At 38.9% G+C, this 121,896-nt stretch overlaps 3 protein-coding genes across 3 annotated transcripts; 2 read left to right on the top strand and 1 right to left on the bottom strand.

Annotated features, from left to right (window-relative positions):
- Nucleotides 1-8,333: 8,333 nt before the first annotated feature.
- On the top strand, nucleotides 8,334-107,505 carry CPE (carboxypeptidase E). The gene is given in 10 exon segments (XM_036853627.1): nucleotides 8,334-8,841; nucleotides 79,250-79,446; nucleotides 81,127-81,260; nucleotides 81,262-81,292; nucleotides 89,936-90,053; nucleotides 91,258-91,440; nucleotides 97,473-97,612; nucleotides 102,318-102,417; nucleotides 104,994-105,112; nucleotides 106,713-107,505. Coding segments are annotated over 10 exon segments (1,425 nt in total). The 5' UTR covers nucleotides 8,334-8,537; the 3' UTR covers nucleotides 106,812-107,505.
- Nucleotides 75,366-77,728, top strand: LOC118895839 (ubiquitin-conjugating enzyme E2 K-like). Its single transcript, XM_036853403.1, has 2 exons — nucleotides 75,366-75,405; nucleotides 77,022-77,728. The coding sequence occupies exons 1-2, from the start codon at nucleotides 75,366-75,368 to the stop codon at nucleotides 77,726-77,728; spliced, it is 747 nt and encodes a 248-aa protein (XP_036709298.1).
- Nucleotides 107,506-114,949: 7,444 nt separating the features above from the next.
- On the bottom strand, nucleotides 114,950-115,723 carry LOC118895986 (tetratricopeptide repeat protein 19, mitochondrial-like). The gene has a single exon (XM_036853613.1). The coding sequence runs from the start codon at nucleotides 115,715-115,717 to the stop codon at nucleotides 114,950-114,952; it is 768 nt and encodes a 255-aa protein (XP_036709508.1). The 5' UTR covers nucleotides 115,718-115,723.
- Between the last annotated feature and the right edge of the window lie 6,173 nt (nucleotides 115,724-121,896).

The raw sequence follows: 121,896 nt of genomic DNA, 5'->3' as shown, positions 1-121,896 counted from the left end.
CATTAGATAAAATGAGAACATTAGCAAACGACTTGTTACATGCAAGCAACTTGGTAAATATGGTTGATGAGTGCAGAGGGAACTGAACTGGCTGTGTCACACCTAGGAAGGGATCCTGCAGGAGAATGTAAGAGCCCAGGAGTTTGCAGAGTGAGCAGAGCATTAAAAACACAGGCATAAGTCTGAGCGCCAAAGGTAGAAGGTAGATGGTGGCAGTAGTAGTTCATCCACTCATGGCAAGCATACTGAGCCCCAGTGGCCGTGGCTCTCATTGTGCTGGGCTGTGGAGGCAAACACACAAGCAGGCCAGTCTCTGTCTCTCAGTGGGAGGGAATGGATATAGGACTCAATCTTAGGAGCTACAAACAGGGCAACAGAGAGGTGATACTTGACACCATGAACACGGATAAGGTCACCCAGACAGAGCACGTGAAGAGGGAGCAGAACAATAGGCCGAGTGTGGGCTTAAGGAAGCCCAGGCCAGGCCAGAGGACGTTAAGTCTGGTTGGGTGGGTAGAACCCACAGAGTAGAAGTCGAGTGGGAGGGGAATGAGCTCTGAGAAAGTTGAGGTGTTTGGATGATAACTAATGGGGAAAGGAAACTCAAATGAGAATTTCAGGTTTTTCCCAGAGGAGAGAAGAGGGTTGACCAAAGGGAAATGCAAGGAGAGCAAAGAGGTGCAGTTTCAGGAGAGAGGAAGCCTGCCTGGTGGGGACGTGGGGCAGGAGTGGGGTGGGGGATTAAGGCTGGCCTGGGGAGGGGGAAGGACGGCACAGGGTAAGGATAGGGTAGGTGTAACTACGTTGTGGCTTGGGGGATAACGGTGCAGGGATTTGAGAAAGTGTGGTAGTGAAAGAAGCAGGAGGGGGCGCAGGAAGGAAGTGAGCTTTCCTAAGGCTCTCTAAGGAAATTCTCTGAGGAAGAGGACCATGGCTTTGGCTTTGATCACTGAGTGATGGACAGGACAGGATGGTGGATGGCATAATCAAGGTGAATGACGGAGAAGGTGGTTTTGGCAGCAAGATTAGAAACTGAGATTAACCGGTGATGAGAGGAATAATCTTCAGGGGAGCATGTTGCCATAGTCCAGGCAAGAAATAACCAGAGCCTGGACTAAGGCGTTAACTGGGAAGAGAAAGCAGGAGGAATAATTTTAGAAGATAGGAATATAAGAACAGGAATATATCTCAACTGTCCAATACAGCTGTCACCAGCCACTTGTGGCCAGGGGGCTCTGGAAATATGGCTAGTCTGAATTGTGCTGATGTGCTGTGATGTGACTTACACAACAGATTTTGAAGACTTAGTATGAAAAAAGTATTTCATTAATATATTTCTATTGTTTACAGGTTGAAATGATAATAGTTGGAATATATTGGGTTAAAAATTTTACTATTAAAATTAATTTCTCCTCTTCCTTTTTACTTTTTTTAAACAACATGGCTACTAGAAAGTCCCAAATTACATATATGGCTCAAAATATATTTTTGTTGGGCAGTGCTGCTGGGAGGTCAGTAATACCGGGGTGGCCACTGGGATACGGAGGAATTGGTACAAGGCAGAGCTGTAGAATAACAGTGATAAACCATATTTAATTTGAGTTGGTAATTAGGTTTCAGGCTGTGATACCTATACATGGAGTTTTGTCCTGCTGATTCATGCAGCAGGTTCAGAGTGCCTTTGGCTGTTACCTGTCTGCTATGGTACATCCACCCTCTCGGCTGATACAACTAGAATATGCAGTAGGTGGTTAATGGGAAAAAAATCAACTAAAGAAGAGAATCGTAAAAAAAGAAGTACAAAGCACACTTTAATTAATTTATTTAAACTTAAAACATGTGTTCACTCATCCATCAGTTGGTTGTTGGTTGTTGGAACAAGGCCTTCTCCCCACAATGTGTTTTCTACTGTTACAGTTTCTTTACAGTGACAGGTTTTGAACAAATCTAAGAGCAGAATCTTTAAAGATTTTTATCTTTTCCTCAGTCCTTCACTGTTTTTTCGTTCATACCTAATTTCATTTATAAAATTCAAGTGTTTCCTGGGCTTTCCTGGTGGTGCAGTGATTAAGAATCTGCCTGCCAATGCAGGGGACACGGGTTCAAGCCCTGGTCCGGGAAGATCCCACATGCCGCAGAGCAACTAAGCCTGTGCACCACAACTACTGAGCCTGCGCTCTAGAGCCCGCAAGCCACAACTACTGAGCCTGTGTACCACAACTACTGAAGCCCCCGTGCCTAGAGCCCATGCTCCACAACAAGAGAAGCTACCGCAATGAGAAGCCCACGCACCGCAACGAAGAGTAGCCCCCGCTCGACGCAACTAGAGAAAGCCCGAGCACAGCAACGAAGACCCAATGCAGCCAAAAATAAATTTATAAAAAAATTTAAAAAATTCAAGTGTTTCCAAAGCATCCAACTTTTTTCTACTCTTGTATTTATCAGTTTACCCAGTTTTTTAACTTAATTACACAATGACAAGTAAAAGTGGCATGAACATTTTGGTGACACCTGCCTGACGCTTGGTTTGCACACAACCCAGTGATGAAGGAAATGGGAAACGGGAGAAACGAGAGACGGGTGAGACCAGCTGCAGCCCCGGTCAGGTCAGGGACACAGGCTCCCGACAGTGGCTTCATGGTGTGGACGGGAGAAGGTCAAGCAGAGTTTGGTCAGAGAATTTCTTCAGGGCTTCCCAGGAACGCCCGGCACTGGTGCTGGGAGTTCACGGGGGAGGGAGGATTCTGAAGCAGGATGTCTGGATGGGGCTGCAGTGCCGGCGAGACGTATCACGACTGGAGTCTGTCCCAGCAGGGAGTGAAGGGGCTCAGAAGGCTTTGTTTAGCCAGCACTCCTCTTGTGCGCGCCAGCCTTGCAGGCGTGGGAGGAGGGGTATGACGTCGAGCTCAGCCCTGGGGACCAGAAGCTGAGCGCACTGGGTCTCCGCTGGCCCAGAGCCCCTTCTTCGAGGCGCTGTCTGGGCTGGGAGCCGACGAGCTGTACAGGAGTGCGGGGACGACCACCTGCCGCCCTCGTGACCCGCGCCCGCCTGCGGGGCGTCCACGTGGCCTCTGTGTCAGAAACAGAACAGTGTGGTCGTTGAGCTCTTTTACAGAAAACGAAGTGCGTTTGTATGTAGATAAATTCTTATTTATTCAGCACGTAAGCTGGGGAAAAAAAACAAAAGAAGGCCTTAGTTCATTTTCCATCTTCTTTCCCCGGCCTTCCTTGGCTTGGCGGCTCTTTCCTCCATCTTCCAAGCCAGGAGCATAGCATTTTCTCTCTTTAACTCTGCTTCCCTCTGCTTCCATTATCACGAGCTCATGGGATGCTCATCGTGCCCCTCATTTTGGGGTGAAGTCACTGAGCAGCTTCCAGAAACAAGCAGACCTGGGATTAGAACGCTGTCTGTCAAACCTCAACACCAGTCTCCTGCACCAGTGTCCCTCCAATCCTACTGTGCATCAGAGTCACCCTGAGGGGATGGGGGTGGGGGGAACTTATTCAAGTGCAGACTTCCAAGCCCCAGACCCAGCTGAAAATTGGATTCAACCGGTCTGGAATGTGGCCATGCTCACCAGGTGATTCTGATGTAGCAGGTTCATGAACCCTGAAGTTCAACGCAACATGGCCTCTCCGGGGGGCCAGAGAGGAGGGCCAGCCAGAAAGGGATACTGCTGAGTGAGGAATGGGGCCTGGAGAGGGAAGAAGAGAGATTTGCTGGAGCCGGTCATACCAGCTTCTGTGGAAGGAAAATCAAATGCAGGCGGGACTGCTAAGAGAGCTCTGATACGAAGCCTCAAGACCACTGAGGAAGTGATTCCGGATGAAATCTGACCTTTTGACCACTTATTCTCTTAACGCAGGAATGCAGAACATCTGCCCAATGTTCCAGAAACTCGAGACGCTTATTGGACCCTTACCCTAAATATCTCCTTCTTGCACCAGGGTCAATCATGATTCTTGCCAGACAACTTTAACAACCTTGTGGCTTTTGCCTTTATAAGCCCCTGACTCTTTCTCTTCCTTGGAACACTCGGTTTTATCTGAATCTGTGTCTCCAGTATTGCAATTCCTAAGACCCCCAAATAAACTCTTTTCTTATTTGCAGCCTTGTGCGGTTCTTGGTTGACACTTGCAAGAGCCAATTGTTAAAATTAAAGGAATCTTATGAGTCACTTGTTAAACACAGCCATTATTTATAAAAAATAAATTATATAAACTTGTAATTAAATAAATTATATGAAGAAAAAGGGAATAAATACTCAAAACCCACCACTTGTTCATTATGCTGCTATATTTTATCATCCTCTGTGCTCTCGAGGTTTTTTGTATCTGTTGTACCTGTACAGGAGAGATGCTGTATGTATTACTTATCCCCAGCCTCTGCAGCTTGAAACAACACACATTTATTCTCAACAGTTTCTGTAGGTTGGGAACCTTTTGCTGCCTCGCTGGTGGTTCTGCCTCAGGGTCTGTAAGGAGGCTAGAGTCAAGCTGTCAGTCAAGCAGCCCTCCCAGACTTGCCTGGGGCTGAAGGATCTGCTCTGTGGCTGTTGACAGCCCTCAGTAACTCACAGCCGCTGGGCTGCAGACGCAGGTCCCTCTCAGGCTTCCACAGAGGCCTTCCCAGTCCTTGCTGTGTGCATCTCCACAACATGGCAGACAACTTGCCCAGGACAAGCGATATGAGAAAGAGGGGGAGAGAGAGTTTTGTCACAACCTAATTTTAGTAGATATATCCCATCAGTTCCGCCATATTATGTTCATTAGAAGCGAGTCACTAAGTCCTGCCTAAACTCAAGTAGAAGGGAATTAAGCTCCCCCTCTTGAAAGGAAGGAGTGTAAAGAATTTGTATAAAAGTGTGCTGTGTGCCTCTCCTCAACGCTGTGTTCAGTGATGTCACATCGGCAATTTGGAATCAGCCACGGTGGGAATATTAATACCACAGAAATCAGTAAACACTCTAAATCAGGTTTTACCACCCACGGAGAGCTGAGTGTCAGACATTTACCAGCACACCACTAAAAGGATATAAAGCTATGTGTTTACAGAACCTTTGTGGACTAGATGAGTTTTATTTTTTTATTATTATTATTTTTTAACCCATATATGAACTTTTAAAAAATTTATTTATTTTTATTTATTTATTATTATTTTTGGCTGTGTTGGATCTTCATTGCTGTGCGCGGCTTTCTCTAGTTGCAGCGAGCGTGGGCTTCTCATTGCTGTGGCCTCTCTCGCTGTGGAGCACGGGCTCCAGAGCACACGGGCTTCAGTAGATGTGGTGCGCGGGCTCCAGAGCGCAGGCTCAGCAGCTGTGGCTCACGGGCCCAGGTGCTCCCCCGCATGTGGGATCTTCCCAGACCAGGGCTCGAACCCGTGTCCCCTGCATTGGCAGGTGGATTCTTAACCACTGCGCCACCAGGGAAGCCCTAGATGAGTTTTAGACATGGCTTTGGAAGGAGGGAATACAGTGTTTGGGATATAGGAAGAGACAGTTTCTGGGTTTGAAAATAGTGGAGGTGATGCAGGAAGTGAAGGTTTGTGGAGCTTAAATATGCTCATACAGATGTTCAGAAATAACACAAAAAACAGATCTCTTTCTTCCTTGCATGCGTGTGCATGCATGTGCATGATTTAAAGTGTGGGTGCAATGGGACTGAGTGAACTGATGAGGATGAGTATAATTTTTGTGACTTTCTGTCTGAATTTAAAAAAAAAAAAAATCCCACAAGGACTCAGAGGCAAAGAATATACAAATCAATTTTCACTGCAAAGTAAAGGAGCTGTTACAGTGGAGGATTACTGGACTGAATGTCAATATTATGACATAGTATGAGTGTGTTTCATGTTTGGTAATTGCAATCATTGTTGCTTTTGTTGTGGTCATCCATGTACAATGCTTGGTGTCAGTCTATTTATGTCTTGTAAAAATAAAATACAGTGTGTGTGTGTGTGAAAAAAAAAAAAATAAAGTGTGGGTGCACACTAGATTTAACTATGGGTACACAGGGTCAAACACATTAGACAGTTAGCATGCAAGATTTTCTACCTAGCAATCGGGATGGGTATGTAAACTTTTACATAATTGCTTATGAAACCACAAAAGTAATTATGCTCCAGTGAAGCTGTCCTACACCTAAAATTGCCCAGAAATTCAAAGACGAAGTTTTAATTCCTTTGAACTGATTCCTTGGTGTATGTGGTGTGTCCCAGAGCTTTGGTGAGCAGGAACTTTTCTCAAAAAGAAAACTTCCAGGATCACGGCATTTGAGATTTGAAAAGACTTCAGAAAACCCATAGAACAAACACTTTGTTGAAGTATGTTTGTCAACCAAACATCAAAATCAGAAATATCTGGTATTCTTCTTAAAACCTGGAACCTTGTTAACACCTGAAAGCCATCGCAGACTTTCTGCATTGGTGGGGGCTTGGGAATCTGCATACTTTACAAATTCTCTAGATGACCCGGCTGCACTCGAATAAATCCAAATCTTTCATTTTATAGCTAAAGAAAACAAACTTCTAAGATTCAAAAAAATCCCCCTCAAGTGAGGCCACAGAGCTGGTGGGATTCCACCCATTTACAAAAAAAGTTTAAAAAGAAATCCATAAAACTGAGATTTGGGAGAAAATAGAAAACACACCCTTTGTTTGAAGAGAAACTTAAGGGCAACACAAGACTTCACTGAATTATATGTTGTTTATGTGTATCATTACCAGTATATGGCCCACCTTGCCTCAAATCAGTGTGGTTACCTTAAATTGCTAACATGAAAATCCTAACCTTCTACTTCTGAAGTTATTGGTTTTGGCTACGCTGTTTTCTTTTTCTAGGTTTCCAAGGTTGCTCTTTTGGGCATGATTTTAGAAATCTAAGTATAACTCTGGTTTCAAACTTCTGGACCATGTAATCAAACTCAGGCTGGTCATAGAGAAAAATATATGGTTCTTAGCTCTGCCTACATTGACAAGGATCATGGTGGGGTCCAAATTCAACTGAGTGGCATGTCTTTACAGTGGCAGCTTTTCCCAAAAAAATCCAAAAAAGAAGATCCATGCTGCTGTGGGAAATGTAGACAGTCAGAGGGTTTTGAAACCAACCTCTCCAGCAGCATTTTTTTTTTGATCCAATAAAATCATTTAAATATCTGGATTCTTTTCCAGGAGAAAGTTTTTATTCAGTGCACTGCACTGTTAGACAGGTGGAGAAAGAGTAAGTTAAGAAAAAAAATGTCTAACATGAAAAATCACCCACATGATGTCCAGTTTTACTGTTTGCTTGAAATACCCAATGGATTATTTATTTATTTAGATTTGTGCTATTTTTCAATCCAAATGGCAACCTCTTCAGAATAACATTTGCTCCAGAGTTGTTCCAGGACTACAAATCCTGTGTAAAGGCTGGGTATTTAAAGCTGTAAATGATTTTGTATTTTTGCAATAATTATGGGAGGGGAATGGAGATCTTATCTTTCACCATCAGAGTTTTCTTTCTATAACAGGATTTGATCTTTTATTTTTTTCTTGGATGAAGACTCTCCAGCCCCAATCAAGCCTTTAGATGACTGCACTCCTGGCCAACATCTTAGTTTCAACCAGGTAGGAGACCCTGAGGCTGAACCACCCAGATAAGCTGTTCTGGAAAGATTTAACCTTAATATCAAACTAAATCCCTTGTCCGGCGCTCCCCAGCTGCACTCTGTTTTCCCCACAGGAGTTAGAGAAGGGGGTTGGCATAGGCACTGGCAGATAACATTATCTCACTTGTGCGCCCGCACCCCAAGAATCCAGGAATGTGCATAAATACAATTAAAGACAGTATCTGCAAAATGATAGAATGCATTTTTAGTCTCTTAAACCTCTGAATCACAGTGCATTGTGTTCTGTTTTCCAGCCAGACCTTGCAATCAACGAACATCCAACCCGTGGGTTTGTGTTTGGACTATCAGTACAGTTATTAAAGACACATCACGGGGAGAAGGCAAGCGGCTGCCAATACTTCTTTTGTATTTCTTTTTTTCTGCAATATTCTCTAGTTTTTGGAGCATCAAGATGGAAACCTGGTCGGCTTGGAATTGATGGCACATTAAAAGGCTGCACTAACAATCCCAGAGTGTTTTTTCCACAGGCAGTGTCACGGGTCTCTCAATGACAGCAACATATCCACACCCAACCTTAGCTGTCATCCCACCTGGGTCGTTCCGGCGCCATTTGGCTGTGACGTAGCTCCGAACCCGCAAATCGCGCAGCTGCCCCCGATTATCCGCAAATCCGGCCCGCGGCGCCGCCCCGCCCCGCCCCGCCCGCGCGCCCGCGCGCCCGCGCGCCCCGCCCGGCTCCGCGCCGCCTCCCCTGCGTCCCGCGCTTGGCGGCGGTGCATCCTGCGCTCCGCTCGGGCTCCACGCTCGCTGCTCGCGTCTTCCCTCCGCTGTCGGCTCCAGGCCGCCGGGAGGCGAGGCAAGGGGACCCGCGGGCTGTGCGCCCCGAAGCGCCGGGCACACAGGAGGCCGCACGGGAGACGCGTGGCGCGATGGCCGGGCGAGGGGGCCGCGCGCTGCTGGCGCTGTGCGGGGCGCTGGCGGCCTGTGCGTGGCTGCTGGGCGCCGAGGCCCGGGGGTCCGGAGGGCCCCCGGCGGGCGCGAGGCGGCGCCGGCGGCCTCAGGAGGACGGCATCCCCTTCGAGTACCACCGCTACCCCGAGCTGCGCGAGGCGCTGGTGTCCGTGTGGCTGCAGTGCGCAGCGGTCAGCAGGATCTACACGGTGGGGCGCAGCTTCGAGGGCCGCGAGCTGCTGGTGCTCGAGCTGTCCGACAGCCCCGGCGTCCACGAGCCGGGTAAGGGCGCCGCGCGGGGTGGGCTGGCGGTGGGGGAGGAGGGAGAGGGGCGCCCGGGGTGGAAGATGGGACGTGGAGGGAGGGATGGCAATGGGGATTGCCGTCTCCTAGTCTCGGCCGGCCGCCCTCCCCAGCCTCGAGGTCCCCTCTTGCGTGAGCACAGGCCCGAGGGGCTGCGGCGGATGGAGGTAGGAGCGCAGCGAGCAAATCTGCGCGCCTGCAAACCCGCTGTCACCCCCACTTCGCTGTACCGAAGACCGCAGGGAATAACTTCGAGGCCTCTGCAAGGAGGTCGCCCTTCCTTGCAAACAGGAGTAGAACGATAAGGTGCAGAAGGCAGGAACTTGGAGGAAATGAGGAAAAGTCAATTATCATTTGTTCCCTAATTTCCAGTTTATTGGTCCTGATGGCTCTACGTACCCACCTCTACCTGTATGTGCGCATTAGGTACATGCGCTGCTGGGATGCTCAGGGAATGTTAAGGATCTTGGCAACATTGGGTGGTAGAGGGTGAGAAAGTGTTCTCTGGCAGGTATTCCGATCTTGAAATTGCACACAGTTTTTCTAAGGAAAAAGGAGTATTCCATTTTCTCTGCTCTAGCCCTTGGAGATGAGTAGTTTGTGACCAGGATTTTATTCCAACAGATGTTTCCATATGGCCATCTTATGCATCTTCCTCCTGAGTGTGTTAGGGCACGTTTTAACTTATGTTAAATGTTATGCATTTGGTATTAATAAAGAGGTATTTTAAAAAATGTTCTTGGTGCTTCTTTTTCATTGCTTTTTGGAAATGATATAACTCTTAAGGCCTGGTCTTATGTCTTATGATCGTAAAGGTACTGTTGAAGTTATCTGGGCTAATGACATTAGCATGGGATGCTTGTTTTTTTTTTTTTAATGACAAAGAAAGCAAGAAAACAGGTAAAAATTCTCAGTGTAGGGCCAAGATAGTTTTATAATGATATTTAAGAACCATACTGAGAAGGGATGAAAATAGGTGATCCATGGAGACACTTTGATCTTCAAATGGAAAGAGTATGGGTTGATAAATAATAAATCTTCAAATGGAAAATATCTCTTATCTTCAAATAATGTAAACAAAAAGGTTTGTATAATTTTGCAGTCAAAACCCTAAAATCAGATCCTAGAAAACATTTTCGGTAATGCTCTCTAGCAGGATTCAGCATGTAGAATTGGAAATTTGGAAAATTATTTTCGTGTTTATATCTAAAGATAAAGAAAAATTTTAAATGTGACAACTCATTTTCAGTTATTTCAGATAATCAAAGCCAAGACATCCTAGGCTTAGATGAAGAGAATCTAAATATTTGTGATTCTCCTGCCTACTTAATTAGAACCTTTGGTTATTCTGTTGTAGATTGTTCCTCACATTTTGTTAATTGTTTCTTCAGAGAGATTATATGAAAGCGAATGTTAACTTTTTGTTGTCTTCAAGTTTAGAAACAAAATTGTTAAGCAATATTACTGTTAGAATGCGATATGCTTTTGAAAATGAAAACCATAATTTTTTTGCTTAAATATCTGGAATGTGTAGTCTGTCAAGATCTGCAGATCCCTCTCAGACTGCAGGCTCCATGAGGTAGGGCTGTGTCTCCAGCACCCAGGCCGGGTCTGGCACATAGTGGACACTCAGGTCACATTAGGGAAAAAATGAATCAGTCATTTGCTGAATAACACAATGCCTTCAATGTTTTCTTCCTTTTAAACACAGAACACACCAATTAAATTCATTTTAAGAAGGTGGACAAAGAAACGTTTACATTACATGCTTTATAAGTCCTTGTTAAATGAGGGAAACTAAGTTCATGGTATTACTTAAGAAATAGAATACAAAATGTCTACGCATTGTATTTTTAAAGGTTGAAGTAAACTATTATGAGCAAACACTAAAAAACCACAGGGTGATTTCCCCCTCCACCACCTTTTTAGAGGAGATGGGCAGGTTGGAAATCTTCAGGGAACTAGTGTTAAAAAAAATTCAACTGGGTAAATATTAAAGATCTTATTGACTTTATTCAGTGATTCATGAATTAAACATCAGTCAGTCTAGCAGATAGAAAGGTGTTCTAAGATCTGTACAAAATGAAAGACTTACAGGCAGAAGGGAGCAGGAACAAGGAAGTTACACTAGGCAAAAAATGGGTTGGTTATCACAAGGTTACTTTCTTTTAGGGGATGGCAGGGGTCCTTGATTACCTCACTTGTGCTGATCACAGGGTTCCTGATTGACTGGTTTAAGATTCCATTTCTGGGAGAGCCAAAACTGTAATTAAGTTTGGTGATGTGGGACTTAGCATAAGTGACTCCATTTGGGGCCTATTGTCTTGTTTTTAACACTAGTGAATGCAGAGATCTGGTCAGTATATGAGTTTGATAGCACTTGTGGGAATTTTTAGGAAGTTTTGAATGAAGGAAAGTATTCACCATTCTTAAGTGGCCTTCATATTCATTTTTAGATTAAAATACTTTAAGAAATGAGAAGGGAATTTCCATACTTATTTTGCGATAGAAATGGATGCAATCAGTGTGTTTTGAACCACCCACACACTCTAGATGAGGCAAGTTGTATGGGCTGTACAGTGGTACACAGGATGGTCCTTGCCCTGTGGGGGATTGAGAATTGGGAGGTTGGAGGACAGTGTAAAGGTGGTCAGTGCTGCAAGAAGGGAGTGGGAGGCCCAGAGAAAGGAGACTGCGAATGTTAGGTCAGGGCATTTGGTTATTGAAGAATAGATGACAAGAAGGCAGGAATGTACAGATTAGTGAAATTTACCAATTCCAGTGGCTCATATAGATGTATGTTTTAGCAGAGCCCCTGCTTTTGAAAAAGGGCAACTGTCTTCGCTGTTTTCACATTATAAGTGTTTTGGGGAAGGTTAAAATAATGTTTCTGATGAAGCTATTCAGAAATAATATTTAGCTTAACAAATTCATTTACTTGACTAAAACTTTGATCAAGTTGCCCATATTCATTTTATCTTCCAACAAGAGAGAGGTGTCAGGTTTGTTAGTCCTCTTAGTCTAAATTCTTTTTCTGAACTTTAAAAAAATATAGCTAACGTCTAAGTATTTATCATAATAGAAAAACTCTCCCAAAACAAAACAGCATATATACATCAAGTCTTTCCCTGTGGTAGAAGTTGATGTGGTTAGATTTGCAGATTATGGACAGAGGGTGTTCCTGGATCCCACCAGCTCCCTTCCTGAGCAGAAAAAAGTGATCGTCGGACTTGTTTGGTACCAGGCCATGGGCTGAATTTGAACTGATCTCCTGAAAGTGATCAGTTCTCTCCGATATTCCACATTTGAATTCATCAAAAGGGAAAGAAAATTCTATTTGGAATTGGTCAGGGAGGAATATCCACACCTCTTCTGTCCGCTTGATTCCTGACCAGCTGGACGTTGGGTCTCAGTTTTCATTTTGATCACTTTGGAGGCCTGCACAAATCTACTGGAGGAGGGTGGTGGGTCTCAGCCATTCTCAGAAGAACTGTGCGTGGTCTTGGCCCCAGTCTCATCTCCTCACACATTATGAATCTGGACGCCAGACATGGGGCTGGGATGGAGCCTTGGCTAAGATTGAGTCTCTGCTCTTGGGTATGTTGCCATGAGGTACGAAACCTGCCAAGCCTGATTATGTTTCCCATTTTTCTTTCTGTTTGCTTATATTTTATACATTTAAAATGTTTCTACACATAGGGACTCATGTTCTCAAACCCAAATATATGCTCTCCTAGGTATGCATAGCAATTATTGCAGTACTCATAAAAGAAGCCTTTCTTAATTTATGTCTAAGCAATGGAATCTGTATTCCCAGACCACTCCTCCTAGGGTTAAACATGAGTTAAGATTAGTTTGTTTAAAACACTAATTCTTTCACGTGTAGTTTAAGATTGCTCTTGGGGAGAAAATCTGATTTATAGCTAAAATGTTATCTTAGAAACATTCTTTAGGGCATAGATTTTCCTCTCTCAAAGGCTGGAATGATTATTTTGGACTTGTTCCTCCCCAAATATGTTCACATTTAAAGTGTATGAATGCCAATGTGCATTTGCCAAATATCGTGATGCAACATTAAATGCTGGCAAAATTTCTATACAACTCAAAAAAAACCCCAAAACAGTGGGGTTTTGGTTATTTCGTATGGCCTCTTTTAATACCAGATTAGTGTGAATTAGTGGGCAATGATTACAGCTGAGTAGCACCTTACAACTGGTGAATATTGACATTAGATTGTGGAGAAGGATCTAGATATACCACATGTGGTCAAGAGTTATTTTTAGACCCAAGTGAGTCAATGTAGCTCTTGCCAGAAATAATGTGCTTGATTGACTTGTGATTGGCTAAAGGAAGAGAGGAAATTGAGCTGGCCCCTAACATTATATCCTGTACTCAGACAAAATAAGTGTCTTTCTATGGAAACTGATTTGAGAGGCGGCAAAGGAATCATCTGCCAGCATCTCCCTCACTGTGCAGCACAGAGGATATTCCAATACCCACCTTTACTGTTCTTTGGGAAAGATATTTTTGACAAATACAAAAACAGCTCCAGTAAGAAGCGGGGATACATAAGCCAGCTTTTCCCGAAGTGTATTCAATGGAACATTAGTTCAGCTTGGTTTGAGAAGGATTAGGTAAACAAAGATAAACAGGTTTATATACTGCAAGACTTATCAACGCCTTTAATGTGCTAATGTATGTTTCAAACCTCCAACTAAGATGTTTGCTGTACAGTATTTTCCAATCTTTTTCACCATGGAACTCCCTTTTATCCCCCAAGGAGCTTATCTTGTACCTGGCATTGCACTAGTTAGAGAAGCACAGCACTAGCTCATTATTATTCATTATCATACTTTGAAGGATTGATTTGGTAATTCTCTAGCAGAGACACTCAAATAGGGAGTTCCTTAGGGGTGGGGAGCATATGTTTTCCATTTTTTTGCCCATAAACAGCTGACTTAGTGATTTATGTAGAGTAAGCTCTTAGGTTATGCTTATTGAATTGAGAACATGATTTTGAGGCAACGAGGCATAGGACAGATACTTTTGATTGGAAAGATTCAAGGGACAAATGCATTACCATTCTTTTATTGTTACGTAGCTTCATGCTTTTAACTTCTGTGTACCTCCTTTTATTGTCTATAAAATAGGGATACTTTAAAAACTCAAACCTCACAGGGCTGCTGTGAGGCCAAAGTAGTATAGAAAAGAATTCAATGAAGTTGCTTTCATCTAGTTATTAAGAACATGGGGTAATTTGTTAAAATGTTTCTTCACAACTGGAAGTTGGTCTGGAGTGTACTCCATTGGGTTTCCTCATTGGGAGGGGGCCTCCTTGGTGTGTCATCACAGGAGACCTTGGATGCTTACCTGTTCCAGTGGAAGCCCATCTGTACAAGCCCAGCAGGCGGCCCTGATGGACTTCTACCCTCTCATCATCAGTGTTTCCTCGTTCACAAACGTTTGTCTTCTATCGATTTTTAAAATGTAGGACATTCCTGCTTTGCTTCAGCTTGACATCTTATTTTACTTCATTCAATAGAAACAGTGTAAGTGTTCATCGTTATTTGAGGATGTCTTTATGACTATATCTTCAGGTAGCTAAACAAATCTAGGGCAATTCCAGCATTTACTTAGGCAAACTAACTTATTTTTCTGAAGAATTTATAATAAAACTGCTCAGGTCCTGACTACTTTATTCTTCTACTGACTCAGTGTAAGTGAAAGATCTTCAAAATCTCCTTTCTCACACCTCCCTAATTTTCTTACCCCCACTGGGGTCTTTTCTTTGTGTTTCCACAGTTCTTTGAAGAGAGGTAGCATCAAGGTTTACAGTATATGCTTCAATGTCAGGGGACCTGAGTTTAGATCATGGCTTCCTATTTTAAACTAAATGTTCTTCGGCAAGTCACTTAACTTCTCTCAAAGCCCCAGATTCGTCACCCTACAAAATGACAATAATGTGATGATTAAATGAAGTAGTAAATGTAAAGCTCTTAGTTAAGTATGTCAACAGTTATTATTATCTCTTTTATGGCACTTTCTGTTGTTGGTATACGTGTTCCCCCAGTGAGCTGTGAGATCCTTGTGGTCAGGAGTTGTATTTTGCACATTTCTTTATTCCAAATGTCTAGTTCTATGCTTAGGACATAGCAGCCACTCAGTGAATGTTTGTGGAATAAATGAAATTTCTCAAACAGGCAAGAATGGGCATCACAAAACAAAGCTGTGTTGAAGTTCAGTGTTGAGTTAATACATGTTAGCATGCCAGAAGCATGATATCAAGAAAGGATAGAAATGGTATTTTCCTTATGTGAACACTTATATTTTGTTGTGATGCATCCGGTTTTGCATAATGGAGAAATCCATCTACTGCATGTCTTTTCGAGTGTGTTTATTGTAAGTGAAGTAGTATGAGGCTCCTTTCCTCTTGGCCTCTTTCCTCTTGAGACATTTTATTGATAGAAAGTTAAGCTGCTTTTTAAATAAAAGTTCTAAAGATAATTAGTAAAAATTCACTTAGTAAAATTTTTGGCTTTTAAAAAATCTATTCTGAGCCCTTAGTATGGCTGTTTTACACATAGAAGCCATACATCTCCAGGTTTTAACTTTCCTTCCCTCATGAAAATGGCATTCAAATCATGCACTTGAAAATGCTGAAGAGGAGGAGATGTATCTGAAAGTGAGCTGATGGGTCTAATGAGCTCAGATTTGAGACATGTTTAAATTTGCTCTTTCCTTCCCATCTCGTTAATTACAGGAATCGCTGCCAGTCCATCGCTCTGCAAATGTTTCTCTTTCTTTTGAAATTCAGGATGTGTTTTGTAGGCCTTCCAGCAGCCAGCTCTTTCTAATACAATGTGGCCTCAGAGAAGAGACTGTGTTGCCAGTACCTCTTATTAATGTTCCGATGCTTTACCTACAACTTTAACTGTCCCTAGGTAGTAACTTTTAAGGTGGCTCATGTAGAGAATTACAAAGTTGATTCTTAAACAAAAATAAGTTAATTATGATAATAAACCCTGAAACAACTTTCTACTACCGGTAAATATTTTGTTTGTTTAATAGAAATCTGTTTACTATGAAATCACTCTGAGCATCATAGTTCAATAATAATAATGCCATTCACTTTAAAGATGTTTGATTTCAAACAGAAGCTGTTTATTTAAAAAGTGGATACAGATTACTTATTTTTTAAATGGGACCTTTAACTTAAATCCAGGTTCTAAAAAAATCCCTTGCTGTGGTGATTCATGTCAAGGTAATTGGGAAAAGCAACAATTATCTCATGTATTTGCACATGCAGGCAGCTACTCAGATGTTGAGATCCCAAAGTGATGCCACCAGAATGGACCTACACAATTTCCCTTCCTGCATAGCCTAAAGTATTCAAAACCAGAAAATCTTCCTTCACTGCCATTCTGTAATTTTTCCCCCAAGAAATATCTTGTTTCTAGAGCTCATTTCAGCAACTTGTACAAATCATAAGCTTTGACCATGAGTTCAGGGTAGGAAAACTTGAATATACAGGTTGGACCATCATATTCTTGACCAATGTCCTGAATACTCTTATTTTTCTTTTCCTAGCCAAGGGGTAATTTTTAAAACAACCTTTTCTCATAACCTTTATAAAAATTGCTGTGTATCATTCTAAGCTAAAATTGACTTTCCAAGAGGAAAAGAAGCTGTAGGCTTTTGTCAATATAGCTAGTACTGTCAATTTAATTTAGGGAATAGTTAACGAATGCCCACTATGTATATGCTATTTTACTCTATCTGCCGGTCACCCTTTTAAGCAGTTCCTTTGCATATTGAAATGTGTATTTGGGTACTGGTCTTGGATTCACTCTTTCGTATGTTGAGCTTAACTGACGTGTTTTATAACCAGTGGACATATTCCTTGATTCTACAAAATATTTGCTGCATATAGATGCCAGGGTCAAATAGTTCCCTATACTATTCTTGATGTAGCGGATATAAAGACAGTATCTGCAGGTGAAACTACTGGAAATGTTAGACATTTGCAAAATAAAATGTTTTTTGCCCTTTTTGTGTTTTAGGTGTGGTGTCGGACATCTGATTTTAAAGTACAACAGATCTATTGAAATAGTTCCATTTGTCTCAAGTCGTGACATCGTTCAGCACAATTTTTAAAAATTTTATTGGAGAAAACCAGTGTTATTCATTGTGGGAACCCAGTAAATGTTAGGCCAGTTTCTGCACATAATCAGCATCATGGGAATTAAGTTAATGTACTTTTGGAAACAGCACTAACTCTACGAAATCAGCGGAACCTATATAGCAAAATATATATAGAGAAATCTGCTTGTTAAATGTATTTTCTCGAGTCAAATTCAGTTTTTGGAAGATGTTAAAGCAATATAAAATATAGGTAGATATTTCTCATGTGAATATTTTATAGATGTATAGTGACTAATGCTATATTGACACATGGACTGAAATCCTGTATAGACATGTAGGTTTTGTCTAAGTCTTGATGACAGCAGGATAATCATGAGTGGAGCCGTCATTTTACAGTATTTTAAATTTCACTTACATCTATAAAATACCCTTTCTCTTTTATCTAAGTGGCTTGTATGGCAAAAATCATTTCTCAAAAGTTTTTTTCTTTCAGAAAGTTTTCTTGGGCTCTTGTTGCCCTCTTTAAGTATGGTCAGATATTCCACCAGGATATTAAATATTTGGCCAAATTTGCCTTTACTTTCACGAGGATTCTGACTGGGTACCCACTGAGGCGGGCTTGGAGACCCTAACAGATGGATGTGGCCCTGCGTGTTCTTCTCCCTGTACCCCTCTGCTTGCCCCTCTTCTGTGGGTATTAGAATAAGAAAGGATCATTGTCTGGGTATCAGCTGGGAGGCTTTCATCGGATAAATGTGGGTCATGAACCCACTGGGATATGTGTTGGCTCATTTGTCAGCCATTTACTCCATGGTTCCTCATAAACAACCTCGTTTAGTCCTAAATGAACAGCTTTTTCATACCTATCACAGGTGAGGAATTAGATAATACTTATCTTTATGGGAACTTAAAGATGCAGGAAGAGTCTGCCTATTGTTGAAAAGTATTTAAAAGAAAAATTAGAATTGTGGATTTTCTTGTTTTTTAAAGATCTTGTCACAATGATCTCAATTCCCTGTGAAAAGGTACATAAATTGCTGATATTTATGGTGTTATTATGCTGTTATTTATGTTTTGGAGACTCTTGTGAGCCTGAAAATATGCACATTTTGGTTAAGTCTGTGTAGTCATCCCTCAGTATCTACAGGAGATTGGTTCATATGTGTGAGTTATACACAATCTTACTGTATCTCTCAAACCCACGTTAGTGCCTAATTTGCTCTTCACTGGTACCTGTGGACTGGCCTGGAGAAGCTTCGTTGACAGAGTATATTAATTTCACTTCAGTGTCTACATGGGGGGCTGTATGTTGAGGACAATGCTAGGCCTTGCACGAGTGGTAAAAGCCATGAACTATGTGATAAGTGTTTTTAATATTTTTGAGACCTCTTTTCCATTATTTCTAGATTTTTTGGTGTGCTTTTCATAGTTGATTCAAATTGCTGGATAGATGGGAGTTGGGAGCACCTGGTATTGTTCTAATAAACCATTTCCCCTTCTCTTTGGATTCTACTTCAGTTTGCACAAACTGTATTTTAAAAAATGACATGTAAGTTTTAGGAACATCAAGCATTTTTCCTGAATAGTTTTAAAACTTGTATTGTTGCTGTTGTTATTTTAACATTGAAGCTGAATCGCTGGCAGCGGTAATTCTATGACCTGTGTGCACAGGGAGAGGGAATGAATGAGAATGTGTTTTCTGAAATGAATGTACAGAGGGTGAGACTGGCTGGTATTTTCCCCAAACTTATAGAATAAAGGTAAAGTGTTTATAGCCTCTGTAAAGACAGTAGCATAAGCAAAACATTCATACCCCTACCAGCATTTCCAAGAGGCCAAGAAGGGGCTCTCCTTTATAGCCCATACCACATTTTCCATGATGTCCTCAGTTCCCAGACCAAGGTAGTAACACTTTGTTATTTTTAGACCCTACTAACAACTTGCAGGTCTAAATCACCCTAATTGGACAAATTACCAAGAAAACTAAAGGCATTCATTCACTAGACATTTGGAAATACCAGATAGAAATGCTTTTAAATCAGTTCACGTTTAGAAATCAAACTCTTTTGAGTACTGCAGGTCAGAACGAAGTACATCTTTCATTACTGTGTGTGTTATTATATTTGTAGTTCGAATGTACTTCACAAGAGTTGCCAAGTGCCTGCTATATTAGTGACATTCTGCAAATTGAAGAGATACTTACAAAAGGAGCAACAAACAACAGTATTTTACAAAGTACTTAATATGAAGATATTAATTCAATTTCCACAGGAAGTTGAGAGAGATTATCAAAGGAGGGCTTTCAGAAGGAGGCAGGGACTTGAGCAGGTCTTAAAGGATGAACCACATCTGGAAAGTAGAAGAGAGGACTTCATTCTATGCCAGTGTAAGATCATTCACGCTTCTTGTGTCTTTTTCTCCACTATCCCCCATAGCGGTGACGTACCAATATTCAGTAAGTCTTGTGACAGATAAACATTCCATTAAGATGTGAAATTTCCACCTTGTTAGAATATAGTTTTTAGGGTGCTGTCCTTTAGGGTTGATTTCCCTCATCATGAGGGTAAAACTATTTGGGATGGAGATTATGATATATATATATATATATATATATATATATATATATATATATAAATATATATATATATAATGATATATATTATGATATATATAATGATATGGCTATATATATCATATAAATATAATGATATTAAGCATATAATGTATATTATATTGTAATAGGCAATAATTGATTACAATTCCTTTTCCCCTCTAGGTAGCTGTTATTGAACACTCTCTTGAAGGCATGGAGTAAAAAGATGTCAAGTAATTTTGATTTTATTAGGCCAATTTCCAGCAGTTATATACTGCTCAATTCGTGTTCTGTTTTGATTCTGCATTTCAAAAACTGTATTTAACAAAAATAAGAACCACAACAAGAAAGTGCTATAGTCTGAGTTGTTGAAGGAGGATGCAGCCCATAGCTGCATCCATGCCCTGCAGCCACTCCGGAGCATTCATCTAGCTGCTCTTGTCTAACACTTATATATGACCATGTAGTTTGCTGGATGCTTTTGGGAGAAAAATTCACTATGCAGAAATATTTATTACTTAAAATTTCCAACTATACGTTTTTGATTAGGGTAAATTTATTTTGAATCACTCCTTGTGTTAAGCCCAGTCTTCATTAGTGTTACATAGAACTGTGAAACATTGAATTGTAGTTTTTTTTTCCTAGCTGGAAGGAACACTCTTATAGATGAATAAATTGAGTTTCAGAGAGATTTTAAACAACCTGCTTGAGCTTGTGTAGCCTTGGAGGAGGCTAGAACCCATTTCCTGATACAGGAAGTTGGGCATTCGTTTCAGAATATTCCTCACAGCAATGTATACAGATGGGGGATAAACATAACTTCTGTGGCCATTGAGGGTCATGAATTATTTACGTGGACTGAAGTCTGTGAGGGAGTGTACAGGAATGTAACTTATCAGTGTGTTTTCAATTTCTTAGAGCAGTTTCCTGACCTATGTGCTGTAATGGGTATGGGTGTTTCCAGGTGGAGGGACCGGGCCTGGGTGGCGGGAGAGTATGTTGAGTGGCAAAAAAATCCAGAAAGGATTGAAGTAAATCACTTTAGTATATTGTAAGTATATACAGAAAATATTATTTTTCTTGGCAGTAGAATCCTCAAGAAAGAAACAAGCTTTTGTTGAAAGGCTGTTCTGATGAACTCTTTTGAGGTCTGGGCCTTCAGGGCTCAGGAATGGGCTAAACTTATTCAGTTTAAATAAATAAAAATATTGAATAAAAAGAAGCATATTTTCAGAGGCTGGGTGGAGAGTCAGAGAGGGAGAGAAAGACTTAATGGCTGGTGGCTTACGAGAACTTTGGGGATAACAGACATGTTGAATGGCGACGTCACAGAATCTTCTATGCTCTGTGAAGCTTTGTGTGGTAGATTGCTTTGGGAGATGGGATGAAGTACTTAATCTTGCTTCAAGATTGGCAAAACCAGAGGTTGTCCAAGGAAGGACAGTTACACAAGTTACAAAACAAGAACTTATTAACCTTATTAATAAAGATCAGACATATACTATACCATAGTGCTTCCTAGAAGACATAAAGGCAATTTTTTTGGAATGTCAGCCAGACATCCCCATCTCACTGACCATTTACAGTGAAATCCCAGATTCCTGAGTTGTGTATTCCAAATTGGAATCCTGATCCCAGGAGAATGTAAACACTGGGAGAGAGCCTTTAGTAACGTTATGGTTTGTAAGCCAATTCGAGGTTCGTGTGCGCCAAGCAGAATGAATTATATGTTGGAGATTAGGGGCATGGAGTATAAATAACTTAAATTGGGTGAGGTTTCCTTTCAGGAAAATAGTGCTCATGTTGACCTGTTCATGTGTCTGCATTAAATTTTAATGTGAAAGAAGTTATTTGTGCTAAAGAGGATTACGTATTTGTTCAGAATTTTTCCAAACCAACAATCAGCATACAGTTTCTTAAAGAACTTTATTTCCATATTTATTAATCTTTTATAAAACATTACTATGGTATAAGAATTATTGATATATTGCATATCTAAGAAATAGCCTATATTAAAACAATAAATATGTATAGGAACTATACCTGGAATAAAGTGCCTCCTTAAATTATTGTTCAGAAAATAGTGGAATTATTGCAAGAATTTAAGAATATACATAAAATATGGGTAAAATTTTTTGTTTTGGTTTTTGCCATTTGAGAAACTCTACCAAAATGATTAGATGATAAGTTCTGTTGGTAATTTATAGTCAGGATATGGGCAAGCAAAAAAATGCCCAGATCTTCAGGTTGATGTTTGTGATCTCATGAACAGGAAGTGGGCTAATAACACAGTGAAATGACAAGGTAGCTTTAGTTAATTCAGGGTAAATAACTTGCCTTTTGATGACTATGTTATTTCAGATGAAGGTGTTTGGTCTGAATGATTCAGATAATTACTTTAATTCCCCATTTGGTCTGTGCACAGTCATAACCATTGGGCATTAGGAGAGTAGGAGCCCAGAGCCTAATCAGGTGCAAGGTCAGGAAGAAGGGCTGAGGGGCGAGAGTTCTGAGTGCAGCAGGAGTCAGTGAGTAATACTGTGATCATTTGATTGGGCAGTTTTATTAGCAGCCATTTCTTTGCCAGACTATTAAAAAGTGACTTTTTAGCATCATTTTCCAAGTTCTTTTATATAAATGGATTAGAATGAAAAGAAAAGAGTGTGAATCCAGATTTCATCTGTTTCTTGCTTTCTGTTAAGTATATATTCAGCTTAGAAGCTAAATAGACAGTTGAGGATAAAACTTGAAATCATAAATGCTGTGCATTCTGTGTAGTTCAAAGCTATTGGCTGTTTTTTCCTATGTAGAGAATTGTACAGGACCCTCAGGAAATGTTAATCCTAGAGAGTGCTAACCCGGTAGGTGCAAGGCCCACGGGTGCCCAGAGTACTTCAGAAGTAGGATATGACAACCCAGCCTCGCGTGCATGGGCCAGAGGACCTGGCTAACCCTGAGATGGAGGAGATCCCCCCCTTCTCTTAAGTAAATAAAAAACTAGATTGACTTTTATCCAGTCAGTTATTCTAAGACCATTGCAACTCTTTTCTCCCCACAAAAAGGAGGCACCCCAAAGCTGTTCCATTTACTTTGTCTTCTCTTTTCTGCTCTCTTCAAAGGAAAAGTAAGTGTGCGCGTGTGGGCGCGCGCGCGCGTGTGCACACACATGCGCTTATGCTAAAATTTCAAATATAACAAAGTTTTTCATGAGAAAACCTTTTCAGATCATCAGCTATGTTTTTTGCACAGGGAGGTTTTTGGTCCCTGGGATGAGTTCCTTAAGTCATCTTTAACTGGGCTGAGGTGACCCAGGTGATGTAGGAGCTGCTGATGTCAGACTCACCACGGTTTGTGGCCTGGGGTCTGTTGTAACTCCTACAACCTAGCTTTGAGGGAGCTGTGGGGAAGTGAGCCATCAAATATAGGAAATCTCAGGTAAGAAGTTAAGATAATAAAAGATGGTTAAAAAGAGTGAAACATAGCATTTAAAATAAAAGAAGGAAGTGAGCACACTTGAAAACAAAAAGCATTAAGAAACAGTATAAGTAAGGTGGAAAATAAAGTTTAACGATGAAATAGAAAGGCTAAACAAGCGTATTTAAATGTTGTGAAAATAAAATGAGTATACTTTATCTCCCTCATACTTAAATAATGCTTAGTATATGTCAAGTACTGTTTAAAGGTTTAACTCATCTAATCCTCAACCCCTATGGAGTTGATACTATTATTAACCCCATTCTATAAATTAGGAAGCTGAAGCACAGAGAGATAAGTGATTTGTTCCCTTACCTGAGAGATCATGGGCTTGTAAGTGGCAAAACCAAGATATGAAAAATATATTTATATATAGCTACATTGTTAAATAAATACAAAAAATCAGTGCATTAGATACCATTTGCTTCATCCCCTTTCCTTCTTCTGAATTGTCTCCTTTCTTCTTGCCTTTCTCCCTTTCCTTTTTGGAGAATTCTTCTTACCATGTGATTTGAGTGGGAGCTGCTGCCATGTTCTAAGATACCCTGTCTCCTTGCTTCCAAAGTAAGCCTCCTTTCCACCCCACCATCATATCTTGATTCTACAATATATTTCCAAACATTATTTCAGATACCCTGCATTTTCATGAGGTAAAACAAGATCATCTCCCTTGGGGAAAATTATCATTTCAACTTAAAAATGAAGCTGTATTAAAAGTAAGATTTAATTGTTACTTTGAACATTCATGTTAGGTATCTTAGATAACAATACGAATGTCATTCTGGTCTTTCCACATTATTTATTTTTTTGATTCTCTTGAATCAGATATAATAACAGACTGATAAGAGTATGTACCAGTGAAAAATTTCTAAGACAGTAACATTTGTCATTATATTTAGAACTGTTAGCCTGCAAGTACATGCACATACACACACCCCTTTAAATGGGGTGTATTTATCTAGGAAGTCAATAAAGTTAGAAACTGAATGTACGTAAATATTTTTAAATGGAAGGGCAAATGGCTTTTCATAGGTAGACCTGATTGGAGATGAGTGAGATCTAGGCAGTTCTTTTAGTTGAAGTATCTGATCATAAGCTTGGAGGATACTGGAGTTTTAAGACGGGTGGCCCATTTATCTTGAAAATCCAATATTTTTTCTGAACTAGGTGTTGCCATGGTGACAGAAAGGCTTAGCAACTGAAGACTAATTTCATTGGTTGAGTGTCTGCAGATTTGCTTGTTGAGTAGCATTAATATGTTGCCTCCTGCTGTTTTGTTATTGAGACCATCTGGCATTAGCCGTATTTAAAGGTACAGTTCTGTTGGACAAAGAATACCGGGTGACACACACTGAGGTGTTAAAAATAGGCTTTGCTGGGCTTCCCTGGTGGCGCAGTGGTTGAGAGTCTGCCTGCCGATGCAGGGGACACGGGTTCGAGCCCTGGTCTGGGAAGATCCCGCATGCCGCGGAGCAACTGGGCCCGTGAGCCACAATTAGTGAGCCTGCGCGTCTGGAGCCTGTGCTCCGCAACAAGAGAGGCCGCGATAGTGAGAGGCCCGCGCACCGCGATGAAGAGTGGCCCCCACTTGCTACAACTAGAGAAAGCCCTCGCACAGAAACGAAGACCCAACACAGCCATAAGTAAATAAATAAATAAATAAATAAATAAATAAATAATAAATAAATAAATAAATAAATAAATAAATATATATATATATATATATCAAGGCACAGTTATAAAAAAAAAACCAGGCAAAATAATCTTAAAAAAAAGGCTTTGCTGGCGTTCATTGTTTTAACTAATCAGTGACTAAGAAGTTCCGCTTCAAATCACTGCTTATTATAGCCAATTAGTAACTCATAATTCTAGGCTATGACACTAGGAATTAAAGGGCTTTACTTTTGAGCTTGCTTGTGTTATACAAATTTAATTGCTTAAATATACACCTTTACGTGGTCACATTATTTTTTATGTACCTAAAAATGGACCCGTTCAATAAAATGTTCTCTCACATTGCGTGCCCATAAACTATATAGTTAGAGATATATTTTTTAAAATAATGATTACTGAGGATGCTTAATATGTCAGAGCATGAATAGTCAGTTTTTCTTTTGTATTTGAGAGTGATCAACATAATGGATTTTCAAGTCAGGAATGAAAAGATGTCAAGCGCATCTATTACACAAATGACAACTATCCATTCTAAATAATAAATAGCTGTTGTGTATCTATTAAGAGACATACCCTAATTTTAAGGAGCTTCCAATATAGTAGGGAGGATAATGCACAAGTTATCTACATGTTATGATAATCGAGACAGAATATGTCTTAAGGACTTGCAGTGCCGTAGAAATACAAAGTTGAGTTTGAGATTAAAGAATGGCGTGGGACATTCAGTAAGGATACCAAGAAGTCCATGTGGAAGAAGTGGGGCCCGATTGGCCAGAATCTTAGCCAGGGTAAGATGAAGAGAGAATTCTAGAAGAAGCAGTAGCATTCATTAAAGTTATAACCCCCACCTCTCTAAGAGTGGGTTCTCACATAATGTGCAGTGAATGCTGACAGAACACTTTCTGTCTACAGCTTACTGCATGTGTAGTAGAAGCAAAACCTTAACAGGTAGGCTCTAACCATACCTTGACTACCAGGCTGAGGGTTTAGATGTCATCTGTGTGGCAATTTGTAGAAAAGAAAACGTACAGATCGCTGGTTTACAAAGAAGGTAATGTGTATTTTTGACAGATTTGGTGACCTGGTGTTGTGGACCAACCACTGGAGAGAGATGTATGGTCCTTCATTTGAAATGAGGATCTTCATTTTAGGAGAAAGTTTTGAGGACAGAGGAAAAGATTTCAGACTCATTTGCGTGACTGGTGAAGGTGAAAGTGGTGATAGTGGATGAGACCACGAGGGAGAGAGAATAAACAAAAGAGAGAAGTTGTCTCAGGGCAGAAACTTGGGATATATTGATGATTTTATGGTTAGGAGAGGTAGATGAGAGCAGAGAGTAGTCAGAGAAATAGGGACAACTGATAAAAATTCAGTGCCTCAAAATCACGGCAAGAGAGAGTTTCAAGGGCTAGCGGCATCGGACAATGCAGATGGTGTGGAAGTGGGTGAAGCAGAGGACGCTTATTCTCTGCCTGAGCTGGTTGGAGATCACTGGTGCCATTTGGGGAAGCAGTTTCAGTAGAGTTGAGAGGAAGGAGCCAGACAAAGGAAGAAGGAGGAAGTGGGGGGTGGATTCCCCTCCAACACTAACTAACCTTTTCGTTACCCATCAATCAAACCAAAGTTCTTGAAAGACTAGTCTCTCTCTCTACCTCTTCATTGCACACTCATTCTGAACGCACAGCAGTGTGGCTTGCGCTGCGTCTCTCTATTGAAACTGTTTGTATGAAGGGCACTGGTGACCTCTTTACAGGGTGTCCATGTGTCCTGGTTTGCATGGGACAATATTCCATGGTCCTGGGGTATTTGCTAATACAGCCCTCTTTCACTCTGAAAACTGTTCAGGTTTGGATGATAAGTTCTGAGTCACCCTAACTCTTAACCAACAATTCCAGTGAGCGGTTTTCAATCTTTACCTCACTTGACCTTACTTAGTTTTTTTTGCTTTGTGAGTTGATCATGCTCTTTACTGTGACTTGAAATTCCTTTTCTCTGACTTGTGCTGGGTAACTTTCCTGGTTCTCCTCATATCTTCTCAGTATTTTCTGAGCTCCCCTTTTGCTCAGAATTCTGTTCCTGTTTTTTTCTCTTTTTATTGTACTCCCTCTCTGTGGACAAGCTCATTCTTAGAGATAGGTACAGCTAACCATAAGACAGTAACTGCAAAATATCACCCTAGTTTCTCTTCTTGAACTTCAGATTTGCATATTCATCTGCCTAGTGGACAGTTTCACTGTAAGTGAAATTCAACACGTGGGCAAGAATTTGAGTGTTGGAATAAGACAGACATAGGTTGCCAGCTGTGCCATTTAGTTGCTTAGAAACCTTGAAGAAGATATTTAATCTCTATGTGGCTCAGTGTTCATTCTGTAAAATCAGGAAACCTCTCACACACACATTTATGTAGGGAGAGAATGAGATAGCACACGTAGCTTTACGTCGTTCATGGCACATGATAATCTTTAGTAAATAACGGGGACTGTTATTATTCCCCAAACCTTATTCTCCTACCATATATCCCATGTTGATGAAATGTAGAACATCTACCTATCTGAGTGGAGGAGGGTCCATGTTTGCAGGAACACAAAATATTTTTGAAAAGACAGGGTGGTACCACAATATATGAGACCCTGAAAGCTAGACAGAGAAGCTTAGAGACGATGGTGGATAACAGGGGCATCTGTAAGCTTTTAAGTATAGGGGTGACTCTATGAAAAGTGGTGTTTTAGTAAACTTAGTTATTTTATTATCAAGCCAGATGTATTAAAATTTGGGACAGGGAAGAGGGCCAGGAGGCTGTTGAAATAATAGTGGCATAATTTGATGAGGACTTAGAAGAGGGTGGTGACAGTGGGATAAAGAGGAAAAGATAGGTAGGGGAAGATGATAAATCTGTAGATTACTTTTTTTTCATATCAGTTTTTTAGAAGACTGTAACTTCCTTGGTAAGATATATTTATTAAAGATTTAGTAAAACTGCCTTATAGATCAAGATATCATGATTTTTTGGAGCCACTCTGTGTGTGAGAGAAGGAGAATGTGTAATAATGATGGAAAACGTCTTCAGCCTGATCCACCTACTGTTTACTTAGGTGTTAATTTGCCTCTTCATATCTTGCATGACTTTTGTAATGACTGTTTCCAGTTGTGATGTCTTTATTATTCTTATAGTTATAGAGACTTCTCCTGATACATAATTCACTTTTGGAGGATATTTGTACCTCAAGTGATTCTGACCTGTTACATGATACCATGTGAGTTAAGATATAGACTTTCAAATATATCACAGAAAGATTTATCCCTACTGAAGAGGAACGATTCGATATGGAAATCTAATAAATTTGGCAAGTTGAAAAATGGAAAGGAGAAAACTACCTGTCTTTAAAGTACTTGTAAAATTTTTTCTTTTTCTTTGGAATAATTATTGCTTTGAAATCTGGAATGTAAATTGCCAGACTTCCTCCTCTTTTCAAGATTTGAAACAAATACTGGGAGATGGTCTTGAACTGAAGTGTAGACACACCAAATTTGAGCTCAGATTTAAGAAGTCCAGCACTGGGAAAGAACTAAAAATGAATGGTATTATGAAGAGTTTTTAGATTGCTACTTGATTCTTTTGTAGTTCTGTATAACTATCTAGACAAGATATTAAAAGGAAAAAGCTGAAGGGTGAATGGTTATGATGTGTATATATCACAAAGAAAACCATCACCACCTACCAAAACAACAAAGGTTCAAATGAGCAAAGCTTGAAAAGAAGACAGTGTGAGAAAATTAAGATAAAAATAAATCTGCATACTTGAGGCCATGAAGTACATGTTCCAGAAGACAACTTATTAGAATTGCATTAAGTAAAAACTAATGTTTGCATACTAGAGGGGAAGCAGTATGGAATGGTATGAAAAATGGTAGAGAAGTTTATTTTTGTAAAAACTGGGAGTTGAAATAGACAATCACTGGGGCTCCAGCTCCAAAATCTTGCCATTACTATTAATGTGACAATGATTTAATTTTTGAACAAGATTTAAATTACAATATATGCCATGGGAGATGTATTTTCTGGTTTGCTAATGACATAAAAAGATGAAGTCACTAGCCCCTTGTAATTCACATTTTTAATCTCATTTTCATCTTTTTAAAAAATTTCCTTTGACACACTGTAATCAAGAAGAATATAATTGAACTGACGTCACAGGTTTTTTCCCTGAGATTTCAGTCATACTGTTCTCAAGCTGTATCCTAAAACCTGCTTCTTTTATTTTAATGGCCGAAAAGCCTTGCTGTTATTATTATTTTATGACAGTATATTTATTACAATAAATTTTATTTATTGAGATAGATATCACACACCAAACAATTCACACATTAAAGGATAAAATTCATTGGTTTCATTGTATTCACAGTGCTGTGCAGCCATCACCACAGTCAATTTTAGAGCATTTTCATCTCCCTAACGAGGAACCCTGTACCCATTAGCAATCATTCTCCATTTCCCCATTTCTTCCAGCCCTTGGCAATCACTAATCTACTTTTTGTCTCTATAGATTTGCCTGTTCTAGGTATTTCATATACATGGAATCATACAATATGAGGTCTTTTGTTAACTGGCTTCTTTAATTTAGCATAATGTTTTCAAGATTCATCCATGTTGTAGCATGTATCAGTACTTAATTCATTTTTATTGCCAAATAATATTTCTTTATATGAATAGTCCACAGTTTATTTATCCGTTCACCTTGATAGACATTTGGATTGTTTTCCACTTCTTGATGATTATGAACAATGCCGCTATGAACATTCATGTACAAGTTTCTGTGTGGACATATGTTTTCATTTCTTTTAGGTATATTCCTAGCAGTGAAATTGCTAGGTCATATTGTAACATTTAGTTTAACATGTTTAGGAAATGCCTGACTGTTTTCCAAAGTGGCTGCACCATTTTACATTCTTACCATCAGTATATGAAGGTTCCAATTTTTCCACATCCTATTGACCTTGTTATTTTCTGTCATTTTGATATGGCCATTCTACTAGGTGTGAAGTGGTATCTCATTGTTATTTGATTTGCATTTCTGTAATGGCTAATGATGTTGAGCATCTTTTCATGTACTTATAGGCCATAGGTATATCTTCTTTGGAGAAATGCCTTTTCAAATCTTTCGCCCGTTTTTGATTAGGCTATTTGTCTTTTTAGTGTTAAGTAGTAAGAGTTCTTTATATATTTTGGAATCAAGTCTGTTCTCAGACATATGATTTGGAAACTTTTACTCCTATTCTGTGGATTCTCTTTTCACTTTCTTGATGGTATTTGAAGCACAAATGTTTTGAATTTTGATGTAGTCCAATTTATCTGTTTTATCTTTTGTTCCTTGTATTCTTGGTGTTATATCTAAGAAACCGTTGCCTAATCCAAGGTCACAAAGATTGACTTCTATGTTTTCTTCTAAGAATTTTATAGTTTTCACTCTTTTACTTAGGTCTTTGATTCATTTTGAGGTAACTTATGTATGGTGTAAGATAGGGGTCCAGCTTCCTTCTTTTGCATGTGGATATCCAGTTATCTCAGCACCAGTTACTGAAAATTATTCTCTTAAAATAACCTTCCCCCACAGTATTTTCAGCTGTCATGAATGGGTTTATTGGTTTCCCCAGATATCAGGGATAATTCTGTGAGGTCAAACTTTTCTAAATCCCAGACTACAATATGGGAAGAAAGTTCGCTATTTCCAACTGAAAGGAGTTATTTAGCAAATAACTGCTATAGTATAAAGTTTATGTGGGTACCATAACTTATTCCCAGTGAGTATTGTAGAATTTGGGAGATTGATGGGATATTTATCTCTAACAGAGAATGGAATTCTTATTGTGGCAAAGATATGGCAGGAATTTGAGATTACAGGAGGGTCACTTTGAGACAAAGCAGTCAAGATTACTGACCTGGCATATTACCTCATTGGTGTTTTATGTGACTTTCCTACTTATCCATTACCTGTATCTTTCAGTGGTGTTGCTTGCAGGTTCATTACTATTTGGTTCCCAGGGGTTGTGTCTATTCTTCTCATTCCATTCAGTTCATTTCATTCAATTAAGAAAATAAGTATGGAGGGCAAAGTATTTTCACAGTGTTGACTAGACACCAGTTTTGAAGATACAAAATATAAAGGCAGTAGTATTTACTGAGGTCTTATTAAATGTCAGGCATTGTTTAATATTCTCTCCATTTAACAGATGAGGAGAGGCAACTCAGAGATGTCAAATGACTTGCTTAATGTCATCAGTGGTACAGTAGGAATTAGATTGTCTGCTTCCAAAACCCAGACTTGTTCAAATATACCAGAGGTTCTCAAACTTGACCCTGCATCAGAAGCACTTAGAGAACTTGTTGAAACATAGGTTGCTGGGCCCTACCTCTAGAGCTTCTGATTCAATAGGTCTGATTTGGGACATGACATTTTGCATTTGTAACTTGTAACCAGTATCCAGGGATGCTGATGCTGCTGGTCCAGGGACCACACTTTGAGAGCCATTGTAAGACACTGTCATGATTCCCCTATGTAGGATTCCTGATACTCAAAGAACTTTCAGTTGGGATGGAAGGAGACTTGAGAGAAAATAATATAAAGTCAATGATAGTTACAAGGGGCTTAGCAGGCACAGAGGAGGGAAACATTAATTCTGGTTAGACAGTTGGAAAAAGTTTCTGTAGGAGACATTATGGGAATGGATTCATTATGGTCGGCTTGATTGGTTTCTCTGCTCTGAGTTTTTACAAAGTCCATACCAAGGTGTTAGCCTTCTGGGCTCTTACCAAGGAAAGATAAGAAAGATAAGAAGATCTGGAAAGGATCTTCTAAGTTCATTCTGGTTGGCAGAATCCAGTTTTTCACGGTTATAAGACTGAAGTCCCATTTCTTTGCTGTCTGTCACGCTTTGTTCCTATATACTGCCCGCATTCCTTTTCATGTTTTCCATATCACCCCCTTCAGCAATGGAGGGTTCAGCTCCTCTCAAGATGTGAATCTCTCTGACTTCCCCTTCTGTCGACTTAAAAAAATATTCACAACCTAAAAGTTGAGAGTTGTTTTTTTTTTTTTTTGACTTTTAGAAATTTCATGTAATGTCTGAAACATTTATATTAACATATTTCCATACAAATAACCCAATGAAAGTTTAGTATTAGCTGTTTTGTTTGTTTTTTTATACTGCAGGTTCTTATTAGGCATCAGTTTTATACACATCAGTGTATACATGTCAATCCCAATCGCCCAATTCAGCACACCACCATCCCCACCCCACCGCAGTTTTCCCCCCTTGGTGTCCATATGTCCGTTCTCTACATCTGTGTCTCAACTTCTGCCCTGCAAACCGGCTAATCTGTACCATTTTTCTAGGTTCCACATACATGTGTTAATATACGATATTTGTTTTTCTCTTTCTGACTTACTTCACTCTGTATGACAGTCTCTAGATCCATCCACGTCTCAACAAATGACCCAATTTCGTTCCTTTCTATGGCTGAGTAATATTCCATTGTATATATGTACCACAACTTCTTTATCCATTCGTCTGTTGATGGGCATTTAGGTTGCTTCCATGACCTGGCTATTGTAAATAGTGCTGCAATGAACATTCGGGTGCATGTGTCTTTTTGAATTACAGTTTTCTCTGGGTATATGCCCAGTAGTGGGATTGCTGGGTCATATGGTAATTCTATTTTTAGTTTTTTAAGGAACCTCCATATTGTTCTCCATAGTGGCTGTATCAATTTATATTCCCACCAACAGTGCAAGAGGGTTCCCTTTTCTCCACACCCTCTCCAGCATTTGTTGTTTGTAGATTTTCTGATGATGCCCATTCTAACTGGTGTGAGGTGATACCTCATTGTAGTTTTGATTTGCATTTCTCTAATAATTAGTGATGTTGAGCATCTTTTCATGTGCTTCGTGGCCGTCTGTATGTCTTCTTTGGAGAAATGTCTATTTAGGTCTTCTGCCCATTTTTGGATTGGGGTCTTTGTTTCTTTAATATTGAGCTGAATGAGCTGTTTATATATTTTGGAGATTAATCCTTTGTCCGTTGATTCGTTTGCAAATATTTTCTCCCATTCTGAGGGTTGTCTTTTCGTCTTGTTTATGGTTTCCTTTGCTGTGCAAAAGCTTTGAAGTTTCATTAGGTCCTATTTGTTTATTTTTGTTTTTATTTCCATTACTCTCGGAGGTGGATCAAAAAAGATCTTGCTGTGATTTATGTCAAAGAGTGTTCTTCCTATGTTTTCCTCTAAGAGTTTTATAGTGTCCAGTCTTACATTTAGGTCTCGAATCCATTTTGAGTTTATTTTTGTGTATGGTGTTAGGGAGTATTCTAATTTCATTCTTTTACATGTAGCTGTCCAGTTTTCCCAGCACCACTTATTGAAGAGACTGTCTTTTCTCCATTGTATATCTTTGCCTCCTTTGTCATAGATTAGTTGACCATAGGTGCGTGGGTTTATCTCTGGGCTTTCTATCTTGTTCCATTGATCTATGTTTCTGTTTTTGTGCCAGTACTATACTGTCTTGATTACTGTAGCTTTGTAGTATAGTCTGAAGTCAGGGAGTCTGATTCCTCCAGCTCCGTTTTTTTCCCTCAAGACTGCTTTGGCTATTCGGGGTCTTTTGTGTCTCCATACAAATTTTAAGATGATTTGTTCTAGCTCCGTAAAAAATGCCATTGGTAATTTGATAGGGATTCCATTGAATTTGTAGATTGCTTTGGGTAGTATAGTCATTTTCACAATGTTGATTCTTCCAATCCAAGAACATGGTGTATCTCTCCATCTGTTTATATCGTCTTTAATTCCTTTCATCAGTGTCTTATAGTTTTCTGCATACAGGTCTTTTGTCTCCCTAGGTAGGTTTATTCCTAGGTATTTTATTCTTTTTGTTGCAGTGGTAAATGGGAGTGTTTCCTCAACTTCTCTTTCAGATTTTTCATCATTCGTGTATAGGAATGCAAGAGATTTCTGTGCATTAATTTTGTATCCTGCAACTTTACCATATTCATTAATTAGCTCTAGCAGTTTTCTGGTGGCAGTTTTAGGATACTCTATGTAGAGTATCATGTCATCTGCAAACAGTGACAGTTTTACTTCTTCTTTTCCAATTTGTATTCCTTTTATTTCTTTTTCTTCCCTGATTGCCGTGGCTAGGACTTCCAGAACTATGTTGAATAATAGTGGTGAGAGTGGACATCCTTGTCTCGTTCCTGATCTTAGAGGAAATGCTTTCAGTTTTTCACCATTGAGAATGATGTTTGCTGTGGGTTTGTCATATATGGCCTTTATTATGTTGATGTAGGTTCCCTCTGTGCCCACTTTCTGGAGAGTTTTTATCATAAATGGGTGTTGAATTTTGTCAAAAGCTTTTTCTGCATCTATTGAGATGATCATATGGTTTTTATCCTTCAATTTGTTAATATGGTATATCACATTGATTGATTTGCATATATTTAAGAATCCTTGCATCCCTGGGATAAATCCCACTTGATCATGGTGTATGATCCTTTTAATGTGTTGTTGGGTTCTGTTTGCTAGTATTTTGTTGAGGATTTTTGCATCTATATTCATCAGTGATATTGGTCTGTAATTTTATTTTCTTGTAGTATCTTTGTCTGGTTTTGGTATCAGGGTGATGGTGGCCTCAGAGAATGAGTTTGGGAGTGTTCCTTCCTCTGCAACTTTTTGGAAGAGTTTGAGAAGGATGGGTGTTAGCTCTTCTCTAAATGTTTGATAGAATTCACCTGTGAAGTCATCTGGCCCTGGACTTTTGTTTGTTGGAAGATTTTTAATCTCAGTTTCAATTTCATTACTTGTGATTGGCCTGTTCATATTTTCTGTTTCTTCCTGGTTCAGTCTTAGAAGATTATACCTTTCTAAGAATTTGTCCATTTCTTCCAGGTTGTCCATTTTATTGGCATAGAGTTGCTTGTAGTAGTCTCTAATGATGCTTTGTATTTCTGCGGTGTCTGTTGTAACTTCTCCTTTTTCATTTCTGATTTTATTGATTTGAGTCCTCTCCCTCTTTTTCTTGATGAGTCTGGCTAAAGGTTTATCAGTTTTGTTTATGTTCTCAAAGAACCAGCTTTTAGTTTTATTGATCTTTGCTGTTGTTTTCTTTGTTCCTATTTCATTTATTTCTGCTCTGATCTTTATGATTTCTTTCCTTCTACTAACTTTGGGTTTTGTTTGTTCTTCTTCCTCTAGTTCCTTGAGGTGTAAGGTTAGATTCTTTATTTGAGTTTTTTCTTGTTTCTTGAGGTAGGCTTGTATTGCTATAAACTTCCCTCTTAGAACTGCGTTTGCTGCATCCCCTAGGTTTTGGGTCATTGTGTTTTCATTATAAATTGTCTCTAGGTATTTTTTTATTTCCTCTTCGATTTCTTCAGTGTTCTCTTGGTTATTTAGTAACCTATTGTTTAGCCTCCATGTGTCTGTGTTTTTTTCATTTTATTCCCTGTAATTGATTTCTAATCTCATAACGTTGTGGTCGGAAAACATGTTTGATATGATTTCAATTTTCTTAAATTTACTAAGGTTTGATTTGTGACCCAAGATGTGATCTATCCTGGAGAACGTTCATGTGCACTTGAGAAGAAAGTGTAATCTGCTGTTTTCAGATGGAATGTCTTATGAATATCAATTAAATCTATCTGATCTGGTCTGTTGTATCATTTAAATCTTTTGTTTCCTTATTTATTTTCATTTTGGATGATCTGTCCATTGGTGTAAGTGAGGTATTAAAGTCCCCCACTATTATTGTGTTAACTGTTGATTTCCTCTTTTATAGCTGTTAGCATTTGCCGTATGTATTGAGGTGCTCCTATGTTGGGTGCATATGTATTTATAATTGTTATATCTTCTTCTTGGATAGATCCCTTGATCATTATGTAGTATCCTTCCTTGCCTCTCGTAACATTATTTTAAAGTCTACTTTATCTGATATGAGTATTGCTACTCCAGCTTTCTTTTGATTTCCATTTGCATGGAATATCTTTTTCCCTCCCCTCACTTTCAGTCTGTATGTGTCCCTAGGTTTGAAGTGGGTCTCTTGTGGACAGCATATATATGGGTCTTGTTTTTGTATCCATTCGGCAAGCTTGTGTCTTTTGGTTGGAGCATTTAATCCATTCATGTTTAAGGTAATTATCGATACGTATGTTCCTATGACCATTTTCTTAATTGTTTTGGGTTTGTTTTTGTACGTCCTTTTCTTCCCTTATGTTTCCCACCTAGAGAAGTTCCTTTAGTGTTTGCTGTAGAGCTGGTTTGGTGGTGCTGAATTCTCTTAGCTTTTGCTTGTCTGTAAAGCTTTTGATTTCTCTGTCAACTCTGAATGAGATCCTTGCCGGGTTGAGTAATCTTGGATGTAGTTTCTTCCCCTTCATCTAATTAACTATATTGTGCCACTCCCTTTTGGCTTGTAGAGTTTCTGCTGAGAAATCAGCTGTTAATCTTATGGGAGTTTCCTTGTATGTTATTTGTCATTTTTACCTTGTTACTTTGAATAACTTTTCTTTGTCTTTAATTTTTGTCAGTTAGATTACTGTGTGTCTCGGCATGTTTCTCCTTGGGTTTATCCTGCTTGGGACTCTCTCTGCTTCCTGGACTTGGGTGACTATTTTTTTGCCAAGTTAGGGAAGTTTTCAACTATCATCTCTTCAAATATTTTCTTGGGCCCTTTCTCTCTCTCTTCTTCTGGGACCCCTCTAATGTGAATGTTGTTGCGTTTAATGTAGTCCCAGAGGTCTCTTAGGCTGTCTTCTTTTCTTTTCATTCTTTTTCTTTATTCTGTTCCGTGGCAGTGAATTCCACCATTCTGTCTTCCAGGTCACTTATCCGTTCTTCTGCCTCAGTTATTCTACTATTGATTCCTTCTAGTGTAGTTTTCATTTCAGTTATTGTATTGTTCATCTCTATTTGTTTGTTCTTTAATTCTTTTAGGTGTTTGTTCTTTAATTCTTCTCTATGTTTGTTAAACATTTCTTGCCTCTTCTCGATCTTTGCTTCCATTCTTTTTCCGAGTCCTGGATCATCTTCACTCTTGTTATTCTGAATTCTTTTTCTGGAAGGTTGCGTATCTGTACTTCATTTAGTTGTTTTTCTGTGGTTTTATCTTGTTCCTTTATCTGTTACATAGTCCTCTGCCTTTTCATTTTGTCTATCTTTCTGTGAAGGTGGTTTTCATTCCACAGGCTGCAGGATAGTAGTTCTTCTTGCTTCTGCTGTCTGCCGTCTGGTGCCTAAGAGGCTTGTGCACGCTTCCTGATGGGAGGGACTGGCAGTGGGTAGAGCCAGGTGTTGCTCTGGTGGGCAGAGCTCAGTAAAACTTTAATTCACTTGTCTGCTGTTGGGTGGGGCTGAGTTCCCTCCCTGTTGGTTGTTTGGCCTGAGGCGACCCAGCACTGGAGCCTAGAGGCTCTTTGGTGGGGCTAATGGCGGACTCTGGGAGTGCTCACACCAAGGAGTACTTCACAGAACTTCTGCTGCCAGTGTCCTTGTCCCAGCGGTGAGCCACAGCTGCCTCCCACCTCTGCAGGAGACCCTCCAACACTAGCAGGTAGGTCTGGTTCAGTCTCTTACGGGGTCACTGCCCCTTCCCCTGGGGTCCTCATGATGAGCACACTACTTTGTGTGTTCCCTCCAAGAGTGGAGTCTCTGTTTCCCCCAGTCCTGTTGGAAGTCCTGCAGTCAAATCCCACTAGTCTTCAAAGTCTGATTCTCTGAGAATTCCTCCTCCCGTTGCCAGACCCCCACATTGGGAAGCCTGACGTGGGGCTCAGAACCTTCATTCCAGTGGATGGACTTCTGTGGTATAATTTTTCTCCAGTTTGTGAGTCACCCACCCAGTGGTTATGGGATTTGATTTTATTGTGATTCTGCCCCTCCTACTGTCTCACTGTGGCTTCTCCTTTGTCTTTGGATGTGGGGTATCATTTTTGGTGAGTTCCAGTGTCTTCCTGTCGATGATTGTTTGGCAGTTAGTTGTGATTCCAGTGCTCTCACCAGAGGGAGTGAGTGCACGTCCTTCTACTCCACCCTATGCTTAAATTTTTTAAATTGAAATATTGTTGACATACAATATTATGTTAGTTTCAGGTATACTACATAATGATTTGACATCTCAGTACCTTATGAAATGATCACCATGATAAATCTATTTACCATCTGTCCCCATATAACATTATTACAATATTATTGACTCTATTCATTATACTGTATGTTACATCTTAGGATTTATTTATTATATAACTGGAGGTTTATACTCTTAATCCCCTTCACCAGTTTCCTCCACCCACTCCCACTGCCGTCACTTTTGGCAACCACATTTGTTCTCTGGATCTATGAGCCTGTTTTCATATTGGTTTTTTTTTGTTTGTTTGTTTTGCTTTTTAGATTTCACATATAAGTGAGATCATGCAGTATTTGTCTTTCTCTGTCTGACTCATTTCCCTTAGCATAATACTCTCTAGATCCATCCATGTTGTTACAAATGGCAAGATTTCATTTTTTATAACTGATTAATATTCCATTGTATATATACACCATATCTTCTTTATCTATTTATCAATTTATGGACACTTAGGTTGCTTGCGTATCTTGGCCAATGTAAGTAATACTGCAGTGTACATAGGGGTGCATATATCTTTTTGGGTTAATGTTTTTGTTTTCTTTATATAAATACCTAGAAGTGCAACTGCTGGATTGTGTGGTAGTTTTATTTTTAATTTTTTGAGGAACCTCAATACTGTTTTCCATAGTGGCTGCACCAGTTTACATTCCCACGAAGAGTGTATCAGGGTTCCCTTTTCTTCACGTCTTCACTTGCACTTGTTATTTGTTTTCTTTGTTGATAGGTGTCAGGTGACATCCTGATAGGTGTGAGGTGGTATTCTGTGGTTTTGATTTGCATTTCCTTTTTGGTTAGTGATGTTGAGCATCTTTTCATGTGCCTGTTGGCCATCTGTATGTCTTTCTTTGAAAAAATGTCTATTCAGATCCTCTGCCCATTTTAAAATCAGGTTGGTTGTCTCTTTGATGTTGAGTTGTGAGTTCTTTGTGTATTTTGTATATTAACCCTTTATCAGGTATATAGTTTGCAAGTATCTTCTTCCATACACTAGGCTGACTTTTCATTTTGTGGTAGTTTCCTTTGCTGTGCAGAAGCTTTTTAGTTTGTTGTAGTCCCATTTGTTTATTTTTGCTTTTGTTTCCCTTGCCTGAGGAGAATGATCCAAAAAAAGATTGGTAAGACTGACGTCAAAGGGTGTACTATCTATGTTTTCTTCTAGGATATTTATGGTTTCAGGTCTTACATTTAAGTCTTTAATCTATATTGAGTTTAATTTTGTATATGGTGTGAGGAAGTAGTCCAGTTTGATTCTTTTACACTTAGCTGTCCAGTTTTCCCAATGCAGTTTATTGAAGAAGGTTTCTTTTCCGCATTGTACATTCTTGCTTGCTTTGTTGTAGATTAATTGACCATATACATATGGGTTTATTTCTGGGTTCTCTATTCTGTTCCATTGATCTATGTGTCTGTTTTTGTGCCAGTACCATACTGGCTTGATTAAAGTACCATTGTAGTAGAGTTTGAAATCAGAAGTTTGATACCTTCAGCGTATTTTTATTTCTCAAGTTTGCTTTGGCTATTCGGGGTCTTTTGTATTTCCATATAAATTTTAGAATTATTTGTTCTAGTTCTGTGAAAAATGACTTTGGTATTTAGATAGGGATTGCATTGAATCTGTAGATTGTATTGGTTAGTGTGGTCATTTTAATAGTATTAATTCTTCTAATCCACAAGCACAGTATATCTTTCAATTTGTGTTGTCTTCAGTTTCTTTCATCAACGTCTTATAGTTTTCTGAGCACAAGTCTTTTACCTCCTTGGTTAGATTTATTCCTAGGTATTTTATTCTTTTTGATGTAATTGTAAATGAAATTGTTCTCTTGATTTCTCTTTATGATAGTTCGTTGTTAGTGTGTAAAAATTGAACAGACTTCTGTATACTAATTTTGTATCCTGCAACTTTACTGAACTTATTGATGAGTTCTAAGTTTTTTGATGATGTCTTTAGAACTTCCTGTATATAGTATCAGTTGTGTGCAAACAGTGACAGTTTTACTTCTTTCCAATTTGGATTGCTTTTATTCCTTTTTCTTGTCTGATTGCTGTGGCTAGGACTTCCAATAATATACTAAATAGAAATGGCAAGAGTGGGCATCCATATCTTGTTTGTGATCTTAGAGGAGATGCTTTCAGCTTTTTTCCATTGACTATGATATAGCCTTTATTATATTGAAGTATGTTCCGTCTATACCCACTCTGTCGAGAGTTTTTATCATAAATGAATATTGAATTCTGTCAAAAACTTTTTTCACATCTATTGAGATTATCATGATTTTCATTCTGCAGTTTGTTAATGTAGTGTATCACATTGATTGAATTATGGATATTGAGCCATCCTTGCATCCCTGGGATAATCCCACTTGATCATGGTGTATGATCCTTTTAATGTCTGTGTTGAATTAAGTTTGCTAATTTTGGAATAGTTCGAGAAGGATAGTTGTTAACTCAGAAGAGTTTAAAGAATTAAATGTTTGGTAGAATTTACTTGTGAAGCCTTCTCATCCTGGACTTTCGTTTGTTGGGAGTTTTTAAAAATATTTCATCTGGATTCAGCCTTGGGAGATTGTACATTTCTAGGAAATTATCCATTTCTTCTAGGTTGTCAATTTTATATCTCCTAGTAATCTCTTATTATCCTTTGTATTTCTGTGGTGTCTATTGTAACTTCTCCTCTTTTATTTCTGACTTTATTTATTTGGGCCCTCTTTTTTCCTTGATGAGTCTGGCTGAAGGTTTATCAATTTGTGTATCTTTTCAAAGAATCAGCTCTTAGTTTCATTGATCTTTTCTGTTTTTTTAGGCTCTGTTTCATTTATTTCTGCTCTGATATTTATGATTTCTTTCCTTCTAGTAACATTGGGTTTCCTTTGTTCTTCTTTTTCTGGTTCCTTTAGGTGTAAGCTTAGAATGTTTATTTGAGATTTTTATTGTTTCCTGAGGTAAGCTTGTATTGCTATAAATTTCCTCTTAGAACTGCTTTTGCTGCGTTCCATAGATTTTGTATCATTATGCTTTCATTTTCCTTTGTCTCCAGGTATTTTTTGATTTCCTCTTTGATTTCTTCAGTGACCCATTGGTTGTTTAGTAACATATTATTTAGCATCCACATGTTCGTGTTTTTAGAATTTTTTTTTTGTAGTTAATTTCTATTCTCATTCTGTTTTGGTAAGAAAATATGTTTGATATGATGTCAGTTGTCTTAAATTTGTTGAGCCTTGTTTTGTGGCCTCGCATGTGATCTATCCTGGAGAATGTTTCATGAAAACTTGAGAAGGATGTGTATTCTGCTGCTTTTGGATGGCATGTTATATATATACTTATTAAGTTTATCTGGTCTAATGTGTCATTTAAAGCCAGTGTTTCCTTACTGATTTTCTGTCTGAAGTATCTGTCTATTGATGTAAGTGGGGTGTTAAAGTCTCCTAGTGTTCTGGTACTACTATCAATGTATCCCTTTATGTTTGTTAATATTTGCCTTATGTATTTAGGTGCTCCTATATTAGGTGCATATAGTTTACAATTTTATATCTTCTTGATGGATGGATCCCTTTATCATTATATAATGTCCTTCTTTGTCTCGTTACAGTCTTGTTTTAAAGTCTGACATTAAGTATTGCTTCCCCAGCTTTCTTTTCATTTCCAAGTGCATGGAATACCTTCTTCCATCCTCTTACTCAGTCTGTGCTTGTCTTTAGATATGAAGTGTGTCTCTTGTAGGAAGTATAAAAATGGGTCTTGTTTTTTTAATCCATTTACCCACTCTGTCTTTTATTGGAGTCCTGTTACATTTAAAGTAATTATTGATAGGTAGGTACTTATTGCCATTTTGTTAATTGTTTTCTGGTTGTTGTTGTAGTAGTAGTTTTTTATTCCTTTTTCTTCTTTTGTTCCCTTCCCGTGTGATTTGATGAGTATCTTTAGTGTTATGTTTGGTTTCCTTTCTCTTTTGTGTGTGTGTGTGTCTATTATAGGTTTTTGTTTTGTGATTACCATGAAGTTCATATATATACATATATGAGATTATTTTAAATTGATCTTCTCTTAAGTTTGAACACATTTTAACAACCCTGCCTTTTTACTCCCCCATTTTCATTTAATATTTTTGATGTTATATTTTACATCTTTGTGTTTTTTGTATTCTTTAACTACTTATGTGGATATAGATGATTTTACTCCTTTTGTCTTTTTAACCTTCCTACTAGCTTTACATGTGGTTGATTTACTACCTTTATGTATATTTGCCTTTACCAATGAGATTTTTCATTTTGTAATTTTCATGTATCTAGTTATGGTCTTAGAGAAGTCCCTTGAACATTTCTTATAAAGCTGGTTTGGTGGTGCTGCACACTTTTAGCTTTTGCTTGTCTGTAAAACTGTTGACCTGTCCATCAAATCTGAATGAAATCTAAATGAAAGCTTTGCCAGGTAGAGTATTCTTGGTTGTAGGTTTTGTCCTTTCATCATTTGGAATATATAAAGCCATTCCTTCTGGCCCACAAAATTTCTGCTGAAAGGTCATCTGAAAGCCTTATGGCAGTTCATAAGGTTTTCTTCTGCTACTTTTAAGATTCTCTCTTTATCTTTAATTTTTGCTGTTTTAATTATAATGTGTCTTGGGGTGGACTTCTTTCAGGTCCTCTCATTTGGGACTCTGTGCTTCCTGGACCTGGAGGTCTGTTTCTTTTCCGAGGTTGGGGAAGTTTTCTGCTATTATTCTTCAAATAAATTCTCTGCCCCTTTCTCTCTCTCTTCTCCTTTGGTACCCCTGTCATGCAAATGTTAGTACACTGATAGTGTCCTAGAGGTCTCTTAAACTATCCTCATTTTTTAAAATTCTCTTTTCTTTTTTATTTTCAGCTTGGGTGATTTCCACTACTTTATCTTCAAGTTCACTGATCCATTCCTATGTATTATCTAATCTACTCTTGATTCCTTCTAGTTTATTTTTTATTTCAGTTATTATATTCTTCAGCTGTTTGGTTATCCTTTACATTTTCTAACTCATTTTAAAATTCTCACTTCCTTTCTTCTCCTGAGTTTATTGAGCATCTTTATGATCATTACTTTGAAATCTTTATTGGGTAGATTGCTTACCTCCACTTGATTTGGTTCTTTTTCTGAGGTTTTGTCTTGTTCCTTCATTTGAAACATATTCCGCTGTCTCCTCATTTTAATTCTCTGTGTTTATTTCTATGTGTTAGGTAGATTGGTTATGTTTCCTGATTCTTGGAGATGTGGCCTTCTATAGGAGCCATCCTTTGGAGCCCAGCATCACTCTCCCCTCTGGTCACCAGAGCTGTATGATCTAGGCATCCTCCCTATGTGTGCTGAGTGGACCCTTGTGTTGTGGCAGGGTTAACTACTATGGGCATGCTAGTAAGCAGGGCTGGCCACTAGCCTACTTAGCTGCCAGGATCTGGTTCATGCAGTGGCTGCTGGCCCACTGGTGGATGCTGCTGGGTCCAGGGGCAGCTGGCTGTGGGGGCTGGGTGCCCAGTGGTGGGCAGAGCCAGGTCCTGGGGTGGCTGCCTGCCAGTGCTGGGGGTCCCATGCTGGTTTTGGCTCACTGGTGGGTGGGGCCCAGTCTTGGAGTGATTGGATGCATGGGCTTGGGGGTCCATCCTTGCCTCCTGGTGGGTAGGTAAGCCTCCAGTGCTGATAGGCTAGAGGGATGATTCTGAAAGGGTATTTGCCAGTGCCGTTGTCCTCATGGTAGAATGAGATCCTTAAAATGGCTGCTGCCAGCATCTGTATCCCCAGGGGGAGTCCCAGTTGCCTCCCACTTCTCTGAGAGGTTCTCCAAGATCAGCAAGTGGGTCTGACCCTGGCTCCTTTCAAAATGCTACTTCTGCCCTGAGTCTCAGCACATGTGAGATTTTGCACACGCACTTGAAAAGCTGAGTCTCTGTTTCCTACAGCCCTCTGGCTCTCCTGTATGGAAGCCCTGCTGCCCTTCAAAGCCAGACATTCTGGTGTCTCATCTTCCTGGTGCAGGACCTCTGGGATGGGGAGCCTTATGTGGGGCTCAGATGCCTCACTTCTTGGGGAGAAACTCTGCAGTTGTGATTATCCTCCTGTCTGTGGGTCACCTACCCAGGGGTGTAGGTCTTGAGTATACCATGTCTCTGCCCCTCTTTTCCTTCTTATTGAGGTTCCTTCTTTATGTCTCTAGTTGTGGAAAATCTTTTTTGCTAGTCTTCAGGTCATTTCATAGATAGTTGCTCTGTAAATAGTTGTAATTTTGGTGTGTCCACGGGAGGAAGTGAGACCAGGTCTTCCTACTCTGCCATCTTGGCCATGCCTCCTTCTATGCTTAAATTTTAATTCGATCTACTTATTTCATTTTTTTAGGGCAGTATCCAATTTAAGGAATCAAAGAAGTTTGAGTTTTTATAGCCTTCTTCTAGACCACCTAAGCATTCCTGCTGTGTGCTTGAACATGCCTTTGATTTCATGTGTAAGAAATATTAGATGCTTCACTCTCCATCTTTAGAAGAAATTATTAATAATTTAATATATTGGATTCTTATATATTTTTGTTGATTTGCTCTTGGATTTTTAACCATACTGACAAGTAAGTTTTGTGTTTTAAGTTTAAATGGCTACAGTGAAAGGCTGGGGGGTGGATTGTATAGTGATGCTTCTGCCTTTTACCTTGAAAACTGAAGGCAAAAAAACAGATATAAAGTTGACCCTTGAACAACATGGATTTGGACTGTGTGGCTTCACTGATAGGCATTTTTTTTTCAACAGTAAGTACTACAATACCTCTTGGTCCTCAGTTGGTTGAATCTGCAGATACAGAACTGCAAACAAGAGGAACTGTGAATATGGAGGAACTTCGCATATGGAGGGCTGACTATAAGTTGTACATGTATTTTCGACTGTGTGGAGGGTTAGTGCCCCTAACCCCTGCATGGTTAAAGGGTCAACTGTATCATGAAAATTTATTTTACTTTTTAAAAACACGGTTTTCCAGACAGAGAAACAAGCTTGTGTATTGGTATATTTTTAAATGAACCAGAATCATGATATCTTGACACTTTACATAAGTTATTTAATCCTCAAAATAGCATTTTAACAGTTATTATCTTCCTTACTTTATAATTGGGGAAACAAAGGATCATGAAAACCAAGTCAATGTCTTCACCTAATAAGTGACGGAGTCAGGAATTAAATTCAGTTTTGTTTGTCTCCCAGCTCTTTCCATTGCTAGTGCATCTTAATAGGGGGAGGGGTTTTGCAAATAAATCCCATTGTCCCCTAGACTACTTGTCCTTTACACTTGTCCAGGGTAGAGCCTAAGCATACATATATGGAAAAAGTTTCAGGGGAGCTTCTGATTCCAACCTTCAGTTGGGAACTGCTAAAGTTCAAGGTTTCCAAACCAACCAACCGACCAACCCACCCATCCACCCACTCAGTCTTTATTGTATGGTGGTAGGTGAAGACCTAAACATTATTTTCTACAAGTTGCTAGCCAATTGATCCAACCTCCTTTATTGAATACTGTCTTTAAACCACAGATTTAGAATGTCTTTTTGTCAGGTATTAAGAAATATAATAGGTTACTTCTGAGAGATATATGTACATATACACATAATTATTTCTCTCTTCTTGTGCTCATATTTTTTTCACTTTTATGGCTTATATGTATGGGTATCTCATAATATCTTTCAGGATTAGTGCTTTCCTCACCCTCATTCTCAGATCTCATCTCGTTAATTTTTTTCTTTGTTTCGTTATTCTCACCATTTCTGTTCTATAAGAGGACTTCAGAATCATTTTATCATGTAACAAAAATATCCTCTTTTATACTGACTGAAAATGCATCAAAGAATGAATCTGGAAAAAATGAAAATATTTTACACCTTTTGTTTCTCAGAAAATTCTAGCAGTTTTTTAATATTGGTAATATACTTTTCATTATAGTCATTCCTATATAAACAATATTTTTATTACTACTGTGGGTGAATTGTCTTTCAATTGTATTTTAAAGTTATTGCTGGAGTATAAGAATTATTGATTTTTTGTATATGTATCTTATTTTGGGCCATTTTGCCGAACTCTCAAGTCTAATAGTAGTCCAGTTGATTCCTTTCAGTTTTCCTGAATATATGATATAATTTGTATACAATGTTTGCATTTTATTTGTCAAAGTTTATATATCTTAATTTCTTCACATGTGTATATTGAAAGTTAAGAATTTCTAATGCATTGTTACATAATAATACCATTAGGTATCTCTTTCCTCTGACTTTTGAAAGAATGGCTCTTCTGTGTCACTGCATGATGGTCCACATGCCTACACTTCTGTACTTGCAGATTCAATATGTTAAGCCTTTACAATAATTAATTAGTTGTATCAAATGTTGTTTTGACTTGAAATGAATTTTTATTTAAAAGATATTAAAAACTCTGATTGGGGCAGATTGTTCTTCTAATATATTCTGTTTTCTGACATTTCATTTAGATTTTTATGTCTATTTTCATAAAGGAGATTGGCCTTGTCAATGAAAAGATGTTGCCTGCCATATCAGTAAACAAAGGGTGTTGCAGCCTTCAAGCCATCACATAACAGCCACCCTGACAGTGCACCCTGAGGGGACTCAGGATAGAAACAGGGTGCCCTGCCATCTGGCAGTCAGACACTGCAGCCACCCCCCACCTGTGCACCTGAGGGGATTCAGGATGGAGAAAAGCAGGATATGGCCCTAGATAGCTAAGATGTGTGTCAAAGGAATGATTTCAATGAGCCCAGACTCTTGAATCTTCCCATACAAAGAAAAGTGCTAAACTCATTAACTTGAGATGTCTGGTTGTCTTTAATTAACAGTAATCTTTTGATGTTCCGACTGCCTGGTCTTTGCTGCAAAACCTCCTGTGTAACCTGGCTCCTCCCTGACCTCTTCAGACCCATCCCTCAGAGCTGCTGAGACCTGTTTCACCAGCTTAAGTCCTCAGTTTTGTCCGCCAAATAAAACGTAATTCTCAACTTTTAGGTTGTGCTTTTTTTTTTTTTCAGTTGACAGCCTATACTTTTCTATTTTATATAGTTTTTGTCAGATTTGGAATTAGAGTTGTAATTTATTTTCAGCAAATTATTTAATGGAGATCTACATATTTATTAATGTAGTGGGAAATGTACTTAGGTCTGCATCATACAGGAAAATTACATAAGTATTACAGTTCTTAATACTCTGCCTTAATTGCCTAAGACTGGTCAAATTAAGCATGATCTTAAGGCAGACACTTAAGTGCAGTAGTAAAGTAAAAAATATTTTATCATCTAAATCTGTTTTTTTCTACTCTCCCTGTAGTAGGATTTGGAGACTTTTCATTGCTGTGCTCTGTAGGCTGATGGTTTCTTCAGGGCAGAAAAGAACAGGTATATTGAAAGGTTTACTTTCAGGACATGCATGCCTGGCTCCTTTTCCTCCAGTGGGCAGAGAAGGGACTGAATCTTAATTTTTATGTCCCTTGTGTGGCTGGTCAGCAAATAACCTCTGCCCCTATTCCATTCCCTGAACTTGGCAGTTTAAAGCTCCCGTCCCTGTGTCTCACTGTCTGAGGTAGGGCTCATTCCCAATGGGCAAATTCCCTTTTCTTCTCCCAGTTTGGCCAAAGTACCCCTAACATTTGCCTAACAAATCCCCTATCCTTCTTGCTTTTAAAAGAGGAACACTTGAAGCTTCTTTGTCTCCCTTCAAATAGCCTATCTTTTCACCTGGAAAAGGACAATTTGAACTGCAGTTATAGAATGCTCACTTAAAATTGGATTTAGGCTAAATATTTTGTGCTCACATTTTCTTCCATCTTATAATCCTAATTAATATCATGTCCTGATTTAAAACAAAAGTTAAAATGAGAAGGCAGTGCTTTCTTAGTGTGTTCTCCCATTTTAATTAATGTGTGTGCATAGCACCCCATTTTAACACATTTTTCTCTACATATTATTTCCATTTTATTGTTTCTAATCTAATCATTTCTGCTTTTTTCATTAATAGTTTTGCTAGGGGTTTGTCTAGTTCAGCATTTTGCAGTCTATTCTCAGAATACTAAAAAAGAGGGCAAATAAGCTTGGGAAATTGTAGTAAATACCCTTCTTAAGGATTCAAAGTACATATTAACATAAGAAAAGATCTGAGAAGTTTCAAAGTAAAAGGGAAAACTTGTGAAATCTATTTAATGTTTTAAAGAACTTAAAAATAAAGAACTTATTTGTGTAGAGGAAGACTTTTTCTTGGCACAGTTATTGACTTTTTCCTTAGCACCAATTTGGCAAGTGTTAGTCTATTTCATCAACATCATTATTTCTTCAAGTAAGGAGTTTTGGAATTTGTTTATTCAAGTCATAGTTTTTCTAATTTTTTTTACTTTTAATTATTTTTAAAGGAATTTTTCTATCTTTTTATAATTTAAAAATAATTTTGTCCATTTATTTTAATATTTAAATATGAAAAAAATAATGGCAGTGTCTCTGAGTACATATACTTTTGACCAATCCTAAAGGTTTTGATAAAACAAACTCATTATTGCTATTTGATTTTAATTTTTTCTTTAATCTCATTTTTTAGGAAAACGTTTTAAAATTTCTAATTATATGCCTCTTTTCAAAATTTATTAATTTCCAGTTTTGTTGTATTGTTATTAGAGACTGTGATCTATAGTCTTATTTATACAATTTTGCCTCTTGAAATTTCTCAAAAATTTCTTTATGACCAATTATGTAATTAGTCATTATGTTTCATTTGTAAGTTAGAAGGTGAATTTCCCATTTCTAGATTATCAAGTTGGATATGTTTTGATTAATTTTCATCTTTCTTTTTAAAATCTCCCCATCCTTCTTTTTGTCTGCTTGACCTACTGAAAACCGGTGGAGGACGATTGGTCTCTTATGTAAGTGTACTTTGACCATTTTCTACTTATATCTCCAAAGGTTTTTGTGTATATACTTTTCTTGATGCCTTATTCAGGGTTATATGTACTCAGTAGGTATTGTAACTTCAAAATATTACTTACTTCTTAGAAAAAGATAAAGTCAACTTTGCATAACTAGTTCACTTTTTTATTTTTGGGTTTGCTTTATACATGCTTTATGCATTATACATATTCTTTTTTAAAAAAATATTTCCATGTCATTTTATTTTAGGTATATTTATCAGAAGTTGTAGAATTAGGCTTAGGCCTTTATCATTTTGATAGTAAAATATAAAAGATTTATAAAAGTAAAATATAAAAGATTTATATTTATTGCCATAATTATTATGTTTGATTTTATCATTCTTATGGTTTTATTTTTCATTACTATTTACTTTCTATTTTGCATTTTACAACAAAGGCCATCATCATTATTTTTAGCTTCTATAATGATTTAAAAAGTAGAAAGCTCTTTTTAATTTCACTGTTGCTTACCATAAAGATAATATAGATTTATAATCTTTTTATTATTATAAAAATATAAATCTTTCAACAGTTGTTGGTTCTGTGTATTTAAGTTAGGAGTTTTTCCTCTGAGTTTTTAGCTTCTATACTTTTATCTTGTTAAAAAACTGCTACCGGTCCTTTTTTACTGCATCTTCTGGTTCTTGAATTAATCTCCTGAGTATAAGGAATTTGTAGAAGTCTGCTCAAGAAATATTTTGGATTAATATCCCCTTTATGTGCCTACAGATAGAAGATAGGGTGAAAGCTTTGCCTGATTCTTGCTTAGGAAAATAGAAACTTCAACCTGCCTGTTTCTTAGTTGGATAAAGATGAGCCAGAAACGAAAGATAATCTGTCAGAGTTGCCAAGATATTGATAATGCACTCAAAATCATACAAAGATTGCTCAAAGTCAGATATGTTTACAAGCAAAATATTCCTCTAAAAACTACTTAATACCAGTAAGTTCAAGTAGATGTTTTAGATTAGTGGTTTTCAAGGGGAGATTTTGCTCCCCAGGGGACATTTAGCAATGTCTGGAGACATTTTTCATTGTTACAGCTCATGGAGAGGTGTTACTGACATTTATTGGGTCGAGGCCTAGGTGCTGCTAAACATCCTACAGTGCATAGGACAGCCCCACAATGAATAATCTGACCCCAAAGGGCAGTAGTGCCGCAGTTATACCTCCTTTAGCTTAGGTGATACCTTAGATTAAGTGGTTATGTACAGTAGTAAATGTTGTTTTTTTTATAATGTTGATGTGCATTGTATAACTTTTCTAAGACAGAAGCAAAAATCCAAATACCTATTCATGCCTGAATGAATTGCTTGAAGATGTCAGCAATAAACTTTTCTGTATTCTCTGTATTTTGGATTTCAGGACTCTTACTAGCTATGATCTAGAGTTTTCAGCCAAGTCAAAATAACTGGTAATTTTACCACACTGAAAAAAATTCTCTTGGGGAATGCCTTTCAAGAGTAGAAATTTAAGGCTCTATTTTAGTGGCTCAACAAAAGCCTATGTAAATCTGTAAATACTGTTTCTTCAAGAAGGATGTGAAGCAAACTTGTGTATTTTTAAAAAGTAAAATTGAAGGCTAGGTTATTGGAAAAACTCTTTTTACTGAGTTACAGTTTCCAAGGTTAGCCTTTGTTACGTATGGTGATTCATTCTGTTTAAACAGGTAGGAAAAGTGCTAAATCCCGCATCCAGTTACAGTGAGTAAGTCATCTCAGGTGCTCCACGCCACCTGCTCCCTGTTTCTTTCCTTGCTGCCTAAAGTGTGGTGCCCACTCCGCCCCCTCTACCAGCAGCACTGGCAACACCTGCCTTAGAAGTGCAGGCTCTCAGGCCCTAGACAGACTCACTGGATCAAAGTCTCCGTGTAAACAAGGTCCCAGGTGATTTCTATGCACAGTAAAGTTTGAGACACCTTTTGTTGGTCTTGGTTTTACTTTTCAATTTCAGTGTCTAGTTTATGTAATGTTAAATTATGTAAGCTGCCTCAAATTCTTTTAGAAGTAGGAAGAAGTAAAAATCTCCTGTGTCTATCTGAGGTGGACCATTTCTGGTTTATAAAAGAAAGACATGCACACACATTTGGGAAAATTAAAAATATAAATAACCACAGTAGTGCTTTGGCATTACTCCTTCTTTTGTCCTCTTTCCATGCATATGTGTATGTAGATATTCTAGTTTTGTGTATGTAGATGTTATAGTTTTGTCTTGCCTTTTTAAAGCATTTTATCAGAAACGTCTCCTCAACCATTTCCTACAGGGATTTGGAAGACATATTAATGGTTGCATCATACTCCATTTTATGGATGTAGCATAGTTTACTTGTTTTGTGGAGAATACTTTCTGAATTAAAAAGAAAAAATTATATGGACATTGGGTAAGAACCTACAAACTTTTTTGATTCTTTCTTTCTGAATATTAGATCCTCTAAAGGAGACCCTGTCTTCTACAGAATGGACAGAACTCACTGCTGATGATGCTTTACATCTCTAAGACTCTGTCAGAAGTATCCATTATCCTTGTCACATGAATACAAGTGGATATAAGTCATCTCAGTAGTTTTCATCGAATTTTCTCTAGCAATAGGGGATAGTGATTTAGAATCTCCAACAGTCTCAGAGTGTATTCCTAAGGACTCATACCTTGTACATTTGATATTTATTTTAGGTGTAATTTTCTTCTTGAAAAAAATCATATGAATTTGTATTGCATTCTATAACATAAAAATAATGTGTTTTTAAATATTTGTTTATTTTATTTATTTTTATTTTTGGCAGTGTTGGGTCTTTGTTGCTGTGCATGGGCTTTCTCTAGTTGCAGCAAGCGAGGGCTACTCTTCTTTGTGGTGCGTGGGCTTCTCATTGAGGTGGCTTCTCTTGTTGCGGAGCACAGGCTCTAGGCGCGCAGGCTTCAATAGTTGTGGCACGCGGGCTCAGTAGTTGTGGCGCACGGGCTTAGTTGCTCCGTGGCCTGTGGGATCCTCCCAGACCAGGGGTCGAACCCATGTCCCCTGCATTGGCAGGCGGATTCTTAACTGCTGCACCACCAGGGAAGGCCCCAAAATAATGTTTTTATTACTTATTAGTGAAATGGACTCTTTCCTTAAGATTATGTACTTTATGCTGTACTTTCTTACGCCTTGGCAAGTTTTAAGTATTCCAGAGTGAAAACACTCAAAGAATGACCTGCTGCTCAAAGAAAAAAGATTTATCTGTAATGGGAGATAAGTTTTCCTTTGACGTCATACATAAAGACAGCCTGTCTCCCATATACATGCATTACCCATTGTATTAGTTTCCTGTGGGTTCTGTAACAAATTACTTGGTGGTTTAAAACAACAGAAATTTATTCTCTACAGTTTTGGAGTCCAGAATTTCAAAATTAGCATCACTGGGCTGAAGTAAAGGTGTTGGCAGGGCCATTGCTCCCTCCAGAGGCTCTAGGGGAGAGCCCCTTCCTTTCCTGTTCCAGGTTGTGGTTGCTGCCAGCATTCCTTGGCTTGTGGCCATCTCACTCCAGTCTCTGCCTTTGTAGTCACACTGCTTTCTCCTCTTTTGTATGTGAAATCTCCTCATAGCATATGGAGTCAATTTTGCTGAGCCCCACATCACCAAACCAAGACTTAATTACAGTTTCAGCTCTCCCAGAAGTGGAAACTTAACCCAGTCAATTAGGAATCACCTGATCAGCACCAGTAGCACTAGTAACCTGCCTGATAGACCCCTGCCATCCACTGAAGGAAAGGAACCTTGCAATAGCAACCTGCTTTTTTTGCCTATTATAACTTCCTCATTTGTGCTCCCTTCTGCCTGTAAAAATTTTCCATTTTGTACAGCTTCTTGGAGCTCCTTTCTGTCTGCTAGATTGGATGCTGCCTGATTTGAATCGATTTTTGCTCAAATAAACTCCAAAACATTTTAATATGCTTCAGTTTATCTTTTAACAACATCAGTCTTTACTGTTTCTCTGAACCAGTGCTGTCACTGTTCTCTCCTGTATTAGTTTGTTATCTATTGCTACATAACAAACCACCCTCAAAACTCAGTGACTTAAAAACAATCATTTGATTTTTTTCATCAATCTGTAGGTCAGCAGTTTGGGCTGGGCTCAGCTGGGCAGTTCTTCTGGGTTTGCCTGAGTTCACATAGAAGCTGGTGGGTTCATGGCTGCACTTGTATCTGCCTGCGCAGGCTGTGGGTTACCAACAGGCCAGAGGGGATGGCACAGGATGTGGACTCAGGGAGTTGTGATTCTTTGAGAGCCATTAATTTAACAGTTTCTAACAATTCCCTGCATCTCCCATATTTAATACTTTTGGAAATCCAAGTTTGTACAAAAGCATTACCAGAGTAAGTATATTCGGAAGATTCTTTGTTCTTTTACACACACTTTAAAAATTATTAAGCTTCTGTCATGTTACCAACACTTTAAATTTATAAGAAAGATTAAATATACGTACATATAATGCAAAAACAATAAATCACCGACAAACCATAAGGGATTATAAATTCTTGTTTATGCTGTGCTTGTGTTTTTGGATTATTTATCATGCTGTATATATGACTAATGGTTAGGTAAAAAAGGTTTTATGCTTAACTTCTAATTCCTGGGGAAGTCATAACCTCAACTGGCATGAGTCCAGCCAGGATGGTGTTGGGACTCATTATTCTGTTTGAAAGCTGAGTGTAAATATCAAAGAAAAATAGAAATAATGTTATTATTGCTACCATGCTCTTTACAATGGATTGATTTTAGTCTTTTTATCTTTGTATCAGTTTTTAATAGATATAGAAATCACATAGCCTAGAGGTAGTTTTCATTTAAAAAATTTAACTTATTTAATATAAGTAACCATATGTGGCCAAATTGATTGCATGTGCTGGCTCAACTTTGGGAAGAAGTAATCTTAGTCATACTTGCTACAAGACTTCTTGTTCCTGAAGAAAATGTCACTTCGGGAAGTTTGCACAAATTTTTTTTAAAGCAGTGCAAAACAACATGTGACAAGTTAACAAAAATATTTTTAGGGGGCCTGATTCCAAACCTAAGCGCTTGTGTGGGATTTCAGAATGATGTTTATAGATATATTCTGCAAGATCCCATTTCAGTGACATTTTGAATGATGTTTATAGATATATTTTGCAAGATCCCATTTCAGTGACATTTTGAACAGACTAGAACTGTTGTCAATTAATATTAAGCTTCATCATTTCTGGCACAAATCCCAAAAGGAAGATGATAAGAGCTCTCTGAAATACACAATATGATTGATGGTTGAAACTGTGTGCTGGTAAAATATATAGTTTTCATTCCATGTTGGAGTTTGAAAAAAATATAGATCTGTATGAAAGTGATTTTTACTTATATCTACTATATGCCTTACAAAAGAAATGTAAACAAAGTTATTTAAGGATATATACTTTTCAGGCTTACTAAGGGAGAATGAAATTTAGGGTGAGGAAGTTGTATTTCAGAAAAAGCAAAAAGAACAATCAGAAAATGATTTCAGTTAAATATTTGGATTTAGGTTGAAGGATGCTGACACAGTCCAGAGGAAACTAAGGACTGAATGGGACTCTGGGCAAGTCCAGTGCAGCACCTGCATCCTGTTACTGATGCAGCACCTTCCCTACTAGAGGAAACTCTGGCTTTGGTGGTTGCTCGTGACCAGCCCTGGGCTCTGGCCTTTTCCAGTAAACTTGCTTCCAAAGATAGCCCTTCAGCACCTGGCCTCAGCCCCCTGCTGCACCTGCTCACTCTGGAAAGATGGAGCCCCAGCCCTATTTCCTAGTGAGTTTCCCACATGTCCCCTGCCTTTTCCCAGCCTCCTGGCTTTTTTCCCTTAGATCTCCTTATATTGATCTGCGAGCCATATTTCCTCTGAGCTCCGGAGCTGTAGTGTTGAGTGACATCCATACCTGTCAGATCCTGCTCTGGTACGACTCCCTCGTCCTGAGGGGACACCTCTGTTGCCCACTGTCCATGCCTACATTACGCCACCCAGGTTAGCGTCAGCGTTTGTTTTTGCATCTGCTCCATACCTGTCTGACTGTGCTTTAATGCGTGTTAATGCTACAAAATCACCCTTACACAAAGGGTAAAGGGCTCGCAGAACTGACTGTCTTTCTGTATAAGAGAGAGGAGGGGAAGGGAAGAAGGGGAAGAAGGTAACTTGGGGGCACTTTCCATATGTAATCTCTGTATTTAATTCCCTCAGCTCTCTATGAAGCAGGTGTTCATAGCCCCATTACGTCAGGACACACAGTTAATAGGAGGAATTTTTCTGACAAAAATCATTCTTTTTCCACCATAACATGCTGCTGCCTTACAAGTTTGAAACATTTGAAATGGAAAGCTTCAGCTTTTTCTGTATAACATACAATGGTGATAACTGAAATTAAGTACTTGAAGAACTTGGAATTTGGGGTAGAGACTTGTGAAAGCTGATTAGGTTTCTGTTTGAACATGAAGGCATTAAAATATGGTAAAGGATGATAAGATCCCAGAGAGTCATAAGAACGGTTAAATATATGAGAAAAGATCTGAAGGGAAGGGCATATATTTAGGGCTTCACAGAATAAAGTAGATATTACCATCCATGGCAGAGGCTAATAGAGAACATAGGTAACAAAGGCAAGAGAGAAGAATGTGGTAGATAGAAAAACAGAACAAAACACATCCGCAGGGTTTGGTGTCCTAGCCATGGTTTGCTGAGAATCCTGCTTTACACTGTGGCTAGTGATGCTTCTTAAATGCAGAGTGAATGGTGTCAGGCCCCTGCTTAACGCTGTTTAATTGCTTCTCGCAGCTCACGGGAGTAAATTGGAAATGCCCGCGTCTTTGTTCTCCTTATGACCCCCTTCCTTCTTGATCATTTTGAGCCAGTCCTTTTGGCCTTATTTCACTGAGGTCCTTGAAAGCTCCAAGTTCCTTCCTGTCTTGGGGTCTTTATACAAGTTGTTTTCCTTTCCCTGGAAACCTTCGCTTTCCTAACTCTCACTCAACTCTCAGCTTACATGTCACTTTCCTAGGGAAATCGTCCCTACACCCTTGCAGACTAATTTAGTTTCTTTCTGCTATATCCGTACTTTTTTTTTCATAGTTTTAAACTCAATTTAATTAAATAAATACTTGTGTCATTGTTTTTTGTTTGTTTTTTGTGTTTATTTTTTGGTTGCACTGTGTGGCATGTGGGATCTTAGTTCCCTGACCAGGGATCGAAGCAGCACCCCCTGCATTGGAAGAGCAGAGTCTTAACTACCGGACTGCAGGGAAGTCCCACTGTGTCATTGTTTGTCTAACATTTAGCCCCTTACTAGACAGTAAAGCCTGAGGGTCAGGAAACATGTCTGGAGTTTCACCTATGAATTCTCAACATCAAATACTGTGCCTTTATAGTAGGCACTTAGCAAATATTTGCTAAGTAAATAAATCTATAATTGCTATCTGTAATGTGAAAATTGATATTAGAGAAACTGTTTCTAGTTTCTAGTATCAAGGTGAAATGGAGATGTTGTAGTGTTTGGCTAGCAGCTATGGAGGACCTACAGATTTTGCAAGAAAAACTTTTTCTGCAGAGGCTGAACCATATGAAACTGCTTACATTTGACTATCCTTGACCTACAAAAAAGGCAATTCATGTGCCTCACCTAATACTAAATATTGTGTACCCTCTTTCGTATAGCTTCTTACCCTTCCAACACCTAAAGGACTCATTGGAACCAACAAACACCAACATAGGGATCACAGTGCCCACCTGGACCGTGTTGCCTTGAACACTGGGTTTAATGAGCTCTTGATGGAGATGAAATCCTGGAAGTAAGAGTGAGGGAAACTGCCTGTGAGCAGGTACAAGAGCTGTAGCAACACCTGGTGATTGATGTGTGATAACAAAAGATCCTTGGAGCTGGTTGGTCAAAACTATAGGAAAAAAGATGGAAAAGTTATAGCCTCAAATACTGTATACAGCCTCCATGAAATGAAAAGGGACCATGATTTTGCACATCATGACTTTCTGGGAGAATTGAAATGCTAATGCTTTTTGGGCTATAGGAGAAAACATACCTTGAAAAATAATTCAGAGATGCAAAGGAAGAAAGAATGAAAGCTTGAGTTTGTGTTTTTATAAAGAGTAGATATATAATTAACTCATTAGTGGAATATGTTATGGGTTGTTTAATTATAGGAAGTAATTATAACTATGATGTGAAATATTAACAATTCCTGAAAGTTTTGGAAATATGAGGCCTATGACCTCTTGTGTGCCCTCTTAGCTTTATGATTCATAAAGGTATAGAAGGGAGCAAAAATAATATGACACATACCTTTGAACATATTTTATATACCATGATTGATATCATGTGTATTTAGACTTTATGCTCACCTAGTAACCTTGATATTGCTGAGTTCTGTAAATTCATTGCAGAAGCAGTATTAATGGGATTTACAGAAATCTCAGGATTGTGTACTGGTTGCCCCTCTTTCTATCAACCATACAAGGCTTTTAAGTTAATAAATTAAAAAAAAAATCCAAAAAAAAATCAGAGATCTTAATGAATCAGTCTTGAACTGTATGAGCAATCCATTCAGAAGAACAATTCAATTTATAAGGATCAAAAAATAATCACTGAAGCCCAGAGCTATGAACTGATCCCTTTTTGATGCAGCCTGACTATTAATGGTCCTATTCACAGCTGTGCCCAAAGTAGAACTCACACCCTCTCTGGGTGAGTAAATAAAAGAGACCAGTAACTCTGTCAGCTGCTGAAGACCCAGCTATTAATGGAGATTTATTTTTATTATACATTTGGATGGATTCTTGTCATCCCAGAAGGTGCTGAAATAGAATCTCAGTACTACTTGAGTTGAGACAGAGGTTTTATAAGTTTGCAGCTGTTAAAAAAAAAAGAAAAGATAACTAAGGGGAGTGGACCAAATTTGTCTTCACTTTTTTTGTTCCTTTCCCAAAATGGAAGGTGGAATAATTTACTAACAGATATTTTAAAGGCTTAACTGAAAGCCTGGGATTAGTTTAGAGAATGAAAAATCTTGCTCTAAATTTCTTTTCTTTTCGCTATGGTGCTACCTTGCCCCTTAGGTACATGGGGTCTGTGTGGTGTTGGGGTTCCCTTCTGTGGATGCTACAGGATTGAGACTAAAGGACAACAGTTCAGCAGGAAGCCTGGTTTGGGGGATGTCAAAGGTATTTCCAGACTACATGAGGAGATGAATCCAGGACCAGAGAGAGTATGAATGGAGGACATTACAGTCTTTCAGACCTGAAGGAAATAGGGAAGTGATTATTTCAGCATTACCTTAGGGGATCTTTTATTTTTTTTATTTTTTTAATTTCATAACATTAATATTTATTGCTTTATATGAATACTGTATTGAAAGCCCAAGCATTCAGTTTACACACAGAAATTATACAATTATATACTGCTTCACAAAGGCAGTGAACACATTACATTCTACAAAATCTACTTTACAGAAATTTAAAAATTCTAAATATCAAAAGCTACAGCTGAAGAAACAGGTATAAATTTGGCAGCCAGTAATTTAGACAGGGAAATTGCAGCTTGCATGACTTTAAATTATGTGAATTTGAAAATATTGAGTTTAGAGTAACCATTGTACTTTGTGTTGATCTGAAAAAATATAACACTGGCTGTCGAAGAAGCATGTTCAAAAATATTTAATTCACTTCAAAATGTCAACAATTACGGTGGTTTTTATGTACCCCTAAAGCTTCAGTCATTTAGCTCCGGTACATTACTAAAGTAATATATTAATTCTTCCAGTACAGTGGTGTTTCATACCATTGACATCTGTATACTCTAGAGTAATTTAGAAAGAAATGTGTAGTATTCACACTGTTCAGAAAAGCAAGCAAGAGGTAAAGGAACCTGCCTGGTTCTTCTGAGATGGTCTCGTGTCAGCTTTATAAGCATTCATTCTACAAAATAGTAAGCTAATGTTTGAACACAATTTCCAAGATAAAGCACATTTTCTCATAAATAATGAAGTCTTTTTCTCAGGCACCTCAGAAGTATACAAAAGAATTTTAGTTTGAACAGATCTCTTGGAATGTGTTTAACCTGGTATTTCAACAGACTTTTAAGATTTCCAGGGTTTCACAAGGGCCAGATTTTATTTGAATTACTCAGAAGAGAAAGAAACTGTCTTTCTGAAGAGGTGAACTCAATCATATACCAATAGAAAAAGTATCCACTTTATTCATCTCTTATAGAAAAAGAAAATATAACATTTCCCGCCTTAGAATAATATATATATGTATATATGACTTAAAGTTCCATAGTACATAGTCAAACAATAAAATCTGGAAACCAACATGGAACCCTATAATTCACATGTTAAAATGTTGAAACTATGACCAAAATATGAAAACTGCTAGAGCTGTCAGAAAGAGACAAGACAAAAAGCTTGTATCTTCTTGCCTCCTTTGTCATAGATTAGGTGACCATAGGTGCGTGGGTTTATCTCTGGGGCTTTCTATACTGACCCACCTCCTAGAGCAATGAAAATAAAAACAAAAGTAAGTGAATGGGACCTAATTAAACTTAAAAGCTTTTGCACAGCAAAGGAAACCATAAACAAGATGAAAAGAGAACCCACAGAATGGGAGAAAATATTTGCAAATGAAGCAACGGACAAAGGATTAATCTCCAAAATACACAAACAGCTCATGCAGCTCAATATCAAAAAAACAAACAACCCAATCAAAAAATGGGTGGAAGACCTAATAGACATTTCTCCAAAGAAGACATACAGATGGCCAAGAGGCATGTGAAAAGATGCTCAACAGCACTAATTATTGGAGAAACGCAAATCAAAACTACAATGAGGCATCACCTCACACTGGTCAGAATGGCCATTATCAAAAAATCTACAAACAATAAATGCTGGAGAGGGTGCAGAGAAAAGGGAACCCTGTTGCACTGTTGGTGGGAATGTAAATTGATACAGCCACTGCGGAGAATAGTATGGTGGTTCCTTAAAAAACTAAAAATAGAACTACCATATGACCCAGCAGTTCCACTACTGCATATACCCTGAGAAAACCATAATTCAAAAAGACACATGTACCCCAGTATTTATTGCAGCACTACATGGAAACAACCTAAATGTCCATTGACAGACGAATGGATAAAGAAGATGTGGTACATATATATAATGGAATATTACTCAGCCATAAAAAGAAATGAAATTGGGTCATTTGTAGAGATGTGGATGGACCTAGAGTCTGTCATAGAGAGTGAAGTAAGCCATAAAGAAAAAAACAAATATTGTATATTAACGCATATATGTGGAATCTAGAAAAATGGTACACATGAACCTATTTGCAGGGCAGGAATAGAAAGGCAGATGTAGAGAACGGATGTGTGGACACGGGGAGAAGGGGAGGGTGGGATGAATTGGGAGATTAGGTTTGACATAAATACACTACCTTGTGTAAAATAGATAGTGGGAACCTGCTGTTTAGCACAGGGAGTTCAGCTCAGTGCTCTGTGATGACCTAGATGGATGGGATGGGGTGGGGGGAAGTCCAAGAGGGAGGGGATATTTGTATACATATGGCTGATTTGCTTCACTGTACAGCAGAAAGTAACAGCATTGTAAAGCAATTATACTTCAATTAAAAAAAAAAAAAAAAAGCCTGTGCTGGAAACCCTCACTCCAGAGGAGTGGTTAAGAGCAGAGTTTGGAGCCAGATTGCTTAGGTTTGAACATCGGTGCAGCTCTGACTAGCTGTGTTTCCTTGAGCAAGTCACTTAACCTCTCTATGTCTACTTCAAAGGGTTGTTATGGGATTAAAGCATATATGTGAAGCATTCAGAGAAAAAATAAGGCAAGAGGAATTCATTTCCTAGTTAAATTGTTAGAAGTAAATTATTCATCTGTGTTCTCTATTGCTAATTTATCCGCATAGGAAAAACAAAGTATTGTGGCAGAAGTCTGCTGAAGCATTTTTTTATGTCACTTTGAAGATTTACTTCAGTTTTAAACTTATTTCTCATGTGACAGAAAATTCATGCTGCATTTCCTACTCATAAAAAATTCAGAGAGAGACTAACAATAAAAGGATACTGTTACTAATAAGGAGAATATAAATCTGCAGTTGCTAGAACTTTCCAGAAGATTGGGGCAGCCATCTGGTTAGAAAAGGGGAGCAGATTTCTTAAATTGAGAGAATGTCAGTGTTCTAGATAAAAGAATGTTGAGGTGATGGGGAACTGATGGAGTTATGAGTGAGCTAAACCATTCCCAAGATCAGCTCATTAACCCGATGAACAAACAGAATGCAATTTGATTGTTTGAAGATTTACTTCTCTGCTTTCTAGAAATTTTTAGATTTGAATACCTTAGCTCAAAGACTATCATTTGCATAATATAATTATGCTGTTATGTAGCTTCACATAGGACTTCCACATCAGCCTTTCTTGCTTTGTTTAGTTTTTCCTACTAAAAACACTGTGTGTATATGTGTGTTTTCTGTTTTTATTTTCTGTGTATCCTCTCCAAGTTTTCAACATGCTTCTCATGCTGTGATGTCTTTAACCAGAAAGGCTCCTAGTGTTTTTGTCAGTGCTGAATCACTGGGCAGCAGGAAGATTGGTGGTTTTAGAGTTAATCTTCACCATCACAGAAAAGAACTTTGTCTCTACTTATTCAGAAGTCAGATCAGCTAAGCCCTTCTTATAACATACATGTTGGCAAATGGAAGTATTACCAAGGTATTCATTTGCAGCAGAAACGAACAAAGCATAAGTTTCAGAATTCCCCCAGCTACTGCCATACCCCTTCCCAAGCTGTGGCTTCTGGAGCAGTGGTATGACTTTCAGGGTTTTGGGAAATGTCACTGATTTTATGATTCATGTAAATACCATGGGAATGAACAAGAGTAAATTTTTATAATAATTTATATACTTTAAGCCTTATCCACTTTACAGGATATCCTCTTCATACCCTCCCGTTTGAGCTCCTTTATAGTGTCACTATGACCTATAGTCCTTAGTAAATATAAGCATCATTGCTGGGGGAATTCCAAGGAGTGTGCAAGAAAGTACGGCCACCTCTGTCTCTGTATCTCCAATGGGGAAATGCTTGCCTTGAGGGGCTTTCCTCAGGGACCTGTGAATTCTTGATAAGCACTGGCTACTGAGTGTCTGACAGCCCTCTCTGAGGTAGGGGCTTCTTGGTTCCCAGTGAGGCTCCCGTGCTCCTTATCACGTGGACAACATTAGCAAACGTCAGTATGAGGTAAATCTTAAAAGTCCAGCACCTACAATCTAATCTCATCAGTAAAAGAAGAATGTAAAATGCTGTTACCTTAAAGGAACTGCAGCATGTCACTGGATGGAAAATTTCATCAGTACAAAGGAGACAAAGTGAGGGAGATACAGGTGCTGAAACATCTCCTGACCGCAAACTGGGGCCTTTGCACCAGATGCCCAGCATTGCTAGCGTAACCGCCTATCCTGGTTTGCTCAGGATGGACTGGTTTATGACTGTTTCCCTGGAGTAATTAATCATTGAGAACCCTTGTACTCTCAGGAGTCCCAATTTGGTTGGTTATCTGCTGAATGTTGAAGTGTTTTTAATGGCTCAAATGCGTAAGTATTGTTTATCCAGAGAAGTGAAGCAACTTGGAGAAGAGGTGGCTCGTGTATATCCTGAACTCATAGAGAAGGCTGATCAGCAGCACTTGGTGGATCTCAGCTTTCCTGTGACAGAGGACATCACAGTGACTCAGCTCCATTTTGCTAAAGAACGATGCCATCATTTGAATGTCCTGTCAAGGCCTGCCTCTGGAGTAGGCCACTCAGCGTGCAGGACACTCACTCGCAAGCCAGCTCCACACGCTCACTAACTCTGTTTTCCAAGTAGCAGTCTAGAACCAATAATAGTAACTTTCAGGGTGGGCATTTTCCTTAAGGTCCTGGTTTCAGTTACTCTCAATTATTTAACACATCATATTTGGGCTTTCTTTACAGATCCTTTTTATTTTCCTTTGGCTCCACTCAGAATCTTGGGTTTGACTTTCATCACTAGCTGGAGGGTGTGGGTTATGGTTGAGGACCTATGGATATTTTGACCACACCAAAATGACCTCTGTTGCTTCCATTCTCTTGCTGCTGCCTTAGTAGGTTGTGGATGCAGATGTGTTCAAGGTGACTTTTGTAAATGGTTCTAATCATTGGTCATCTCTGCTGCTAAAAAAAAGGGAGTAAATTCTTATTATTCAAATAGAATTTCTGGTTTGGCAGAACCTTTTAAAATTTCCCCACTAAGGACAGTTTCTTTCTACAGCAAAACAATGAGTTTTTTATTCCAAAATATAACTGCAGCTTTTGCTTGTTTGTCCACAGTAGTGCTTCTGAGTTTCCTTCCAAAACTCCTCAAACCTTTCTTTTTGTAATGTAAATAAACTCAGCATACAGGGAATTCATACAAAAGTGCCAAATTCGGTTTCCAGATTTTAACAAACAAACAAACAAACAAACAAACAAAAAAGCTGTAAGGAGTTTAGTCCTGTGTTCTTCAATATGGTAGCCACATACAGCTATTTAAATTAAAATTAAGTATAATTAAAAATCCAGTTCTCAGTTGCACTAGCCACATTTTGGGTGCCCTCGTGTTACTATACTGGACAGCACAGATATAGAAGATTGCCACCAGTACAGAAAGTTCTACTGGATGGCGATGTCAAAGAGGAATAGGCAGAGCTTGTATAAACAGTCCTTTTATTCTCTGGTGAAAATATAGTTGATCAACCTGAAGTGTGTCTTCAGTTCTGAGTCTGTGCCAGTGAGTCAGAGCTCTAGGAGACGCCCTTGTGTTAGTTTGAGGAAGATCAATGAAACCTAAAAGTGGTCCCAGAACTCAGAACCCAAGGTCTAGGAGACTTGAAATTTTATGAACGTTAGGTCTACGTCTGCTTTGTTTTCCATTGTAATTCCAGGGCCTGGCTCATAGCAGACACTCAATAAACACTTCTGTGAGTGAATAAATGAAAGAACTCAGCAAAGACCAATTAAAGGGTCCTTAAGTACAAAGATGTGAGCATCTCTTGGGGTTTGGATCATTTTGAAGGTTCTCTAGGAATTATGAGAAGGAGCAGGTAAGAGTCATTGGAAGTGTCTTCCATGTAGAAGTCAGAAAAAAGAATTTAGCAAACAGTTTTCTGAGTGCTTCCTCCTTTTTCCTCTCTTCCTTCTTCTCCCGTCTCTCCTCCCTCCTCTTCGTCCTCATCATCATTATCAAATAGTTAACCTTTTGGGGCATTTATTACATACGAGCCATTATGCTAAGTGCTTTTAATAGATTTTCTAATTTAATCCTCCCAGTAACCCTATGAAGTAGTATTATTTTTATTCCTGCATCCAAGTTGAGGAAACTGAGGTACAGAGGATAAATACCTTGCTCAAAGTCTCCCAGCTGGTAAATGATGGAATACAGATAGAAATCTAGCCTGTCTGCCTCCAGAGCTTGCATTTTTAACCACTTGGAGAGGTACTGCATCTTCTTAAGCTGGCAACCCATTTGGATTTGAAATGTATTAGAAAAAGAAATAACTGTTGATTGAGGTGGAGCTTTGGGGGTGATGATGACCAAGTGGGGAAAACAGGTCACAGGTTAGATGTAGTCCCACTTGTTTATTTATGTTTTGTTGCTTTGGTTTTTTACTAATAATAAAAGTTATTTTAACTTTGTCTACATTTATGGTTCTTTATCCTTTTTTCTAATAGTATGTAAATTTCTTTTATCTTTTTTTCTTTTCAGACTCAACAGAATTTATATTTTATTAATATTTCCTATCTTAGTGGTTAATTTTTGCTTGTAGCTTTGAAAATTCCCTACCTTCTTTTGTTGATTTTGATATTTTCTTTGCATTTGAAAAAATAAAGGAAACAACAAAAAAGTTAACAGTTTTTAAAAAATAGTAGCAATAATAAGTTACATATCGTATTGGAAAAATATTCCTTTCACAGTTATATATCCATGAATAGATTTAACAAGAAAGGCGCAGCTTCTCTGTGAAGAAGGATGTACAGTTTTATTGAGAGGAGTTGAATAAATGGAAACTGAATTCACAGAAAAACTTAAAATCATGAAAATAGTAATTCTTCCAAAATGAATGTGCATTTTTAATGAAATTCCAGCCAGAGTCTTATGTTTTTAAAATGAAGGAAATTATTTCCACTTCTACGTGAAAGAATGAATGTATCATAATTCCAGAGAAAATCTTGGAAAAGGAAAATTATATTGTCTTACCAGCTGTTAAAATATACTTTTAAGATTATCTAATCAAAACAGCATGGTGTAAAGTCCAGAAAGAAATAACTAGTAGTATAGAAAAACATCCAGAAATAGACTAAAGTATATATGGAAATCTAATTTGTGATAAATGTATAATTTAAATTCAGGGGGAAAATGATGTTGGTGTAATTGGCCTCCATCTGGAATGAGATAAAGTTAAACACTACCTCACATCATATACATATATGGAAGTGGAATAAAGATCTAAATGCAAAAATTAAAATGATACAGTAATAGAAGAAAATTTAGGATTACATTTGTTTAATTTTTCTTAAAAGAGAAGAAAAGTCTAGATGCCATTTAAAAAAAGAGTTGGATAGTTTTTGACTAGCAAAATTAAGAATTTTTATGTGGGAAAATATGTGACAAAAAGTAAAAAAAAATTCTAGACTGAGAAAATATTTGCAAGACTGCATGATAAAGTAGAAACTTGTACTTAATGTACTATGAGCTTCTATAAAAAATAAGAGAAACAGAAACATGATAGAAAATAGGCAAAGCTTGCAATTAAGCAAGGTACATATGATGGAATGCAGATGGCCAATACAAATGAATGAAATATAGGAAAAAGGTTCAATTTCTTTAATAAAAGAAATACAAGTTAAAATTAAATTGAAATTATTATTAAAATTAAAAACAGACAATAAGCTCCATTGCTGGCCATGGTCTGGGTAAACAGATACTGTCTTACATTGCTTATGGGCGTGTGAATTGCTATAACCTTTTTGGAAGAAGCTATTGAAATATACGTATCTATCTGTGTAGATAGAACTGTATAAGTTTTTGTTTGTTTTGATTTCATGCAATTTCATGTGCAATTTTTCTGGGTTTTTTTTTTTGTTGTTGTTATTTAATTATGTTCCCAGAAAAGAAATTCTTTCTCTTGTTGGGCTTGGGATACAGTTATTTTTCTTTTTCTGAGCTGTTAAGCAATTAGAAAATCTTTTTAAATGGAAAATTTTGATACACATGATGATTTGTGTCATTAAACTTGAAAACAGACAACTTTATTTTGTTCACCAAGAAATGTTTCAGTAAGACTGTTTTTGACAAGATATTTCAAACCATCCAAATACAAAATCTTAAATAGCTTTAAAAGAATTGTGAATAAAAACAATGATAGCAAAAACAATAATAAGGTTCAATATAAAACTTTTTGTTGACATTTTGGGATTCTAGATATGGTTTATTTGTGATCACATGAAATTAAAGATGATTAGTTAATATTTAGGACATTATTTCTTCATTGTCTTTATTTCTTCATTGAAGCCAGGTGGCTTATATTTTATTTAGCAGAACATTTCAATATTATTTTTACTTTTGAATGCTTGTAGAACATTTATTTAAATTAATATTAAAGAATCCCTAAGGGAAGGAAAAATTAAAATACTAATATCGATACAAACTAATATAAAATATTATAAGATCAGAAATCTCTAGTCTTTTGGGGGCCATGTGTATCTGTTTAGTTGTCTGCTTGACCTCGTATGAGATTTTGTCCCTTATTTTACTAACCTCTTCTCTTCATTGCAAAAAAACCCCCACATATTCTCTATAGGTTTTATCTTAGTCTTTGAAGAAATAAAAAGGGTAGCAGAAAATGGGTGAGATGGAGTGGGAGGTAAAATCAATAGTTTCAATCAGTGAAAATCTTGAAAGTACTTTAGTGAGAGAACTATAAACAAAATAAAAATATGATAGTACATAATCCTATACAACTCTGATTACTCAATTTATTCATAACTATAATAAAAATGTAACCCTGTGTATAATTATTTAATGTATATTTAAAGTGTAAACATTGATATTAAAATTGAGAAGAGCAGTGTACTTTCCTATGATCTGAATAGTTCCGGAGCATTATAGGGTTATTTCAGTAAGCCCTGTAATAGTCTACCATCTTCCTGCATCTAACATTGGGTTCAGTGTACACCAGCAGATACTTTTTTGGTCATGCAGTTTAGCATTTATTGTGAATCTTAGACCTAAGGCCATGTCATGGCCTCCAGAATTATGCTGTGTCCCTTTGGGGAGGTAGGCACTCAGGTTGGTTGGAGTAACCCAACAATAAGAAGAAGCACTCAAGTTTCTAAAGGGTTTTTTTGTTATTTAAAAGTCAGTCTCCCTTGCTCTTTTGCTCTCCTACTCTTGATTTTAGAGGTTTCAAATAGTCTTTCTACACTGAAAGAGTGGTCCATAGACCAGCAGCAGTATCCCTGAGGAGATTATTAGAGCTTCAGGCTCTCAGGCCCCACTGCAGACCTACTGAATCGGAATCTGCATTTTAACAGGATCTCCAGGTGATTCACATGCACATCCAAGCTCGAGGAGCCTGCCATACGGGGTAGGTTGACACTAGGCTGAAATTATTATCTACACTCCTGGAAGGACTGGTTAGTTTTCCAAACCCACTTACATACCATAGCTCTTTGAAAGATCCCAACGCACCTCATATTCCTGTTGGAAGCTTCTAGCTTCTATATGCCTTGAGTAGAGAAGATTGTTCATATTATCATAACAGCGTGGGTCATGGGCAATATTATTTCCATTTATTGGTTACCTACTATTTGTTGGGCATGGTGCAGAATGCCTTGTCTATATTTTCTCATTTAATCCTCAACAACTTGACAAAAGAGGTTTTAGTAAGCCAATTTATAGAAAAGAATACTCGGGTTCAGGGAAGGGGTTGCTTGCAGAAGTTTAGATATGTTAGAGCTGAAATTCAAACCCAAGTTTGTCTCATCAAAGTCCATGCTCCGCACCTCCCCAACTTTTTAAAACAGTGCCAAGTTGCTGCTGTGCTGCCGTGTTCCATTTGCAGGAAGGAAGTGCATGCAATAGTCTCCTATTTGTCTGGAACAGAAAAGAAGCCTGTGTAAGAGATTGATATTTATGGTGGCTATGATTTCCCCTCTTTCTTGACACGTAAATGTTTAGTATAATATTCCTTAAGTTTGTAAGATCTTTGCATAATTTTGTGGATTTTTTTTCCTTGCAAATGTGAGGGAAGAGAATTCATAGTTTTGTTTAAATCAAATTCTCGAAAAAAGTCCACGACCCGCAAATTGTTAAGAACGATCACCCTACTCAGGCTGTATCCTGATGGAATTGGCTGTTGGAATTCCCACCTGTCTGCTGGCATTATCGACCTCCTCTCTACCTTTAGACTTTCCCTGCACCTGCCTCCTTAACCACTCCTTCTCAATCCTGGAAGGGCATCAGAATCACCTCTAGATCCTTTAAAAAATACATGTGTTCAGGCCCCTTCTCAGACCTTTTGAAGTATGATCTTTGGTAACGGAGCTCAGAAATCTGTATGTATAGGAAGTCCACAAATGATTCTGACCTACAGAGCTGTTAAGTCAGCACACTTTTCTTTAAAATCTTTGAAAAAAGAGGATACTTCATGCATGCCCTGGTATGGAGTAATCTCCTGGAGGGAGACCTGGGGTAGACTCAGCCCTCCCACAGGTGAGTCATCACCAGCTAGGTACTGAGGCAGCACAGAGACCAGACTCCATTTGGCCCTTTACTCATCTTTGAAGATTCTGCTGTGTTGCCCACTGCTGCTGAGACTGGTATATGTTTAGCACTGCAAGTCTTTAGTTATGATATTGCAAAAAATAACATCTTGAAGATGTTTTGACAAATAAATTTGACTTTTGAGTTATTCCTGAGAGAGTTAAAAAGAAAGTTCCAAGGAGTTTCTGGGGAGAGATTGTTCAACTAAGCTTTTACATTGCTGATTTTGCTTTAGGTAGTTACTTGTGCTACTACTTTATCTGCTTATTAGCAAATTGAAGTTTTTCTTCTTCATTCATCCTTGTCTGCTAGAAATGCTTGTCATTTTCCACCCGTACAGGTTCTGATGACTTCACTTTACTCATCCTCTCAAATATTCATCTTTGAACTAAGATGAGCTCTTTATTCATGGGCATAAAGAGAGATGATTGGTAGAAATGGACTCGTGTTTTTCCATTACATTTCGTAATCATGTCTTAGTTCACTCTGATGATCCACCATTTTCTCTGTTTCAGAGAACTATCAAAATTGTCAACTATCATGTATTGAGGGCTATGATTTGTATAGGACAAGTTTAGAAGCTTAAATACCAATAGTTTGTCAAAGGTCCTGTTTCAGTGGAATCATAGGATGTTTTAAGAGACCATCCAGTCCAACCTCTATACCGTATCTCTGAGATAGCTTTGTGCCTTCCAGGGGAATTAATGACTTCATTGCAGCCATTCTGTCTTCCAAGAGCTCTAGCTGAAAGAAGGTTTGTTCTTCAGCTGTATTAAATGCTCTCTCTCTCTGAACTTTCTAGTTTCAATTCTAGTTTTGTCCTTGGACTTTTGCAGAATCAATCAAATCCTTCCCCACATAACAACCTTAGGAAACTTAAACTTCAACCTTCAGAAACTTGACGCTGCTCCTAAATTTCTCTTCTCAAGCTACAAAATGAGTTCCTCATAAGCATTGTTTTCCATAATAAACATACCAGTCACAACCAAATACGTTAGTGGAGGAGTGCAATACCTAATCATAATCACTTGTCTGAAACTGGGTCCTTTCCTGTTTCCTTTCCTCTCTTTCTAGTGCCAGTTCTTTAATAATTCTGTTCTGTTCCTGCCCTCTTAGATAAATTTAACTTTACATTTTATTTTATTGATAAGAATACTGTGAAAGCAGAATCTTCTAAGAGAGTTTATCTAAAATAACTAGAAATTAATATTTCTGAAGGATGCTTTAGGTCCAAAAGCCACCTTTGGTAAATGAGTGTCACAAAGGCATCCTGCCAAGCATTTGGGAGATCCATAACTGTTGCAGTGCTTTAAAGCAATTCTGTGATTAGTATTACAGAAAGATAATCTATCATGAAACTACATCATTAAAATAATCTCTGCCTTATCTCATTTCTGTATTAAAAGTTCTCTGTGTTCACTTCAAGATGCTCTTAAATCAAAGATTTTTCTGAATCTAAAGGCTTTTGTAGGCAGTCTCTCCTCAGTAATTATAAAGTGTTTCATGTTACTAATTTTAATTTTAAAAACTTTTTAAAATTTATTTTATTTATTATTTTTGGCTGCCTTGGGTCTTCGTTGCTGCGCACGGGCCTTCTCTAGTTGCGGCGGGCGGGGGCTACTCTTTGTTGTGGTGCGCGGGCTTCTCATTGCAGTGGCTTGTCTTGTTGCGGAGCACGGGCTCTAGGTGCGTGGGCTGCAGTAGTTGTGGCACATAGGCTCAGCAGTTGTGGTTTGCGGGCTCAGTAGTTGTGGCTCAGGGGCTCTAGAGTGCAGGCTCAGTAGTTTGTGGCGACGCGGCTTAGTTGCTCCGCAGCATGTGGGATCTTCCCAGACCAGGGCTCAAACCCGTGTCCCCTGAATTTAACACAACTGTGCCATGAGGGAAGCCCCATGTACTAATTTTAAATAACTGATTTCTGTGAGTGGGCACAGAAATTATATTGCCTTTTCCACTGTAAAGATAGCCTCATAGGTCAAGACTGTAGGAAGAACAGAGGAACTTTGAAAATGTGAAACTGCTGATAAATATTTTAGAAAAACTATTGACTAGGTTAAATTTTTTTCATTGATTTATTATGGGCAGATTTAGAGCAAAGGGTGATATAATCCAGTGCATTAGTCCCTTCTGGGATAATTAACTCAACCAAAAAAATTTCCCCCTTCTCTCTGTCTTTCCTTCCTCCTAGAATGAATGGATGATGGTGCAGTGCTTTGGAAAACAGCTCTATCTCAATATAAGAAAAAACCCAAACAAACCTCTTTTAATTCTTCCTGTATAAAATTAAACATAAAGAAAGACAGTAGAGTAGAAGCTAATCTGATTATATTTCTTATCATGTGTTTGAAAAGTCTTCAAATTTCCTAGACCTCAGATTCCCCTTCTGGAGAACTTATGAGGAAACTGGGAGCCATACATCCCAAATAACTGCTGTCCAGTGGTGTGCTGGAGTAGGCTTGTACTGGCTTAGGAGACCTATTTTTACTATTCAGTAAATTTGTGAGCTAATTGACCTCACATAGATAGCTTCAAATTGGCCATGGTGGGAGTATTTACACCATGGAAATTGGCATATGCTACAGATCAGAGCTGGTTGTTAAACATTTACCAGCTTCTCATTGTATCTGGCATACTCATGTGAAAACAAACATTTTAATTAAAAAAAATTGAGCGTATTCATTAATATTAGACCTCTTACATTGTTTTATGGACTTGTATGGCTAGAAATATCTTCTGGTCTTTTGTTTAGCCTCTTTCTTCAAGTAGAATATTACTAGAAACATTCTGGATGTCATATGTAAGAAAACTTTAAAATTATGTGTAATGGCTAATACTTCATATTTTCAAAAACAATTCTGTAATGCATCTCTACAGAATAATTCTGTAATGTATTCTATTTTGACTGCCCATTAAAAATCAGGTTTCCCTTTCAAGATGTCATTTAATTTAATTATTTAAAAATATTACTCTGAAGGAGGGAGTGAGGGGAGATAAAATAATCTTCTAATTCTGTAATTTCTTCTGCAACTGTTTTTTATCCTTTTGCCTTTCCTTGGTTTCTCTTTCTCCCTTCCTTCTTTATTTGCTCCTCATCTCTTCTGTAGAAGAGGAATCATTTTTTATAAGCATACCCATCCTCTTCCATTGTTTCTTTGGACCCTGAAGATTTGCATTTTTTTGAGGAATTTGCTTAGCATTTTAGGTTGCTAAGATGTGCTAAAACAGGAGCCAATTTATGACATATTTGTCCACGAGTCCTAGGAAACTTGCAGGGTTCATTCTGCAAGAATGATTTACAGGCTATAATATGTTAGAATGTCAAACAAGTGGAAACCATTACCAGCACTAATGTCTTAATCCCAGTTTCACAACTGAGGGAGGAAGGTCATCGATTAAAAGGCCCATCTGTTCCAAAGGTGTGTCTGACTTGCTTGCCCAGTGTTTTGTGAATCAAGTCAGTTCAGTGATTGTGCTGCTTGTGTAACTGCTTATCAGTTTCTCAAAATCATTGGTTATGAGTGCATTTTACCATGATATCTTTGAGAAATGGGGTTTTGTTTTTGGATGCTATAGTTGTTCAGCAATGTGTTTAGTATATTACTTGTGCCTGGAACATATATTTTGAAATTGTCCCTAGCTCTAAGAATTATGTAATCAGTGAGTTAAGTATATACACTTCGAATGAGTTAGTGAACTTATATTTTGGCAATAATTTGATGTTGGAGGATTCATCTCAGTGTGAGTTTCATCTCTATTTACAGGATGAAAGAAGAAGGGTTCTGTTACTATGATCAAGTTCTTTCTTAAAATACCCTTAATCTACTTATATTTTCTAAATAATGACACTACACCTCTTAGATAGAACTTCACAATTTACCACCCACTTTCACATTTATCTCATTTTCCATTAGATATTTTCCCTCTGCAGTTTTCTTCCCATATAAGGTCATTGAATAATTGACTCTGAGATTTGAAAGGGACCTTAAATTTATCTGATCAATTACTCTACCCAATAGTCAGCCTGTCTGTTAGCTATTTCGAGGAGGAGAAAATATTAGAGAGACTAATTGGGTCAAATAAGGAGGTGAAAGTAAATTTTGCTTTTTGTGGGAAAGGCAGACAGTATTTTTTTACTTTTGCCCCTTTATTTGATCATTTTTTTCAGGATCAGCCTATTGAGTATGGATTCTGCTTCAGAGTCTCTCTGGTCACCTTGAGACCATTAATTCTCCCATTTGGGGGCTTTGCCAGTCTGCTGTCAGCTGCAGACTTGCCTCAAATGCTGAGCCTAAGGGTGTGGGGTTCTGGGGTGTAAAATACTTATGTTTTATTTTTAAAGCAATAGAAATTCCTTTCCTTCCTTCCTCCCTCCCTCCCTCCCTCCCTCCCTCCCTTCCTTCCTTCCTTCCTCCCTCCCTTCTTCCCCCTCCCCATCTCCCTCCTTACTGATTTAATTATTTCAAATCACATCAATATACAACTGGGGCAAATTAAGAGTTACAACAAGTATGGAATTTAAAATTATTTGCTTGCTCCAGGTGGGGATTTATTATTTTTGACTTCAATAAAAGTTTGGATCTTATGTTAAAAAAATCTTATAAGTTATCCTTATCTTGTTCTGATGAAAATACAGATCCACTCAGGTACATTAATTGTTCTACGACACAGATGAGAAAGATAGAAACGCAGCCCAGCCAGGCTGAATGTGGTTTGTGAGTTGATTGTCTTTTAATGCTAGCTTGATTGATGACTATATGCCATGTGAAGTGACTGGAAAACTGATAGTTACACAAAACTGGAAAATTGGTGCAACAGGGAAACTGTACTTCCTGAGCCAATGTGATGCAGGCTGTGCAAGTGTGATTCCTTAGGAACAGGATAACTACTTCGTAAAAAGATAGTGAAGAAAGTAAGATGAAGGTAAAAACAACTGTCCCCCAGTGTACTGGGAAGAGTGCCTGCTGCCTTTTCCTCCCGTTGCCAGGAGAGAGATGAGCCAGTGCCAGGGTACACATGCGTCACCAGTTATAAACACAAGGAATGACGTCTCGCTTAAACCTGGCATCTGGTCCACACAGACACTATAAACAGGAATGCATATGTCATCCTGTTGTAAACTCTATCTTTATAGCCACAGAAAAGAAAATTAAGTGCTCAGGAAAAGCTGTCACCCCTTTGTTAAACAAATTGAAAGTAAATTGACACCGAGAGGCTTATTCCAAAATCTTCCATTTTATCTCTATTTCTGGATTAAAGATTATGAAGGCAAAGTCTTGTCAGAACCCTTTGTTTAGACCTTACAACAAAAACAGCCTTAGGGAACTGCTTGCCTGGAGAGCTTTATGGTTCTCTGTGACCATGGAGATTAATCTTTTTGGGAAATCAGCTATCCACAGCACTGCTGCCTTCCTCCCCGAAGAAGAATTTCCATTCCTGTCTGAGAATACGGGATGGGGCAACAAGCATTGAGAACTCGGGGCGCAGCCTCCCTGACACTGCCTCAGGCCCCCTTCAGTTATTCAGTTATTTCCTTCACTGTTCCAGAAAGGAGCATCTCAAGGGTAAGCTCTACTCTCAGCCATGCTGCTGGGAGCATGGGATTTAGAAAAAGACCATTCCTCTATTCATTTAGTCATGAATTTATTTAACTGATATATCTGTGCTCTCACTGTGTCTCAGACTCTATGCCAGGCACGGGTGATGCACGCGTGAGCTGACATAGACACCATCCCACTACGTACAGTGTGGAATGGGGATTAAACACATAATCACACTGACTAATGTACATTTTCCAACTGAGGTATTAAAAATAACAAAGGAACTGAACTTGGATGAAAGATACTCTAAGGAAACTAGAGTTATCCATGATCAGAGGGATGAGAGGGCAAAATGTATGTGAGGAGCAGACAGCATCACAGAAGAGCCCTGTGCTGAAGGAGGTGTGGCTGGAAGACGGGAGAGGAGATGGTGCCTCAGGAGATGAGAGGTCCTCAGGCCAGGCCCCTTGGGGGTTAGAGATCCTATTGTTCTTGTGAAAGTAAGGTTCTTGTCTCCTCGCAGAAAGAATTCAGAAAGGAGACAGGGAGGCTAAGAAAGTGAGAATTTATTTAAGCAAGAATATGCTCTCAGAGGGAGAGTGGGCAGACAGGTGAGGAGCAGCCCTGGGTTTCTTTGGCAAGCCGGTTATGAGGGCCATCCAAATGAAGGGGTGGGATTTCACTGGGGAAGGACAGGTTTGGGGGTCCTATTCCCTGATTTTCATCCCAGCTCCACCTTCCCAAGGGGAGGAGGGATTTCTGTCCTTGTTTAGCTTTGATTGAAAGTGTCTTAGCTTTGGTGCATGATGGGAATTTCTTATCTGCAAGGCTAATTTTATTGTAAGGAGAGCATAATGAGCAACAGGTTACATGCAGACACTGGAGATTCCTGCCTTTTCCCACCTTTCTTTGTCTGTCTCCAGGACACTTATCACCCCAAAATGTGTGGTTTCCTTTCAGTCTGGGAGTTCCTGCTTTTCTTTATCTGCCCGTGAACCCCCACTGTTTACAAGAGGCGTGGTTTCCTGCCACCTGGCCCCTGCCCCCCTTTCTCTGCTCACACCTAGCTACCTGCCTGCTCTAACACTATGGAGAACTTTGGTGTTTATGGTGAAGGCCAGTGGGAAGTTAGCTGATGGATTTTCAGGTAGAGGGAACTGGATGAGGACTGTATTTTGAAAAGATAGCTCTGGCTTTGGGAGGAAAAAGGGCCAGAGAGAGGCCAGAGAAGTGGTGGTAACATTTCATTTTGGAGCCTTGAAGCTGGTTGGTTTTGGATCCAAAATTCCTGCATCGTTGCCTCCCTCCTAAACACTGTTCGCATGTCAGTGCCCTCCTCCAGACCCTGCGTTCCTTGAGTTCAGGAATGCTGCCTTACTTGCTTTGGGGGTCCCTGTAGTGTCTGACACTGGGCTTTGCATACATTCAGCAAAGGCTGTATTTAAACTGTGCCTCTTCCCCAACTCACAAGACATGTCAGTCGCCTTAAAAGATCACAGCCCTTCTGTATTCTGGTGACAGTATTATCTAGCGATCTAATTTATTCCTGAAGACAGAGGAAGTGTATAAAAATATACTTTCCTTTTCTTTTGCTAACTCATATATGCCTTGCACTTTATTTCCATACGTTAATATCTTCTATGAAATGACCTTTAGAGTCTATCTTTATGTCAACCTAAAGCATTGCTAGTGTCATTACTACCTCCTTACAAATATGATAGACATATTGGGGAGATTGGTTCCTGAGACTTCCTACAGAGCAGGAAGCAAAACCACATTGGACATTTTCTGACTCTGGAAACATAAATAAATAAAGCAGTGATATGGAGTGGTGCGGCCTGTGGCAGACTGGAAAAAGCACGCTCTATCCCAAGCATTCAAATTCAAACACAAGATAGGCTCTGATAGCCAAACAAAACACTGGGATGCTAAGTTTGGCTAAGTGACTATGAGTTTGCCATTTCTCCTTCAAGTGATTAAAGAATTTTAGTTTTTTAATCCAGAGGAATAATAGAAAATTTCAGTGTGCTCACGTACTCATTATGAGTTGTGGGCCAAGCTCTTCTGAGTGACCAAAGCTCCAAAGTTGTGTTGGGGTAAAGCGGCAGGACCAGAAAGCCTCCAACACCGCAATCTTCTCTAATAACTTTGGGAGGCAGGCTTCTGAGAACCCCCTGGCTTCCTGGTCTCTTGTTTTCTTCCGTAGTGGACTGGTGCAGTTTCCCCTGTGCCTCAATCCCACTAACACACACACTGAGGGGGTGAGTTTGACAGAAAGGAGGAAGATGATGATGACTTGAAATCAGAAGCAAAGAAAACATCTCTTCCCACATGCATACCTTCGGCGCGTGTCCCTGGAGGTGGTTTAAGTGAGGCTTTCTTTCCCTCCAAGTGAAAAATGAGGGACATATAAATACAGCCCTGACCCTGCTCCCACCTGATCCTTAGATTAAGATTAGCTTCAGCTCAGGCCGAGAGGTCACACAGGACATGGTTTCTGCAGCTGGCGGTCACTCAAATCACACACCCAGGAATCTCATGCAAAGAATATTTAGATAACATATTTCTAAGAGAAGGATCATTCCAACTTCTTTTTTTTAACCAGGGGTGAGCAGTCCTAAGTGATTTTGTAAATGGGAGGATCTTGTTCACTGCAGGAATTGGTCCTGTTGGATGGATGAAGCAGAAAGGAGCAGAACAATAGGATTAATTAAGATTATTTTGGATTTTGGTGGCCGGGCGCGGAGGTGATTCCACACTCAGGAGAGCGCGGCGGCAGGGGTGGTATTGGCAGCGTTCGTGTGCTCGGGTGTGAATCGCCGAGGGAGGAGGCAGTGGAGGAAGAGGTGGCGGGGGTCGTAGCGGTGGCGGAGGAGGCGGGTACGAATCAGCTGCGGGCGGAGACATGGCCAACATCGCGGTGCAAAAATCAAATTAAAGTAGATCTTGTAGATGAGAATTTTACAGAATTAAGAGGAGAAATAGGACCTCCAGACACACCATATGAAGAAGGAAGATATCAACTAGAGATTACAATACCAGCAACATATCCATTTAATCCCCCTAAGGTCCGGTTTATCACTAAAATATGGCATCCTAATATTAGTTCTGTCACAGGGGCTATTTGTTTGGATATCCTGAAAGATCAATGGGCAGCAGCAATGACTCTCCGCACGGTATTATTGTCATTGCAAGCATTACTGGCAGCTGCAGAGCCAGATGATCCACAAGATGCAGTAGTAGCAAATCAGTACAAACAAAATCCCGAAATGTTCAAACAGACAGCTCGACTTCGGGCACATGTGTATGCTGGAGTACCAGTTTCTAGTCCAGAATACACCAAAAAAATAGAAAACCTATGTGCTATGGGCTTTGATAGGAATGCAGTAATAGTGGCCTTGTCTTCAAAATCTTGGGATGTAGAGACTGCAACAGAATTGCTTCTGAGCAATTCTCAGAATTGCTTCTGAGACATAGAGCTGCTGATATAGTCAAACTTGCCCCTGCCTGAGGAGCATCAACATCTGCTATTTTTAGGATTCTGCGTAGATTTCTTCTAAACTGGCATTCTTGCCTAATGATGTTATCTAGGCACCATTGGAGACTGAAAAAAATCTCTGCTCTGTAAATAAAGCTAACTAAACGTCTCTGTAAATTAAAAAAAAAAAAGATCATTTTGCTGCCATGCTCTGCAATTTTATTACTCCTCCTAAAATGCAATGGAATAGGCAGCATGATTTATGTTTGAATTCTGGGGCCTTGAGCAAAATTTATCCTCTTTGGCTGCATTTCTACAATAATGATAATAAAACTATCTGTCTTCTGTATTTTAGTGGGCTGTTATAAAGAGAAAACTAGATTATGTATGGTAAAGCACCTTACAATGACAAGACAATGTGATGTAATAATAATAATATTAAAAAAATAATAGCAAACACATAGCACTTGTTTTTTTGCCAGGCACTGTTCTAAGCACTGACACGCATTATTTAACTTTGTAATAACCTTATGAGGTAGAATCTAGGATCTCATTTATAAATGGGGAAACAGAGCCGCAGAGAGCTGAAGTAACTTCTTGAGGCCAGCCAGTAAGAATTGGTGCCAGGATTTGAAACCACCCAGTCTGGCTCTAGAAGTTAATGCTTTTAGTCACTATGGTTTAAAAAAGAATTTTAAAAAAAGTAGATTTTTAACTAAATCAGAAGACCAGCATTTGAATCCTGGGTTCATTGGCTGTGTAACTGAAGTCAGGCCTCTCAAGCAGTCAGAACTTTAGTTTGCTCACCTTAAAACAGAGATGGGTAATAATACCTATTTTTAGCTGTTTGGTGGGGACTAAATAAGAAAACATGAAAGTTCACTGTTTAATGGTAGGACGCACACGATGTACTATTATTAGTTATTGGGGGGGGGTGTATATTTGTCTGCTTGGGCTGCCATAACAAAATACCACAACAGACACTTATTTTCTCACAGTTCTGGAAGCTGGAAGTCCAAGGTCAAGGCACCTGCAGTGTTAGTTTCTGATGAGGCCTCTTCCTGACTTGCAGGCGGCTGCCTGCCTGAGGAGTCCTCACATGGCCTTTTATTAATGCATGTGGAGAGAGAATCTTTGGTGTCTCTTCCTCTTCTTATAAGGACAACAATCCTTCTGGATTATGACCTCATTTAACCTTAATTACCTCCTTAAAGGTCTTATCTCCAAATACAGTCACATTGGAACTTAGGGCTTCAACCTATGATTTTGGGGGGCACAATTCACTGCATAACAAGTGGGAAGCTGGGGAGAGAGAACTAGAAGGACAGAAGGGGCATTTGGAGTATTTTATTTTTAGGGCAGATTTCTTAGGCGTCAACTGTGGAGGGCAAAGAAGTTATCAGCTGTGTGTAATAAATTAGTAACTATACAATATTTTTTACACTGTATGTCATTTGCCTTCTCTTTGGTGCGGTAGAAAAAGTCTCCATACTATCTATTTTTGTGCTTTTAGGTGAGCCTGAATTTAAATACATTGGGAATATGCATGGCAATGAGGCTGTTGGACGGGAACTGCTGGTTTTCCTGGCCCAGCACCTGTGCAACGAATACCAAAAGGGGAATGAGACAATCGTCCAGCTGATCCACAACACCCGGATCCACATCATGCCCTCCCTCAACCCTGATGGCTTTGAGAAGGCAGCATCTCAGGTGGGTGTGGGCCAGCTCACAACAGGGCATGCTTGCTTTTTTTTTAGTGGTTTGTACATATATGCTCATATATAAGGAATATATGCTCACATGAAGCTTACAGATAGTGCAGGGGCGGGTATAAATGATATGGTGTTTAATTTGCTGGTAGGGAAAAAGTGCAGAAGGTAAAGGATGGTGGGCGAGGGTTTCTTTAGCAGAGATTGAGAATGAGAAATTTTGTTAGTCAGTATTAAATTAATGTTTTGTTTTTGTTGTTAAATGAATCATATTTATTCATTCATGTGTGTGACTAGGTAAGTTTCTTCCTAAAAATCTAGAAGTTTGAAAACTACTGCCATGTATTGAAGAGTGAGGCCATTGCTGTCTCTGAATGAGGCGACATCATAGCGCCCTCTACTGAAATCAAGGAATGAGGATTTTTGGCCAGTGTTTCACTGATGTTTAATCCTTATCTATATGCGATGTGTAAAGTAAAAAACAAACAAACAAACAAACAAAAACAAAACCCTCCTACCTATAAATCAAAATTAATTTAATACATTTTAACTGTTAGAGAAGCTGGGAAGTAATTATGTTTTCACAGTTAAGTGTGCTCCCTGTTTTGTTTAGACAGGGGTGGAGGACATTTTATTTTCTACAGTTTGAAATAATTTTCTTATTTTACGGGAACATATTAAAGCAAATATTTAGTATGTTAATCTATAGTTAAGAAGTTGTTTTGTACCTTAAAAATAAAAGATCAAGCGACCTGATTGACCTTGTAAGAAACACAGTGAATTTCTGTAAGTATAATATTGATATAATTTCTAAAGTTATGAGAGAAAAATTCTAGTAACATAGAGAATTAAATTATTGACTATTTTAAGGTGATATTCAGAACTGTAAGACAGGATAGACAAAAAACTGTCATTGCTATTTTCTGTCTTACAGGTTTTGATTCCTCACAGTCTAAGGTATCTGAGTTTACATGACTTTAAGAATACAGGCATTATCTCTATATTAGCGATCTAGTATAATTTAATAGTAAAACAAGAAAATCTACATTATGGAATATAACTGAATATTCTGGAAATTTATTAAATTTCCAGATTATATCATTAGTGAAATGAAAGGTTTAAAATTGAACAGAAATTTTTCAGCTTACAAAGTTGAAGCAGAAGTTCTAGAGCTCATATTTTTTCATGAAGACTGTAAGAGAGAGGTATATTATTAATATGTAAACAATTCATGTTAAACTCATTTTAAGCCTCTAACCTTCTTTAGTAATTTATTCTTTTGAATATTTAAAAGTAGTTGCTGTGGTTTTTGGAGGCAGTGAGTATTTTACTTAAACCAAGTACAGAGTGGCATGCTGTGAGACATGCCATCTACTACTAGCTAACACACGTGGACTTTTTTTGCAGTTTGATGTTGAATATCTTTTAAATATAATTATTATTGACATTTAAAATATTGTTCGTTGAGAATATTTTCAAAATATCCATAATATATTACTTTAAACCTGATACTTTCATGTGTAACATCAGTAAGATAGTGAAATGCCACGTTGTAGGAGGATATTGTTGAAATGAATAATCTTAATAAATTATTTTAAAAACCATTAATGAAGACCTTAAATAGATGGTAACAATAATAATAAATAACTGATGATTTTCCTCTGATTTTTTTTTTTTTCAGCCTGGTGAGCTGAAGGACTGGTTCGTGGGTCGAAGCAATGCCCAGGGAATAGATCTGAACCGGAACTTTCCTGACCTGGACAGAATAGTTTATGTTAATGAGAAAGAAGGTGGTCCAAATAATCATCTGTTGAAAATCTGAGAAAATTGTGGATCAAAACACAAAGGTAGAGAACATGTATGGTTTTCCTGGGTTCTGTCCTCCAGCCTAAGGAAAGATGTCTATTATCTTCATCACAATGAAGGACGCAGGAGTGTTGTGAAAGCTTGTATGGGATAGTTCACTACGGATGTGAAAGTCAAGGCTGGGATGCCTGGGGCCTGGAAACTAGTCCTGCCCCTAGAATTGGTCAGGGCTTTAGGGAGTGGGAGGTAGGGACAGGGGCAGGAGGGAGAACCCAGTTGTCTAGAAAGTCTTTTTGGCCTGTTCAGAGGCCCTTTATCAGCACATCTGATTAGCAACTCCTACAGCATTCCACACTTGTGACTTTTTCTTATTTTCCAGAACTTTCTCCTCTTCTGCCTTGCACAACTGCACTTTCTCCTACCTCTTCTAGTGCCTTTCAAACCACTCCTCAGTTTCTTTCCCTGCTTCTTCTGCCTTGGCCTAAACGCTGGCCTTCAGGGTCCCATCTGCTACCCTCCTGTGTCTCCTTGGGTTTCCATCCTCTCCTGGACCTTCAGTGTTGTCCATTTTACAGATTCTCCCAGATCTCTTTTGCTTGCTCACTGAGTCCCTTTATCTGGTGACATCTGGGGCCTCAAGCTCAGCATGACCAGAAATAAATCATTCCCTAAGAAAACACTATTCTCTCATTTACTTGATCATCAAAGCCTTGATTTTTCCATCTCTGTCACCACTCACCACCCTGTAACCAGATCTTGGCGATTGGCCTCCTGACACCCCTTCAGCCTCTCCTTCCTCTGCCAACTCAGGCCCTGTGGGCTGCTCTGACGAGGAAGGGATCCCCATTCTGGTTTGGGTTCAGCCTCTCCCAGCCTCCATTCAGTCTTCTCAAATTCCTCCAGAGTGATCTTCATACACAATTATTGCTCTATGCTGAAAACCCCTAACTTGTCGGGGTCTCCACTGCCCAGAGCATAAAGGAACAGACTAAAAAATGTCAGAATAGTGTGATGGTCTAGTGTGAGGCTATGGAGGCAGCCACCTTGCTTCTACTTCTGCGTTTCGTCCTTGCTGTGTGAGTTTTGCAAAGTTCTGTAACCACTGTGTGCTTCCTTCCTTCATACGAATGTGTGACGTGACTATAGCATCCAGCCCATAGTGAGGTTATGAGGATTGGATGAGCCAGTACATGTGCGGTGCTGGAGGCCAGGACCTGGAATCGTTACTGCTGTGTCAGCATCATTGCTCAGTGCTCTGTTATGGACCACAAGGTCAGATGGACGCACACACCCACTAAACACTGGGTTTGAAGCTCATACCGTTGGAACACCATTTTCAGTTCCACAGAGGGGAGACGAGCCCATCACGGAGGAACGGCAAGGACTGCTGGGGGCAGCCCCCACTGCGCCTTGTGTCTTTCCAGGCAGTTCAACTCTGGCTTATCAGCTTCTTCCAGTATCTTTCCTAAGTGAGAGCTTGGAAAAGACGGTGTCTCCATTTTATTACAGCTCCAGGGCCATTCAAGTTTCCCTTGGCCCCTGGCAGCTGCCAGCTCAGCCACTCTTTAATCTGGCTTTGCCATGCCATGTATTCCCTAAGCATACTGTCTTCTACTAACTTTATGTTCACAGTGCTCTTCCCTCTCCTTCCATGTCACCTCCTCTGTGAAGCCTTCCTCTCCTCCTCCAGACAGATCCTGTTGAGCATGCCTTTATGTTCTTTGGGTATATTTCCAGTCTGGTGCTTATAGTTACATAGAACTTTATAGATGTTATATTATTATTTGTTTACACAGCTGTTTTTCTTTTTGATTCTAGATTTCAGTCCCTTGATTACAGGAATTAGAATTCCTATTTGAGTCTGAATCATAGTAGGCTTGAAGCCTATTATGAATGAGTGCAGTCCAGCCTGGCAAGCAGATCGCAACACCAGCTGCTGGAGTTCCAGATACGCACTCAGCACGTGGCTGGGACACTGGGTAGAGGGTCCAGGAGAGAGGGAATCTCAGCTTATTGGTCTAAAATTCTTCAAATTCTCCTGCCTATATTTAGAGTTCATCCCAGAAACCTGGGCTGAGCCTACAAGTGGGGACTGGTCTGTGAAAAGGGCTGCCAGGGGCTGAGGATTTTGGCAGAACTTGATAAGTGACTCACTTAAACACTCCTGTTTCTGAGTCACAGATTCGCAGTTTCTCAGCCCCTAAACCATCTTTCCCTGGAGAAGGGAGAGCTGGAAAAGCAAAGGGCAGGGGTAATTAGAGGGGAAAAGAGGGTAGTCTTGTGTGATGACCTATGAGGCCTAAGACAGAAATGAAAAACTGTTCTGGAAGCCCAGTGTGGATATCAGCCCAAACTTTCCCCCTTGCCCATGCTGTCTGTTAAAACTAAGAAATGAGAGAAAGAATTCCTGTCACCTATCATAGAAGAATTGTGAAATAAACTCATGTTGACAGGATATGAGATTAGCAGCTTTCATGTAAGTGCCTTCATTTTCAGCCAGCACTGCCTTCCTCTTCCTCAATGGGACTTGTATAATGTTTATATTAGATGTTTTCATATACCTAGTTTAAGCAATACTTTTTAAAAAAGATGCTTGTTTAAGGCACTTTTAGAAAATTAGAGCTTTTATTTTAAAAAGTCTCAATGCCAATACTTCTTCTGGGTAAAGGTAAAATAAAGAAAAATGCATAAAAATTAAATTTTAGTCTCCTTTCTGGAACAGAAGCAAGATTTGTTTACATTTTACTAAATCTTCAGTAAACCTGCTTAAATCACGGGATGATATTGCCCATGTCTGGCTCATCTCCTTTTTCCATCTTTCTCAATTAGACAGAGACAGTGTTTGGACCCAGCCCAGTACAAGATACATAGTAGGCATTTCATTAATGTTATTACACATCACGCCTTTCTCACTTCCCCTTCTTGGCCTTGTAGTGGTGTGTGTGTATGTAGGTATGTGTGTGTGTGTGTGTGTGTGTGTGTGTGTGTGTATGTATTTACTGAGATATAATTAATGTATAACATTATTTAATTTGAGGTGTACAACATAATGATTTGATATTTTATATATTGTGAAATGATCACCATAATAAGTCTAGTTAACATCCATCACCATACACAGTTACACATTTTTTTTCTTGCAGGGAGAACTTTTAAGATCTTCTCTCTTAGCAACTTTCAAATATACAGTATGGTATTATTAACTATGGTCTCCATGCTGTACATGACATGCCTAGGACTTATTTATTGTTTAACTGGAAGTCTGTACTTTTGACTCCCTTTACCTATTTCATCCACCCCCAGCCTCCTGCCTCTGGCACCCACCAATCTGTTCCCTGTTTCCTTAGAGTGGTTTTAAAATCTCTATGGTTGTAGGAATCAGGGGTTAAATATACAGATTGCTTATTTACAACAGCCAAGATATGGAAGCAACCTAAGTGTCCTCAACAGAGGAATGGATAAAGAAGATGTGGTACATATATACAATGGAATATTACTCAGCCATAAAAGAATGAAATTTTGCCATTTGCAACTACATGGATAGACTTGGAGGGCATTAGGCTAAGTGAAATAAGTATAAGTCAGACAAGAGAAAGATAAATACTGTATGATATCACTTATAGGTGAAATCTAAAAAAAGAACAGTCTAGTGAATATAACAAAAAAGAAGCAGACTCACAGATATAGAGAACAAACTGGTGGTTACAGGGAAGGGGGAGGGGCAAGATAAGGGTCGTGGATTAAGAGGTACAAACTACTATGTATAAATAAGTAAACTACAAGGATATATTGTACAGCACAGGCAATATAGCCAATATTTTATAATAACTACAAATGGAGTATAACCTTTAAAAATTGTGAATCACTATGTTGTACACTGCAACTTACATAATATTGCACATCAACTATACGTCAATTTTAAAAACTGCAGATTCCTGTGATTGCTGAATCAAGAAGTCTGGGGTGTATATGCTATGGGAATGAGTGATAGGAAGGAATTTGCATTTTTACCAAGCCCTCCAGAGGCTCTCCTTGCTCTTCCAAACCTCTCTGCATGCAAGGTCTCTCCTGCTCCCCGGAGTTCTTCCTGCTAAGTCATTTCTCATCTGCTCTCCAGCTCTTCAGCCTGGTCACTTCCACCATTATCTGGGCTTGGTACATGAGCTTTGGCTTGGACTGCATGGAAACAGAGTGATTAAATCAAATAATTATATTAAATACTTGTCTTTAATGGCTAGAGTGGTGAAGAAAATGGAATAAATATAGCTTTGATATATTTTAAGAGCCAAAGCTATCTACTTATAGAGCATAACATTTGAACTATATTTACAGTCTTTAAATGGAAGTTTTAAAGATAGGTCATAATTGGCTCTGGATTCTGTTAAGGGCTCCATCTAAGAGGTGCTCCTAAGCCTTCTCTATGGATTAGTTAAATATGTGATTACAGTACCCAGGAGATTTCAGCATTTAGTCAGCCTAAAAGACTCTATTAATAGTCAAAGAGAAATGGAGTTCAACTTATCAAATTGTGGAGTTTGCTTTCTTGCTTTTGAACATCTAGTAACATGAATATTAGCAATAGTGTATGTATAGGAACTAACAATACGCTAAACCTAATAGCCACATATGACTTTGTGTATTCAGGACTGTATCTTTTTTTTTCTTTTTCTCTTTTAAAAAAACAGCTTTGTTGAGATATGACTTATATACCATAGAACTCACCCATGTGAAGTGTACAATTCAGTGGTTTTTAGTACATTCACAGGTAATGAGCAACCAATACCACACAGTTTCGGAATTTTTTTATCATCTCAGAAAGAAACCCCATACCCTTTAGCTATCACCCCCCTATCCCTCTACCCCCACTCCAGCTTAAACCACTAATCTGCTTTCTGTTTCTATGGATTTCCTTGTTCTGGCCACTTCATATGAGTGGAATTGTATAATATGTGGTCTTTTGTGCCTGGCTTGTTTCACTGAGCATGTTTTCAAGGATCATTTATGTTGTAGCATGTGTCAGTGTTTCATTTCAGGACTGTATCTTTAAATTTGTTTCAAAAAACATTTTCTTTAAAAACTTTTTTATTAAAAAATTAATATTTTATTATAAACAAAAAGATAAAGCAAATATAAATAAGCAGAAAAATAACCCATTACCCAACATTCTTAAATGACCACCATTCACATTTTGTTATGTGTCCTTCAAAATTATTTCTTACACATGAATCAACATATAAATATATGGAAACATGCCATTTTGAATCCTTTCAGGTGAATAATAAATACAAGAGTACAGTCCGCCACAGAATGGCGTTGCCTCCTGAGCTCACACTCAAACCTATCCTTCGCTCCAGGGAGTATTTGCTTGCTTCCTTATCCAAATCTACCTTATTTTTCCCCCGAGACATTGTGAAGTTCCACCTCCTTCCTGAAATCCTCAGTGATTCTCCAAACCACAGAGATTTCTGTCTCGTCTGAACTCAGTGAAATATTTGTCAGAGCCAATCACTGGGTTTTGAATAAATAGGGAAAATGGGGCAGATGTACAAACAAGAGGACTGACAAGAAATTCAGCAGTAAAAGAAACACTTCTGAACAGAATATTATAGAAGAATGTGTGATAAACCCATATCATATAATATTAATGCCATTCTTGAGCAATCGAGCCTAATAAACCGTAAATTCGTTGCAAAAAAGCATAAACGTTATAGATTTTTTGATTAAATTGTCCTATATTAGTTATTTTAAAGTTGATTTAAATTAAAATTTAAACTGGATTTGATTTAAATTAATTTAAACTTTAGAAACAAATTTAAGTGTGTATAAGAATTTAGTTTATGATAAGGGAGTGTTTCAGATTATTATGGAAAGAATAGATTATTCAATAAATGGAATTGAGACAACTCCATCTCACAAATATTAGCATAGATCAAAATAAAATCTAGATGTATTATGACTTAAATATAAAAAGTATGAACCTAGTAAAAGAAAACTTTGGTAAATTTGTCATTTTTGGAGTGTGATAGAACTTTCTAAATCCCAGTATAGAAAACTGGCATATGGTGGCCACTTAATAGTTATTGAATAAAGGAATGAAATATAAAAGCAAAGGACAAGACCATAAAAAAAGATCAGTAGATTTGACAACATAAATATCCTAATGTTTTATATTTTAATTATTATTATTCTTAAATTTGAAAGGCAAATAAGAAACTTAGAAAATATCTATAATATGTAGTAGATAGAGGGTTAATGCTTTTAATAAATAAACAACTCTTGCAAATTAATAAGAAAATATACATTTCAATAGAAAAATCAGTTAAACCATGTATAAACATGTCACCAAAGAATAAACCTAAATGGTCACTAAACATATAAAAAACTGCTCTAGTTTTATTAATCAAAGAATGAAAATTTTAAAAATTCTATTTGTCATGTATCAAAGTGACAGACTTAAAAAACACATATCCCATGTTGGTAAGAGTAATTACAAATGACAGGTTTATTATACTGTTGCTGGGTATATTGTTGTATCTTTCAGGGGTGCAGTCTGGAATACATTTAAAAATTTCTTCTAAATGTGCTTAGCTTTTGGTCAATTCTTTCCATTTCTAGGGAAATTTCCCTTAAAAAAATATGGATCTGCACAAAGAGTGCAGCTACAAGTGTGTTCACAGCATTTTTTTTCATAGTAAACAAGTCAATACCCAGCAATTGGCAATCCACTCCCCCAGCTTTATTGAAGTATAATTGACACATAAAAATTGTATAGATTTAAGATGTACAGTGTGATGATTTGATATACGTATATGCTGTGAAATGGTCACCACAATCAAGCTAATTAACACATCCATCACCTCACATAGTTATCTTTTTTTTTTTGTTTGCTTTTGTGGTGAGAACGCTTGTGACGCTCTTAGCACATTTCAAGAACACAATACAGTATTATTAAGTCATCTGGGGATACATTAGATTCCCAGAGCTAATTCGTTCTGTAACTGAAAGTTTGTACCCTTTGACCAACATCTTCCTATTTCCTCCTCCTCTTCCACCAAATGGAGATCCCTAGTGCTCGTGTAGTAGCTCTGAGCCAGACTGCTGGGTTTGAGTCCAGTCCTACCACTCCCAACGAGGTGGCCTCATGCTATTTCCCGACTTCTCTGTGTCTCACTTTACGCATCAGTAAAATGGGGGTATGTGCAGTCCCTATCTCATAGGGTGGATGTGAAAATTCAGTGTGTCACACAGAAAGTGTTTAATAAGTATTAGCTGTTATTTGTTCCATGTTTAAGAGTATGTCCATACATTGGATACTACTCAGCCATTAAAATAATAACTCAGGATATTCAGTGACATGAAAAAGTGTTATCTGTTGAGCAAAATAGGTAGCATACAAAATGGTATATAAATGATATTAATTTCCTTTGTGTTTATCTCTACATTTTTTACAGTGAACATATTTTTTATAGTGAGAATAAGATAAACCAAACAAATAATAAAGACAATGTCCTATTCTAAATCACACTTTTCCACAATTAGGAGTAGCCTACATGAAAAATAGGATAGTCTTGATACATTAAAGCTGACATACTGAAAATAATGTGGGATTTATAGTTTATATACTGGATTTGAATCTTAAATGTCTGAACTTGGACACGTCATTAACACTCCCAACTCTCAGATTCTCGCCTGTAAAATGGGGATGGATATCCCCTATCAAATGGGGGTGTTGTGAAGCTCAATACAATAGTGTATGTGAGAGCTATTCATAAACTGAACAGAGACATACAAATACAAGATCTAATTATAACCATCAAAACCTACTGATGCTTTTAGTTATTCTGTCCCAAAGAACAATATGAATCACATCTCCAGTAAAAAGCTTTTTTTTTTTTTTAATCAGAGAGGTACTTGGTAGTTTGAGAGTCTTCCTAGTTGCTATTAAAAACTCATCACATAAAAGTATCAAGCTTTTGGCTCAGTTTAATTCTTTGGTATAAATTTCTTTCCTCCTTTGTTTTGCTTCCAAGGTGTGAGGGGCTGTGAATCATTCAAAAGACAACATGAATTCCTGAAACTTTTGCCTTTGTTTTAAAATTTAAGATGATCATCCCAAAGTAAACTATTTGATGGTGAAATCTGGAAGAGACCCAATTTAATTTTTCTCTTAGGAAAAATGTTTAAAGCAGTTGAAGAGAATTGGAAAAATAGTAAGCAAAAATTGGAAGGAAAATCTACCATATGTTTCTTCAGTTGCACCACCACAGAGAAAGAACCCTGTTCTGTGGCTCAGCTATTTTCTTTTCTCCTTGTCTTATCCTTAGTTATTATTAACAAAGATCAGATGGCGTTGTGCCCAAATTTGTAAGTGATTTGTATGCTATTTTTCAAGTTACAAAGAAAGAAAAGCTGGCAGCTTTTAAGTAGAACTTTCAAGGAAATCGAAATATTTTTTTTTTTTTTCGAAATATTTTTTATAAGTCTGAGAAAGATAGAGATGGGGAATGCTGCTCCTTTCTTTTTTTCTACGAAAACAATCACAGAGTGCTTGGAATATGACCAGCTTTCAGTTGTTGTTTTTGGTTTTTGTTGTTGTTTTTACCTTTTCTGTGTCTTTTCTGTCAAGTGATCCCACCAATGACTGCCACATTTAGAATCCTTTTAATCTCTAATCTTTAATACAGCTTGCTCCTGAGACCAAGGCTGTCATTCATTGGATTATGGATATTCCTTTTGTGCTATCGGCCAATCTTCATGGAGGAGACCTCGTGGCTAATTACCCATATGATGAGACGCGGAGCGGTAGGTGTCCTTCCTGCTTCTCTAATTGGTTCAAGGTTTACAGTTCGTTTACAAGAGTTTATTGGATGATTTCTGTAATATTCTTTTAAGGGACTGGTCATTCACTGATTTTGCCTGTAGAAATACATCTACTGAACTGGAATATTCCCTATTTCATGTGGTATTGGCATATATATCTGGCAGAAAAAGACTATAAATTTAAAAAAAAGTTTAGGTGAAGAGAAACATGATCTTGACTGAATACTTAGAGAAGAGAAAGGAAGAAAACAGAAGTCATGAACTTGGGTCACTCTTAGACTCTGGTAAAATGGAGGAATAATGGAATTTATGTAGGTTTATGTACAAGATAGCTTAAAAATGGAGGCAGCCTTTTGGCGCTCCATCAGGGCCCATATACATCTCTGCATGTGTCTTTTTGTGCGCTCACACTTCTGCATTTGGAACTGTTTCTTGGTGGTGTCAGGGAGGGGAAGTGATGCTTTGGTTTCCTTTAACTAGTTTTAGTTAAGCTTTAACTAGTTTTAGTTAAGCACAGCAAACTTTAGCCACATAGATATTATCAGCCTAATTTTTGTTGTTCCAGGAAATTTCCTGCTTTGAATGGATTCTCAGGAGCCTTTGAAAAGTTAGGTCTTTGTAAACACAGGATAACTGTAGGTATTGGAAACTGAGTTTTGAAGAGTCTTTGGTAAAACATCCTTAAAATTTGGAGATTTTGTGGTTTGTCAATAGCTGGAAATTTAAAGGACTGGCATAGTTGATAATACAGAATAAGAATACTGTGTACTAAAATAGATATTATTTATTTCAGTAATACACATAGGAGATTTTTTAAAACTGTAAATTTAGATACTGAAAAATATGTGTGAGAGTTCATAGTGCCTGTGGAGTTAACAATGGAAATCTCCCTGCTGTCTTCCCAAGTCCAATTTACTATGAACTTGTCACCTTTTCTTGTGAAGCTTTCAATTCATAAGCAGAATGTACATTCTACCCAGTTTCTGCTTTGTAGTATTAGGAGTGGACGTTATACCACCTAAAAACTAAGGTGTAATTGTTGAGTACGTAAACCTTCACTCCTTTCCCATAGTGATGTAGCTAAAAAATACGTCAGCAAGAGATCAACACCAAATCACTCTTCAGAAAACACGTAATGCTCCTCAGCCTGTGTCAGTTTCTTTAGTCTTGTGGGTTTATTTTCCAGGTAGCGCTCATGAATACAGCTCCTGCCCAGATGATGACATCTTCCAAAGCTTGGCGCGGGCGTACTCGTCCTTCAACCCCCCTATGTCGGACCCCGATCGGCCCCCGTGTCGCAAGAATGATGACGACAGCAGCTTCGTAGAAGGAACGACCAACGGCGCAGCGTGGTACAGCGTGCCTGGAGGCGAGTTTCCCTTTCGCTCTTTATGTGATTAGTGGCTTTTAAAAAATAATTACCGTTTACATTTAGGGAAACTTCAATCTTCAATCATTAAGAAATAGACTGAACCTATAGTTCATCCATTAAAATTAGTCCGCTTTCTGTATGAATGATTGCTATGTATAGTTTTTTGTTGATTTTTAAGAATCAAGATGCTAATTGAAGAGCTGTAGTAAACGAACTGAAGACATCCGCTGGGAAAATATAGATTGAATATTGTTAATTACCCTACTTTTCAAATTCTGGCCTTAAGGAATAAGATACCATCCTGGTTATATGTTAGTCATGCTTCGATTGTAGGTAAATGTATATTTTAGAGGGCTGGCTTTGGCCTTTAGTGTATCTTGGTCCACATACCGTTTGTTTTATTTAAAAAATTTCACTTCGTGTGGAATGTTTATTTGTATTCACTGCTGCTGCAGTAACACTATTATTAGATCAGGAAAGCACTTCACCTTTTAATTGGGTCTCTGAAAAGGGAAAAAGCCCACCTCAGCACAGCTGGAGGAAGCATCTCTAGACACCAAGGCAGCTCATGTGGCAATCTGTTCTAGTATGGACTTTGAAGAGCTCTCATTTTTCGGGCTACCTGGATCACTCATAGTTGTGTAATATTGCCTCTACCAAGGATGAAGAGTGAAACGTAAAGATACTGATTTTTTTTTCCTCTGCCTAAGAACAATTTTCTGTGGCCTACCTGGAAGTGAAAAGAGAATTTAGGACGGTAGCAGCAGTGGCTAATTATAGGATTTTGGTTTGTTTAATATGCTTTTTTTTTTTTTTTTTGGTTGAATTATGCCCTGAGAAAAATATTCTTCCAGATTTTTTCTTTCTGATATATGTTTATTCTGTTTTTTTAAAAAATTGAGGTATAGCTGATGTACAATAGTATATGTTACAGGTGTACAGCATAGTGATTCACAATTTTTAAAGGTGGTACTCTATTTATAGTTATTATAAAGTATTGGCTGTATTCCCTGTGCTATACAATATATCCTTGTAGCTTATTTTATATATAGTAATTGTACCTCTTAATCACCTACCCCTATCTTGTGCCCCGCTTCCCTCTCCCCACTGGTAACCACTAGTTTGTTCTCTATATCTGTGAGTCTGTTTTGTTGTTGTTGTTGTTATATTCACAGCTTTACTTTTTAGATTCCACATATAAGTGATATCATACAGTATTTATCTTTCTCTGTCTGACTTATTTCACTGGGTGCATAATACCCCCCAACTCCATCCATGTTGCTGTAAATGGCAAAATTTCATTCTGTTTTATGGCTAAGTAGTATTCCATTGTGTAAATATACCACATCTTCATCCATTGATCTGTTGATGGACACTTAGGTTGCTTCCATATCTTGTCAATTGTAAATAATGCTGCTATGAACATTGGGGTGCATGTAACTTTTTGAATTAGTGTTGTTGTTTTTTTCGGATTTATACTCAGGAGTGGAATTGCTGGGCTATATGGTAGTTCTATTTTTAGTTTTTTTAGAAACCTTCAAAATGTTTTTCACAGTGGCTGCACCAATTTAAATTCCCAACAACAGTGTTGGAGGGTTCCTTTTTCTCTGCATTGTTGTCAACATTTGTTATTTGTGTTATTTTTGATGATAGCCATTCTGACAGGTGTGAGGTGATATCTCAGTTTGGTTTTGATTTGCATTTCTCTGATGACTAATGATGTTGAGCGTCTTTTCATGTGCCTGTAGGCCACCTGTGTGTCTTCTTTGGAAAAATGTCTATTCAGGTCTTCTGCCCATTATTTAATCAGGTTGTTTGGTTTTTTTTGATGTTGAGTTGTATAAGTTCCTTATGTATTTTGAATATTAACTCCTTATGCAATATATGATTTACAAATACTTTCTCCCGTTCCTTAAGTTGCCTTTTCACTTTGTTGACCGTATCCTTTGCTGTGCAGAAGCTTTCAGTTTGATGTAGTCCCACTTATTAATTTTTGCTTTTGTTGCTTGTGCTTTTGGTGTCATACCCAAAAAACTTTACTAAGACCAGTATTGAGAGCTTTTTCTCTGTTTTCTTCTAGGAGCTTTACAGTTCAGGTCTTGCATTTAAGCCTTTAATCCATTTTGAATTAATATTAGTGTATAGCGTAAGATAAAAGTCCAATTTCATTCTTTTGCACATGTGTATCCAGTTTTCCCAAAACTTTTTATTAAAGAGACTGTGTCTTATTCCCATTTAGTATTCTTGGCTCTATTGTCAAATATTAGTTGAGTGTATATATCAGGGTTTATTTCTGGGCTCTTGATTCTATTACAGTGGTCTGTGTGTCTGTTTTTAATGCCAGTACCATTACTGTTTTCATTATTTTAGCCTTTGTAGTATAGTTTGAAATCAGGAAGTGTGATGCCTCCAGCTTTGTTCTTCTTTTTCAAGATTGCTTTGGCTAGTCATTGTCTTTTGTGGCTCTATATGAATCTTAGGATTGTTTTTTTTCCCCCATCTCTGTGAAAAATTCCATTGGAATTTTGATAGGGATTGTACTGAATCTATAGATAGCTTTGAGTGGTATGGATGTTTTAACAATATTAAATTTATGAACATGGGATATCTTTCCATTATCTTTGTATCTTCTTCAATTTCTTTTATCAGTGTCTTACAGTTTTCAGTGTACAGCTCTTTCATCTCCTTGGTTAAATTTATTCCTAAGTATTTTATTGTTTTTGAGGCTATTGTAAATGAGATTGATTTCTTTATATTTTTTTGGATAGTTTGTTGTTAACATATAGAAATGCAACTTACCTTTGTATGGTGATTTGGTATCCTGCAACTTTTATGAATTATTTTATTAGTCCCAACTTTTTTTTTTCTTTGTGTGTGTGTGTTTGTGGAGTCTCTAGGGTTTTCTATACATAAGGTCATATCATTACAGACAGAGATAATTTTACTTCTTCCTTTCCAACTTGGATGTCTTTTATTTATTTTTCTTGCCTCATTTCTCTGGCTAGAACTTCTAGCACTAAGTTGAATAAGAATGGTGAGAGTAGGCACCCTTGTCTTGTTCTTGATCTTAGAGGAAAAGCTTTAAATCTTTCACCATTGAGTATGATGTTAGCTGTGGTGTTGTCATATATGGACTTTATTATGTTAAGATATGTTCCTTTTATACCCAATCTGTTGAGGGTTTTTATCATGAAAAAATGCTGAATGTTTTCAAATGCTTTTTCTGCATATTTTGAGATGATGATATCATTTTTATCTTTCATTCTATTAATGCAGTATATTACATTTGTTGATTTCTGTATGTTGAACCATCCTTGCATCCTAGGGATAAATTTCATTTGATCATGGTGTATGACTTTTTTTTATGTACTGTTGAATTCAGTTTGCTAGTGTTTCGTTGAGAAATTTTGCATCTGTATTCATCATGATAATTAGCCTGTAATTTCTTTTCCTGTAGTGTCCTTATCTGGCTTTGGAATCAGCATAATGCTGGACTTGTAAAAAAGAATTTGGGAGTGTTCCCTCCTCTTCAGTTTTTTGGAGGAGTTTGATAAGGATTGGTGTTAATTCTTCTTTAAATGTTTGGTAGAATTCACCAGTGAAACCATCTGACCCTGGGCTTTTCTTTTTAGGAAGTTTTTGATTACTGATCCAATCTCCTTACCAGTAATTGGTCTGTTTTGATTTTCTATTTCTTCATGGTTCAGTCTGGGTAGGTTGTATGTTTCTATGAATTTATCCATTTCTTCTAGGTTATCCAGTTGTTGGCTTATAATTGTTCACAGTAATCTTTTATGATCCTTTGTATTTGTATGGTATTAGTTGAAATGTCTCCTCTTTATTTTCTGATTTTTTTGAGTCCCCTCTCTTTTTTTTTCTTGTTACGTCTAACTAAAGGTTTGTCTATTTTGTTTATCTTTTCAAAAACCAGCCCTTAGATTTGTTTATCTTTTCTATTATTTTCCTGGCCTCTATTTCATTTATTTCTGCTTTGATCCTTATTATTTCCTTCCTTCTGCCAACTTTGCTCTTGGTTTGTTCATTTTCTAGTTTTTTGAAGTGTAGGAATAAATTGTTTATTTTACATATTTCTTTTTTCTTTTAAATGTAGGCATTTATCATAATAAACTTCTTTCTTAGGACTGCTTTTGCTGCATCTTATAAGTTTTGGCAGGTTGTGTTTCTGTTTTCATTTGTTCAAGATATTTTGGCTTCCCTTTGACCCACTGGTTGTTCAAGAGTGTGTTGTTTACTTTTCTACATGTTTTGAATTTTTCAGTTTTACTCTTGTTATGATTTCTAGTTTTGTATCACTGTGGTTGGAAAAGATACTTGGTATGATTTCAGTCTACTTAAGTCTGCTGAGATTTGTTTTGTGACCTATCATATGATCTACCCTGGAGAATGTTTCATGTATGCTTGAGAAGAATGTTTATTCTGCAGCTGTTGGATGGTATGTTCTGTATGTCTGTTAGGTTCATATGGTATAAACTATAGTTCAAGGCCAGTGTTTCCTTACTGATACTCTGTCTGGATGATCTATTTATCCATTATTGGAAGTGGGGTACTGAAGTCCCCTACTATTATTGTACTATTGTCATTTCTCCCTTCAGACCTGTTAGTATTTGCTTAATATATTTAGATGTTCCAATGTTGAGTGTTTATATATTTTTGATAGTTATATCCTTTGACGAATTGACCACTTTATCAAAATATAATGACCTTCTTTGTCTCTTGTTACAGTTTTTGGCTTAAACTGTATTTTGTCTGAGATAAGTATCACTACCTCTCCTCTCTTTTGGTTTCCATAAACATGGAATATTTTTTGTCATCCCCTCACTTTGAGCCTATGTGTGTTCTTAAAGCTGAAGTGAGTTTCTTGTAGGCGCCTTATAGTTGGGTCTTATTTTTTTATTTATTCAGCTACTCTGTGCCTTTTGATTGGAGAATTTAATCTATTTACATTTAAAATATTGATGAGGACTTCCCATTTTATTGTTTTCTGTTTTGCAGTCCCCTTGTTCCTTTCTTCCCCCCTTGCTCTCTTCCTTTGTGAACTGATGATTTTCTGCAATGGTATGCTTTGATTCCTTTCTCTTTAGCTTTTTTTGAATCTACCATAGGTTTTTGCTTTATGGTTACCATGAGGCTTACATAAAACATCTTATAGCATAACAGTCCATTTTAAGCTGTCAACAACCTAACTTTGATTGCAAACAAAAACTTTACCCTTTTACCTCCTTCCCCCCACATTTTATGTTTTGATGTCACAATTTACATCTTACCATTTTATGTATCTATGAACAAATTATTGTAGCTATTGTTATTTTTTAATATTTTTAAACCTTTATACTAGAGTTAAGTGATTAATACACTACCATATTAAAGTATTAGAATATTCTGAATCTGACTATATACTTACCTTTACCAGTGTGTTGTATATTTTTATATGTTTGAATATCACTAAATTAGGTCTCTTTGGCACTGAGCTGTGCCACCTTAGAGAAGGGGGTGATGCAGGTAAAGTGAAACTCTTCCTCTTATTCCCTTCAATGTGTCCAAGCTTGGATTTTTTTTTCTCCAATGATGTGCTTTAACTTTTCCATTAGATTCCTGAACTTCCACAAAGGCACTCTATTCATGGGTAATTGTCAAAATTGGTGTTCTTTGGGGAGGGAAGACAGTAGAAAACTCCTGTTTCACCATTTTGATGACATCACTCTCAGTCTTCAAAGCTGATTCCAGCATTGTGGAATGTGGCTGATACTTGCTTTAGCACTGTAAAACAGCAATGTGTTACACTAAATGACTGCTTAAGAACCTGAGAGAGTTTGTGCTTGTGAGGTGGTAACTATTTCCCAAGTATGTTGTTCCATCGCTTATGGTAGGTGATTTCACTTGCGATTTCCCACAGTCTCCCCAAGATGCAGTGGTTGGTACATCTTTTACTTGGCCCTCAGCAGAGCAGTCTATGTAGAATTTTAGTCACCACATGCATATTTTGACTTTCCATTTGTTTTTTTTGGCAGGAATGCAAGATTTCAATTACCTCAGCAGCAACTGCTTTGAGATTACCGTGGAGCTTAGCTGTGAAAAGTTTCCACCTGAAGAGACTTTGAAGAGCTACTGGGAAGATAACAAAAACTCTCTCATTAGCTACATTCAGCAGGTAAACACAGTCTCTAGCATAAAATGGGAGATTTAAGAACATTTAAACCTGGAGTACAATAGTCTCCTAAGAGGATCCCAGCCTACGGGACTCCATCTGACCCAGAATGAGGATGCTGCGTTTGGAAAATGTGTCAGTAGTGATTCAAATAGGCTTTCATTTGTCATAGGTTTTGTGGTTCATGAATATTCACTGAGAACTGATTAAACTGGAGAGTTGTGGAGAAGTGAGGTGACACCTTACTTTCTTTCATATTGCACTAAGCAAGGGCAATCCTAGGATCCTCCTCCACCCTTATCACCTTGGGTCTGTCAGGCATCTGAGGCAGGACCAGAGCTAGAATGAGGTAAGTGAGGCACCTGGGATGCAAATTTAAGGAGCCGTTCACTCTCAAGGTCATGCAGGTATAGGATCAGCACCGGGGTGTGAGTATCTCCTTAAATTCTGTGCCCGACATGACTCACTTGTCTCACCCTAGACTCAGCTGGATCCATTATCATCTTCTACTCCCTCATCATCATCATCCCTGAATTAAAAATGAGGAATCAGAGGCACAGAGAAGTTAAACAGCCAGGATGTCTAGTTCCAGAATCACCATGCCATGTTGCCTCTCATGACATAAGCTTAGATCTTTACCAGAGAGTCACTGTACAGAATTTGGGGGAATCTCACAATGTGTCAGAATAAAATACCTACCTACTCAGACTTAACCCAGGTCGGTGCCCTGATAGCCCTAGCTCTCTGTACCAGGTAGACACTGGCACCAGGGGCAGTGCTAGTGGGAAAGACCTAAGGACTCTGTTCTTTGCCTGCAGTGCCTTGACAATTTCACATTCCATTCTGTATGCGGCCATTTACACCCAAAGTCAGGGAGAGTGATGTTAGTTTCATATGCTAGCAGGTAGTCCAGACTAATGTTTAAGCTAATTTGACATAAACAGATGCTGTTAAATAGACAGGTAGTTGTTTGCATATATAGGTACATATAAACATATACACATGAACCCAGTGCATTAAAAAATGTAAAATCAGCTTAAGAATTCTTTTACACATGTCAAGTATACATATAATACCTTACCAAAAGAGATTTTCATGGAATAGATCCACTGATGACAGACAGTGATTAAAAAACACCCATTAGGGCTTCCCTGGTGGCGCAGTGGTTGAGAGTCTGCCTGCCAGTGCAGGGGACATGGGTTCGAGCCCTGGTCTGGGAGGATCCCACATGCCGCGGAGCGACTAGGCCCGTGAGCCACAATTACTGAGCCTGCGCGTCTGGAGCCTGTGCTCCGCAACGGGGGAGGCCGCGATGGTGGGAGGCCCGCGCTTGCCGCAGCTGGAGAGAGCCCTCGCACAGAGACGAAGACCCAACACAGCTAAAAATAAATAAATCAATTTAAAAAAAAAATGTTAATAATTTATGGGGATATTATTTAAAAAAAAAAACACCCATTACACAGGATTTTTTTAATCATTGGGATCCTGCTGCATGTTAACATAAAAAGGCATTTTTCAACACAAAACTAAGGATAATTAGCCATGTTGACCCTGGAACAACCTTAGTGGGTACCCCTGTAGAATGTCCTTTGAGGAGAGCTATATTTGGATGGACCTTTTAAGAGCAAAATTTAAACATATAGTTTTAGGCAGAGGAAGTAAGATGGGCCGATTTGGTGTGTTCTTTGCCTAGGTATCAAAGAGTCCCTCCTTAATACAATGCTTTTCATTTTATGTACATATTTTTTCAACAAAAATTAAGCTATTTTCATGTCCTAGGTACCCTGTGAGGTACTGGGGAGAGTGACTGCCCTCAAGAAGGCTTTGTATTAGTGAGGTTCAGATGTCAGTACCTAATTACAAGAGAGGATGATAAATGCTAAAATAAAGAGCAATGGCAGTACACAGAAGGGTCCCTAACCCAGTCCTGCCAGTTCAGAAAAGGCTTCTTGGAGCTATGCTATAGGATTCCCTGTAGTCCATGTCACTAAGATTATTACCCTGTCAACAATTAAAAAACTAGTTCAGCTGCTACTTAAGTTCTCTCTTAGTTCTTGAGAAAAAAATGCAATATAAAACAAAACCCAAATGTGTGCCATTGGAAAGAGGAGAATGCTTGTCATATTTATGGTGGCAGGTGCATTAATTCATCTAAAAGCTGTTACAATTTATATAAGAATAAGCTGAAAAGAAGAGGGGCCAGGTCATACAGTCCTGTTTTATGCCACTTGGAATGAGAATTTGATCTGTGCACAGATACCTGTGACCCACCCTGGCATGACATCAGTGTTATGGTGCAGACTATATAGAAGCAGTAAGAGTTGTATTTGCAGTGAGCTCACACAGCTTGCCTCGGAGGACACTGTAGTTTAGGGAATCAAAGGCTGGCGGAAGATCAGTGAAGACTGCCAGAAGTTCTGTGTTGAAATTTTCTTGACAATGGAACAATATGGTGGTGATTAATGATTGAACACCTGGGCCCAAAATCTAAGTGTGGACTAATTTTACAACTCATGGAAAGTAGGTGATTAGGAGATACAATTCAGTAATTGGTTGAGAGGAAATCTCTTGCAGAGTTTTAAAGGAATGTTTGCAGGAACTGGAACTGTAAAGTTAATTAGGGTAAATAGTTTGCTAAGAAGAGCTCCCACACAATAGCTTTGGAACCATCTAGTTCTCAAAATTTCCAAAGAATTTTTCAAGAATGGTTCATGAGCACCTGCGTCAGAATCATCTAGATTCTTATTAAAAACGAGTTTCCTGTCCCAACACTGAATCACACTCCTAGCAGGGCAGGACCCTGGAGTCTCTATTTCAGCAAGCTCTCTGGGGGGCATTTAAGTATTTGAGGATTTAAGGGCTATTGACATAAACAATTCTAGTAACAATGAAGAATATTCAGGATTTTTTTTTTTTAAGCCTTGGTTGATTGAAATGTCCTGGAATCTGGGGAGAGAGAATTATAGGAAGGACAAGTGTAGTAAAATAGCTTCCCCAGGTATGAGTGAAATTTGAACTTCTGGGAGTTCTTTTGCAAAAGTCATAAAGTGACAGTACTTTCCAGTCTGCATTCCTGTGGAGTCGTGACAGCCTATAACACTTCAGTTGAGATTTATTCCTACAGTGGAAAATTTCAAACAGAAATATTGTGCTCCACAATTGGCATATCAGAGATAGACATTTACTTATTTAACTATTTGTTAATCACGTACTGTAATTTAAGTCTTGGGTTGCAGAGGCAGAAAAAAGTAAAGTTATGAATATTAACTGGGTATATTTGTGCCTAATGTAGGTGCATTATATGTTTTTGAAATGATTGATTTATTTTCCAAAGATGAGGAAGTTTCAAACTTTCATTTCTTTAAGGTTTATAATATATCAGGATTATAGTGCCTCAAGATGAATAAATTCATCTCCACAATTTTTCTGATCCCAATGACTTTTACCATGTGAATTTCATTCAGAAAGCTAACTTTTCTTGTTTCCAGTGGCTAAATTTCAGTCTCTTACAATTTTGGTTAGCTAATCCATAGATAAGTCTTGGGGAAAAGTCTAAGAATGTCTTTTTGTTTTAAAAAAGTGTTTACTCTCTTCTCACTATACTGGTTGCCATTAAAATATTATTTATTATTACTAACAACATGTATAGCTTTTTACCATTGGTAAATTACCTTTAGAGAAAAGAATTGTGTGTTACTTTTATAGAGTTTCAGAGGTTTTGCTTTTTAAAAAAATAGCAAATGAAAAAAAAATTTGCTGATATCCAGGGCTATCTCTTTGATAAAACATTGTACCACTGCCAAATTTATTCTCCAGTGACAAAGGGACACATGAGACTTATTCTACTTTCTGTAGGGAAATATTCAAATATCATCAGTAGCAAAAGAAAATTCATTTTCTGGGGCCAGATGAGTGAGGAGCAACTGGAGCATTGGGGAGGGGGACGTTTTGTTAGGTAATCAAGCTTAATAGATTATCATTTGATATTTCAGAAGCAGTACCTTCTCAGAGACCTTAAGTGACTCTCCATCACTTCAGATACATATTGACTTAGTTGAATTATCATTTAAAAATAAAGCTGTTTCTGTAGTTTGCATTGCAGTAGTTAGTTGATGACAGCAACTTAATTCAGGGGCTTGTCTCAATAAAAACTCTTCCATTTTACTTCTAAACCCAGTTTTCAGTTAGTAAGTTCACTGACCTTTCATGCACTGATTATCAACCAAAATGATATTATTAATGGGTTTAATGCAAAAGTATTCACAGTGTATATATCCTTTTATCTAGAAGTAAAAAGTATTGAAGGGCTGTAATGTGGTTATCTTTTTAACTGACAGCTGCCATATAAAGTATACGCAAGTGACCAAATTTAAAATAGAAAACAATGAAATGTGCTAAGACCAGAACTGTTTTACACATTGACAGACCTTTTTGTTTTGTTTTTGTTTTGGTGGTTTGGAAGGTACTTCAAAGTCTTCTTTGACTCAGAACAAGATGTCAGTTTTCAGGGGGTTACTTCTCATTTGCCTACTTGCGGAAAAGCAGAGTAAAGAGTACACAGAAAATTCAGCGGCTTTTTTTAGCTTGTTTTGATTCTTAAACAGTGGGGATCTGCAGTATTTTGCTAAAAAATAAGGAGATGTTTGATTGAAGCATGTTTTTAGGTCGTTTCTAATACAGATTTTTTTGTTGTTCTTGACCATCACAGATACACCGAGGAGTTAAAGGATTTGTCCGAGACCTTCAGGGTAACCCAATTGCCAATGCAACCATCTCCGTGGAAGGAATAGACCATGATGTCACATCTGGTGGGTGTTCTCTGCTGTGATCGGAGGCTCTAGTATTGCACACGAGAGCGTGGTTACTTCTTAGCATAGTTATACTTCTTACACTGTTCTAAGCACAGCAATTAAATGCCTCATGTCTCTTTACCCCATCTCTCCCCCCAGCTTTGATCTAGTTAAATTTTTTCTGGGGAGCAGGTCAGGCAATTACTCAGGATGGCTGCTGCACTTAGAAATTGGGGTACAGCAGGTGGCGCCCTTTCCTCAGCTATCTCACCCCAGAGCTGCGAGGCGGGGCCATCTGCGGGAGTCTTTGCAGTTGTTGAGGCAAAGGAAGATGAACCAGCTGGAATTAAAATACTGATCTCTCCTAAGAAGAAGTACTAATGAGCTGTTAACTGGTGAACCTCAGGAGGGAGCAGAGGAGTAGGAAGGACGGTAACTGCCGGTGTATTGTGTGTCTAGGATTTCCCATCCATTTCTTCATTTAATCTGTATCATAAATCCAGATGTATTCAAGGCTGAACAGGATGTTACAGGATTGAGGTTGATGTTAGTTATTTCTAAGTTTAAAGCCCCATTTCCATTTTCCTACTTTGGGGAAAATGATGTATTTTCCTGGCAAACCTACCTACTCCTGTTAATAAATATCTATCCAGCTTATTTTAGTGTAACTCTCATCTGTTGGGATCTTTTCAACAACAGTAATATCTTTTTAGCTATAAACTCTACATGTTTGTAGACCTTAGCATTAATTAACCTTTAGTGCCCAAACATCCTATACCATTACCTGTTTCTTAACCTCCACATTTATAATTTGTATTTTTTTTAATCCTGAATATTTGTTCTCTAAAACTCCATTTATTTATTTATTAAACAATACTTATCAACACCCCATGAAGTGCCAGCCCAGCTTCCAGACCAATAGGCCAGAACCTGTGCCAAATTATTGCTCCCTTCGCCCCCAGGGAGGGGCTCCTGAAGGACCCAGGCCATGTCCCCTGTGGCCACAAGTAACTGCTTCTGTTAACTCTAGCGTAACATACAAACATTATTTTCTCTGCATTCCAGATGTGAAAAATTTAGAAAAATCTGGATGTTGGGAATAATTATAGGTAGAAAGGAATGAAATCTGAGGAGTGGGCTCTGGGACACTGCAGCTTTTCTAGGGCAGGGTGAGGTAGTAGGGAGGGATGAGCAACGGGGTCTAAGGTGGAGAGAAAACCCAGTGCCTTGTTCGGGAAGGCTGGAATGTTTCAGGAGGGAGAGAGTGTGAAAAGTGTCAGGAATGAGGCAGCGTGGAGAATCTTGTGGATAAGGCAGAGTGGAGAGTCTTGATGAGTCTATTTCAGTGGACCAGCGGAGCCCGACTGGGGAGAGTCTAAGGAGAGAGGAGGAGACACATTTGAAATGAAGAGTATTGACAAGTCTTCCCAGAGATTTTGCTGTAAAGCGAAGAAGATAAATGAGGCACTAGCTGAAAGGAGATGTAGAGTCCAGAGGTAGAATGGAAGAGATGGTGATGGGGGTTTATTTTTTTCTGATGGTTTCCATATTCACAATGAAATACAATGTGAAGCATCAACAGAGAGTGAGGATGAAGAGGATGCTTTACAGGTGTTAGGAAAAGGGAGACTGTCCACTAGGTCCTTGGTATTCAGAGTATGACCCCTACCAGCAGCTGAATTCAGCATCACCTGGAGCTGGTCAGAAATGCAGACGCTCAGGCCTCATCCCAGAGCCAGTGAATTAGAATTTGTACTTTACTGTTTCCCAGGTGATTGATGCACACTAATCTAGGAAATGGGAGAGTGAAAGGGCTCGGGAGGAAGACAGGGCAGGACGAGGGCCTGTGGAAGGCTGGTGTTTGTGGACAGGAGACAGCTCAGCATGGGTGTGTGTTTTCCCCAGCCCCTCGCAGCCAAAGGGGCAGGCAGAGAGTAGAGGGGGTGGGTGTTACCCAGCGCTGGTGGTTTGCCAGGCCTATAAGCAGGTGCAGAACAGCACATAGGTTGAAGGATATGTGTGTCATTGACTGGGGTGCCCAGGAACCTAAGCTGCTCAAGGAGAGGACGGGGGTGTGAGGGGAGGAATGGGAACAGAAATCCTCTGGAGGGCTGATTGAAAATGCAGTTCCTAGAAGGCAGCCAGACCAACTATTCTGAGTCTTCAGAAATTGAAATTTCTAACAAGTCCCTGAGGGTTTCTGACGAGGTGCCTTCAGCCACACTTTCTGAGACACTGACCTAGACTCAGACCGCTGGGTCTTCACAGCCAGATGCTCGGCAAGAATCAAAACACGGTGCCAGATGGTGGGATCCCACTGCTTGGGGACTTGATATATCCGTTAACCTGTGTTACTCCTGACATGATTATGATGATTCATCATATTAGAAGATTTATTAGACAGTTTAACATTAATGTCTGTAAAATTGCTGTAAGTAACGATGCCCTCTAGAGAGTGTCATGATCTTTTCAATGGAATTTCATTAAATTCAATAAACATCTACTTTAAAAACAGGGAATCAAAATTGAACTTAGATGGCATAACTATGCATTTCATATATGTGCCTGTGACTTGAAATTTTGTTGCCCTGCAGCAAAGGATGGTGATTACTGGAGATTGCTTGTACCTGGAAACTATAAAGTTACAGCCTCAGCACCAGGCTATCTGGCGATAACAAAGAAAGTGGCAGTTCCTTATAGCCCCGCTGTCAGGGTAAGTGATCGTGATAATAGCTAAAATTTATTAAGCACTTACCATGGGTCAGGCATGTTTAAGTGATTATATTTAGCTTTCATAATAATTCTGTGAGATAGAAGCCATTATTATCCTGTTATCCATCTGTTAAAAGATGAGAAAACTGAGGCCTAGCAAAGTTAAGTGACTTGCCCAAGGGCTCAGTGATTGATTTAATACCACTCAATGTGAAGCTCTATTACCATTTCTCAGTTTTTGAAGAGATCCACCAGAAAATCAAATAAAACCTTAAAAAAATGAAGCTTTTATTTGCTGACCTTGATTTCAATCTCAATAATATTCTGTTCAATTTATCTTTTTATCCCTAGCACCTAGTATAATACCTTACTCAATAAGTATTTGGAAAAATAAATTAGGCCTGCAAGGTAACTTAGGCATTAACTAAACATTTATTAAGCACACACTATGAGCAAGGCCCTCTATGCTAAGAACTATCAAGAATGATACCTATTTAAGTAAATACCATTTATTTTACTAGGAAGGTGATGGTGATAAGACCGAAACTCTCTTAAAGAAGGATTTTACTACTGTCCTTGTATTACATTACTATGGAATGGCCTACAGAGTTTCCAATTAAAAAGCTTGAAAAGAATTTATTGTGTTTTTGTTTATGTCCCCAAAGTTTGGAGTATAAATGCTTGGTTTTGCAAACTAAATATCCTGAGTTTTTAACTGTTGCTTTGGTTTCGATTGTGTGTATATATATATTAGGTTGGATATGTATTAAAATCAGGAGGTAAATTTCGGCAAATAAAACCTGGAAAAAAGTAGCTCCAGAGCCAGGTTGTAAAAAGTTCAACTATTTTGACCCTTAGCCTTTCTAGCCTGTGTGAGTTCAAGGAGGTATTGAGTAGTCACTTTCTTAAATAACCACAGGCTCGAGTGGCCAGATCAAAGAACTCTTAGATCCACGTGGAATGGGGCATGGCTGTCTCCTGGGCCCGGGGAGGACTGGGGTTTGGAGCTGCATATTTTGAATAGTCCTTTGTGCAGAAGTGTATGAATTCTCCATAGACCTGATGAGGATGCCCAGTTCATAGGAGAGTTGAGTTCCTGGACTACTGGCCTTCGTGGTGGTTTGGAGATGTGTGTATTTCCATCAGTTTCTTTAGCACATTCAAGGTTCTAGAAAGCAGAACCCTGTGGTTTGGAACACCAGGACACCGAACTGCATTCTTCCATATTCCCCCAGCTTTTAGGAGAAAATTCAAGGTTGGCAGGAGAAGCTCACTGAATAGTCAAAGGCAGAAAACTAATTATAAGTTACATCTTTTTATGGGGGAAAAACTGCCTTTAAACAATCTGCCTCTAAATAATCTGCTTTCCAATAATTCTAGAAAGCTATTAGATCAAAGCACATTTGAAACATAATGGCTTTTGATATTCTTCTTCCCTAAAAGTATCTTGTTGCTTATCATGAGAGTTTTTTTAGGATATACTTTAATTCAGGTGGCTGGATTGAGCTTATTTTAATAAACTCTAAACCTGTTGTTCTTTTCTCAGTTTTAAAAAGTACGTAATCAGTTTGATAAGAGTATATCCTTATTTTCTCCTTTAGGTTGATTTTGAACTGGAGTCATTTTCTGAAAGGAAAGAAGAAGAGAAGGAAGAATTAATGGAATGGTGGAAGATGATGTCAGAGACTTTAAATTTTTAAAAAGCCTTCTAATTAACTGCTTTTAATCTATCTATATAATGTAGTATGATGTAATATGGCCATTTTCTTTTAGATTTTGTGCAGTTAATATTTAACATTGATTTATTTTTTAATCATTTAAATATTAATAGGCATTACTTAAAATAGACTCAAGTAAAAATATAAGAACTTGGTCTATAATGTTCATTTTCCTACATATAAGACACGGAGGACCATAGAAGAGATTTAAGTGATTTTGCCATTTTAGGTGTAGATGCAATAGTCCATGTGTTATTTGCAATACAGAACTTTTTGAGTAATTCTACCTTTAAAAGTTAGTGAGTCCTTTTAATGTAATTGGTGACAATGTCACATAATGAATGCCATCGGTAAGGTCAACAGCTGTAGCTTGAGTTGTGAGCACTCTACTGCAAGACTTAAACAGACCTGTGTAAATTGTCGTTTGTCTGTTGTGCTGACTAGCTATATAAGCATGATCTTGTTAATGCATTCTTGATGGGAAGAAAATGTAAACGTTTAGCAAGAGGTTTTTTGAAAGGAATGGAAATTGACTTCTTGCTTGCACATATCAGGGCAATACTGTTATATTATTCAGCTGGCTAACACTACTTCACAGTGTAGGGTTTCTCTTGGTTGTCGATTGTCCCAGAATTGCGTTCTGAATGAATAAAGATTAAAAAATCCCTATGATCTATATTTTAATTCTCTATGATTTTTGGTCTAGAGTTGTGGTCTGGTGATAAAAAACATATGTATTCCCTTAAGAGTGGCCTCTCATTTGTTCATCCTGTATATTTTTAAATTTATTAAGTGACTGTTGTATGCCAAGCACAGTGCAAGCTCTGTGTATATTATTTTGATGGACAAAAGGTTCTGATTCCATGGATCTTATGGACCAGTTGTGGACATAGACTTTAAATAAATATACACACAAATGAATATGTAATGAAGCATTGTGATGAGTAAAGTGACAGGAAGGACTAGTGTGTGGAGAAAGAGAATGTCAGCACAACTTAATTTAGAGTGGATGAGGGGATTCAGGCATGGCCTCTCAATGCATGTAAGCCCAGACCTAGGCTATGAGTAGGTGTGAGCAATGCAGAGTTACTGAGTGTAGGGGTGCGTGTGTGTGTGCATGGTGGTGGTGGTATGGTTGAGCAATGCTCTAGGTACAGGTTTTTGATTAAATAGTGCTAACCATTGTAATAATAGACCCCCAAATATATACTGTCTTAAACACAATAGAAGTGTATTTCTTACTCAGGTACCTGTACTGGGCAGAAGACAGAAAGATGAGATAGCTTTTCTCCACCCAGTCATTCTGGGTCTCATTCTGACAGATGATCTTCCATCTTCTACATGTGGCTGCCAGAGTTGCCTGGTGGTCATCTTCATTGCAGCCAATGGGAAAGGGGAAAGAGCACGGAGGAGCATGTGGGGGATGTCTGTATGGGCCAGGCCTGGAAGAGGTATATGTGACTTATGATCACATCATATTGTCTAGAATTGTATCCTCTGGCTATAATGACTGCAAGGGAGTCTGGGAAATGTAGTCTAGCAGCACACCTATGTAAGTGAAGAGAATATGATCTTTGGTGAGCATCTAACAGCCTCTGCCAGATAGAAGGAAGAGTAGGTGAAGATGCATTAGGGTAGGAAAGAACATGGCTTGCTGGAGGACTAGAGAAAGGACAGAATGACTGGAGCAGAGATGTGGGAGGTGGGAAGTAAAGGCCAGGAAAGTTGACAGGTACAAAATCATGCAGGACCTTATGGACCAGAATTGAGGTTATGGGATTCTGTTTTTAGAATCACTGAATGGTCTTAAGCTAGGAAAGGACATGATCTAATTTAAGTTTTAAAGGTCATTCTTGCCACTGTGTCCAGAGTAGAAGCAAGAGTAGAGACTAGTCAGGAAGCTATTTCAGGGCCAAGAATAGTGGCGACTTGGATCAGGTTGTGGCAGTAGAGATGAGAAGATGTGCGTGGTTTGTGATGTATTTCAGAGGTGGAATTGACAGGCCTTGGTGAGACATTGGATGTGGGTGATGAGGAGGCAGGTGTCACAGATGACATCATGTTTCTAACTTGACCAAATGGGTACATGGCATGTGGCATATTGAAGAAGCAGCAGATTGCAAAGGTGAGAAGAAAAAATTTCAGTATAGGAAATGTTAAGCTTGAGATGCCTATGCTTGTGATATATACAAATGGAGGTGTTGCGTGTATGGCTGCACAGTCTATGTGTGAAGCTCTAAAAGAGGCCTGGGATTGGAAATAGAGATTTGACAGTAGTTGACATATAAATAAGGTGCTATATTATTTAATTATCCAAACCAGGGCAGTTTTGAGAATGAAAGGGGCACAACTAATTTTGCCAGGATGGCAAGTACAATTCAGAACTGCCAGGGGCAACTTGGGAGTAGGCTTGCCTACCTATAGATGGTATTTAAAGTCATGAGAATGTATAAGATCCTCTAGGAAGAGCCCATAGAGTTAGAAGGAAAATAGGATCCGGACTGATCTCTGAGGAACTTCAGAATTCTGCTCCCTGTGGTTCATATCAGACAGGATAAGCTAGGCTATGCTGCAGTAAGAAGCAAAACCCTAAATCTTAGTGGTTTAACTTAGTAATTTCATGAAATGCCTATAGGTCCCTGTAACTCTCCAGGAAAGTTGTCCTGCAGTGTGTAGTGATGCACCAGGAATGTTTCAGGCTCTGCTGTGGCTCTGCTGCCTCAACATAAAGTTTCCTTAGTCTCTTGTCTTGGACGCAGGGACAGATACCTGGAGTCACTTCCGTCCACAGCTTATTGACAAGACCTCGGCGCTTAGCCTCGTTGAACCAGAGCATTTGGTGAGCAACACTGTCACCACCTTAGTCTTTCCTGCTGGCCACCAAGATACCTTTGCTCTTCTTTTTCCAAATATAGATTTCACCTAGCTCCTCCACAGGGGAGGCAGCTTAAAGTCACAGCAAATCAAGGCTTTGAGCTTCAGGTTTGGGATTTTTGAGGCGTCCCATGATAGCCTCTGTATGAGGTCTGCATATGGTCACTCTTGCTCCAGAAACTTGTGAACTAAAAAGAGGTTCTATGCATCCCTCACACCCAGCATACAGTGACAGAACAGAGTCAACACTCCATTCAGAATGATAAGGAGTAAGAGGTGCCCAGCAATCATTGACCTGCAGCAATTCTGAAATCTTGCTGAACGGATATTTTATAGGCCTCCTCTTCAGGGGATGAAGGACGTTCCTGGATTCAGAACTGATTCTACACTCTGGGAAGCACTTCCTTCCTCATTGTTCCCCGTGGCCATGGCCTTGCCTTCTTGAACGTCTCTCTCATTCACTCAAGACCTAGGTTGACAGAGGTCCCACCTAGCATAGCTCACCATCTGGAACATGAGACCTCCCAGGTCACTGTAGCAGAGGGTAAGAGAGACCCAAGAACCAAGAACAGACTTGCCTTAGGCTGCAGGTGACACGTCAACCCTGCTCACAATTCACTGGGCAGGACTAGTCACATGGCCTTGCCTAACTGAACAGGATGCAGGAAATACTGGGGGGCAAGTAGAATGTTGGCCTCTGCCACAGGGCCATGCAGACAAATCCACCACTCATTTAACAGTTGGAAGGAAGGTGTTAATTTCACATAGTCCTACCCTTACAGCAATTTGTGATTATGATACAGGGTTTCAAAGGTCCGAACTATCCTGGTCATGGTCTCAACGTGCTCAGATTTTATCTGATGAGGAGTCTAGAATTGAGTGTTGTTGAGAAGGACTCTCCTTTCATTTGGTTAACGTTTCTATGTTGAAGGACCCCTACTGGAATGAGACTCTTGGCCTCTAATCCATCCCTCACTCACTCTTTCCTACAGAGAAGCCAGCCACTCACTTGTTAGGTGATGACTGGTGAGCTAATTGGGTGGAACAAATCTATTAATATAAAAGGACAGTAATCTTCCCTTACCCTCCCTTCCCTGCCCCAGGCAGAGGCAGCTCCAGACTCTCCCCCGGGCACTGAGGGAGGCTTTGTGTGTGTGCGCTGGGATGCAGAAAGGGCTTGTAGGAGTACAGTATTAATAGGCTCTTTTGTCCACAGATCTAAGATCACTTTCTCCAATCAGTTTATCAGTAATAAAGCTGATAGTTTAACCTGTTGGTCTCCTGTGTCTTATTTTTTGGCTGGTTCTGAACTCAGGAATGGAGGAATCCCTAAAACCTTTAAGAGATATAAATAATATGTTAGGTGTAGTGCTTTTGTTTTTTTTTTTTCAAAAGTGAAATGGGACCAGCACCTCTTGCATTCTGAATACTGTACTTCTCTTATCTCTAGGATGATACTTACCTTTTTTGGAGGTTATGTTGCATTGTTGCCTCACATAAACTTAGCATAAATGTAAACTCTGAACTAACGTTTTTGATTTGGTTTGAAACTACAGGTTAGAGCAGACAAGAACATGGGGGATGTGAGAGCTGAGCATTAAGCAGATCGGACTGTGAACAACAAGACCAAATTTTTTTAGGTAACGAAAATCAGAAAGGGAGAGGACTGGGCAGTTGATTTTAATGAAATAATAAACATATTTGAACTTTTTTTTCCCTCATTGACAAAATCAGAAATTACTATGGAAGGAATAGCTAATCTCAACTCACATTTTGATTTTCAATTCTTCACATAAACAAAGATAAACTTGTGGAAGGGGAACTATGAACTTCGATATTCATATTTTATTTATACAACCTCTGAAATCTTTCAACAATTTGGTGTTGTGGGAGAGTAAAAACCCATCATTTTTTCCAACATATGACTCAACTTGTCTTTTCAAAATTCTCACGAGGTTTGTCTTCTGTGGTCGGGATTGGATGGCATTTGGGGTGTCTGCCTCAGGAAAGTCCGACAGAATAATGTTGACTTTCAGGTCTCACTTTATGTCTGCACTACTTCCTGCTTTTGCTGTTCTTAGGTAAATATCATTCTAGGTACTTATGATGTTCTGATTCTTTATTCTTTATTTCTACTAGACAGCCAACTCAGTTATAACTTGAGTTTGTAGCGTAGTGTAGTACATGCCTTTAGTTTCATGTGATTAATTTAAATCATTGCAAATTCCCTGAGAATCAGTGTTTTTAAACACAGAGCAAAACTTAGTTGGGTTAAGGGTCCTCAGTGCAACCCAGGCAGATATTGAAATAGTCTGCAATGGCTGAGAAAAGACAAATCAGCTTGATGAAGCTTCTAGGAAATGTTTATGATGTCAGGGGCCACAAGGCTGGTTTTATATTGCTTTACTTTTTTCTGCCTCTTCTGGTTTTTAAACTATCTTAGCTCTTTTTCCCCTTTCCCTTCCTTTTCCTTTCTCCATTCTTCTGTTTTGATGTTTCACTCATCAGTTACCAAATGCTCATCCTGTGGTCTCTCCCGGAGAGCCAAATAGCACATCTCCATGGTCCATGGCCATGGCCATTGGTCATCGTAGGCATCATCATTGCATCACTAGTGTCCTCACCACTACTGAGCATGTATTTGTGCCACACTCTGTGCCAGGCACTTTGAAATGCCATATTTTGAAACCCCACTGCAGCACTGTAAGATAGAAGTGTTGCAGCATTTTTATTTAACAGATGAAGAAACAGATGCAGAACTTAAATTCCTCACCTCGCACAGCTGGTAAATGACAGACCAACATTAAAACTCCTAATTGCTTGACCCTGAGCCTGTCCTGTTTCCTCATTTCTCTAGCATGACCCAGAAAGAGCTGTATTCTTCTTGATTAAACATTGTTTTATTCTTTTGATTACTTCACATATGCTGATTGCTATGCTTAGGGTTTCTGGGGAGTATTTATTACCTACTCTGAAAGAAACCCTTTAAATTAAATAATTTAAATTAAATAAATTAAATAATTAAAGATAATTTTAAAACATTTTGCAAATAAATACAATAAGCTCCTGTTTTATAGTTTCTTGCTACATGGAATTAGTGTGAATCAGTTCGTTCCATCAAGTTCCCTGTGGACATGGTGATGTTTGGCCCTGACATGAATGCCATAGAGAGATGCGCTTCAGGATTTACCAGGACATGTCAGTAACTGACAGCAAAGCAGGGCCGGTGAGGAAAGGAGAGCTTGGCACCAGTACTGCCCCCTATTGCCCCCTTCCTCCGAGGAGGCAGGGATTCCTGGGCAGCTGACCAACTGCAGGCTCTGGTTGCAGAAGTTGTCTGGAGGTTGTAGTCAGGGCAAGCTACAGCAGGAGTGGATGGGAGGGTGTAAAATGAAATGCTAAGGGCCCTAAAATCCAGTAAAAATTGATGTAGACAACACTTCAATAATGGGATGAAGGGATCAAGACCCTTAGTGTTAAGGCAGCTCTCCACGCAGAGGGAGGCTTCTGCTCGTGGACAAAGTTCCCAGTCGGTTTACAATCCTAGGAGGAAGGCTGGCAAGGGGGCACCTCCGATGCACATATTAAATGAATTAATGTGTGTAATGCATTTTGAAAACAGCCTGGCATGTAGCAAGTGCTCAAGAATGTAATTATTGCTATTATTATTCAACAATGCGTTATTATTACTCGAAGATGTGTTATTATTTTTATTACTACTGCTGTTATTGCAAGGTAGGTTATGAGATTTGGTACTGAAAAACTGGGACCATGGAAGAAACCTGGGTAAAAGACCCAGAGGTGGGACCAGTGCTTGGACATGAGGTGAAAACCTATTTATCAGAACTGCAATGGTGTAATATCGAGATGGAGATAAGACCCTTGGAACTGTTTAAATATCCCTCTGTTAGATCAGGATCAGTCCAGGCAGCTGAAGTTGACTTGAGTCTGACGGTGGTACCAGTGGGCAGCAAAGGGAAAAAGGTGTGGGCCTCATACAAAAGGGTCTTCTTCCTTTTTTTTTAATTTTATTGTAGAGTGTCTAGTTTATTATGAAAGGGTTCTCCCAGTATGTACATAGGAACCCAACTATCAGTTTATCCTGCCCACCCCACCCCCACCGACATACCAGCAACAACAGGGTTCCTTCGTGGCACCTAGAAGAACCGCAGAACTGCTGGGGTGAAAACATCATCGATGTTTTAAAGTACCTGTGAAACAGATGCAATGTTTAAAGTGTTTTTAAAGTACCCTGTGTTGTGTACTTTGCACACTCTGAGGCAGTGTGATAAGGCTCTCAACACAGCGGCCTATCCAGGGAAGGTCATCCACCAAATGCATTCTTCCAGAGCTAAGAGACTCTCACTACACATGAGGATACTGAGACCCAAACCCCAAAAGCCAGAGCTAGGGTTCAGGGCACTGGTTCTTCTACAGCACCAGCGGGACACATCAGAATGACTGGGAAGCTTTCAACACTACACCTACAGGGCCCCACTCGGAGTCAGAGGGTTTGGAGACACTGTGACCAGGTGCAGAGGAGTGAATGCTCAGAGAGCAGGGATGCAGGTGGTCGTCATTCCTTGCCCTCCTTTTTTCACAGTTGTGTACAACCAGATACATACAAAAACATACAGTTCACTTTTATTTATAATCAAATGGGCACTATGCTTTCAAGTGCCTAATTCCCACTTTAAAACTTCATGCTGGATGCTGGTGGCAAGCCAAGATACTACATTTTTATGCATTAAATCCCACACTGGGCTTCAGGAGACAGACTATAAGAGAAAATAACTCACCGTCATCCCCCTTTGCCATGAGACCGGTAGCTCTGGTCTGCCAGGTATTGATAAGAGAAGGCAGCAAATCGGTGGACAAAACTCTTGTGGGAGAGACACCTGGCTGAAATGCCAGACCCCACCCCAGAGGGAAACTGGCCTCTCTTAATCTAGAGTTATTCTCGGACCAGCATGGACAGCACCTAACCAACCATCTGCTACAATGGAAAGCATCAACTGACACCCGTCCTTAGAAGCAAAATCAGGTGGGGGTGAAAGTTTTCTTTGCAAAACAAACATGGCAGTGTATACAGTGTATACAGCTTGTCCTCCAGCAAGGCTAAGTTGAGGGGACTTGAGTATCAAGGACAAAGAATTTAAGCCATTGATCAGGATGCCACTGGGACTAGAATAAGAGGTGTCACTATAAATTCCCCACAACAAAAAGGGGTCTAGAGCTTGATAAGGTTACGACAAAGGTCTACTTTTTCGTGACAGCTCAGCCAGCTCTTCCCTGATGTGCTGCAGAGAAACCTCATCTCTTTTCAGCTTTGCTCGCTTTAGCGCTTCCTGGTAGATCTCTTCTGCTTGTGCATATTGTTCTCTGTGCGTCAGGGCCGCAGCCAGATCACTGAGCAGCACGTGGAGCTCAGGGTGCTCCACCTGTCTCGCCAGGTCTGACGCCCTCTGCGCGCGAACACGAGCCTCGTCGGAGCGGCCCTGCGCATCCAGGGTGGTGGCCAGGTCACTCAGCAGCACCATGGTCTGTGGGTGTCCTTCTCGTAGTATTTCTTCAGAAATCTGCAAAGCTTTTTCATTCATCCTTTGTGCCTGTGATGGCTGCTTGGAGAACAGAAGGTAGCGGGCATAGGTGTCTAGGCACATGCCCAAGAGGAGGTGGGTGTTGGCTTTCTCTTCCACTGACAAAGTGTCTTCTGATAATTCCTTTTCTCTTTCAATTTTTTCCTCTAGAGTTGAAATGCAGAATTCATAACCAGCAAGAGTCAACTCCTGTCTATTCTGAGCAGCATAAATAGTGGCCGGCTTTAGAGAGATTACTATTATTGCATTGCCTTCCTGTTCCATGGCCCTTCTAAGCAGGTAACTCATTGTTGGTTTAAAAAGTTTTTCCGCCCAATCGTAAGTGTAAGTGATGGCCTTCTTGTTATCACTCTTATAGGCAAGAAGAAGAGCATCACGCAAAATTAGCTCTGCCTCTGCTGGCTCATCTTTCATGATGCACAACTGCCAGCAGCAGCAGCAGGCCCGGGCCCCTCGGCTCGGCGGCTCGTACACCGCGGGCGCCGGGCCTCCTGCCGGCCCCGGCCCCGCCGCCCCGCCGCAACCGGTACCAAAAGGGTCTTCTTTAGTAATATTTTTAGTGTCAACTATAGCAGTATTTGAATAACTTAAAATGATCTAAAATAATTATTTGTATTTTTTCTACTCATTTCTGTGTATAATCAGCAACCATTTAATATTAAGACCAGAATGATACAATGAAAAAGAGCAATAAAACCATAATGAATTTATACTTCAAGATTTGTGAGGTTAGTGTCCAACCTCCACTGTGAAAACTTGGTGTTTCTGAAATGTCATCAGCTAAACATCCATGTGGCGAGTACAGTGGTGGAAGATGGTAGGACACGGGGTTACTGGGCATGGGTGTCTATACTCAGGTATCTGTTGGAAAGATGATGATGTGAGAGAGGAAGGGGCATGACGTCAGGTGAGCAGCCTCCCCTTGAACAAAGGTGTCCCAACATCGACCCACAAATACAATCAGAGCCTGATCAACAGCAAGCAATCCATCTGACACATTTAGAAAACCTACGGGGAAGAAAACACTGATGAAACAATAGACACAAATAAACCTGCCCTTTTTATTATATAAACACTTAAAATGTACCTACTGCAATTGCTGTAGAAGTGGAAGAAATACAGTCTTTTTCTCATATTTCTTTCCTATATGATTTTTCAGAATTAAACTGTAACTGGCTCTGTGTCTTAAAATTGATCTGGCCGAAGACCTATTCATGGACTTAAAAAAACTGACTAGTGAATATTTAATGAATTTCTAAGAAATCACTAATTGATTACAATAAAACAAAGCATAACACATGTACAAAATATGTGAACAATGATACAATGACTTTTTGAATAGCTTAATCAGTGGATGAGTTAGTCAAATTTCATGAGTTTGAATATCATAATAATGCATTCTCGTTGTCTTGATTAGATGACTTAACGATTTTCCAATGAACATTCTGGCTAAAACTGCTGTTTCTTCTCACATTTTACACTAATATTTATTCTAGAAATTCCTGAAAAATCAGCCCTGACACCACCAGGCCCACTTCCATCCCTGCCCTTGCAATGAAACAGTCTACAAGCAGCTGGCCACAGTCATTTGCCCACAGCTACCCTCCAGAAACTTCCCTGCAGATTTTCCTTTGTGTTTATTTTAAACCTTAAATTTGAAGAGCAAGATGGTGAGGAAAACATATTGAGCCTGACCAGGGCTCCGTGCAGTTGTTGGAGTCCTGGCTCATCTGGTCACGTGAAATACGGCTGTGGGATTTGGAGTCTGGTCAGGGAAGATTAAAGCTGCGGTGGTGCAGCATTCTTCACTTTAAACCTAAATATACTTCCCTGTGCACTAAATACACAGAGGTATTTCAAAGCCAAGTGTGTGTGTAATTAAAGTAAGAAAGCACCAGCTGTGTGTGTCCACCTCCAGGTCCGGCCACATGTGCTCTTTCAGTCTGCAGGAGGCACCGACAGACAGGCAGAGCTGACAGGCAGATGTGGAAAAGGGATTAGGTGCTGGAGTTTTGGCTGAGTCCTTTGCCAAGTGAATGGTCCTGCAGGCTCCTGCCCGCACAAACCTGGTCATGGTATCTCTTCTTCCTTTGATTCACCCACACAGAAATGAGAATGCGGCCCCCCCCCCGGCAACCAGAGCACGAGATAACATAAACTCCAGCTTCGTATCTGGGGCAGCTGTGAGCCTCCATAAATTGTATGTGGCCTACATGGACAGATTTTTTGGGATTATACCTAAACAAAGAAATGGAAAAGCAGAAAGTTATTTTTTCCCCACTTAGGAGTCATTTTGAAACCTGGTATCATTATTTTTGAGTTTTTGCAACATAAAACATGCACCCATTTCTTTCGCATTTCTACTTTTCTGTTTTCCTGATCATGTCTGTCTCAGGCACATTTTATCTGTCATGAGTCTCCATAACGTCCCTTCGCCCTTATCTTTCTGTCTCTTCTGCCGCCTCTATCCTTACCCCCCGGCACTCTCCCCCTCTGCCCCTCTGTACCTCTCTGGGTCACGACTGCATTTAGCCAAGAAAGGGCTGAGGTCAAGCAGCCTAGGTGTCTCCTTCCTCCTCCTTCCCACAGGTCCTCCCTCTGGGAGGGGCCATCCTCAGTCTCAGCCTTTTTCTGGCAGCTTGCCCTCTAGAGGACCCCATGGATCTTCTCACAACCTCTAACCCCAGCCCTGACCCTGGGAGCCCAGATCCTAATTCTGGAATGTGCCTGGCTTATCTGCAATCAGGTCCCTGAGTGAAACAGAAATTTAGTAGAGAATTAAGTTGCTTCCTTCGCTATTGACGATGTGAGAGACTGCAACCTGACTAACTTAACACTGGGAAAAATGAGCTCGAAAGATGAGGCATCATGGTGGGGAGAGAGAGCCCTGGGCTCTGCTCAGGAGACCTCACTGAATGATAGGTGGGGGGGGGGGCTTGGCACCTTCCGGAAGCTCAGTCTCCTCATATTAACTAGAAGACAGTATAGTTGTTATTAAGATATTTATTAAAGTTCTTTTCCTGATAAGCCCATAAGCCTACAAATAGGAAATTCTCTATAGAATGTAAGGGTAGGTAAACATGGAAGACACACTAAAATCTTTAGGTTGTGGTATTATGTTTTGGTTAAAATGTACCACGGCTCAGACATAGCTTTGTAAGGGCCAATAAAATCTGACCATAAAAAAGTTATGGCTCCTAAGTGTCAGTAACATTGACTTCCTGAGCAAGACAAGCAGTCAAGTCCTTAGACACATTCCCTCCACCACACACCCCTCACAGAAGGGATCTCAGGAATGTAAAGAAGCCCAGAGTCTGGTGTAGCAGCTTTAGGGAGAGAGGAATCGGTGAAAACTTGTGCTATAATGAAGGGAAAGGGCAAGGCGGGGAGGTGACAGACTCCGTGCTGCAGCTGGTGTCAAACTGGGAGATGGTGCTCTGGGTCCAGCTCCGTGCTCCTGACACAGGAAGTATCTCGCTCTCCATCTCCATCTCCATCACTGTGTCAGCTATGCCCAGGAGCTGTTAGCACAGAACCCTGAGAGGATCCTGTCCTGGAACCAGAGATGTGAGAGAAGAGGACAGGTAGGCAGATGGTGCCACTTCTATCTTTGTCTACTCTCTATTATTAAATAGACCTATTTCTTTTTCATTTTTTAGAATCTTGCGTTAAGAATGCCCAATTCTTAGAGAGAGCTGAAATGAGCTGTCTTTAAACTTCTCACCATAGCTTAGAGGGCATTTAAAAATAGTTTTCCTGTTACTTGTCAGAATAGTGTTGAAGAACAAATGAGATTATGAGATTAATGAGATTATAGCTACTGTGCTATTATATTGGTACATGTGAGATCCTGATGACGTATATTTCCATATACGCATGTGTGCCAAGTAAGAGCTAAACAGTTAAGATGTTGTGGGTGGAAATTGTGCATAACTGTTTGGGAAAAAAGTATTTCTGAATTTTAAAAGGGATATTATTAATTTTTTCTTGCAGTAGGTTGTTTTGCTAAAAGACAAAAACAAGTATGTAACAGCAGCCAAGTGATAAAAAAGACACTCTGGCTCCAGCTGCTTTTGGTAATCTGCAGCCACAAATATTCTTCACGGTATAAATGCTCTTAGTAGAGTTCAGACAGATCATGCAAATTTTTAGTTTTAAAATATTGCCATTTATGTGAACTTGTGATGTTTTTTGAACGTCAGACTTTGTCATGGTCTTGCAACTCTTTTTTTCCCTTTCCTTTAAAGACCATCATTTTGGAGACAAGAAGGGGGCTAGAGGATGAGGGTCAGCCAGTGACTAATCTCTCAGGATGCGACATAACCCTAAACAACAGCAGCCCCCACTGCTATTCTGCGGCATTGGGTGCCTCGTGTTTGCTGGAAGTCAAACGTCAGAGGAGGTTCCTCACACTCATTCTTTTCGTTTTCCTCAATACACTTCCATACTGCTGACGGTCGGTGAAAAGTTCTTGGCACAGGGCTTGGGTAAGTGCTCAACAAATGCTACGTGTTAAGTCTGCTTCTGGTTTATTCTGCACCCTTTGAACGGTGAATTACAGGATGTGAGAGAGAGAGCATCACAGTCTGTCAGGAAAACAAGCCCCGCTGGGTGCCCAAGGTCTAGAATAAATTAAGATGGGAGAGAACGAACTCAGGTTGTATGAGAGAATGAGGGCAAAGGACAAACATCCCTGTCCTCTTGCCCTAATAAATGTTGGGTTTCTTTGGAATCCCCTTTGAGATAACCCCAGGCATTCCTGCCCTCTGAGCTCAAAGACCATCAGGGCCTGGATGGCAGGGTGGGTGGATGATGCAAATCACATGTGAAATAAGGGGCAGCAGAGTGGTGGACTTGGTGCCAGGATGAGACCTGGGATGTTTCACAGGTGTTTTTAAAGCTGTTGGAGAGAGACTTTGGTAAGAGAAGTGACTGCTCTTCATCAGGTTTTTGTTGCAGATGAATTAGGTAGAACCTCCCACAGGGCCTCTGCAGCCCAGTGGGGACACTCACTGCAGTCACCTCCTCAGGTGTCCACCCCTGTGAAGGCCCAGAGCACAGGGAGTCCGGGCAAGGGCACTGGCTCTGGGGAAGGACAGCTCTGGGTTCCAGTCGAGGCTCAGCCACTTAGAAACTGTGTGATGTTTGGCAAGTTATTTAATCTCTCAGTGACTTAGTTTCATAATCCAAAACCAAATAAGAATACCTCCTTTGCCTGGTTTTTATGAGGATTACTTGAGATAAAGTATACAAAACCTCTGCTTATAGAGACTGAGCCACATCTTTTTCCTGGACAAGTTCATGATTTAGGGAAAGCAGCCTTCCACCTTTTTAAAAGACCTATGATAAGTTAAAACAAACTTAAATAAGGTTACCAAACCATGTAACCAGCTTAATTTGCATAAAAACAATAGAAATGTTTCTTAGACACATTACTGAGCAGTGAAAAATCCAAGATTGTTCTGGCCAAATTAAGGAAAAAACAGAGTCTAGGGATGTTTTTCATTTTAGGTATGAAATAAGGAAATGGCAAAGGAAGCCTGAGGCTGTCTTAGTGACGATCGTTCAAGGAAAGCAAGACTTCCATTAACATTTAGCTGCAGGTTAATATGTTTTGGTGAGAGAGGATTTTGGGTTAGTTTTAGAATTTTTGTCTAAGATCAGCAATTCATTTTTCCTGAGATCGCATGGAGTCAGGTAATGTCAAAACAGAGAAAACACAGAAGTGAGATGAGAGGGTTATTCTGGACCAAAATATTGGTGGGGTGCATGGTCCCCAAGACTCAGGTAGTAGCAGTTGTAATAATACTCATGTTCATAATAAAGATGATGACAATAATAGTTGTAGTTGGCATTATCGGGGAAGTTACTGTGCAACAGGGAACAGGTCAAACACATTTCCTGCCTTTGCTCCTTTACTCTCCCTAACAACACTCGGTACTATTTTTGATCCCTGTTTCACAGATGGGGAAACCAAAGCATGGTTAGAAACGCTGTCAGTGAACAAGTGAGAGGGGGACTGGGGAGCCTGCATTTGTAGCTCCTGGTGAGAAGCGTCATCTGGCATCTCTGAGATTATGGCTTCTGATAAACTTCATAGGGTTAAAACGGATTTGTTCACTGTTAATGCACTGACAAATTATTTTCCCACCTCACATTCCTGCAGTATTCCTGTGGCTCAGGGCTTCTCAACCTCAACACTGTTGACGCTTTGCAACAGATAGTTCTCTGTGATGGGGGCTGACCTGGCAGCTGTGGGGTGCTTACCTGCCTCTGTGCACTAGATATGAGCAACGCCTCTAATTGTGACCACCAAAAATGTCCCCAGACATTGCTAAATGGCTCAAGGTGTGTGTGTGTGTGTGTGTGTGTGTGTGTGGTTGGGAGGGGGGTGATAATAGCCCTTGGCTGAGGACCACTGCTTTAGAGTATTTAGAAACGCTTCTAACATAATCCCACAAATGTCATATATAGGTTAGTTATAGGAAAATTTGCATTGCCCAGGAACTGGTCATCTAGAATGGTCAGCACTACAGAATTCATGAACACTAGTGAGCCCACTGCCCTTTTCTTTTAAAACCACAACTCGTCTT

Source organism: Balaenoptera musculus, chromosome 5 (assembly GCF_009873245.2).
Source record: "Balaenoptera musculus isolate JJ_BM4_2016_0621 chromosome 5, mBalMus1.pri.v3, whole genome shotgun sequence".
Lineage (NCBI taxonomy): Eukaryota > Metazoa > Chordata > Mammalia > Artiodactyla > Balaenopteridae > Balaenoptera > Balaenoptera musculus.
The sequence above is the reverse complement of the archived record's forward strand: the minus strand, read 5'-3'. Positions and strand labels throughout refer to the sequence as shown.

Excerpts from the sequence above, each read along its gene's own strand:
- LOC118895839 (XM_036853403.1), top strand. The coding sequence starts at position 75,366 with ATGGTGAAGGCCAGTGGGAAGTTAGCTGATGGATTTTCAG. Across the intron at positions 75,406-77,021 it reads GTTAGCTGATGGATTTTCAG|GAGAGCGCGGCGGCAGGGGT; the intron begins GTAGAGGGAACT and ends TTCCACACTCAG.
- LOC118895986 (XM_036853613.1), bottom strand. The coding sequence starts at position 115,717 with ATGAAAGATGAGCCAGCAGAGGCAGAGCTAATTTTGCGTGATGCTCTT.